The following is a 144,179-nucleotide window of genomic DNA, read 5'->3' as shown; positions in this document are numbered from 1 at the left end:
TGTTGAAAGCAACGGTAATTTATTTGCCTATATCCCAAATATTAAACTCCAGCCAGTTACAGGGGTTATTAACAAACCCCAACTGTCAGAATGAACATGGTTCAGTCCTGGATGTGATGAACAGTAGCACGAACAGCAGAATCCAATCCCTGCAGTCACTTATGAACTCGCTGGTGTGTCAGCAGGTTGGATGACCGAGTGAATCCCTTCCCACACTCGGAGCAGGTGAACGGTTTCTCCCCAGTGTGAACTCGCTGGTGTTCAGTGAGGAGGGATGACCGAGTGAATCCCTTCTTACATTCGGAGCAGGTGAATCGCCTCTCCCCAGTGTGAACTCGCTGGTGTGTCAGCAGGCTGGATGAATGAGTGAATCCCTTCCCACACATGGAGCAGATGAATGGTCTCTCCCCAGTGTGAACTCGCTGGTGTTTCAGCAGCTCGAATGAAGTAGAGAAACCCTTCCCACAATCAGAGCAGGTGAACCGCCTCTCCCCAGTGTGACTTCGCTGGTGTGTCAGCAGGTGGGATGAATTAGAGAATCTCTTCCCACACTCAGAACAGGGGAACGGCCTCTCCCCAGTATGAACTCGCTGGTGTACAGTGAGATGGGATGAATGAGTGAAACCCTTTCCACACTCCGAGCAGGTGAACGGCCTCTCCCCAGTGTGAACCCGCTGGTGTGTCAGCAGGTCGAATGAAGTAGTGAACCCCTTCCCACACTCAGAGCAGGGGAATGGCCTCTCCCTAGTGTAAATTTGCTGGTGTTCAGTGAGAAGGGATGACTGAGTGAACCCCTTCCCACACTTAGAGCAGGTGAATGGCCACTCCCTAGTGTGAACTCGCTGGTGTCTTGATATGTCAGAGGATCGGCTGAAGTCTTGTCCACACACAGAGCACGTGTAGCATTTCTCCCCACTGTGAATGGTGCATTTTGCTTCCATATTCGAAGGCCGATGATAGTCATGTCCCGATGAATCGAGTGACACTGTCAGATCTTGACATGATGTTTGGTTTGAGTTTCGCATCTGCAAATCCTCCCCTTCTATCATGCTGCAAAATGAATTTTAAACAGGAAGTCGGGAGTGTGAGAGAGAATCCACAAAAACATCAAAGTAGTTGTGAAATTGAGCTTATTGAATCTGATCATTTATGGGGCTGGAGAAATGTCACCATGAAAGCTGCCAGATTGCAGTAAAAACCTAACTGATCACTGTAGTCCTTCAGGGAAGGGAACCCACCTTACTTGACAGTCCCATATTAGAAATTGTCGGTTCTACTGGATTCAGAAGTACTAGGGATAAAACCCAGCAGCTTCTCCTCCATCCCCACTCCAGCTGAAACTGATGCAACAAACAGACAGCAGGCCTGGGACCGACTTCCGCATCCAGCGTTCACTCTGATACAGAACATCTGGAATTGCTGGGCCTGTTGTATAAATGCAAGTTGTTGTTGTCCCTGGGTTTCCTGGTGCTGGGCCTAGCAACACTGAGTCGTATCCCGAGAGCCACACTCAGTGTTGCTGATGCAGCGGTCGCTCTGGGGGATTCCACCACTGTGGGTGTACATGAGGATTCCAGCCCTGGGGCTGTACCTGGGGATTCCAACACTGGGACCGTACATGAGGATTCTAACCCTGTGAGTATACATTGGTATTCTAACTCTGTGAGTATACATGGGGATTCCAACCCTGGGATTGTACATGGGGATTCTAACCTTGGGACTGTTCATGGGGATTCTAACCCTGGGACTGCACATGAGGATTCTAACCTGGGATTGTACATGGTGATTCTAACCTGTGATTGTACATGGGGATCCTAACCCTCGGACTGTATATCGGGATTCCACCCGAGGACTGAATATTGGGATTCTAACCCTGGGACTCTACATGGGGATTCCAAACCTGGGATTGTACATGGAGATTTCAACCCTGGGACTGTACATAAAAAATAGGAACATATGAAATAGGAGCAAGAGTAGGCCGTATGCCTCCTTGAGCTTGCTCCGCAATTCAAAAAAATAATGGCTGTTCATCGACCTCTACTCCACTTTCCCACCTGATCTTCAAATCTCTTGATTCCTCGAGAATCCAAACATCAATCTCAGTTTTGAATATACTCGAAGGATCAGCATCCACAGCCCTCTGCGGCAGGGATTCGAAATGCTCACAACCCTGAGTGAAGGATTTCCTCATCTCTGTCTTAATTGGCCTTATCCTGAGACTATGCCCCTGAGTTGTACACACTCCAGCCAGGGGACACAACTTACCCTGTCAATCCCCTTCAGATGTGGAACATGGGGATTCCAAATGTGGCACTGTACGTGGGGATTCTAACGCTGCGACTGTAGATGGTGATTCTAACCCTGGGACTGTACCTGGGGATTCTAACCATGGGACTGTACATGGGGATTTAAACTTTGCGACTGTACAGACATATTCTAACTCTGGGTTAGTACATGGATATTCTAACCCTGGGGCTGTACATTGAGGATTCTAATCTTGCAATTGTACGTGGGGATTCGAACCCTGGGACTATACATGGTGATTCCAACCCTGGGACTGTACATGGGGATCCTAACCCTAGGATTGTACATGGGGAACCTAATCCTGGGATTGTACATGGAGATCCTAACCCTGGGATTGTACATGGAGATCCTAACCCTGGGATTGTACATGGAGATCATAACCATGGGACTGTACATGGGGATTCCAACCCTGGGACTGTACAGGGGGGGGGGGGGGCAATTGCATCCAATTATGTTACAATTGTGTTGCAAACCGTAAGGTCAACACTCACTCGCTCCTTCAGGAGAGATGGTGAAGAAATCCGGTGTGTGGAGAATGAGAATAAAATAACTGAGTCACTGATGTTCTCTCCCGGGTATTGGAACTGAGTTGGGAACAGACAAGGAATCCCTCCCACTCGTTGTTCCTGCACGAATATGGCCGTGCGTACGCACTGCTTCTTGCTGATTCACGATGGCGGAGCACTGAACCTTCCCAAAGATGGCAGCCATTAATCTGGGCTTGTTACAGGGAGAAAGCACCGAAGCTGCAAACGCGAGACCTTCCGCTTATTATTCGGGCTTTCCGGCCTACATCAGTTCTTTATGAAGCCTCCCCGTCACCCACCAGGTCCTTTACTCTCCGGCTCCTCGCATCCGTCGGCCGCTTTACGGAGCCCGTCTGCAGCCTGTGGCCTATTCCCGCACTCACTGCGCATGCTCCAAACACAGCCTGCTACCGCGCCTGTGCACTGGGCTCCTGTAGTCTGGGTGCAGCACATTCTCCCCCGCAGGGCATGCTGGGTAAAAGCCCATATTCGTGAATAGGAAATAATTTTCTGTGACTGACTTGAGCTAAGTTAACAATTTATAGAGAAACCCATGTACACAGTCACTCTGTCATGGTTCAGTCCCGGATGTGATTAATAACAGAAGTGGCTCGGTAGCATCACTACTGACTGAGCAGGCCGACTCCTGAAGGACATAACTGTCAGACTGGGTTTGCAGCAGGTGATGAAAGAACCAACACGAGGGGAAAACCTACTCGACCTCGTCCTCATCAATCTATCTTTCGCAGATGCATCTGTCCTTGACAACATTGGTAGCAGTGATTGCTGCACAGTTATAGTGGAGATGAAGTCCTGTTTTCACGCTGAAGATACCCTCCATCGTGTTGTGTGGCACTAGCATTATACTAAATGGGATAAATAGGAAATACCACCAACAATGTCTCCGCAAGATCCTACAAATCCCCTGGGAGGACAGACGCACCAACATTAGCATCCTCGATCAGGCCAACATCCCCTGCATTGAAGCACTGACCACACTTGATCAGGTCCGCTGGGCAGACCACATTGTCCGCATACCAGACATGAGACTCGCAAAGCAAGTGCTCTACTTGGAACTCCTTCATGGCAAAGGAGCCAAAGGTGGGCAGAGGAAACGTTACAAGGACACCCTCAAAGCCTCCCTGATAAAGTGCAACATCCCCACTGACACCTGGGAGTCCCTGGCCAAAGACCGCCCTAAGTGGAGGAAGTGCATCCAGGAGAACGCTGAGCACCTCGAGTCTCATCGCCGAGAGCATGCAGAAATCAAGTGCAGGCAGCGGAAAGAGCATGCGGCAAACCTGTCCCACCCACCCTTCCCCTCAACGACTATCTGTCCCACCTGTGACAGGGACTGTGGTTCTCATATTGGACTGTTCAGCCACCTAAGGACTCATATTAAGAGTGGAAGCAAGTCTTCCTCACTTCTAAAGGACTGCCTATGATAATAATGAAATGGGATAGATTCAGAACAGATACAGATGCTCAAAACTGAGCATCCATGAGGCGCTGTAGGTCATCATCAGCAGGAGAATTGCATTCTGCCACAATCTGTAACTTCATGTCCAGGCATAAAACTTGTATTTATATAGCACCTTTAATGTAGTGAAATGTTCCAAGGCGCATCACAGGAGTATTATGAGATTTTTTTTTAATTTGACACCGAGCTGCCTAAGTAGAAATTAGCATAGGTGACCACAAGCTTAATCAAAGAGGTATGTTTTAAGGAGCATTTTAAAGGAGGAAAGATAGATAGAGAGTTAGAGAGGTTTAGGCAGGGAGTTCCAGAGCTTGGGGCCTAGGAAACAGAAGCAATGGCCACCACTGTTTGAGCAATTGTAATCAAGAGGGCAGAATTAGTGGAGAGCAGGCAGCTCGGAGAGATGTGGAGTTGGAGGAGATTACAGAGATAGTGAGGGGGGAGGCCATGGAGGGATTTGAAAATAAGGATGAGAATTTTAAAATTGAGGCATTGCTTAACTGGAAGACAATGTAGGTCAGCGAGCACAGGGATGATGGGAAAGCGGGACTTAATGCGAGTTAGGACCCGGGCAGCCAAGTTTTGGATCATCTCTTGTTTACGTCGGGTAGACTGTGGGAGGCCAGCCTGGAGTGCATTGGAAAAGTCAAGTCTAGATGTAACAAAGGCGTGGATGAGGACTTCAACAGCAGATGAGCTGAGGCAAGGGCAGAGATGGATGATGTTACGGAAGTGAAAATAGGAGGTCTTAGTTTTGCTGCGGAAATGTGGTTGAAAGCTCATTATAGGGTCAAATATGACACCAAGGTTGAGAACAGTGTGGTTCAGCCTCAGACAGAAGTTGGGGAGAGGGGTGGAGTCAGTTGGTATGGAACGGAATTCGTGGTGGAGACCGAAAACAATAGTTTCAGTCTTCCCAATATCAATTAGTATATCCCTGACTGTACCATTACCATGAAGGCACGGGACCAACTCTGGTTCAATGAGGAGTGCAGAAGAGCATACCAGGAGCAACAACAAGCGTACCAAGCTGGGGGAGCTGCAACACAAGACTGCATGCATGCTAAGCAGCATGCTATAACAGAGCTAAGCAATTCCGCAATCAACAGATCAGATCAAAGCTCTGCACATGCGGTTGTGAATGGTGGTGGACAATTAAGCCACTAACGGGGGGAGGCTCCTTGAATATCCCCATCCTCAATGATGGCGGAGCTCAGAATGCAAGTGCAAAAGACAAGGCTGAAGCATTTTCAACCATCTTCAGCAGGTAGGTACAGCAAGTAATCAGGCAAATGAAATGCTGGGCTTTATTGCAAGGGAGATGAGTATAAAAGCAGGGGAGTCCTGCTTGAACTGTATAGGGCATTGTTAAAACCTCACCTAGAGTACTGTGTACAGTTTTGGTCTCCTTATTTAAGGTAGGATATACTTGTATTGGAGGCAGTTCAGAGAAGGTTCATGAGGTTGATTCCTGAGATGGAGGGGTTGTCATATGAAGAAAGGTTGAGCAGTTTGGGCCTATATGCCTTGGAGTTTAGAAGAATGAGAAGTGATCTAATTGAAACATATAAGATTCTGAGGGGGCTTGACAAGGTAGATAGAGAGAGAATGTTTCCCCTCGTGGGGGAATCTAGAACTAGAGGGCATAGTTTCAGAATAAGGGGTCGCCCATTTAAAACAGAAATGAGGAGGAATTTCTTCTCTCAGAGGGTCATGAATCTTTGTAATTCTCTACCCCAGAGAACATAAGAAATAGGAGCAGGAGTAGGCCATACGGCCCCTCGAGCCTGTTCCACCATTTAATAAGATCATGGCTGATACAGTCATGGACTCAGGTCCACCTCCCTGCCCGCTCCCCATAACCCCTTATTCCCTTATCGGTTAAGAAACTGTCTATCTCTGTCTTAAATTTATTCAACGACCCAGCTTCCACAGCTCTCTGAGGCAGTGAATTTCACAGATTTACAACCCTCTGGGAGAAGAAATTCCGCCTCATCTCAGTTTTAAATGGGTGGCCCCTTATTCTAAGATCATGCCCCCTAGTTCTAGTCTCCCCTATCAGTGGAAACATCCTCTCTCCATCCACCTTGTCAAGCCCCCTCATAATCTTATATGTTTCAATAAGATCACCTCTCATTCTTCTGAATTCCACTGAGTAGATGCCCAACCTTCTCAACCTTTCCTCATGTCAAACCTTTCATCTGTGGAATAAACCTAGTGAATCTTCTCTGAACTGCCTACAAAGCAGTTAAATATGGAAACCAAAACTGCACGCAGTATTCCAGGTGTGGCCTCACCAATTCCTTGTATAGCTGTAACAAGGCTTCCCTGCTTTTATACTCCATCCCCTTTGCAATAAAGACCAAGATTCCATTGGCCTTCCTGATCACTTGCTGTATCTGCATACTAACCTTTGTGTTTCATGCACCAGGACACCCAGGTCCCACTATACTGCAGCACTATGCAATTTTTTTCCATTTAAATAATAACTTGCTCTTCGATTTTTTTCTGCCAAAGTGCATAACCTCGCACTTTCCAACATTATACTCCATTTGCCAAATTTTTGCCCACTCACTTAGCCTGTCTATGTCCTTTTGTAGGTTTTTTGTGCCCTCCTCACACATTGATTTTCCTTCCATCTTTGTCATCATCATCATAGGCAGTCCCTCGGAATCAAGGAAGACTGGCTTCCACTCTTAGAATGAGTCCTTACATAGCTAAACAGTCCAATACGAGAGCCACAGTCCCTGCCACAGGTGGAACAGACAGCCGTTGAGGGGAAGGGAGGGTGGCACAGGTTTGCCGCACATTCTTTCCACTGCCTGCGCTTGTATTCTGCATGCAGTCAGCGATGAGACTCAAGGCATTCAGCGCCCTCCCGGATATGCTTCCTCCACTTAGAGTGGTCTTTGGCCAGAGACTCCCAGGTGCTGGTGGGGATGTTGCACTTTATCAGGGAAGCTTTGAGGGTGTTCTTGTAACGTTTCCTCTGTCCACCTTTGGCTCGTTTTCCATGAAGGAGTTCAGAGTAGAGTGCTTGCTTTTCGAGTCTCGTGTCTGGCATGCAGACAATGTGGCCTGCCCAGCAGAGCTGATCAAGTGTGGTCAGTGCTTTAATGCTGGGGATGTTGGCCTGGATGAGGACACTGATCTTTGTATCTTCACTGTGGAGGCTCGATCTTTGAATATATTTAAGGTGGAGATAGACAGATTTTTGAATGATAAGGAAGTCATGGATTATAGAGACCAGGCGGGGAAGTGGAGTTGAGGCCAGAATCAGATCAGCCATGATCTTATTGAATGGCGGAGCAGGCTCACGGGGCCAAATGACTGACTCCTGCTCCTATTTCTTATGTTCTTATGTTCAGCCAGAAGTGCCGAGTGGATGATCCATATCGGCCTTCTCCTGAGGTCCCCACTATCACAGGAGCCAGTCTTCAGCTAATTCGATTCACTCCATGTGATATCACGAAGCTGCTGAGCGCACTGGATACAGGAAAGGCTATGGGCGTCAACAACAAACTGACTGTTGTGGCTGAAGATTTGCGCCTCAAGCCAAGCTGTTCCAGCACAGCTATGACACTGGCATCTATCCGTCAATTTGGAAAACTGCCCAGATATGTCCTGTCCACAAAAAGCAGGACAAATTTAATCCGGCCAATTACCGTCCCATCAGTCTATTCTCAATCATCAGCAAAGTGATGGAAGGTGTCATCAACAGTACTATCAAGTGACACTTGCTCACAAATAACCTGCTCATCGATAGTGAATTTGGGTTCCGCCAGGACCACTTTGCTCCAGGCTTCATTACAGCCTTGGTCCAAACATGGACAAAAGAGCTGAATTCCAGAGGTGAGGTGAGAGTGACTGCCCTCAACATCAAGACAGTATTTGACCAAATGTGGCATCAAGGAGCCCTAGTAAAACTGAAGTCAATGGGAATCAGGGGGAAAAATCTCCACTGGCTGGAGTCATACCTAGCACAAAGGAAGATGGTTGTGGTGGTTGGAGGTCCATCACCACAGCCCCAGGACATCGCTGCAGGAGTTCCTCAGGACAGTGCCCAAGGCCCAGCAATCTTCGGTTGCTTCATCAATGACCTTCCTTCCATTATCATGTCAGAAGTGGGAATATTCACTGATGATTGCAGAGTGTTCCGTTCCAAATGCAACCTCTCAGAAAATTAAGCAGTCCATGCTCGTATGCAGCAAGACCTGGACGACATTCAGGCTTGGGCTGAGATGTGGCAAGTAACATTCACACCACACAAGTGCCAGGCAATGACCATCTCCAACAAACGAGAGTCTAACTACCTCCCCTTGACATTCAACGGCATTACCATCACCGAATCCCTCACCATCAACATCCTGGGGTCACCATTGACCAGAAACTGAACTGAATCAGCCACATAAATACTGTGGCAACAAGAGCAGGTCAGAGGCTGGCTATTCTGTGGCAAATGTCTCACCTCCTGACTCCCCAAAGCCTTTCCACCATCTAAAAGGCACAAGTCAGGAGTGTGATGGAATACTCTTCACTTGCCTGTATGAGTGCAGCCACAATAACACTCAAGATGCTCGATACCATACAGGACAAAGCAGCCCGTTTGATTAGTACCCCATCCACCACCTTAAACATTCACTCCCTCCACCACCAGTGCACCGTGGCTGCAGTGTACACCATCTACAAGATGCATTGCAGCATTTTGCCACGGCTTCTTCGGCAGCACCTCCCAACCTGCGACCTCTACCACCTGGAAGGACAAGGGCATCAGGCACATGGGAACATCACCACCTCCAAGTTCCCCTCTAAGTCACATACCATCCTGACTTGGAAGTATGTCGTCGCTGGGTCAAAATCCTGGAACTCCCTCCCTAATAGCACTGTGGAAGTATCTTCACCACAAAGACTGCAGCGGTTCAAGAAGGTGGCTCACCACCATCTTCTCAAGGGCAATTAGGGATGGGCAATAAATGTTGGCCTTGCCAGTGACGCCCACATCCCTTGATTAGATATAAAAAAAAGATACTGAATAAAGCTTCCTCAACACTGTTTCATCAAACACTCCCAGGGCAGTACAGCACTGATTAGATGCAGAATAAAGCTCCCTCTACTATGTCCCGTCAAGTACTCCCAGGGCAGGTACATAGAATATAAAGCACAGAAATAGGCCATTTTGCGCAACCAATCGATGCCAGTGTTTATGCTCCACTCGAGCCCTCTCCTGTCTTTCTTCATCTAACTATCAGCACAACCCTCTATTCCCTTCTCTCATATACTTATCTAGCCTCCTCTTAAATATATCTAAATTATTCGCTTCAACCCCTCCCTGTGGTAGCGAGTTCCACATTCCCAACACTCTCTGAGTAAAGAAATTTCTTCTGAACTTCCTATTTGATTTCTTGGTGACTATCTTGTATTGATGGCCTATAGTTTTGCTCTTCCCCATAAGTGGAAACACTCTCTCTATATCCACTCTATCAAAACCTTTCATAATTTTAAAGACCGCTATTAGGTCACCCCTTCACCTTCTCTTTACAAGAGAAAAGTGACCCAGCCTGTTCATTCTTTCCCTTTAGGCATAAACTTGTATTTCTGGTATCATCATTGTAAATCTCATTTCCACCCCTGCCAGTGCCTCTATATCCTTTTTATAATATGGTGACCTGAATTGTACACAGTACTCCAAATGTGGTCCAACCAAGGTTCGATACAAGTTTAGCAAAACTTCTCTACTTTGCAATTCAATCCCCATGAAATAAACCTTAGTGATCGGTTTGCTCTTTTTATGGCGTTGCTAACCTGTGTCGCTACTTTTAGTGATTTGTGTATTTGTATTACGACATCACTTTGCTCTTCTAGCCCATTTAGATTCTTGTTTTCCAACTAATATCTGACCAAAATGTAATATCTCAAATTTATTGGTGTTGAAATTCACTTGCCAATTATATGCCCATTCTGCAAGTCTCTCAGGCCAACATCCCCAGCTCTGAAGCATTGACCGCGCTCGATCAGCTCCAATGGATGGGCCACATTGTCCGCATGCCCAATGCTGGACTCCAGAAACAAGCACTCTACTCTGAGCACTGTCATGGCAAGTGAGTCTCAGGAGGGCAGAGAAAATGCTTCAAGGACACCCTCAATGCCTCCTTGATAAACATAGAAAATAGGTGCAGGAGTAGGCCATTCGGCCCTTCGAGCCTGTACCACCATTCAATAAGATCATGGCTGATCATTCACCTCAGTACCCCTTTCCTGCTTTCTCTCCATATCCTTTGATCCCCTTAGCCATAAGGGCCATATCTAACTCCCTCCTGAATATATCCAATGAACTGGCATCAACAACTCTCTGCGGTAGGGAATTCCACAGGTTAACAATCCTCTGAGTGAAGAAGTTTCTCCTCATCTCAGTCCTAAATGGCTTACCCCTTATCCTTAGGTTGTGTCCCCTGGTTCTGGACTTCCCCAACATCGGGAACATTCTTCCTGCACCTAACCTGTCCAGTCCCATCAGAATTTTATATGTTACTACGAGATCCCCTCTCATCCTTCTAAACTCCAGTGAATACAGGCCCAGTCGCTCCAGTCTCTCCTCATATGTCAGTCCAGCCATCCCGGGAATCAATCTGGTGAACCTTCTCTGCACTCCCTCAACAGCAAGAACGTCCTTCCTCAGATTTGGAGACCAAAACTGAACACAATATTCCAGGTGACGCCTCACTAAGGCCCTGTACAACTGCAGTAAGACCTCCCTGCTCCTATGCTCAAATCCCCTAGCTATGAACGTCAACATACCATTTGCCTTAATACATTCATATCTTCTTTGTAGGTAGTACCCTGGAGTCGAGGATGATTAGCTTCCACACTAAAATGAGTTCTAAGGTGACTGATGAGTCCAATACCATACCTACAGTCTCTATCACAGGTGGGGCAGGGGGTGGTTGAAGGGATGGGTGGGTGGGGTACTTGGTTTGTCGTATGCTCCTTCCGCTGTTTATACTTGGCTTCCGCGTGCTGCCGACGAAGAGACTTGAAGTGACTGACGCCTTCGCGGATGATTCTCCTCCACTTTCAGTGGCTTTGCGCCAGGGATTCTCAAGAGTCGGTCGGGATGTAACATTTAATCTACATATTGATTGGGCTAATCAAACTGGTAGCAATGCAGTGGAGGAGAATTTCCAGGAGTGTATTAGGGATGGTTTTCTCGACCAATATGTCGAGGAACCAACTAGAGGACTGGCCATCCGAGACTGGGTGATGTGTAATGAGAAAGGACTAATTAGCAATCTTGTTGTGCGAGGCCCCTTGGGAAAGAGTGACCATAATATGGTAGAATTTTTTATTAAGATGGAGAGTGACACAGTTAATTCAGAGTCTAGGGTCCTGAACTTAAGGAAAGGTAACTTCAATGGTATGAGACATGAATTGGCTAGAATAGACTGGCGAGTGATACTTAAAAGGTTGACAGTGGATAGGCAATGGCAAACATTTAAAGATCACATGGATGAACTTCAACAACTGTACATCCTTGTCTGGGGAAGGTGGCTCAACCGTGGCTAACAAGGGAAATTAGGGATAGTGTTAAATCCAAGGAAGAGGTATATAAATTGGCCAGTAAAGCAGCAAACCTGAGGACTGAGAGAATTTTATAATTTAGCAGAGGAGGACAAAGGGTTTAATTAGGAGGGGGAAAATAGAGTATGAGAGGAAGCTTGCAGGAAACATAAAAACTGACTGCAAAAGCTTCTGTAGATATGTGAAGAGAAAAAGATTAGCGAAGACAAATGTCAGTCAGTCAGATTCAGGTGAATTTAGAATGGGGAATAAAGAAATGGTGGACCAATTAAACAAATACTTTGGTTCTGTCTTCACGAAGGAAGACATAAATAACCTTCCAGAAATAATAGGGGACCAAGGGTCTAGTGAGAAGGAGGACCTGGAGGAAATCCTTATTAGGCGGGAAATTGTGTTAGGGAAATTGATGGGATTGAAGGCCGATAAGTCCCCGGGGCTTGATAGTCTGCATCACAGAGTATTAAGGAAGTGGTCCTGGAAATAATGGATGCATTGGCGATCATTTTCCAACAGTCTATCGACTCTGGATCAGTTCCTATGGACTGGAGGGTAGCTAATGTAACACCACTTTTTAAGAAAAAAGGGAGAGAGAAAGCGGGTAATTATAGACCGGTTAGCCTGACATCAATAGTGGGGAAAACGTTGAAATTAATTATTAAGGATGAAATAGCAGCGCATTTGGAAAGCAGTGACAGAATCGGTCCAAGTCAGCATGGATTTATGAAAGGGAAATCATGCTTGACAAATCTTCTAGAATTTTTTGAGAATGTAGAGTGGACAATGGAGAACCAGTGGATGTGGTGTATTTGGACTTTCAAAAGGCTTTTGACAAGGTCCCACACAAGAGATTGGTGTGCAAAATTAAAGCACATGGTATTGGGGGTAATGTACTGATGTGGATAGAGAACTGGTTGGCAGACAAGAAGCAGAGAGTCGGGATAAGTGCATCCTTTTCAGAATGGCAGGCAGTGACTTGTGGGGTGCCGCAGGGCGCAGTGCTGGGACCCCAGCTATTTACAATATACATTAATGATTTAAATGAAGGAATTGAGTGTAATATCTCCAAGTTTGCAGATGACACTAAGCTGGGTGGTGGTATGAGCTGTGAGGAGGACGCTAAAAGGCTGCAGGGTGACTTGTATAGGTTAGGTGAGTGGGCAAACGCATGGCAGATGCAGTATAATATGGATAAATGTGAGGTTATCCACTTTGGTGGCAAAAACACGAAGGCAGAATATTATCTGAATGGTGGCAGATTAGGAAAAGGGGAGGTGCAACGAGACCTGGATGTCATGGTACATCAGTCATTGAAAGTTGGCATGCAAGTACAGCAGGCGGTGAAGAAGGCAAATGGTATGTTGGCCTTCATAGCTAGGGGATTTGAATATAGGAGCAGGGAGATCTTACTGCAGTTGTACAGGGTCTTAGTGAGGCCTCACCTAGAATATTGTGTTCAGTTTTGGTCTCCAAATCTGAGGAAGGATGTTCTTGCTATTGAGGGAGTGCAGCGAAGGTTCACCAGACTGATTCCCGGGATGTGAGGACTGACATATGAGGAGAGACTAGATCGACTGGGCCTATATTCACTAGAAGAATGAGAGAGGATCTCATAAAAACATATAAAATTCCGACGGGACTGGACAGGTTAGGTGCAGGAAGAATGTTCCCGATGTTGGGGAAGTCCAGAACCAGGGGACACATTCTAAGGTTAAGGGGTGAGCCAGTTAGGACTGAGATGAGGAGAAACTTCTTCACTCAGAGAGTTGTTAACCTGTGGAATTCCCTACCGCAGAGAGTTGTTGATGCAGTTTGTTAGATATATGCAAGAGGGAGTTAGATATGGCCCTTATGGCTAAAGGGATCAAGGGGTATGGAGAGAAAGCAGGAAAGGGGTACTCAGGTGAATGATCAGCCATGATCTTATTGAATGACGGTGTAGGCTTGAAGAGCCGAATGGCCTACTCCTGCACCTATTTTCTATGTTTCTATAAGAACAGAAGAACATAAGAATTGGAGCAGGAGTAGGCGATTCGGCCCCTCGAGCCTGCTCCGCCATTCAATAAGATCATGGCTGATCTTCTACCTCAACTTCACTTTCCTGCACTGTACCCATATCCCTTGATTCCCTTAATATCCAAAAATCTACTGATCTCTGCCTTGAATATACTCAAAGACTGAGCCTTCACAGCCCTCTGGGGTAAAACATTCCAAAGATTCAGCACACTCCGAGTGAAGAAGTTTCTCCTCAACTCAGTCCTAAATGGCCGACCCCTTATTCTGAGACTGTGTCCACTGGTTCTAGACTCCCCAGCCAGGGGAAACATCCTCCCTGCATCGACCTTGTCAAGCTTTGTAAGAATGTTACATGTTTCAATGAGATCACCTCTCATTCTTCTAAACTCTAGAGCATATAGGCCTAGTTTACTCAATCTCTCCTTATTAGACAATGCCCCCATCCCAGGAATCAGTCTGGTGAACCTTCGTTGCACTCCCTCTATGGCAAGTATATTCTTCCTTAGGTAAGGAGACCTAAACTGTACACAATATTCCAGATGTGGTCTCACCAGGGCCTTATATAACTGCAGTCAGATATTTTTACTTATACTCAAATCCTCTTGAAATAAAGGCCTACATACCATTTGCTTTCTTAAATGCTTGCTGTACCTGCATGTTACCTTTCAGTGATTCATGTACAAGGACACCCAGGTCCCTCTGAACACCAACGTTTCCCAATCGCTCACCATTTAAAAAATACTCTGTTTTTCCAATTTTCCCACCAAAGTGGATAACTTCACATTTCTCCACATTATATTCCATTTGCTATGTTCTTACCCACTCACTTAGCCTGTCTGTATCCCGTTGAAACCTCTTTGCATCCTCCTCACAACTTACATTCCCACCTAGCTCTATATCATCAGCAAACTTGGATATATAACATTTGGTCCCCTCATCCAAATCATTGATTTGATTCTGAATAGCTGGGGCCCAAGCACCGATCCTTGCGGCACCCCACTAGTAACAGCCTGCCAACCCGAAAATGACCTGTTTATTTGTTTTCTGTCAGTTAACCAATCCTAAATCCATGCAAGTAAAGTACCCCCAATCCCATGAGCCCTAATTGTGTTTAATAACCTTTTGTGTGGCACCGTATTGAATGCTTTCTGAAAATCCAAACACTGGTTCCCCCTTATCTATTCTATTAGTTATAACCTCAAAAAACTCTAACAGATTTGTCCCTTTCATAAATCCATGTCGACTCTGCCCAATCCTATTGTTATTTTCTAATTGCCCTGTTACCATGTCCTTAATAATAGATTCTAGCATGTTCCCTCCGTCTGATGTCAGGCTAACTGGTCTGTCGTTCCCCATTTTCTCTCTCCCTTCTTTCTTAAATAGTGGGGTTACATTAGTTACCTTCCAATCTGCGGGAACCTTTCTGGAATCTATGGAATTTTGGAAGATGACAGCCAATGCATCCACTATCGCAATGGCCACCTCTTTCAAAACCCTAGGATGTAGGCCATCAGGTCAAGATCAAAATCTCCAGATGACGCCAAAAGAGGGACATAGAAACATAGAAAATAGGTGCAGGAGTTGGCCATTCGGCCTTTCGAGCCTGCACCACCATTCAATATGATTATGGCTGATCATTCACCTCAGTACCCCTTTCCTGCTTTCTCTCCATACCCCTTGATCCCTTTAGCCGTAAGGGCCATATCTAACTCCCTCTTGAACTGGCATCAACAACTCTCTATGATAGGGAATTCCACAGGTTAATAACTCTCTGAGTGAAGAATGTTCTCCTCATCTCAGTCCTAAATGGCTTACCCCTTATCAGTAGACTACGTTCCCTGGTTCTGGACTTCTCCAACATTGGGAACATTCTTCCTGCATCTAACCTGTCCAGTCCCGTCAGAATTGTATATGTTTCTATGAGATCCCCTCTCATTCTTCTAAACTCCAATGAATACAGGCCCAGTCGATCCAGTCTCTCCTCATATGTCAGTCCTGCCATCCCTGGAATCAGTCTGGTGAACCTTCGCTGCACTCCCTCAATAACAAGGCCTCAGCAAGGGCCTGTACAATTGCAGTAAGACCTCCCTGCTCTTATACTCAAATCCCCTAGCTATGAAGGCCAACATACCATGGCCAACTGTGAAGAGGACTGTAAGTGACTTCAGTGTGAACGCACAGGTTAGTAAATGGGACAGGTAAATGGCAAATGAAATTTAATGCAGAGAAATGTAATGATAAATTTTGGGAGGAAATGTACATTAAATGGTAAAAACTTTAAAAAGAGTAGAGGAGTAGAGAGATTTAGGGTTGTAAGATTCTAGCTAAGGTCTTGCCTTATTAATTAGCAGTGTCAGCAACTTTAATGTCTTACTAAGAAATACAAGATGAGCAGATTCTCAGTCCACTGACGTACCTTATATTGATCCATCAATCAGAGTAAACAGGCAAGTCCCGCGTGTCCACAGTAACTGACATGGGGTCAGCCCGCTAGATGGAACCTCGGGCGCCCTGAGCTTGATCTCCGGTGTCTCCAGTCCCGATTACCCCCTTACATCAGTCTCCCTTCACTTTTATATCCTGCTGTGATCACCTCTGACATCGGACTCTTCTTTGTCTTCTCTGCTGGGTTTGGGCAGGAAGTGAGGAAAAGACAGCTGGAAATTCTCCAATCTGTGATTTACAAGGACACTTTCCCTGGTTCCCAGCAGTTACTTTTCTTCAGTAATTTTCTCATTATCCCTAAATTCCCCTGCCTGCTGTTAATTACATGACTTCTGATTGTTTCACAGTTATAGGTATAAACATCACACATTATAATTTAATCTATTCTATTCCTCCCGCTGTTTTAAGCTTATATTGTGGTTAATAACAGACAAACCCTGTACTTTCCCCTGATCTGATTACAGATTCCAACAGTGGGTTCAGTGAATGGAATGTCTTATCAGTGTTGCCATGGTGACCTGTCTGCAGTGAATCGATTGTTTGAGTTTCTAACTCAGACTAAACTTCTCTTTCCCATAATACACATTAATCAGCTATTTGATGTCAATGTATTTTAGCCATGTTATGTTAATATCTCTCACACCTACAAGCGGTTCAGATACACAAATCTTTAAGATGAAAAAGTGGTTAAAAAAGCACATGTGATCCTAAGTTTTATAAATAGGGGTGTAGAGTACAAAAGGGCAGAGGTCACATTCAGGACAGATAGACAGAAAGGAAAAGGAGGTGGGGTAGCGTTGCTGGTGAAAGAGGAAATTAACGCAATAGTAAGAAAGGACATTAGCTTGGATGATGTGGGGAAATTCAAGTCTATACATAAGACAAACGTTTTAGTTTTTATTCACATTTTACTTCAATTACTGAAGTTAAAAAAATACGGGTCTCTTTCTTTTTTGACCTTAACATCCCCTGCTAAGATTGTAGCAATCTCTCCTTGTATGAATGCCCAAAAGGGACATTCGAACCTACTAAAGGACAGTTTTCTCCACTGGGTCAATAAACTTCTCCATTCGCACCCTGAGCCTTGATGCTCTCCCGAGAGCATGGGAAACAGAATTTATGATTGGGCACTGACAGGCATTGCACAAAGTGAGTGTCCTCCAAACGTTCATGACAAATGGTGCAGCACAGGGTAGAGCTGCAGAATACCAAAGGGCAGAAAACGCTAGTGGGGGATGTGTACAGACCACCAAACAGTAGTAGTGAGGTTGGGGACAGCATCAAACAAGAAATTAGGGATGCGTGCAATAAAGGTACAGCAGTTATCATGGGCGACTTTAATCTACATATAGATTGGGCTGACCAAGCTGGTAGCAATGCGGTGGAGGAGGATTTCCTGGAGTGTATTAGGGATGGCTTTCTAGACCAATATGTTGAGGAACCAACTAGAGAGCTGGCCATCCTAGACTGGGTGTTGTGTAATGAGAGAGGACTAATTAGCAATCTTATTGTGCGAGGCCCTCTGGGGAAGTGTGACCATAATATGGTAGAATTCTTTTTTAAGATGGAAAGCGACAGTTAATTCAGAGACTAGGGTCCTGAACTTCAGGAAAGGTAACTTCAATGGTATGAGATGTGAGTTGTCTAGGATAGACTGGCAAATGATACTTAAAGGGTTAGAAACATAGAAACATAGAAAATAGGTGCAGGAGTAGGCCATTCGGCCCCTCAAGCCTGCACCAGCATTCAATAAGATCATGGCTGATCATTCCCTCAGTACTCCTTTCCTGCTTTCTCTCCATACCCCTTGATCCCTATAGGTTTACAGTGGATAGGCAATGGCAGACATTTATAGATCACATGGATGAACTTCAACAATTGCACATCCCTGTCTGGAGTAAAAATAAAAAGGGGAAGGTAGCTCAACCGTGGCTAACAAGGAAAATTAGGGATAGTGTTAAATCCAAGGAAGAGGCATATAAATTGGCCAGAAAAAGCAGCAAACCTGAGGACTGGGAGAAATTTAGAATTCAGCAGAGGAGGACAAAGGGTCTAATTAGGAGGGGGAAAATAAAGTATGAGAGGAAGCTTACAGGGAACATAAAAACTGACTGCAAAAGCTTCAATAGAGATGTGAAGAGAAAAAGATTAGTGAAGACCAATATAGGTCCTTTGCAGTCAGAATCTGGTGAATTTATAATAGGGAACAAAGAAATGGCAGACCAACTGAACAAATACTTTGGAAGGAAGACACAAATAATCTTCTGGAAATACTAGGGGTTCGAGGGTCTAGCGAAAAGGAGGAACTGAAGAAAATCCATATTAGTCAGGAAATTGTGTTAGGGAAATTGATGGGATTGAAGGCCAATAAATCCCCAGGGCCTGATAGGCTGCATCCCAGAGTACTTAAGGAAGTGGCCCTAGAAATAGTGGATTCAATGGTGATCATTTTCCAACATTCTATTGACTCTGGATCAGATCCTATGGACTGGAAGGTAGCTAATGTAACACCACTTTTTTAAAAAGGAGGGAGAGAGAAAACAGGGAATTATAGACCGGTTAGCCTGACATCGGTGGTGGGGAAAATGTTGGAATCAATTATTAAAGATGAAATAGCAGCGCATTTGGAAAGCAGTGACAGGATCGGTCCAAGTCAGCATGGATTTATGAAAGGGAAATCATGCTTGACAAATCTTCCAGAATTTTTTGTGGATGTAACCAGTAGAGTGAACGAGGGAGAACCATTGGATGTGGTGTATTTGGACTTTCAAAAGGCTTTTGACAAGGTCCCACACAAGAGATTATTGTGCAAAATTAAAGCACATGGTATTGGGGGTAATGTATTGACGTGGATTGAGAACTGGTTGGCAGACAGGAAGCAGAGAGTCAGAATAAACGGGTCCTTTTCAGAATGGCAGGTGCCAGTGGGGTGCCGCAGGGTTCAGTGCTGGAACCCCAGCTATTTACAATATACACCAATGATTTAGATGAAGGAATTCAGTGTAATATCTCCAAGTTTGCAGATAACACTAAGCTGGGTGACGGTGTGAGCTGTGAGGAGGATGCTAAGAGGCTGCAGGGTGACTTGGATAAGTTAGGTATGTGGGCAAATGCATGGCAGATGCAGTATAATGTGGATAAATGTGAGGTTATCCACTTTGGTGGCAAAAACAGGAAGACAGAATATGATCTGAATGGTGACAGATTAGGAAAAGGGGAGGTGCAACGAGACCTGGGTGTCATGGTACATCAGTCATTGAAGTTTGGCATGCAGGTACAACAGGCAGTGAAGGCGTCAAATGGCATGTTGGCCTTCATAGCTCGAGAATTTTAGTACAGGAGCAGAGAGGTCTTACTACAGTTGTACAGAGCCTTGGTGAGGCCACATCTGGAATATTGTGTGCAGTTTTGGTCTCCTTATCTGAGGAAGGGCGTTCTTGCTATTGAGGGAGTACAGCGAAGGTTCACCAGATTGATTCCCGGGATGGCAGGACTGACATAGGAGGAGAGATTGAATCAACTGGGCTTGTAGTCACTGGAGTTTAGAAGAATGAGAGGGGATCTCATAGAAACATGTAAATTTCTGATGGGATTGGACAGGTTAGAGTCAGGAAGAATGTTCCCGTTGCTGGGGAGTTCCAGAACCAGCGGTCACAGTCTAAGAATAAGGGGTAAGCCATTTAGGATTGAGATGAGGAGAAACCTCTTCACTCAGAGAGTGGTTAACCTGTGGAATTCTCTACCGCAGAAAGTTATTGAGGCCAGTTCGCTAGATATATTCAAGGGGAGTTAGATATGGCCGTTTCGGCCAAAGGGAACAAGGGTTATGGAGAGAAAGCAGGAAAGGGGTACTGAGGTTGAATGATCAGCAATGATCTTATTGAATGGCGGTGCAGGCTCGAGGGGCCGAATGGCCTACTCCTGCACCTAATTTCTATGAAACATAGAACCATAGAAAATAGGTGCAGGAGTAGGCCATTCGGCCCTTTGAGCCTGCACCACCATTCAATAAGATCATGGCTGATCATTCCCTCAGTACCCCTTTCATGCTCTCTCTCCATACCCCTTGATCCCCTTAGCCGTAAGGGCCATATCTAACTCCCTCTTGAGTATATCCAATGAACTGGCATCAACAACTCTCTGCGGCAGGGAATTCCAAAGGTTAACAACTCTCTGAGTGAAGAAGTTTCTCCTCATCTCAGTCCTAAATGGCCTACTCCTTATCCGAAGACTATGTCCCCTGGTTCTGGACTTCCCCAACATCGGGAACAATCGACCCGTATCTAACCTGTCCCGTCCCGTCAGAATCTTGTATGTTTATGTGAGCTCCCCTATCATTCTTCCAAACTCCAATGTATAAAGGTCCAGTTGATCCAGTCTCTCCTCATATGTCAGTCTAGCCATCCCGGGAATCAGTCTGGTGAACCTTCGCTGCACTCCCTCAATAGCAAGAACGTCCTTCCTCAGACTAGGAGACCAAAACTGAACACAATATTCCAGGTGAGGCCTCACCAAGGCCCTATACAACTGCAGTAAGACCTCCCTGCTCCTATACACAAATCCCCTAGCTATGAAGGCCAACATACCATTTGTCTTCTTTACCGCCTGCTCTACCTGTATGCCAACTTTCAATGAATGATGAACCATGACACCCAGGTCTCGTTGCACCTCCCCTTTTCCTAATCTGCCGCCATTCAGATAATATTCTGTCTTCGCGTTCTTGCCCCCAAAGTGGATAACCTCACATTTATCCACATTATACTGCATCTGCCATGCATTTGCCCACTCACCTAACCTGTCCAAGTCACCCTGCAGCCTCTTAGCGTCCCCCTCACAACTCACACCCCCGCCCAGTTTAGTGTCATCTGCAAACTTGGAGATATTACACTCAATTCCTTCATCTAAATCATTAATGTATATTGTAAAGAGCTGGGGTCCCAGCACTGAGCCCTGCGGCACTCCACTCGTCACTGCCTGCCATTCTGAAAAGGACCCGTTTATCCCGACTCTCTGCTTCCTGTCTGCCAACTAGTTCTCTATCCACGTCAGTATATTACCCCCAATACCATGTGCTTTGATTTTTCACACCAATCGCTTGTGGGGACCTTGTCAAAAGCCTTTTGAAAGTCCAAATACACCACATCCACTGGTTCTCCCTTGTCCACTCCACAAAAAATTCCAGAAGATTTGTCAAGCATGATTTCCCCTTCATAAATCCATGCTGACTTGGACTGACCCTGTCACTGCTTTCCAAATGCGCTGCAATTTCATCCTTAATAATTGATTCCAACATTTTCTATGTTTCTATGTAAACCTGTACAAATCATTGGTTAGGCTGCAGTGAGAATATTGTGTCAGGTTTTGGGGATCTTACACCAGGAAGGATGTGAAGGCCATGGAGAGGGTGCAGAGAGATTCACTGAGAGGATACCAAGGACAAGAGCCTTTAGTTATCAGGGGAGATTGGAGAAACTGGGACTCTTTTCATTAGAACAAAGGGGAATTGGAGATCTGAGGAAGGTGTTCAGAATGTGATCAGGTAAATGAGGAAAAACTATTTCCACCAGTCGGTGAGTCAGTAACTCGAGGGCATCAGATTCAAATCATCACCAAAAGGCTCAGACCCAGGGAGGAACTATCAAGCACACTGTACAACAATGTTCGGGACACTCACTGTCCCTCTGGATCTGTGTCCGGGGAGGAACTGATGGGTTTCTCTTACCTTTTAATTGCAGTTAAATGTTGTTCTCATGGAGGTGATGGATGTCAGTGCTGGGGAACGGGGTATTCTGAGCACCAAGTGTCTGCCTGAAACACTCTCCAGTCAGGTACAGCATGGGTTAGATACAGAGTAAAGCTCCCTCTAAACTATCCCATCAAACACTCCCAGGTCAGGTACAGCACGGGTTCGATACAGAGTAAAGCTCCCTCTACACTGTCCCATCAAACACTCTCAGGGAAGTGTCGATGGAGCTATATTCTGTATGTAAGTTAGACTGTCCCTGCCCCAGGAATCCCAGAGGTTGACATGAGGTGCTCTGACTGATAAAAAGTTTAAGATAAGCTATGATACTATTGAATGGAGTAGCAGGCTCGAGGGGCCATATGGCCTACTCCTGCTCCTAATTCTTCTGTTCTTATAAAATGTCCTGTTGCCCGGCACTAACCTCCTTCACCTCGATGAGCACAAAGATTCACCTAAAGAAGTTAACACAAACCCATCAATTGCTCCCCGACACAGATACTGAGGGACAGGGAGTGTCCGGGACAATTACATGTCTCACTCAATAAGGTATAAATTGATCCTGTACCTCTCTCCATTAACCCTGGGCTCCACACGGGCTGAATCCTGCTCCTGTTTCCCTTCCTGTAACAGCACTGAGCTACACCCAGCCCATAATGAGCAGGGCTCAGGAAGGTTGGTTGCTAGGCACTGCAGTGATGTCATAAAGCAGGGCCATTCAGCCCAGCGGGTCCTCTCCTTGTCCCTTTAAAGGTGGGACATCCTGTCGCAACACACATCCCCCTGTTCATACTGAGAATTCCCGGGGAAGGGCCAGGGCCCAGAGTGTGGAACACAACCAAGGGGGAAAGAGGAGGAGAGAAGAGGAGGTAAATCAGCGAGTCGGGACTGAGGGACACCAAGCTGAAGTTTTAGAGCCTGTAGACTTCAGATGGGAAAGACTGAGTTCAGTTGATTTAGGATCCAGGGAGAGAACAAGACACAAGGCACTTTGCATAAATTCCTCCTATTTTTCTCTGCTCTTATCTCTAACCATGAGTACTGACTTTGGCTCGGTTCAGTTCTATACACTGCCCCATCCACCCCCTCCCTCACACTCCTCCCTCCCTCTCCTCTCCTCCCCTGAAGGTGCTGACTCTGGCTGAGTTCAGTTCTACACTCACTGGTTCCTCTCTCTCTCCTCCCCTCCCCTGAAGGTGCTGACTCTGGCTGGGTTCAGTTCCACACTCACTGGTTCCCCTCCCTCTCCTCCCCTGAAGGTGCTGACTCTGGCTGGGTTCAGTTCTACACTCACTGGTTCCCCTCCATCTCCTCCCTAGAAGGTGCTGACTCTGGCTGGGTTCAGTTCTACACTCACTGGTTCCCCTCCCTCTCCTCCCCTGAAGGTGCTGACTCTGGCTGGGTTCAGTTCTAAACTCACTGGTTCCTCGCCCTCTCCTCCCCTGAAAGTGCTGACTCTGGCTGGGTTCAGTTCTACACTCACCAGTTTCTCTCCAATATGTGACCCATGTGCCCAATCTCTATGTGTGAACCTCGACAGTGAGTGTCGATGGGCTACTCCACTGTCCTCACCTGAGGCCTCACATGTGCATTTTCCAGCAGGGTCACTGGACCCTCCTCCCAAAGGCTCAGTGGGTAAAGGCACTGACCAGTGCGACCAGTCATAGGAACAGGAGGGGCCCAGGTTTAATCCCTTCTGCATATCCTCCCCTTCCAAACCCCTGTAAAAGCTGTTTACAAAAGTCATCACTGTAAGTAAGAACATAGGAACCGGAGTAGGCCATTCAGCCCCTTGTGCCTGTTCTGCCATTCAATAAGATCGAGGCTGGTTTTGTGCTTCAACTCATTTTCCCGCCCTATCCCCGTATCCCTTGATTCCTTCAGTGTCCAAACATCTATCTCAGCCCTGAACACACTCACAGACTGAACATCCACAACCCTCTGGGGCAGAGAATTCCAAAGATTCACAACCCTCTGAGTGAAGAAATCTCTCCTCATCTCAGTCCTAAATGGCCGACCCTTATTCTGAGACTATGTCCCTGAGTTCTCGACTCTCCAGCCGGGGAAACAGTCTCTCAGCATTTGTGTGAGGAAGTGCTTCCTGACATCACCACTGAATGGCCGAGCTTTCATTTTCCTTAATGTTCTGTCCCCGTCATCAGAGGAAATCACTTCTCTCTATCTACTCCATTAACTCCTTTAATCATCTTAAACACCTCAATTAGGTCACCCCTTAATCTTCTATATTCAAGGGAACATAAGGAATAGGAGCAGGAGTCAGCCATCTGGCCCCTCGAGGCTAGTCTGTGCAATCTGGCTTCATCATTTACAAAAGTCATCACTGTAAGTACAGGATAGAAATTCCAAACAGTCAGTTCTAGTTTCTCTAGGAGATTCTTTCCTCCTAAGCTGTAGAATTAGTCCCACTCCCCTGCTCTTACCACATAACCTTACAATTTTTTCCAACTCAAGTACTTATCTCTTTTGCAAGTTACTGGTGAATCTGCTTCCACCACCCTTTCAGGCAGTGCGTTCCAGGTCATAACATCTCGCTGCTTAATTTGTCCCCTCATGTAGCATCTGGTTCATTTGCCAATCACCTTAAATCTGTCCCTCTGGTTACTGACCCTTCTGACACTGAAAATTGTTTCTCCTTATTAAGAGGGTTGGTGGGCTGGAGGAGGTTACAGAGATAGGGAGGGGCGAGGCCTTGGAGGGATTTGAACAAGATGATGAGAATTTTAAAGGCTGAAGCCTTTAAATGTCTCCCCCAGTGCAGAATGTGACTCACTAACAGGAAAGATGTTCCTTTAACTACTACAGATGTATAATGAGGGGAAATCAATCTCTGTCCCTTTAACTAACAGCGACATGGAAAGAGGGAATTGAATGATCTTCAAACACCTGGTCCACATGGCAATGAAGTGTCTGAAACTTTGTGTCTTAATGCAAGGAGTATCCGCAATAAGGTGGATGAATTAACTGTGCAAATAGATGTTAACAAATATGATGTGATTGGGATTACGGAGACGTGGCTCCAGGATGATCAGGGCTGGGAACTCAACATCCAGGGGTATTCAACATTCAGGAAGGATAGAATAAAAGGAAAAGGAGGTGGGGTAGCATTGCTGGTTAAAGAGGAGATTAATGCAATAGTTAGGAAAGACATTAGCTTGGATGATGTGGAATCTATATGGGTAGAGCTGCAGAACACTAAAGGGCAAAAAACGTTAGTGGGAGTTGTGTACAGACCTCCAAACAGTGGTAGTGATGTTGGGGAGGGTATCAAACAGGAAATTAGGGGTGCATGCAATAAAGGTGCAGCAGTTATCATGGGTGACTTTAATATGCACATAGATTGGGCAAGCCAAACTGGAAGCAATACGGTGGAGGAGGATTTCCTGGAGTGCATAAGGGATGGTTTTCTAGACCAATATGTCGAGGAACCAACTAGGGGGGAGGCCATCTTAGACTGGGTGTTGTGTAATGAGAGAGGATTAATTAGCAATCTCATTGTGCGAGGCCCCTTGGGGAAGAGTGACCATAATATGGTGGAATTCTGCATTAGGATGAAGAATGAAACAGTTAATTCAGAGACCATGGTCCAGAACTTAAAGAAGGGTAACTTTGAAGGTATGAGGCGTGAATTGGCTAGGATAGATTGGCGAATGATACTCAAGGGGTTGACTGTGGATGGGCAATGGCAGACATTTAGAGACCGCATGGATGAACTACAACAATTGTACATTCCTGTCTGGCGTAAAAATAAAAAAGGGAAGGTGGCTCAACCGTGGCTATCAAGGGAAATTAGGGATAGTATTAAAGCCAAGGAAATGGCATACAAATTGGCCAGGAATAGCAGCGAACCAGGGAACTGGGAGAAATTTAGAACTCAGCAGAGGAGGACAAAGGGTTTGATTAGGGCAGGGAAAATGGAGTACGAGAAGAAGCTTGCAGGGAACATTAAGGCGGATTGCAAAAGTTTCTATAGGTATGTAAAGAGAAAAAGGTTAGTAAAGAGAAACGTAGGTCCCCTGCAGTCAGAATCAGGGGAAGTCATAACGGGGAACAAAGAAATGGCAGACCAATTGAACAAGTACTTTGGTTCGGTATTCACTAAGGAGGACACCAACAACCTTCCGGATATAAAAGGGGTCAGAGGGTCTAGTAAGGAGGAGGAACTGAGGGAAATCTTTATTAGTCGCTAAATTGTATTGGGGAAATTGATGGGATTGAAGGCCGATAAATCCCCAGGGCCTGATGGACTGCATCCCAGAGTACTTAAGGAGGTGGCCTTGGAAATAGCGGATGCATTGACAGTCATTTTCCAACATTCCATTGACTCTGCATCAGTTCCTATGGAGTGGAGGGTAGCCAATGTAACCCCACTTTTTAAAAAAGGAGGAGAGAGAAAACAGGGAATTATAGACCAGTCAGCCTGACCTCAGTAGTGGGTAAAATGATGGAATCAATTATTAAGGCTGTCATAGCAGTGCATTTGGAAAATGGTGACATGATGGGTCCAAGTCAGCATGGATTTGTGAAAGAGAAATCATGCTTGACAAACCTTCTGGAATTTTTTGAGGATGTTTCCAGTAAAATGGACAAGGGAGAACCAGTTGATGTGGTATATTTGGACTTTCAGAAGGCTTTCGACAAGGTCCCACACAGGAGAATAATGTGCAAAGTTAAAGCACATGGGATTGGGGGTAGTGTGCTGACGTGGATTGAGAACTGGTTGTCAGACAGGAAGCAAAGAGTAGGAGTAAATGGGTACTTTTCAGAATGGCAGGCAGTGACTAGTGGGGTACCGCAAGGTTCTGTGCTGGGGCCCCAGCTGTTTACATTGTACATTAATGATTTAGACGAGGAGATTAAATGTAGTATCTCCAAATTTGCGGATGACACTAAGTTGGGTGGCAGTGTGAGCTGCGAGGAGGATGCTATGAGGCTGCAGAGTGACTTGGATAGGTTAAGTGAGTGGGCAAATGCATGGCAGATGAAGTATAATGTGGATAAATGTGAGGTTATCCACTTTGGTGGTAAAAACAGAGAGACAGACTATTATCTGAATGGTGACAGATTAGGAAAAGGGGAGGTGCAACGAGACCTGGGTGTCATGGTACATCAGTCATTGAAGGTTGGCATGCAGGTACAGCAGGCGGTTAAGAAAGCAAATGGCATGTTGGCCTTCATAGCGAGGGGATTTGAGTGCAGGGGCAGGGAAGTGTTGCTACAGTTGTACAGGGCCTTGGTGAGGCCACACCTGGAGTATTGTGTACAGTTTTGGTCTCCTAACTTGAGGAAGGGCATTCTTGCTATTGAGGGAGTGCAGCGAAGATTCACCAGACTGATTCCGGGATGGTGGGACTGACCTATCAAGAAAGACTGGATCAACTGGGCTTGTATTCACTGGAGTTCAGAAGAATGAGAGGGGACCTCATAGAAACATTTAAAATTCTGACGGGTTTAGGCAGGTTAGATGCAGGAAGAATGTTCCCAATGTTCAGGAAGTCCAGAACCAGGGGTCACAGTCTAAGGATAAGAGGTAAGCCATTTAGGACCGAGATGAGGAGAAACTTCTTCACCCAGAGAGTGGTGAACCTGTGGAATTCTCTACCACAGAAAGTAGTTGAGGCCAATTCACTAAATATATTCAAAAGGGAGTTAGATGAAGTCCTTACTACTCGGGGGATCAAGGGGTATGGCGAGAAAGCAGGAAGGGGGTACTGAAGTTGCATGTTCAGCCATGAACTCATTGAATGGCGTTGCAGGCTAGAAGGGCTGAATGGCCTACTCCTGCACCTTGTTTCTATGTTTCTATAACTCACAATAGGAACTCCAGGAAAACAAAATACTGACAAATGTTAAACTGTTTGGGTGACAAAAAGAAATCTCGATTTAACTTTTAAAAGATAAATTGTTTAACAGGGGTTCACAATGACTCACCTGACAGGCCGGTTCAGGATCCACCCCTCGAGCACCGCGATTGGTTGCAGAACACACTGCTCCCTGGGCCCTCCGGCCTCTGAGCTCTCTTCCTGTTCGTTCCCAGGGCAATCAATCACCACTCGCCAACATTACGCTGCCAGATGAAGTTGAGGGGCTCAGAGGAAGAATTAAAGTGAGGCCATGAATCTGAGTTAAGAAATAAAATTAGAGAAGCATGATTAAGTTTATAAACAAAACTATTTCAAGTCAAATCAAATGAATTGTTGCAGTTAATATATTCCTTTTGCGCCTTATGGGAAACTTGTGATGTGTGGGCTGTGCAGAGTGTCTGTGCCCGGTTACACAGCGTGTCCCTGGCTCTCCGCTCCAAATACACATGTTTCAGCTCACATCCAACTGACTGGATAAACCTCGCCCGTCTAAACCCCAGCACAGAAATACCAGCATTTGATGTTTAGTTATATTAAACCTTTATAAAACACTGGTTAGGCATCAGCTGGAGATGTTGAAGATGATATCCCTGAAGGTAGCAGGCCAGGTAGATAAGGTGGTTAAGAAGGCATACGGAATACTTGCCTTTATTAGTTGAGGCATGGAATACAAGAGCAAGGAGCTTATGCTTGAACTGTATAAAACACTGGAGTATTACATGCAGTTCTGGTCACCACATTATAGGAAAGATGTGATTGCACTATAGAGGGTACAGAGGAGATTTATGAGGATATTGCCTGGACTGGAGAATTTTAGCTATGAGGACAGATTAGATAGGCTGGGGTTGCTGAGGGGAGACCTAATTGAGGTGTATATAATTTTGAAGGGCCTAGATAGATTGAATAGGAAGGACCTATTTCCCTTAGTAGAGGGATCAATAGATTTAAAGTAATTGGTCGAAGGTTTAGAGATTTGAGGAGTGAGTCTGGAACTCATTGCCTGAAAGGGTGGTAGTGGCAGAAACCCTCATAGCATTTAAATGTACCTAGATATGCACTTGAGGGGCCGAGATAGAGTGGATAGGAAGAACCCATTTCCCTTAGCACAGGGGTCAATAACTGGGGGGCATAGCTTTAAAGTAGTTGGTGGAAGGTTTAAAGGTGTATAAAATTATGAGGGGCCTAGATAGAGTGACCAGGAGGACCTATTTCCCTTAAAAGAGCGGTCAGCTTTGGCTTATTGGGTACCACACTCGCATCTGAGTCAGAAGGTTGTGGGTTCAAGTCCCACTCCAGGGACTTGAGCACATGAATCTAGACTGACACTCCAGTGCAGTGCTGAGGGAGTGCAGCGCTGTCGGAGATGCTGTCTTTCGGATGAGACGTTAAACTGAGGTCCCATCTGCTCTTTCAGGTGGACGTAAAAGATCCCATTGCACTACTTGAAGAACATGAGAGTTAACACCAATGTCCTGGCAAATATTTATCCCTCAATCAACATAACAAAAACAGATTATCTGGTCATTATCACATTGCTGTTTGTGGGAGCTTGCTGTGCACAAACTGGCTGCCGCGTTTCCACATTACAACAGTGACTACATTCCAAAAGTACTTAATTCTCTGTAAAGAGCTTTGAGACATCTGGTGAAAGGCACTATATAAATGTAAGTTTTTGTTTCTTTTGAAGTGCCGTAACCTACAAGGCTAGTGACCAAGAGCTGGAAATTATTCTTCTTAGGCAGCCTCCCGGAGTCGAGGATGACTTGCCCCACACCAATATGAGTTCTAAGGTGACTATTGAGTCCTATGTGGGATCTCCAGTCTCTATCACAGGTGGGGCAGGTGTTGGTTGAAGGGACGGGTGGGTGGGGTGCTTGGTTTGTCGCACGCTCCTTCCACTGTTTGTACTTGGCTTCCGTGTGCATAAGACGAAGGGTTAGGGTTAGGCCTTCTCGAATGCTTCTCCTCCACTTTGCGTGTCCTTGGGCCCGAGATTCCCAAGAGTCGGTGGGGATGTTACATTTTTTCAAGGAGGCTTTGAGGGTGTTCTTGAATCATTTTCTTTGCCTTCCTGGGACTTACTTGCCATAGAGTGCTTGATTTGGGAGTCTCGTATCGGTTATGTGGACATTGTGGCCCATCCATCGGAGCTGATCAAGCAATGGTCAATGCCTCGATGTTCGGGACATTGGCCTGAGAGAGAACACTGACGATGGTGCGCCTATCCTGCCAATGGATTTGCAGTATTTTGCAGAGGCAGCGTTGGTGGTACTTCTCCAGTGCCTTGAGGTGTCTACTGTACATAGTCCATGACTCTGAAGCATATAGGAGGGCGGGTATCACTATGCTCTGTAGACCATGAGCTTGGTGCCAAGTTTGAGATCCTGTTGTTCGAACACTCTTTACGTCAGGCGACCGAAGGCTGCACTGGCACAATGAAGGTGGTGTAGGACTTCACCATTGATGTCTGGCCTTGCTGACAGTAGACTCCCGAGGTATCGAAAGTGGTCCAAATTGTCCAAGGTCTTGTCGTGGATCATGATAATCTCGGGGGAGCAGTAGTGTGTGGCGGGGGCAGGTTGGTAGAGGACCTTTGTCTTATGGATGTTTAATGTAAGGCCCAGACTCTCAGATGCAGAGAGGATGTTTCCACTTGTGGGGGAATCCAGGACGAGGGGCTTTAGTTTCAGAATAAGGGGTCGCCCATTTAGAACTGAGATGAGAGGAAATTTCTTCTCTCAGAGAGTCATAAATCTGTGGAATTCTCTGCCCCAGAGAGCTGTGGAGGCTGGGTCATTGAGCGTGTCGGGAGGAGGCCAGCATCGCGAGACCTGAGCGGGCGGGGGAGTACAAAGGGCAGCGGCAGCTTGGAGCAGCGGCCGATCGGGAGGAGGCCAGCATCGCGAGACCTGAGCGGGCGCAGGAGTGCAAAGGGCAGCGGCAGCTTGGAGCAGCGGCCGATCGGGAGGAGGCCAGCATCGCGAGACCTGAGCGGGCGGGGGAGTACAAAGGGCGGCAGCAGCTTGGAGCAGCGGCCGATCGGGAGGAGGCCAGCATCGCGAGACCTGAGCGGGCGGGGGAGTACAAAGGGCGGCAGCAGCTTGGAGCAGCGGCCGATCGGGAGGAGGCCAGTATCGCGAGACCTGAGCGGGCGCAGGAGTGCAAAGGGCAGCGGCAGCTTGGAGCAGCGGCCGATCGGGAGGAGGCCAGTATCGCGAGACCTGAGCGGGCGGGGGAGCTGCAGCAGGGACAGAAAGTTAAAAAATCAAAATCAAAGTGTGACATCACAGTCAAGCAAGTAAATGATTGGCTGGTGGATTGGTGAGTATTTTTTCTTTTCTTTAAGGAACCTTTCGCATTGTTGTAGGTTAGGAACTGCGATTAAATATATGTGATCTTTATTATCTAAGGAGAACCAGTTAATTAAATCGGCTGTTTGCTGAGTAGTGGCTGGGTGTGTGGTTTAGAGTTTAGTTCTACTTGATAGTTGCGAGTGTAACTAGAGGGATGGCAGGGCAGCTCAGTCCCGTGGATTGCACATCCTGTGGCATGTGGGAAATCCTGGATGCTTCACACAGCTGGGACGATCACGTGTGCAGGTGGTTTCTCCAGCTGCACCAACTCAAGCTCCGTGTTTTGGAGCTTGAGCGGCAGCTGGAATCACCTTGATGCATCCGCGTGATTGAGAGCAACGTGGATAGCACATTTCAGGAGGTGGTCACCCCGCAGCTTAAGAGTGTGCAGGCAGACAGGGAGTGGGTGACCCCTGGACAGAAGAGGAAGACTAGGCAGGCAGGGCAGGAATCCCCTGAGGAGTCCATCTCGCTCTCCAACCGGTACTCTGTTCTGAGCACCGGTGAGGGCAATGGTGGCTCTGGGGAGTGCAGCCAGAGCTAAATCCACGGCACCACAGGTGGTTCAACTGCACGGGGGGGGGGGGGGGGGGGGGGGTGGGCGGAGGAAGAAGAATGGAAGAGCTATAGTGGTAGGGGATTCGGTAGTCAAGGGAGCAGACAGGCGTTTCCACGGCTGCAGACGTGACTCCAGGATGGTATGTTGCCTCCCTGGTGCCAGGGTCAAGGATGTCTTTGAACGGCTGCAGGTTATTCTGGGGGGAGAGGGCGAAGAGCCAGAGGTTGTGGTCATACCAGTACCAATGACATAGGTAGGAAGAGGAATGAGGTCCTGCAGGCAGAGTTTAGGGAGCTAGGAGAGAGATTAAAAAGCAGGACCTCAAAGGTAGTAATCTGCAAATTAATCCCAGTGCCACGAGCTAGTGAGAACAGAAATAGGAAGATAGAGCAGATAAATAGGTGGCTGGAGAGATGGTGCAGGCGGGAGGGCTTTAGATTCCTGAGGCATTGGGACCGTTTCTGGGGGTGATAGGATCTGTACAAGCCGGATGGATTGCACCTTAACAGAGCCGGGACCAATATCCTCGTGGGGAGGTTTGCTAGTGTTATTGGGGAGGTTTTAAACTAGCTTGGCAGGGGGATGGGAACCTGAAAATAGATTCAGTAGGGAGGGGAGTAAAGCTGGAATTAGAAAGCAAAAATGTGGAAAGTGAGTTTGAAGGAGAGAGGAAACAAGCAGGAAAAAAGGGTAAAAAAACAAATTTAAAGGCACTTTGTCTAAATTCACGCAGCATTTGTAACAAAATAGATGAGTTGACGGCACAAATTGAAATAAATGGGTATGATCTGAAAGCCAGTCCAGAGACATGGTTGCAAGGTGACCAGGACTGGGAATTAAATATTCAGGGGTACTTGACAATCAGGAAGGACAGACAGAAAGGAAGAGGAGGTGGGGTAGCTCCATTGATAAAGGAAGAATCACTACAATAGTGAGAAACGATATTGGCTCAAATGATCAGGATGTTGAAACAGTTTGGGTGGAGATAAGAAATAATAAAGGGAAAAATCACTGGTGGGCGTAATCTATAAGCCCCCTAACAGTAGCAACTCTGTTGGTCGGAGTATAAACCAGAAAATAGAGAGGGCTTGTAAAAAGGGAACAGCAATAATCATGGAAGATTTTAACCTCCATATTGATTCGGCAATTCAAATTGGGCAGGGTAGCCTTGAGGAAGAGTTCATAGAGTGCATAAGGGACAGGTTCCTTGAGCAGTATGTGACAGAACCAACCAGGGGGATGGCTATCTTAAATCTGGTCCTGTGATAATGAGACAGAATTAATAAACAATCCCCTTGGAATGAGTGATCATAGCATGATTGAATTTCAAATTCAGATGGAGGGTGAGAAAGTTGGATCTCTAACCAGCGTACTAAGCTTAAATACAGGAGAATATGAAGGTATGAGGGCAGAGTTGGCTAAAGTGGACTGGGAAAATAGATTAACGCGTAGGACGGTTGACAAACAGTGGCGTACATTTAAGGAGATATTTCACAACTCTCAAGAAAAATATATTCCAGTGAGGAGAAATGGGTATAAGAGAAAAGATAGCCATCCGTGGTTAAGTAAAGAAATAAAGGACGGTATCTAATTAAAAACAAGGGCATACAAAGTGGCCAAAACTAGTGGGAGGACAGAAGATTGGGAAGCGTTTAAAAGCCAACAAAGAATGACTAAAAAAATGATTAAGGGAAGTTAGACTATGAAAGTAAACTAGCACAAAATATAAAAACTGATAGCAAGAGTTTCTATTGGTATATAAAAAGGAAAAGAATGGCTAGAGTAAATGTTTGTCCCTTAGAGGATGAGACCAGGGAATTAGTAATGAGGAACATGGAGATGGCAGAAACTCTGAACAAATATTTTGTATCAGTCTTTATGGTAGAGGACACTAACAATATTCCAACAGTGGATAGTCAAGGGACTATGGGGCGGGGGGGGAACTTAACACAATCACAATCACTAAGGAGGTGGTACTCAGTAAGATAATGGGACTAAAGGCGGATAAATCCCCTGGATCTGATGGCTTGCACCCTAGGATCTGAAAAGAAGTAGCGGCAGGGATAGTGGATGCATCCTTGGATTCTGGGGAGGTCCTAGCAGATTGGAAAACTGCAAATGTAGCGCCCCTGTTTAAAAAAGGAAGCAGACAAAAAGCAGGAAACGATAGACCAGTTAGCCTAACATCTATGCTTTGGAAGATGTTGGAGTCCATTATTAAAGAAGCAGTAGCAGGAGTTTTGGAAAAGCAAAATTCGGTCAGGCAGAGTCAGCATGGATATATGAAGGGGAAATCATGTTTGACAAATTTGCTAGAATTCTTTGAGGATGTAATGAACAGGGCGGATAAAGGGGAATCAGTGGATGTGGTGTATTTGGACTTCCAGAAGGCATTTGACAAGGTGCCACATAAAAGGTTACTGCACAAGATAAAAGTTCACGGGGTTAGGGGTAATATATTAGCATGGATAGAGGATTGGCTAACGAACATAAAGCAGAGAGTAGGGATAAATGGTTCATTCTCGGGTTGGCAATCAGTAACCAGTGGGATTCCACAGGGATCAGTGCTGGGACCCCAACTATTTACAATGTATATTAACGACTTGGAGGAAGGGACCGAGTGTAACGAAGCCAAGTTTGCTGACGATATAAAGATGGGAGGGAAAGCGATGTGTGAGGACACAAAAAATCTGCAAAAGGACATAGATAGGCTAAGTGAGTGGGCAAAAATTTGGCAGATGGAGTATAATGTTGGAAATTGTGAGGTCATGCACTTTGGCAGAATAAAATCAAAGAGCAAGTTATTATTTAAATGGAGAAAGATTGCCAAGTGTTGCAGTACAGCGGGAGCTGGGGTACTTGTGCATGAAACACAAAAGGTTAGTATGCAGGTACAGCAAGTGATCAGGTAGGCCAATGGAATCTTGGCCTTTGTTGCAAAGGGGATGGAGTATAAAAGCAGGGAAGCCTTGCTACAGTTGTACAGGGTATTGATGAGGCTACACCTGGAATACTGCGGCAGTTTTGGTTTCCATATTTATGAAAAGATATACTTGCTTTGGAGGCAGTTCAGAGAAGATTCACAAGGTTGATTCCGGAGATGAGGGGTTTGACTGATGAGGTTGGGCCTCTACTCATTAGAATTCTAAAGAAGAGAGGTGATCGTATCGAAACGTATAAGATTTTGAGGGGTCTTGACAAGGTGAATGCAGAGGGGATGTTTCCACTGATAGGGGAGACTAGAACTAGAGGGCATAATCTTAGAATAAGGGGCCGCCCATTTAAAACTGAGATGAGGAGAAATTTCTTCTCTGAGGGTTGTGGATCTGTGGAATCCGCGCTCTGAGAGTTGTGGAAGCTGGGATATTGAATATATTTAAGACAGAAATAAACAGTTTCTTAAACGATAAGGGGTTATGGGGAGCGGGCAGGGAAGTGGAGCTGAGTCCATGATCGGATCAGCCATGATCGTATTAAACGGTGGAGCAGGCTCGAGGGGCCATATGGCCTACTCCTGCTCCTATTTCTTATGTACTTACATTTAAGGTGGAGATAGACAGATTTTTGAGCGGTAAGGGAGTGAAGGGTTATAGGTAGCAGGCAGGGAAGTGGAGCTGAGCCCAGGATCAGATCAGCCATGATCTTATTAAATGGTGGAGCAGGCTCGAGGGGTCAAATGGCTGACTCCTGCTCCAAGTTCTTATGTTCTTATTTACGCTTCAGTGAAGGTGTCAACGATGGTTTGGAGTTCGGACTCCGAGTGTGCGCAAACTCAAGCGACGTCTGCATACTGTAATTCAATGACAGAGATTGGAACAACCTTGGATCTGGACTGGAGACACCGGAGGTTAAACAATTTCCCGCTTGTCCTGTAGATTAGCTCCACTCCAGCAGGGAGCTTGTTAAAGGCGAGATGAAGCATTGCAGAGAGGAAGATTGAGAAGAGCGTTGGTGCGATGACACAGCCTTGCCGGATCGCTCTGTGTTGGCCGCAGGGACACAATGGGCCGAATGGCCTCCTTCTGTGATGTCACTGGCTCTGACTCTATGATGTCACAGGTCTCACCAGCAGCCGCGCTGCCTGATGGTGATTGACAACGAGAGTCTGCGTATGCGTACACGGCACCGCGTGCGCCACAACGCCCCCTCTCGGTCACCCTCGGTAATAACCGCGCATGCCCAGAGGACACCACCCGCCCCGCTACACTCGGTGTTGCGCCAGTTCGCTTGGATGCTGTGGTGCGGACTCGGCGCTGAGCCTTCCGGGGAAAGGCGTTTGTGTCCGTTACAGAGCCGCGATCGGTGACGCGCAGTGAGTTTTCTCCGCTCGGATTGGGTAGAGAATCGCGCGGGGGGAGGGAGTGGGGATAGGGAGAGAATAAAGGGAAATACAAACCTGAGTCCGTCGATCCGGGCCCCACGCTGTGCTTGGTCAATTTGGCAGAGCGGGCTCAAGGGACACGTGACCCGGGTCCACAGCCTGATTGACGGGAGCTTTCGACTAATGGGGAGCGAGTAGGGCGGGGCTGGAGGAGTTTCCGTCCAATGGGGAGCGAGCAGGTCGGGGCTGGAGGACGAGCCGGCGGCGGGACGTCCAGCCAATCGGGGAGCCCGAGGGGCGGGACTTGCGCCACTGATTGGCTGAGCCGCAGGGCGCGAGGTTGGGCTGTCCGTTGGTCAGGACGCGGCCGGAGGAAGGGCTCGTGCGGGAGCTCGGCCCAAAGCAGCTTTGGCAGTTGGTCAAAGGCTCACCGCCAGCCGCTGAGATCCCGGGAACCGCCTGGAGCAGTGCAGTTGTCCGCTGGGAGCTCCCCGGACGCCGATGGTGTCCGCAAGGAGTCGCTGGGTCGGCCACAACTGGCGGGGGAGCGCGGGCTGGGCAGCGGGAAAGTGCGGCGGGTTAAAGATGGGTTTGAGTGGAGATCCCGCACTCACTGATGGAGGTGGAGATCCCGCACTCACTGATGGAGGTGGAGATCCCGCACTCACTGATGGAGGTGGAGATCCTGCACTCACTGATGGAGGTGGAGATCCCGCACTCACTGATGGAGGTGGAGATCCTGCACTCACTGATGGAGGTGGAGATCCCGCACTCACTGATGGAGGTGGGGATCCTGCACTCACTGATGGAGGTGGAGATCCCGCACTCACTGATGGAGGTGGGGATCCCGCACTCACTGATGGAGGTGGGGATCCTGCACTCACTGATGGAGGTGGAGATCCCGCACTCACTGATGGAGGTGGAGATCCTGCACTCACTGATGGAGGTGGAGATCCTGCACTCACTGATGGAGGTGGAGATCCTGCACTCACTGATGGAGGTAGAGATCCTGCACTCACTGATGGAGGTGGGGATCCTGCACTCACTGATGGAGGTGGAGATCCCGCACTCACTGATGGAGGTGGGGATCCTGCACTCACTGATGGAGGTGGGGATCCTGCACTCACTGATGGAGGTGGAGATCCCGCACTCACTGATGGAGGTGAGGATCCTGCACTCACTGATGGAGGTGGAGATCCTGCACTCACTGATGGAGGTGGAGATCCCGCACTCACTGATGGAGGTGGGGATCCCGCACTCACTGATGGAGGTGGGGATCCCGCACTCACTGATGGAGGTGGAGATCCCGCACTCACTGATGGAGGTGGAGATCCTGCACTCACTGATGGAGGTGGAGATCCCGCACTCACTGATGGAGGTGGAGATCCCGCACTCACTGATGGAGGTGGAGATCCCGCACTCACTGATGGAGGTGGAGATCCCGCACTCACTGATGGAGGTGGAGATCCTGCACTCACTGATGGAGGTGGAGATCCCGCACTCACTGATGGAGGTGGGGATCCCGCACTCACTGATGGAGGTGGGGATCCCGCACTCACTGATGGAGGTGGAGATCCTGCACTCACTGATGGAGGTGGAGATCCTGCACTCACTGATGGAGGTGGGGATCCTGCACTCACTGATGGAGGTGGAGATCCTGCACTCACTGATGGAGGTGGAGATCCTGCACTCACTGATGGAGGTGGAGATCCCGCACTCACTGATGGAGGTGGAGATCCCGCACTCACTGATGGAGGTGGAGATCCCGCACTCACTGATGGAGGTGGAGATCCCGCACTCACTGATGGAGGTGGGGATCCCGCACTCACTGATGGAGGTGGAGATCCTGCACTCACTGATGGAGGTGGAGATCCCGCACTCACTGATGGAGGTGGGGATCCCGCACTCACTGATGGAGGTGGAGATCCTGCACTCACTGATGGAGGTGGGGATCCTGCACTCACTGATGGAGGTGGAGATCCTGCACTCACTGATGGAGGTGGGGATCCTGCACTCACTGATGGAGGTGGGGATCCTGCACTCATTGATGGAGGTGGAGATCCCGCACTCACTGATGGAGTTGGAGATCCCGCACTCACTGATGGAGGTGGGGATCCTGCACTCACTGATGGAGGTGGGGATCCCGCACTCACTGATGGAGGTGGGGATCTTGCACTCACTGATGGAGGTGAAGAACAGGCATGTTTGGGGGATGGGCAGTGTGCTCAGGTAACTGCCCTTGCAGCATGGATTTGTGCTTTTAGGGGTAAGAAATGCGCCCCCTATTAGGGCCAGGGAGAGCTTAAAGCGGGGAGATTGGGGGAGAAAGGGTGTCGGATGGCAACAGACGGCAAGGGATAAAGTTATTCAGCAGAGGAGCTCCCCCGGGAGCTGCCACCCCGGCGGCCATTAGGGTCAGGGGAGGCTGGGGGCATTTATTGTCCTTATTGGACACAAGGCTCTTGGGCTCACAACCCACCAGCTCAGATTTTAATATCGACTTTTAAAATTCATGAATAAAAGCAGACACAATCTGTGCTTCTGTGGAACAAAATATTTAATATTAAGGCCTAAAAATACTATATTTTCCTTCTGCGCAATGTATTGTCCGTTTCAGACAACACCAACAACTTGTATTTATACAGCGTCTTAAACGTCCCAGCATGCTTCATGGGTGCATTATTAAACAAAATTTGACACCGGGTACAAACCAAGCATATTCTCATAAGGAGGAAAGATGGAAGTGGATGTATGGGAGTGATGGCAGAGAACTGGAGGATTGCAAATATTACATCCCTGTTTTTAAAAAAAGGGGAGAGGGCTAAATCTGGTAACCACAGGCCAATCACTCTAACATCAGTGGTGGGTGAATGACTGGAGACCTTTGTCAAGGACAAAATTAATTCTCACTTGGAGAAGCATGGGTTAATAAGGGGCAGCCAATATGGATTTGTTATAGGCAAATCATGTCTGACTAACCTGATTGAGTTCTTTGATGAAATAACAGAGGGTTAATGAGAGACCTGACTGAGGTGTATAAAATTCTAAGAGCCTGGATAGAGTGGATATGAAGGACCTGTTTCCCTTGGCAAATGGGTCAGCAACCAGGGGAATAGATTTAAAGTAATTAGGGGGAGGTTTAGAGGAGATATGAGGGGAATTTCTTTACCCAGAGGGTGGTGGGGGTCTGGAACTCACTGCCTGAAAGGGTGGTAGAGGCAGAAACTTACACCACATTTGACAAGTACTTGGATGTGCTGTAATCTACAGGGCTACGGACCAAGAGATGGAAAGTGAGATTTGGCAGAATAGCTCTTTGTCAACTGGCGTGGACGCAATGGGTCAAAATGGCCTTCCGTGCTGTAAATTTCTATGATTCAAAATTCAGCTGCCCCTTTCTTAACTCTCATTAAGTCCCGCTCACTCATTACCCCTGTGCTCGCTGACCTACATTGGTTTTCGATTAAACAACGCCTCGATTTCAAAATTCTCATCCTTATTTTCAAATCCTTCCATGGCCTCGGCCCTCCCTATCTCTGTAATCAACCTCACAACCCCCTGAGATATCTGTGCTCCTCTAAATCTGCCCTTTTGAGCATCACTGATTATAATCGCTCAACTATTGGTGGCCGTGCCTTCTGTTGCCTAGGCCCCAAGCTCTGGAACTCCCTGCCTAAACCTCTTCGCCTCTCTCTACCTCTCTTTCCTCCTCAAGATGCTCCTTAAAACCTATCTCTTTGATCAAGCTTTTGGTCACTTGCACTAATTTCTACTTATGCGGCTCTGTATTATTTCACAATGCTCCTGTGAAGTGCCTTGCAACGTTTCACTACGTTAAAGGGACTATAGAAATACAGGTATTATATTCATGGCCTCGAGCTCTGGTCTCCCCCACAAGTAGAAGCATTTTCTCTATACCCACCCTATTAAACCCTTTCATAATCTTAATCATACAATCATAAAAAATTACAACACAGAAGGAGGTAATTTGGCCCCTTGTGTCCGTGTTGGTCGAAAAAGAGCTACCCAGTCTAATCCCACCTCCCAGCACTGTGTAAAACACTGGTTAGGCCACGGCTGGAGTCCTTACAGGAAAGATGTGATTACACTATAGAGGGTACAGAGTAGATTTATGAGGATGTTGTCTAGACTGGAGAATTTTGGCTATAAAGAAAGATTGGATAAGCTGCGGTTGTTTTATTTGGAACACAGAAGGATGAGGGGAGACCTAACTGAGGTGTATAAAATTATGAGGGGCCTAGATAAAGTTGATATGAAGGACCTGTTTCCATCAGCAGAGGGGGCAACAACCAGGAGGCATAGATTTAAAGTAATTGGGGGAAGGTTTAAAGGAGTTATGAGGGGAAATGTCTTCACCCAGAGGGTGGTGGTGGTCTGGAACTCACTGCCTGAAAGGGTGATAGAGGTAGGAACTTTCACCACATTTAAAAAATGCTTGGATGTGCACTTGAAGTGCTGTAACCTACAAGGCGACGGACCAAGGGCTGGATAGCTCTTGGTCAGCTGACGCGGACACGATGGGCTGAAAAGCTGTAAATTTCCATGATTCTATGAGTCTCAGGTTAATGAAGGTAGTGCAGTAGATGTGTATATGGACTTTCAAAAGGTATTTGATAAAGTACCACATAAATGAGTTAATCGGGTAATAGAAGCACAGGGAATTAAAGGGATGCTGGTAATTTGAGTATATAATTGGCTAATGCATAGGAGGCTGAAGATGTGTTTCTAAATGGAGGGAAGTATGGTGGGGTCCCCAGGGGTTCGTATTAGCACCATCGCTTTTCTTGTTATATATAAATGACCTGGACTTGGGTTTGGGTGTACAATTCAAAGTTTACAGATGAAACAAAACTTGGCAACATTGTAAATAGTGAGCATGATAGTAGCAGACGTCAGGAGGACACAGACAGAATGGTGAAATGGTCAGACACATGGCAGATGCAATAAAATGCGGATAAGTGTGAAGTGATGCACTTTTGGAGAAACAACATGGATAACAGTATAACCTAACTGCAATATTTTGAGGGGGTGCAAGGTAGAGGAACCTGAAGGTGCATATTCACAAATCATTGACAGTGCAACGGCAAGTTGGTAAGGCAGTTCAGAAAGCATATGAGATACTTGGCTTTACAAATAGGGCCATTGAGTACAAAAGCAAGGAAGTTACACTAAACCTTTACAAATCACTAGTTAGGATCATAGGACAGGAGTAGGTCATTCAGCCCCTCGAGCCTGTTCTGTCATTCAATGAGGTCAGGGCTGATCTACGACCTAATTCTACACACCCATCTTTGGTTCATATCCTATAATATCTTTGGTTTTCCAAAAAAAAGTTATCAATCTCAGATTTAACAATTGATCTAGCATCACCTGGATCCACTCTGGAGCATCCGCGATGCTGAGGATGCCGTGAATAGCACGTTGAGTGAGTTGGTCTTACCGCAGGTAAAGGTGACACAAACAGATAGGGAATGGGAGACCAACAGGAAGAGCAGTGGAAGGAAGGTAGTGCCAGGGTCCCCTGCGGTCATCCCCCTCCAAAACAGATACACTGTTTTGGGTACTGCTGGGGCGGATGACTCATCAGGGGAGGCCAGCACCAGCCAAGTCAATGGCACTGTGGGTGGCTCTGCTGCACAGGAGGGCAGGAAAAAGAGTAGGAGAGCTATAGTAGTAGGGGATTCTATTGTAAGGGGAATAGATAGACATTTCTGCGGCCGCAATCGGGACTCCAGGATGTATGTTGCCTCCCTGGTGCAAGGGTCAAGAATGTCTCGGAGCAGGTGCAAGGCATTCTGAAAAGGGAGGGTGAACAGTCAGTTGTCGTGGTGCATATACTAACGTGGTACTAACGATACAGGTAAAAAGCAGGATGAGGTCCTACAAGGTGAATTTAAGGAGCTCGGAGTCAAATTAAAAAGTAGAACCTCAAAGGTAGCAATCTCAGGATTGCTACCAGTGTCACGTGTTAGTCAGTGTAGGAATCGCAGGATAGCGAAGATGAATATGTGGCTTGAAGAGTGGTGCAGAAGGGAGGAATTCAAATTCCTGGGACATTGGCACCATTCTGGGGGAGGTGGAACCAGTACAAACAGGATGGTCTGCACCTGTGCAAGACCGGAACCAATGTCCTTGGGGGACTGTTTGCTAGTGCTGTTGGGGTGAGTTAAACTAATATGGCAGGGGATGGGAACCTATGCAGGGAGACAGAGGGAAGTAGAATGGGGGCAGAAGCAAAAGATAGAAAGAAGAAAAGTAAAAGTGGAGGGCAGAGAAACCCAAGGCAAAAATCAAAAAGGGCCACATTACAGCAAACTTCTAAAGGGGCAAAATGTGTTAAAAAGACAAGCCTGAAGGATCTGTGCCTCAATGCGAGGAGTATTTGTAATAAGGAGGACGAATTAACTGCACAGGCAGCAATTAATGAATATGGTATAATTGGCATCACGGACACATGGCTCCAGGGTGATCATGGCTGGGAACTTAACATCCAGGGATATTCAACATTTAGGAAGGATAGACAGAAAGGAAAATGAGGTGGGATAACTTTGCTGCTTAAAGAGGAAATTAACGCAATAGTAAGGGAGGACATTAGCTTGGATGATGTAGTATCTCTATGGGTGGAGCTGCGGAATAGCAAAGGGCAGAAAACGCGAGTGGGAGTTGTGTACAGACCACCAAACAGTAGTAGTGAGGTTGGGGACAGCATCAAACAAGAAATTAGGGATGCGTGCAAAAAGGTACAGCAGTTATCATGGGCGACTTTAATCTACATATAGATTGGGCAAACTAAACTGGTAGCAATACGGTGGAGAAGAATTTCCTGTAGTGTATTAGGGATGGTTTTCCAAACCAATATGTCGAGGAACCAACTAGAGGGCTGGCCATCCTAGACTGGGTGATGTGTAATGATAAAGGACTAATTAACAATCTTGTTGTGCGAGGCCCCATGGGAAAGAGTGACCATAATATGGTAGAATTCTTTATTAAGATGAGAGGGACACAGTTAATTCAGAGACTAAGGTCCTGAACTTAAGGAAAGGTAACTTCGACGGTATGAGACGTGAATTGGCTAGAATAGACTGGCGAATTATACTTAAGGGGTTGACGGTGGATAGGCAATGGCAAACATTTAAAGATCACATGGATGAACTTCAACAATTGTACATCCCTGTCTGGAGTAAAAATAAAATGGGGAAGGTGGCTCAACCGTGGCTAACAAGGGAAAGTAAGTATAGTGTTAAATCCAAGGAAGAGACATATAAATTGGCCAGAAAAAGCAGAAAACCTGAGGACTGGGAGAATTTTATAATTCAGCAGAGGAGGACAAAGGGTTTAATTAGAAGGGGGAAAATAGTTGAGAGGAAGATTGCTGCGAACATAAAATCTGACTGCAAAAGCTTCTATAGATATGTGAAGAGAAAAAGATTAGTGAAGACAAATGTAGGTCCCTTGCAGTCAGAATCAGGTGAATTTATAATGGGGAACGAAGAAATGGCAGACCAATTGAACAAATACTTTGGTTCTGTCTTCACTAAAGAAGACACAAATAACCTTCCAGGAATACTCGGGGACCGAAGGTCTGGTGAGAAGGAGGAACTGAAGGAAATCCATATTAGTCTGGAAATTGTGTTAGGGAAATTGATGGGATTGAAGGCCGATAAATCTCCAGGGCCTGATAGTCTGCATCCCAGAGTACTTAAGGAAGTGGCTCTAGAAATAGTGGATGCATTGGTGATCATTTTCCAACAGTCTATCGACTCTGGATCAGTTCCTATGGACTGGAGGGTAGCTAATGTAACACCACTTTTTTAAAAAGGAGGGAGAATGAAAACGGGGAATTATAGACGGGTTAGTCTGACATCAGTAGTGGGGAACCTGTTGGAATCAATTATTAAAGATGAAATAGCAGCGCATTTGGAAAGCAGTGACAGGATGGGTCCAAGTCAGCATGGATTTATGAAAGGGAAATCATGCTTGACATATCTTCTAGAATTCTTTGAGGATGTAACTAGTAGACTGGACAATGGAGAACCAGTGGATGTGGTGTATTTGGACTTTCAAAAGGCTTTTGACAAGGTCCCACACAAGAGATTGGTGTGCAAAATTAAAGCACATGGTGTTGGGGGTAATGTATTGACGTGGATAGAGAACTGGTTGGCAGACAGGAAGTAGAGTCGGGATAAACAGGTCCTTTTCAGAATGGCAGGCAGTGATTAGTGGGGTACCGCAAGGCTCAGTGCTGGGACCCCAGCTATTTACAGTATACATCAATGATTTAGATGAAGAAATTGAGTGTAATATCTCCAAGTTTGCAGATGACACTAAGCTGGGTGGCTGTGTGAGATGTGAGGAGGATGCTAAGAGGCTGCAGGGTGACGTGGACAGGTTAGGCGAGTGAGCAAATGCAGTATAATGTGGATAAATGTGAGGTTATCCACTTTGGTGGCAAAAACATAAAGGCAAAATATTATCTGAATGGCGGCAGATTAAGAAAAGGGGAGGTGCAACAAGACCTGGGTGTCATGGTACATCAGTCATTGAAAGTTGGCATGCAGGTACAGCAGGCGGTGAAGAAGGCAAATAGCATGTTGACCTTCATAGTTAGGGGATTTGAGTATATGAGCAGGGAGGTCTTACTGCAGTTGTACAGGGCCTTGGTGAGTGAGGCCTCACCTGGAATATTGTTTTCAGTTTTGGTCTCCTAATCTGAGGAAGGACGTTCTTGCTCTTGAGGGAGTACAGCGAAGGTTCACCAGACTGATTCCTGGGATGGCAGGACTGACCTATGAGGAGAGACTGGATCGATTGGGCCTGTATTCACTGGAGTTTCGAAGAATGAGAGTGGATCTCATAGAAACATATAAAATTCTGACGGGACTGGACAGGTTAGATGCAGGAAGAATGTTCCCGATGTTGGAGAAGTTCAGAACCTGGGATCACAGTCTAAGGATAAGGAGTAAGCCATTTAGGACCGAGATGAGGAGAAACTTCTTCACTCAGAGAATTGTGAACCTGTGGAATTCTCTACCACAGAGAGTTGTTGAGGCCAGTTCGTTAGATATATTCAAGAGGGACTTAGATGTGGCCCTTACGGCTAAAGGGATCAAGGGGTATGGAGGGAAAGCAGGAAAGGGATACTGAGGTGAATGATCAGCTATGATCTTATTGAATGATGGTGCAGGCTCGAAGGGCCAAATGGCCTACTGCACCTATTTTCTATGTTTCTAACCAGGGCTCTGTATGGCTGCACGGTTTTAGCCTCAGCTGGAGACTTGTGTACAGTTCTGGGCACCACACTTTCGGAAGGATGACAAGGCCTTGGAGAAGGTACAGAGGAGCTTTACCACGATGTTACCAGGGATGGCGGACTTCAGTTATGTGGAGAGTAGAGAAGCTGGGATTGTTCCCCTTCGAGCAGATAAGATTAAGGTGAGACCTAATAGAGGTATTCAAAGTTAGGAGGGGTTATGATAGAGCAAGTAGGGAGAAACTGTTTCCTCTGGCAAAATGGTCAGTAACCAAAGGGCACAGATTTAAAATAATTGCCACAAGAACTAGCGGGGAAATATTTTCACACAGAGGGATGTTAAGGTCTGGAATGCACCATCTGAAAGGATGGTGGAATCAGGTTCTATAGGAACTTTCAAACAGCAATTGAGCATGTACTTGAAGGGGACAAGATTGTAGGGTTATGGGGATAAAGCTGGGGTAGGGGACTAAATTGGACAGCTCTTTCAAAATGGCAGCACAGACATGAAGGGCCGAAGCTCCTCCTTCTGTGCTGTAGGATTCTATGATCAGTGTGAACACGCCGGTGTCTCTTAAGGCTCTTAGAGCTTTTAAAGCACTGCCCACAGTCAGAACATTTAAAGTGTCTCTCGTCCATGTGAACAAGCTGGTGTGACAGGAGGGTGGATGACTAAGTGAATCCCTTCCCACACACGGAGCAGGTGAACAGCCTCTCACCAGTGTGAATGAGCTCGCGTCTCTTCAGCTCCCCGGAGCTTTTAAAGCTTTCCCACAGTCAGAACATTTAAAGGGTCTCTCATCAGTGTGAACAAGTTGGTGTCTTCAGCATGTATGACTCAGTGAATCCTTTCCCACATTCGGAGCAGGTGAACGGCCTCTCCCCAGTGTCCTTTCAGTGAACTCGCTAGTGTCCCTTCAACTTCCTGGGTCTTTTAAAGCTCTTCCCACAGTCGGAACATTTGAATGGCCTCATCAGTGTGAACTCGCTGGTGTCCCTTCAGCTACCTGGGTGTTTTAAAGCTCTTCCCACAGTCAGAACATTTAAATGGTTTCTGAACAGTGTGAACAAGCTGCTGGTTCTTCTCCTGGACCTTCCCTTGGGCCTGGCTAAAACAGCAATTTGTAGGTCCAGGATGGCCAGGGGGCCAATGGTGGGTGATTGCTCTGGCTGCCTGCCTATCTTCCGCGGTCTTGTCTGAGTGGCCCTGGAGAATGCAGTGTCCATTGGTACACTTCATATGTTCCACCTCAGCATACAGAGTGTGTCATAGACACTGGTAACAACATCCTGGTTTAGTTGGGAAGGTTCCCTTTGCTATTGTTGTGACTTTGTTGCTTATTTTTTCTGCTATTTGTTTGATTGGACCACATGTTTTGGGGAACAAGAGAGGAAAGAATGTTCCATAAATATTAGAATTGTCTGTTCTAACTTTCTATCCTGTACTTAGTGATGACTTTTGTAAACTCCTTTTACAGGGTATTAGAAGGGGAGGATTTACAGACGGGAAACTTAAACCAAACATCGCATCAAGATGTGACAGTCACTCGATTCATTGCAACCTGAATATCATCGGACCGTGAAAGTGGAAGGAGAAATGTTTGTTCTGTTTGTGGAAAAAGATTTCAAACATCAGTGTGACTGGAAAAGCACCAAGACACACACACCCGAGTGAGAGTGTTCCAGTACACTGACTGTGGAAAGAGCTTTAACCAGTTACACAGCCTGAAAAAACATCGCACCATTCACAGCGGGGAGAAACTGTACACGTGTTCTGTGTGTGGACGAGGCTTCAACTGATCGTCCAACCTGGAGAGACACAAGGACACCCGCACCATGGAGAAACCGTGGGAATGTGGGGACTGTGGGAAGGGATTCACTCAGTCATCCACTTTGCTGAATCACCAGCGAGTTCACACTGGGGAGAGGCCATTCACCTGCTCCGTGTGTGGGAAGGGATTCACTCAGTCATACCACCTGGTGAGACACCAGCAGATTCACACTGATGAGAGACCGTTCAGTTGCTCTCACTGTGGAATGAGATTCAGGCAGTCATCCACGCTCACGGAACACCAGCGAATTCACACCGGGGAGAGGCCGTTCACCTGCTCCGTGTGTGGGAAGGGATTCACTGTATCATCCCGCCTGGTGAGACACCAGCGAGTTCACACTGGGGAGAGGCCGTTCACCTGCTCAGTGTGTGGGAAGGGATTCACTGTGTCATCCCACCTCACAGTGCACAAGCGAATCCACACTGGGGAGCGGCCATTCACCTGCTCCGTGTGTGGGAAGGGATTCGCACAGTTATCCCACCTCATGTCTCACCAACTTACTCACACCAATAAGAGACCTTTGAAATGTTCTGGCTGTGAGAAGAGCTTTAAAAGCACAAGGGATCTGCTGAATCATCAACGCACTCACACTGGAGAGAGGCCGTTCACCTGCTCAGTGTGTGGTGAACGATTCGCTCGGTTATCCAACCTGCTGACACACCAGCGAGTTCACACTGGGGAGAGGCTGTTCACCTGCTCAGAGTGTGGGAAGGGATTCACTCACTCATCCAACCTGCTGACACACCAGCGAGTTCACACTGGGGAGAGGCCGTTCACCTGCTCAGAGTGTGGGAAGGGATTCACTCACTCATCCAACCTGCTGACACACCAGCGATTTCACACTGATGAGAGACCTTTTAAATGTTCTGACTGTGAGAAGAGCTTTAAAAGCACAAATGAGCTGATGAATCAACAACGCACTCACACTAGGGAGAGACCGTTCACCTGCTCCGTATGTGGGAAGAGATTCAGTCGTTCATCCATCCTGCTGACACACCAGCGAGTTCACACTGGGGAGAGACCTTTTAAATGTTCTGACTGTGAGAAGAGTTTTAAAATAAAAAATGATCTGCTGACACACCAACATACTCACACTGGGGAGTGGCCGTTCACTTGCTCTGTGTGTGGGAAAGGATTCACTCAGTCATCCCAACTGCTGAGGCACACGCGAGTTCACACTGGGGAGAGGCCATTCATCTGCCCTGATTGTGGGAAGGGATTCACTCAGTCATCCACCCTGCTGAGACACCAACAAGTTCACACTGGGAGAGGCTGTTCACCTGCTGTGTGTGTGGGAAAGGATTCAATCAGTCATCTAACCTTCTGACACTCCAGTGAGTTCACACTGGGGAGAGGCCGCTCTCCTGCCCCAACAATCACATCCAGGACTGAACCATGTTCATTCTGACAGTTGGGGTTTGTTTCTGCTGATAACCCCAATAACTGGGCTGGGATTTTGTGTTTTGATATCTTTCAAATAAATCAGCTTTGTTTCAAACACAATGTGTCATGTCCTTGACATCTCCAAGATAAGAGGAGACTAATTGGTGTCCTGTTACAGACTGTTCCATTTTTGGACCTTTTCTCCTTTTTAACTCTAGATCATTTCAGTTCTCGTATCTTTCATTTCTCTCATGGACAAGTCCCAGATCTCCATACCTTTTAGAGTGCCTCTCCTAGCCTTGGTATCCAGGGATGGTATCGGTAACACGCCTGGGGTCACTAAACACAAAACCCAGTCTGTTAATCACTTCCAGCTACTGGACTTAGCGTGTGCCCCACAGCATCTCTCTCACCTTCGATGTGTGGATAGAGAATCATGCCTGCAAACCTGGTTTTCAATTTAAATCCACTCAGCAAATGTACTCAACAAAAGTAACACATCACGGCCCAATAATCCAGCTCTATATTTGCAGGTGAAAGTCTGTTATCTAACTCCTTGAGTGGACAAAATAAATAACGATCCCAAATGGAAGAATCCCTTGAATTCTTTGTCAATAGTTTTCCAATCCTGACTGGTTTCTTCCTTACTTTTTAAAAAATTCCTGGTATGTGGGCAGCACTGGCAAGGCCATCATTTATTGCCCATACCTAACTCCTTGAGAAGGTGATGGTGAGCCACTTTCTTGAACGGTTGCAGTCCAGAAAAGCAGTATATAGCCGAGACAGGGAGGATTTACAGACGAGAAGCTTAAACCAAACATCCCATCAACATCTAACAGTCAATGTATTCATTGGGACCTGTATTTCATCAGCCATTGGATATTGAACCTGGAGAAACATGAGGACACCGCCACCATGGAGAAACCATGGAAATGGGAGTGTGGGAATGAGTTCAGTTCCTCATCCCAGCTGGAAACTCATCGATACTGGGAGAGGCTGATTATCTGCTCCCTGTCTGGCAGGATTCAGTCGGTCATTAAATCCCATCTGAAAACTGAGTTCCCACAACATTCTAAAAGATGAATCTACAAGATGACAGGACAGAAAATTCGATTATATGACAGGGTCCACTTCAACCATCCAGGGCAGTGAGTCCCTGTAATATTGGATTTTAACCTGTGGGAAATATTCTGATGTGTTATTGTCACGGGGCAAAGCAGCATTGTTACTTTAACATCAATTTAGTCAAACTCAATGGGCAATCCGATCTCCAAATGGAAATGTCTCCTTAAAGCTGATAGTGTGGCCAGTTCTGCAGCTCATTTCTTTCTGTGAGTGAGTCAGAATAAGAAGCTTTAATAACAGCCGATGTTTTACAAAGAGAGACTGGACCAAAGGACATTGGTGGAATTTAATGGGCTACAGGAGACTATTTTTAACAGAAGGAAAGCTGGTTACAGCACACAGACAGTTTAACAGACTGTCCATGGTCCACTCTAACCCCCACCTTCTCTCTCACTATTTATGGACACAGCTGCAGTAATTGCTCTTCTGACCTTTCCTCTCTTGTTCCTCCTACACCCCTAATACACGGCCCTACACAATCTCCCTCCCCCTACATCCTCACTGTGCTGGAATCCACACCAGTCTCCAAATCTGCTCCTTGTTCTCTCCCTGGATCCTGAAACTACTGAACTCGGTCTGCCCCTCCTGAAGTTTACAGGCTCTAAACCTGAAGCTTGGTGTCCCTCACTCCCTAGTACTTGACTTACCTCCCGTCGTGTTCCACACTCTGGGCCTTGGGCCTTCCCCGGGGATTCTCAGTATGAACAGGGGGAATGTGTGTTGAGACAGGATGTCCCAGCTCTCCACCTTTAAAGGAACAAGGAGAGGACCCGCTGGGCTGAATGGCCCTGCTTTATGACATCACTGTAGTGCCCAGCAACCAACCTCCCTGAGCCCTGCGCATTATGGACTGGGTTTAGCTCAGTGCTGTGACAGGAAGGGAAACAGGAGTAGGATTCAACCCGTGTGTAGCCCAGGATTAATGGGGAGAGGTACAGGATCAATTTATACCTTATTGAGTGAGAAATGTCATTGTCCCGAACACTATCTGTCCCTCAATATCTCTGTTGTGGAGCAGCTGTTGGGTTTATGTTACCCCCTTTCGGTGAATTTTTGTGCTCATCAAGGTGATGGATCTCAGTAAAGTTCTCTCGACACTGCCCTGGGAGTATTTGATGGGACAGTGTAGAGGGCGCTTTAATCTGGATCGAACCCCGTGCTGTACCTGCATTGGGAGTGTTTGTTGGGACAATGTAGAAGGAGCTTTACTCTATGTCTAATCCGTGCTGTACCTGAAATAATAACTTTTATTTATATAGCGCCTTTAACGTAGTAAAACATCCCAAGGTGCTTCACAACAATTTTACAGCATGTTGGATATTGACCATTGAGGGAAAGAGAGAAAAAGCATAAGAAGGAAGTGTAAAAAGAGGTAAATGGCTCGGGTCCAAAGCGGCAGCCAAAATGTGCAGCAGATAGATGGGCAAAAACACTTAAAAAAAAAAAAAAAAAATTTTAAATTCAAATTACATTGTAAATAATACAATAAGGAGTATACAATAGTAAAATCACTATAATAAAGATTAATTATAATTAACCAAAAATAATATATACCATAATTATAAATTAAGTTAAAATTAGAAACTCAGCAATTGAAACAAATTAAATCAGTTATTAGCTTTCTTTAAGATTCATTCCCTGTCCAGTAATTCAATTAATATTGGAAGAACCAATCTCCATCCTTGTGATGTCCTAATTTTATTACTTTTTATTTCTCATTTCATCCCCTTGACAGGACCTGTGTTGGCTCCAGACTCGAGCTGCTTCCAGCTGCTCCAGGTTCAAAACTCCCTCCTGCTGTTCCAGGTTCAAAACTCCCTCCTGCTGCTCCAGGTTCAAAACTCCCTCCCGCTGCTCCAGGTTCAAAACTCCCTCCAACTGCTCCAGGCTCGTGCTGCCTCCGTTGTAAGGAACACGCTTATGTTTAAATAAAAAATAAAAAATGCTGGAAAAACTTAGCAGCGTCTGTGGAGAGAGAAACAGTGTTAACATTTTGTTAATCCTTCATCAGAACTGGAAAAAATTAGAGCTGTAACAGGATTTGAAGCAAGTGTAGAGGCAGGGATAGGGGGTGGGAGGTGGTGAGGAAAGAACAAAAGGGAAGGTCTGTGATCGAGTGGAAGGCAGAAGAGATTAAGAAACAAAAGGGATGATGGTGCGAGGCAAAAGGAGATGGTAAGAAACAAAAGATGAGGACTAAGAGATGATTAAGTGGAGAAAAATAGAGTATGAGAGGAAACTTGCAAGGAACATAAAAAAATGTCTGCAAAAGTTTCTATAAGTATGTAAAAAAACAAGATTAGTGAAGACAAATGTAGGTCCTTTACAGATAGAAACAGGAGAATTTGTATTGGGAAACAAGGAAATGGCAGAACAATTAAATAAAATACTTCGGTTCTGTTTTCACGGAAGAAGACACAAATAACCTCCCAGAAATGCTAGGGAACCAAGGGTCTAGTGAGCAAGTGGAATTAATGGAAATGAGTATTAGTAAGAAAATAGTGCTGGAGAAACTAATGGGACTGAAGGCAGATAAATCCCCAGGGCCTGATGATCTGCATCCCAGAGTACTAAAAGAGGTAGCCATGGAAATAGTAGATGCATTGGTTGTCATCTTCCAAAATTCTTTAGATTATGGATCAGTTCCTGCAGATTGGAGGGTGTCAAATGTAACCCCACTATTTAAAAAAGGAGGGAGAGAAAACAGGGAACTACAGACCGGTTAGCCTGACATCAGTAGTAGCAAAAATGCTAGAGTCTATTATAAAGGATGTGATAACGGCACACTTAAATAATATCAACGGGATTAAACAAAGTCAACATAGATTTATGAAAGGAAAATCACGTTTGACAAACCTACTGGAGTTTTTTTTGAAGATGTAACTGATATAATAGATAAGGGAGAACCAGTGGATGTAGTGTATTTGGATTTTCAGAAGGCCTTTGATAAAGTCCCACATAAGAGGTTAGTGTGAAAAATTAAAGCACATAGGATTGGGGGTAATATATTGGCATGGATTGAAAATTGGTTATCTGACAGGAAACAGAGTAGGAATAAACAGGTCTTTTTTGGGGTGGTGGGTAGTGACTAGTGGGGTACCACAGGGATCAGTGCTTGGACCCCAGCTATTCACAATATATATATATATAAATGATTTGGATGAGGGAACCAAATGTAATATTTTCAAGTTTGCTGACGACACAAAACTAGGTGGGATTGTGAGTTGTGAGGAGGATGCAAAGACGCTACAAGGCAATTTAGATAGGATGAGTGAGTGTACAAACACAAGGCAGATGCAATATAACGTGGATAAATGTGAAGTTATCCACTTTGGCAGGAAAAACATAAGGACAAAGTATTATTTAAATGGTTATGACTTGGGAAGTGTCAATGTACAGAGAGACCTGGGTGTCCTTGTACACCAGTCATTGAAAGCAAACAAGCAGGTGCAGCAAGCAGTTAGGAAGGCAAATGGTATGTTGGCCTTCATTGCAAGAGGATTTGAGTACAGAAGCAAGGATGTTTTACTACAGTTATACAGGGCCTTGGTGAGACCGCACCTGGAGTATTGTGTGCAGTTTTGGTCTCCTTACCTAAGAAAGGGTATACTTGCCATAGAGGGAGTGCAGCGAAGATTCACCAGACTGATTCCTGGGATGGCAGGACTGTCGAATGAGGAGAGATTGGGTCGACTAGGCCTGTATTCACTAGAGTTTAGAAGAATGAGGGCGGATCTCACAGAAACTTATAAAATTCTGACTGGGTTGGACAGACTGGATGCGGGGAGGATGTTTCTCCTGGATGGGAAGTCAAGAACAAGGAGGTCTCAGGATACGGGGTAGGAAATTTAGGACCGAGATGAGGAGAAATTTTTTCACTTGGAGGGTGGTGAATCTGTGGAATTCTCTACCACAGAAGGCTGTGGAGGCCAAGTCACTGAATATATTTAAGAGGGAGATGGATTGATTTCTAGAAACAAAAGGCATTAAGGGGTATGGGGAAAAGCAGGAATATGGTGTTGAGATAGAGGATCAGCCATGATATTGAATGGTGGTGCAGACTTGAAGGGCCGAATGGCCTACTACTGCTCCTATTTTCTATGTTTCTATGAGTCTTGATAGGGCGTAAATGGAGATGGCAGAATCATCAACAGCTGCCATGGGAAAGACAAAAAAACAGAAAAGAAAAAAAATATGAGCAGAAGTTATGGTTTGAAATTGTTGAACTCTTATGTCGAGTCCAGAAGGCCTAAACAGAAGATGAGATGCTGTTCCTCGAGTCTGTACTCAGCTTCATTAGAACAGTGTAGGAGGCCGAGGACAGAGATGTGGGAGTGGGCCGGAGACAGGCGACCAGAGGCTTGGGGTCACCCTCGTGGACTGAATGGAGGTTTTCCCACAAAGCAGTCACCCAATCTGTGTTTGAACTCCCCATTGTAGAGGAGACCACATCGTGAGCAGGGAATACATTATAAATTGAAAGAAGTACAAGTAAATCGCACTGTTTTACCTGGAAGGAGTGTTTGGGGCCCTGGACAGTGGGAATGGAGGAGCGAAAAGGGCAGGTGTTGCAGCTCCTGTGCTTGCACGGTAAGTTGCCGTGGAAAGGGGAGGGGTGCTGGGGGTGACTGTGGAGTGGATCAGCATGTCTCAGAGGGAGCGATCCCTTCGGAATACTGAGAGGGGAGGGGAAGATGTGATTGGTTGTGGGACCACCCTGGAGGAGGCGGAAAGGGTGCAGGATGATCCATTGAATGTGGAGGCTGGTGGGGTGAAAGGTGAAGAGAAGGGGAACCCCATCTTGGTTCTGGGAGGGCAAGGAAGGGATGAGAGCAGAATGGCGAGAAATAGAACAGACACGGTCAAGGGCCATGTTAACCACAGCAGAGGAGAATCCTTGGTTAAGGGAAAAGGGACATATCAGAGGCACTAGTGTGGAAGGTGGCATCATCAGAGCAGATGCGACGGAGATGAGAAATGGGTGAATGGAATGGAGTCCTTACAGGAAGCGGGGTGGGAGGAACTGTAGTCCAGGTAGCTGTGGCAGCCAGCAGACAGTCATTGAATGTTTGTCAATAGCCTATCCCCAGAAATGGAGACAGAGAAGTCAAGGAAGGGAAGGGAAGAGTCAGATATGGACCATGTGAAGGTAAGGGAAGGGTGGAAATTGGAAGCAAAGTGAATGAAATTTTCCAGTTCAGGGTGAGAGCAGGAAACCACACCGATACGGTCATCAATGTACCAGAAGAAGAGGTGAGGGAAGGAACTGAGGAGGATGGAACAAAGAATTTTCCACATATCCCACAAAAAAGCAGGCATAGCTAGGACCCTCGCGGATTCCCATAATTTGGAGGAAGTGAGTGGAGTCAAAGGAGAAGTTGTTCGATGTGAGAACAAGTTCAGCCAGGCGCAGGAGGGTGGTGGTGGATGGGGACTGGTTGGGCCTCTGCTCGAGGAAGAAGCGGAGCCCCCTCAGGCTGTCCTGGTGGGGGATGCAAGTGTAGAGGGATTGGACATCCATGGTGAAAAGGAGATGGTTGGGGCCAGGAAACTGGAAACTGTTAAAATGGTGGAGGGCATCAGAAGAATCATGGATGTAGGCGGGAAGAGACTGGACAAGGGGAGAAAAAATAGAGCTGAGATCGGGGTGAAACGATGGGTCTACCAGGGCAGTCCTGTTTGTGGATCTTGGGAAGGAGGTAGAAGCGGGCTGTGCGTGGTTGGGGGTCTTTGAGGTTGGCGGCCGTGGAGGGAAGATCTCCAGAGGCATTAAGATCAGTGACAGTCTGGGAAACAATGGTTTGATGTTGGGTAGCGGGGTCATGGTCTGGGGGAGGTAGGAGGAGGTGTCAGAGAGTCGGGTGGCACATTCTGTATCGCACTGCAGGCTGGGTGAGACAGCCGCCATTAAATGTCTTGATCTTCCACCTGACGGGAATGTGATTGGAAGCAGGTGAAATGTGTTTGGAGCAAGGACAACAAAATAAACTGAAACCCCAGCACTTGGTGTCATTAAAAACTGTCACACTCAGTGTAGACGCGCCCACAATTTAGTCAACTCTGGAAAATATTTTTTCCAGTCATTTTTATTAATTTAGATTTATTGAATGTTGTAACTGACACCTTCAATTAATGTTTATTTTCCAACTGCAGCTCACTCTGATTCCACTGGTGGATGATAATCGCCATCAGCCATTCAGAGGGAAGCAGATGCCCCCTTCTTAAAGGGCACAACCCATAAAGACTGGAACTTCACCACAATTAAAAGGAAACTTAGCAGATTAAATTAGAGTTCTGTTTGCTGGGGTGATGATGCACTCCAGTCCCTCCGGTACCCACCAGTCGCAGAAGGCCAACTACAGCTCAGGACCACATCTGTTGTGTGACACTCTATGGAAAGCCTTCTGGAAGTCTCTAGACAACATCCATTGACAATCTCTTATCTACTTTATTAGTGACCAATAATCATGGAATCATACAGTGCAGGAGGAGGTTATTCAGTCCATCGAGTCTGTGCTGGCTTTTTGAAAACCTGTCCAATTAGTCCCACACCCCCGCTCTTTCCCCAGAATCCCATAACTCCTCCCTTTCAAGTACATTTCCAATTTCTTCTTGAAAGTAATTTCCACCATTTTTCAGGCAATGCGTTCCACGTGGATAGGAACAGAGAGCAGTGGTTACTAGAATTCTTTGAGGATATAACGAGCATGGTGGATAGAGGTGTACCAATGGATGTGGTGTATTTAGATTTCCAAAAGGCATTCGATAAGGTGCCACACAAAAGGTTACTGCAGAAGATAGAGGTACGCGGAGTCAGAGGAAATGTATTAGCATGGATAGAGAATTGGCTGGCGAACAGAAAGCAGAGAGTCGGGATAAATGGGTCCTTTTCGGGTTGGAAATCGGTGGTTAGTGGTGTGCCACAGGGATCGGTGCTGGGACCACAACTGTTTACAATATACATAGATGACCTGGAAGAGGGGACAGAGTGTAGAGTAACAAAATTTGCAGATGACACTAAGATTAGTGGGAAAGCGGGTTGTGGAGAGGACACAGAGAGGCTGCAAAGAGATTTGGATAGGTTAAGCGAATGGGCGAAGGTTTGGCAGATGGAATACAATGTCGGAAAGTGTGAGGTCATCCACCTTGGGAAAAAAACAGTAAAAGGGAATATTATTTGAATGGGGAGAAATTACAAAATTACAACATGCTGCGATGCAGAGGGACCTGGGGGTCCTTGTGCATGAATCCCAAAAAGTTAGTTTGCAGGCGCAGCAGGTAATCAGGAAGGCGAATGGAATGTTGGCCTTCATTGTGAGAGGGATGGAGTACAAAAGCAGGGAGGTCCTGCTGCAACTGTATAGGGTATTGGTGAGGCCGCACCTGGAGTACTGCGTGCAGTTTTGGTCACCTTACTTAAAGAAGGATATACTGGCTTTGGAGGGGGTACAGAGACAAAAAGAGTACAAAAGGCCCAACGCGGTGGCAGTCGGGAACAGCGTGTGGAGGTGCGTGGAGAGCCGTGAGTTCCGGGGACGGCGAGAGGCCTGCAAAAGGCCAAGCCGGTGCAGCTATAGGGAGAAGGCAAAAAAGAAGTAGAAAGAAACAAAAAGGTGACGTCACAGCCAAGAGGGTAAGTGATTGGCTGGTGATTGGTGAGTAGTTTTTCTTTTTTCTCTTCTATAACAGTAAGTAAACTTTAGCATTGTTGTTGCCTATCTAAGGGTTAAGTCATGGCAGGAGAGCTCGGTCAGGTGTTATGCTCCTCCTGTACCATGTGGGAACTCAGGGACGCTTCCAGTGTTTCTGACGACTATGTGTGTGGGAAGTGTATCCGCCTCCAGCTCCTGACAGACCGCATTGCGTAGTTGGAGCTGAGGATGGATTCACTCTTGAGCATCCACGATGCTGAGAATGATGTGAATAGCACGTTTAGTGAGTTGGTCATACCGCAGATGAAGGGACAACAGCCAGCTAGGGAATGGAAGACCAGCAGGAAGAGCAGTGCAAGGAAGGTAGTGCAGGGGTCCCCTGCGGTCATCCCCCTGCAAAACAGATACACCGTTTTGAGTACTGTTGAGGGGGATGACTCATCAGGGGAGGGCAGCAGCAGCCAAGTTCATGGCACCATGGCAGGCTCTGTTGCACAGGAGGGCAGGAAAAAGAGTGGGAGAGCGATAGTGATAGGGGATTCGATAGTAACTGGAATAGATAGGCGTTTCTGCGGCCGCAACAGAGACTCCAGGATGGTATGTTGCCTCCCTGGTGCAAGGGTTAAGGATGTCTCGGAGCGGGTGCAGGACATTCTGAAAAGGGAGGGTGAACAGCCAGTTGTCGTGGTGCACATTGGTACCAACGATATAGGTAAAAAAAGGGAAGAGGTCCTACGACATGAATTTAAGGAGCTAGGAGCTAAATTAAAACATAGAACCTCAAAAGTAGTCATCTCAGGATTGCTACCAGTGCCACGTGCGAGTCAGAGTAGGAATATCAGGATAGCTCAGATGAATACGTGGCTTGAGCAGTGGTGCAGCAGGGAGGGATTCAAATTCCTGGGGCATTGGAATCGGTTCTGGGGGAGGTGGGACCAGTACAAACCGGACGGTCTGCACCTAGGCAGGACCGGAACCAATGTGCGAGGGGGAGTGTTTGCTAGTGCTGTTGGGGAGGAGTTAAACTAATGTGGCAGGGAGATGGGAACCAATGCAGGGAGACAGAGGGAAACAAAAAGGAGACAAAAGCAAAAGACAGAAAGGAGATGAGTAAAAGTAGAGGGCAGAGAAACCCAAAGCAAAAAACAAAAAGGGCCACTGAATGTAAAGGGGCTGCAGGAGGGGTCAAAACTAAAAATCATGGATTAAAAACTAGTATTAAAACATCGAAATAAAGTAAATGAGTTGACGGCACAAATCATTACAAATGGGTATGATTTGGTGGCCATTACAGAAATGTGGTTGCAGGGTTGCCAAGACTGAGAATTAAACATACAGGGGTATCTGATGATTCAGAAAGATAGACAAGAAGGGAAAGGAGGTGGGGTAGCTCTGTTAATAAAGGATGATATCAGGGCAATTGTGAGAGACGATATTGGCTCTAATGAACAAAATGTTGAATCGTTGTGGGTGGAGATTAGAGATAGTAAGGGGAAAAAGTCACTGGTGGGCGTAGTTTATAGGCCCCCAAATAATAACTTCATGGTGGGGCGGGCAATAATCAAGGAAATAATGGAGGCATGTGAAAAAGGAACGGCAGTAATCATAGGGGATTTTAACCTACATATCGATTGGTCTGAGCAAATCGCACGGGGTAGCCTGGAGGAGGAATTCATAGAATGCATACGGGATTGTTTCTTAGAACAGTATGTTACAGAACACTATCTTAGATCTGGTCCTCTGTAATGAGACAGGAATAATAAACGATCTCCTAGTAAAAGATCCTCTCGGAATGAGTGATCACAGTATGGTTGAATTTGTAATACAGATTGAGGGTGAGGAAGTAGTGTCTCAAACGAGCGTACTATGCTTAAACAAAGGGGACTACAGTGGGATGAGGGCAGAGTTGGCTAAAGTAGACTGGAAACACAGACTAAACGGTGGCACAATTGAGGAGCTCTTTCATAGTGCTCAACAAAAATATATTCCAATGAAAAAGAAGGGCGGTAAGAGAAGGGATAACCAGCCGTGGATAACCAGGGAAATTAAGGAGAGTATCAAATTAAAAACCAATGCGTATACGGTGGCCAAGGTTAGTGGGAAAATAGAAGATTGGGAAAATTTTAAACGACAGCCAAGAATGACTAAGAAAGCAATAAAGGATAGATTACGAAGGTAAACTTGCGCAAAACATAAAAACGGATAGTAAAAGCTTTTACAGAGATATAAAACGGAAAAGAGTGACTAAAGTAAATGTTTGTCCCTTAGAAGATGAGAAGGGGGATTTAATAATGGCAAATGTGGAAATGGCTGAGACCTTAAACAATTATTTTGCTTCGGTCTTCACAGTGGAAGACACAGAAACCATGCCAGAAATTGCTGGTCACAGGAATGTGGGAAGGGAGGACCTGGAGACAATCACTATCACTAGGGGGGTAGTGCTGGACAGGCTAATGGGACTCAAGATAGACAAGTCCACTGGTTCTGATTAAATACATCCCAGGGTATTAAAAGAGATGGCGGAAGTTATAGCAGATGGATTCGTTATAATCTACCAAAATTCTCTGGACTCTGGGGAGGTACCAGCGGATTGGAAAGCAGCTAATGTAACGACTCTGTTTAAAAAAGGGGGCAGACAAAAGGCAGGTAACTATAGGCCGGTTAGTTTAAAATCTGTAGTGGGGAAAATGCTTGAAACTATCATTAAGGAAGAAATAGCGGGACATCTAGATCGGAATAGTGCAATCAAGCAGACGCAGCATGGATTCATGAAGGGGAAATCATGTTTAACTAATTTACTGGAATTCTTTGAGGATATAACGAGCATGGTGGATAGAGGTGTACCGATGGATGTGGTGTATTTAGATTTCCAAAAGGCATTCGATAAGGTGCCACACAAAAGGTTACTGCAGAAGATAAAGGTACGTGGAGTCAGTGGAAATGTATTAGCATGGATAGAGAATTGGCTGGCTAACAGAAAGCAGAGAGTCAGGATAAATGGGTCCTTTTCGGGTTGGAAATCAGTGGTTAGTGGTGTGCCACAGGGATCGGTGCTGGGACCACAACTGTTTACAATATACATAAATGATCTGGAAGAGGGGACAGAGTGTAGTGTAACAAAATTTGCAGATGACACAAAGATTAGTGGGAAAGCGGGTTGTGTGGAGGACACAGAGAGGCTGCAAAGAGATTTAGATAGGTTAAGTGAATGGGCTAAGGTTTGGCAGATGGAATACAATGTCGGAAAGTGTGAGGTCATCCACCTTGGGAAAAAAAACAAAAAAAGGGAATACTATTTGAATGGGGAGAAATTACAACATGCTGCGGTGCAGAGGGACCTGGGGGTCCTTGTGCATGAATCCCAAAAAGTTAGTTTGCAGGTGCAGCAGGTAATCAGGAAGGTGAATGGAATGCTGGCCTTCATTGCGAGAGGGATGGAGTACAAAAGCAGGGAGGTCCTGCTGCAACCGTATAGGGTATTGGTGAGGCCGCAACTGGAGTACTGCGCGCAGTTTTGGTCGCCTTACTTAAGGAAGGATATACTGGCTTTGGAGGGGGTACAGAGACGATTCACTTGGTTGATTCCGGAGATAAGGGGGTTACCTTATGATGATAGATTGAGTAGACTGGGTCTTTACTCGTTGGAGTTCAGAAGGATGAGGAGTGATCTTATAGAAACATTTAAAATCATGAAAGGGATCGACAAGATAGAGGCAGAGAGGTTGTTTCCACTGGTAGGGGAGACTAGAACTGGGGGCACAGCCTCAAAATACGGGGGAGCCAATTTAAAACCGAGTTGAGAAGGAATTTCTTCTCCCAGAGGGTTGTGAATCTGTGGAATTCTCTGCCCAGGGAAGCAGTTGAGGCTAGCTCATTGAATGTATTCAAGTCACAGATAGATAGATTTTTAACCAATAAGGGAATTAAGGGTTACGGGGACCAGCCGGATAAGTGGAGCTGAGTCCACGGCCAGATCAGCCATGATCTTATCGAATGGCTAGATGGCCTACTCCTGTTCCTAATTCTTATGTTCTTATGTAATGGATAATCTTTATCCAAGAATTATGTAAATTCTGGTGTCCCCGAGTCAATGTTGGGACTATTGCTCTTCTGAATATAGAGAAATTATCTGAGCTTTGGTGTATGGGCCACAAGATCAAAATCTCCAGATGGCTCACTTTGGTGATCATCATCATAGGCGGTCCCTCGAACGAGGATGACTTGCTTCCACATGAGTTCATAAATGTTTCAATGAAGGACCTGATGTACCAGTCCTGAACTCCAGGGATGGAAGATGCCTGTGCGTGGATTTTTTTAAGGTGTGGTGACCATTGCACACCAGCCACCACACGGGCTTGACAGAGCTAGGCCTTTATCCAGTGCCAAGGGTTAAGCAGGATGACTGGAGACCTGCTCTGCTGCACGGACCTAGTGCGCACACATATCGCAGTGTGGGCTGGCCAGTGCTGCCCCTGGGCCCTCGGCTCTTCTGGGTGCCGTACCCTCATTAGCCGTACCCCCGCCACGATCTCCCATCGCTCCTCCACCACAAACATTCGCCGCACCTCTGCCATGATCTCTCACCACCACTACCTTGATAGCCTTGCTTAGATAGGTCACATGGTAAACTTTGCAAATGCAATATTGCCAAGAATCAGGTGGTGTTGGTTGAAGGAGAATGCTGGCCAGGAAATTGGGAGGCCTCCCAATAGTGCCGGGGGATCTTTTAATATCCAGGCAAACAGGGCCTCGGTTCAACTTCTCGTCTAAAAGGTGGCACTTCCGACACTGCAGCACTCCCTCAGTACTGCACTGAAACCTCAGCATGGATTTATGAAAGGGAAATCATGCTTGAGAAATCTTCTGGAATTTTTTGAGGATGCAACTAGTAGAGTGGACAAGGGAGAACCAGTGGATGTGGTGTTTTTGGACTTTCAAAAGGCTTTTGACAAGGTCCCACACAAAAGATTGGTGTGCAAAATTAAAGCACATGGTATTGGGGGTAATGTACTGATGTGGATAGAGAACTGGTTGGCAGACAGGAAGCAGAGAGTCGGGATAAACGCATCAGAGGTCACAGACAGTGCAACATTTTACACAGAGCACAGTACGTTTGAGTTTGCAGCGGCAGACAGACAATATACATCAATGATTTAGATGAAAGAATTGAGTGTAATATCTCCAGGTTTGCAGATGACAATAAGCTGGGGTGGCAGTGTGAGCTATGAGGAGAATTCTAAGAGACTGCAGGGTGACGTCGACAGGTTAGGTGAGTGGGCAAATGTATGGAAGATGCAGTATAATATGGATAAATGTGAGGTTATCCACTTTGGGGGCAAAAACACGAAGGCAGAATATTATCTGAATGGCGGCAGATTAGGAAAAGGGGAGGTGCAATGAGACCTGGGTGTCATGGTACATCAGTCATTGAAGTTGGCATGCAGGTACAGCAGGCGGTGAAGAAGACAAATGGTATGTTAGCCTTCATAGCTAGGGGATTTGAATATAGGAGCAGGGAGATCTTACTGCAGTTGTACAGGGCCTGGAATATTGTGTTCAGTTTTGGTCTCCTAATCTGAGGAAGGACATTCTTGCTATTGAGGGAGTGCAGCGAATGTTCACCAGACTGATTCCCGGGATGGCAGGACTGACATATGTAAGGGGTTTTCACAGGGTTGTTGTTGTGCCTTGGGTGTCTCTCTCTGGGCTTCTGCCCTCACAGCTTATGCCTGGCCTGTGAGGTACCCTGAGTGCTGCAAGAGCACCCCTGGAGAGACTGTGTCCACAGCTTATGAAGGGGGTTTTGAGACTCGTGCGTCCCCACAGCTTATGCCTAGCCTGTGAGGGACCTGTGAGTGTCAAACACTCCTAACCCCTTCTTCCCTAGCCTGTGACACACAGTTGAGCGTTTTCGAGGCGCTCCTAGCTTCCCTTACACGGTTCTGACATAAGACTCACGATCAGGAGATGTAATACAATAGAACTGAGACAAGGTGATTCCAAGAGGAACTTTAGGCTTCCAATTTATTTGACAAGGTGTAACTCAACAAACAGCAATACACCAACAAAACAATCCCCCTAAATCCCACTAAACGGACACAACGAAAATCTTTACACCAGTTTAGCAGTACAATGCCCAACCTCCCACCTTTCCTGGCCTAACTGAGTTGGGAGTTCTGGGGACCAGAGGTTATACTCACTACTGTGCCTTCCGCAGTCTGGTGGTTTGTTTCTTCTATCTTTGGTGTCTTCGGACACTGGTTTTCCGTCAGTGTCGAGAGGCCTGTGGTTGTGGTTGTTGAATCACGAGGGCAGGGAAAATCATCACTCCTCTATCTTCACTACGTCAGAAACCCCTTTTTTTATAGCCAGATTATCCAGTCCGCCTCTCCTGCTGAAGTCGATTCTTCTCATTGGTGGACTTTTGATTTTGAAAAATGCAACAGTTTGAGGTTTTTAGGTTTTTTTCCCACTGATCTTAACCTACTCAAGGTTTGAGTGGGTGTTGATTGCATTGGCCTCCTGTAGCCATTGTGCTAGTCTGGCCTGAGCCAGATATTTCTATGCCTGATGAAAAAGGTGTTGGAATATGTATGTGGCACTGTTTAAATGCTAATGTTTTCAAGGGGCAAGTTTCGAGGGTATACAGTTCCCAGACAATTTGATTAGTTCCAATGTCCAAACTGGCCCTTTTGATATTGACTCCACCCCTTTTCTTGCAGACCTTTAAAAAAATCCCAAATTCGATTAAAGTTCGTAGTTTCTTCCATGTGCACTTTAGGATTTCAAACTTTCTGGTAGATAGTTCCAAATTAAATTCCCTTTCCTATGAGTCCAAACACTGGGGGGGGAGGGTCTCCATTTGTGTCCCAAAGTTTTCCTTCCATCGGTTTCAATTCACAGCACAGACTGATCCCACAGCCCTTTTCCTTCTGGGTAAAATGAGGGGGTTTTCGTCCTCCCCTACACATATGAGGAGAGACTGGATCGACTATGCCTGTATTCACAGGAATTTAGAAGGATGAAAGGGGATCTCATAGAAACATAAAATTCTGACGAACTGGACAGGTTAGATGCAGGAAGAATGTTCCCGATGTTGGGGAAGTCCAGAACTAGGGAACACAGTCTAAGGATAAGGGGTAAGCCATTTAGGACTGAGATGAGGAGAATCCTTTTCACTCAGAGAGTTGTTAACCTGTGAAATTCCCGACCGTAGAGAGTTGTTAGATACAGAGTAAAGCTCCCTCTACACTGTCCCATCAAACACTCCCAGGGCATGTACACGGGCGTGTTACTAATGGCTTCCCTGGATCCCAAGGCTGGGAGCGGCGCTCTGGAAGGTATGGGGAGCTCGGACTTGTCCATGATAATAACCAACAGCAAGAGAACTGAAATAATCCAGAGTAATGAGGTGTTGGTCATGGCTCAGTGGTAGCATTCTTGTCTCTGAGTCAGTAGATTGTGGATTGAAGTCCACCTCCAGAGCCTTGAGCATAAAATCTAGGCCGGCATTCCAATGCAATACAGAGGGAGCGCTGCACTGTCAGAGGTGCCGTCTTTCACATGAGACGTTCAACCAAGGCCCCATCTGACCTCTCAAATGAGTGTAAATGATCCCATGACGTTATTCAAAGAAAAAGGGAGTTTACCCCGGTGTCCCTCAACCAACATCACTAAAACAGATTATCTGGCCATTATTACATTGCTGTTTGTGGGAGCCTGCTGTGTGCAAATTGGTTGCTGCATTTCCTCCATTACAACAGTGACTGCACTTAAAAAGCACTTGCTTGTCAAGTGCTTTGGCATGAAAAGCACTTTATAAATACAAGTCTTCCTTTAACAAAGGAGAAAAGGCTCAAAAATGGAACAGGATATCAATTAGTCTCCTCTTGGAGAAATCAAGGAATCGACTGTATGTTGGAAACAAAGCTGATTTATTTGAGTTGTTTGACAGAGGTTGCAGAAAAGATATACAAGAATGGTTCCAAGGCTGAGGGACTTCAGTTATGTGGATATACTGCAGAAGCTGGGGTTGTTCTCCTTACAGCAGAGAAGATTGAGAGGAGATTTGATAGAGATGTTCAAGATCATGAGGAGTATAGACAGAGTGGATCCAGAGGACACAGATTTAAGGTGATTGGCAAAAGAACCAAAGGCGACATTAGGAAAAACTTTTTTTACGCAGCGAGTGGTTAGGATCTGGAATGCACTCCTGAAAGGGTGGGAGGCAGATTCAATTGTCGCTTTCAAAAGGGAATTGGATAAGTACCTGAAGGAAAAAATTCACAGGGTTACGGGGCAAGGGCGGGGGAGTGGGACTAGCTGAGGTGTTCTTGCAGAGAGCCTGCATGGGCTTGATGGGTCAAAAGCTGTAACCATTCTATGATTCTAAGCTTTCCAGAAAATTAAACTCCAGCCCAGTTATAGGGATTAATTACATCAGTGGCAACAAACCCCAACTGTCCAAGTGAACACGGTTCAGTCCTGGATGTGATTAACAGCAGAATCCACACCTGCAGTGTGAACTCGCTGGTGTCTCAGTAGGTGGGACGACTGAATGAATCCCTTCCCACACTCAGAACAGGTGAACGGCCTCTCCCCAGTGTGAGTGCGTTGGTGTGTCATCAGATCCTTTCTGCTTTTAAAGCTCTTCTCACAGTCAGAACATTTAAACAGTCTCTTATTGGTGTGAACAAGTTGGTGTTCAGTGAGCTGGGATGAACGAGTGCATGCCTTCCCACACACAGAACAGGTAAAATGTTTCTCCCCGGTGTGAACAGGTTAGTGTGCAGTGAGCTGGCATGAACGAGCGAATTCCATACCACACATGGAACACGTGAACGGCCTTTCCCCGGTGTGAACTCGCTGGTGTTCAGTGAGGATGGATGAACGAGCGAATCCCTTCCCACACACAGAGCAGATGAACGGCCTCTCCCCGCTGTGAACTCGCTGGTGTCTCAGCTGATGAGATGATTTAACAAACCCTTTCCCACATATGGAGCAGATGAATGGTCTCTCCCCAGTATGAACTCGCTGGTGTTCAGTGAGGCGTGAAGAACAAGTGAATCCCTTCCCACACACGGAGCAGGTGAATGGTTTCTCCCCAGTGTGAACTCGCTGGTGCTCAGTGAGGTTAGATGACTGCCTGAACCTCTTCTCGCAGTAAGAGCAACTGAACGGCCTCTCCCCAGTGTGAACTCGTTGGTGTTGATTTAGTTCACGAGAGGTTTTAAAGCTGTTCCCACAGTCAGAGCATTTAAAAGGTCTCTCATTCGTGTGAACTCGCTGGTGTGATAGAAGGTGAGCTGAACGAATGAATCCCTTCCCACACACAGGGCAGGTGAACGGCCTCTCCCCGGTGTGACGACGTCGATGAGTTTCCAGCTCAGAGGGCCAATTGAATCCCTTCCCACAATCTCCACATTCCCATGGTTTCTCCGTGATGTGGGTGTCCTTGTGTCTCTCCAGGTTGGACGATCAGTTGAAGCCTCGTCCACACACACACACGTGTACGGTTTCTCCCCGTTGTGACTGGTGCGATGTTTCTCCTTCCACTTTAAAAGGCCGATGATATCCAGCTCCTGATGAATGGAGTGACTCTGTCAGATCTTGACATATTTGGTTGGGTTTTCCGTCTGCAAATGCTCCCCTTCTAATATCCTGTAAAAGGATTTTACAAAAGTCAGCACTGGAAGTGCAGGATAGAAATTGAAGACAGACACTTCTCATTTCTATGGCACAGTCTTTCCCCTCTATTGTTCCCCCAAAGCTGTAAATCCCTGTCCCGCACACTCTCCCTCCTCGCTGTGCTGAAATCCAAACCCATCGCACCATCTCCAACATTTCTTTACCCTCCCCCCTCCACCGTTTGCTCCCTCCCTCTGCTCTGGTTGGGTTCAGTTCTACACCCGCTGTGTGGAAAGTGAGAATAAAATCAATGAGGCATTAATGTTTTTCTCCTGGGTACTGGGTCCCTGAAGCCCCGCCCACTTTCTGCTCCTGTACCAAAATGGCCGCGCAGTCGCAATAATCTGGGCTTGTCACCGGGGAAAAGCCTTTGCGAATATGGCCGCACAGCCGCCCTGAACGTCCCTGTCCAAGATGGAGGTCAGTGAACCCGGGCGGTCGGGCCTATCTCCGTGGTGCAAACACGGGCCTGCGGGCTCTTATTCGTAGCCTGTCCGCTCATATTCGGTGCCTATGTGCTCTTATTCGGTGCCTGAGGCTTTCGCGACCTGTTTATGAAGCTTCCCAGCGTATCCGGCTGTCCAATTCCTTCGCTCAGACCACAATCTACCGGCGCCTCGCAGAACCGTATCTTCTGTCACAAACCATCTTCGCCACTGGCACTGCGCATGCCCAGAGCACAGACCGGCCGCGCGCCTGCGTACTGGGCTCCTGTAGTCATTGATAGGCCACTTTGAGCCTCGCGGGGGTTTCTGGGTAAATATAATTCCTTTCATTGAAAACCCCAGGCGGTGAAGATAACATTTATTTTGTGTCAGCCGATTGAGATTGTTTTTTTCACTACCTGTAGGGGGTCACACTAAGTTGCTCCAGTGTTAGCAGATGGGAACAGAAATCTTTAAAGCAAGTGCCCTCGTATACCACAAATCTGAAATAAATAGTAATAACTATTTACACACAAATCATAAAGTGATTGTGAGGATCAATTATCACCTCTTTAACCTGCGGTGCCCACCGGTCACGAAAGGTATCAAGCCTTCCACATGGACACCACATGGTCCCTCTCCATAGCCAGCCGGGCAAGACCGTGGAAGCGAGGTAGGCAGCCAGTGTGACCTCCCAATGGGCCCGCTCATCTTGGACTTGCAAATTTTATGTTTTTGCCAGACCCAAGAGCAGGTCCAGGAGAAGATCCTCTGACTTACTCACCCGACATCTCCACTCTATCACCCTCCACATCGGGCGATCGAAGATTAGGGGCATGGTGCTGAAGTGTAACCAAAACTTGAGGAGCAGCCGCTTCAGGTAACTATGCAGGGGCTGAAAAATCAATCACTGAATATATACATGGCCTATGGACTCCTCTCCCCACAAAAATCCACATCTGGCCTTGGACCCCGGAAAGGGGAGTTATGCTGGAACTGTATACAACACTAGTTAGACCACAGCTGGATTACTGTGTGCAGTTCTGGTCACCACATTACAGGAAGTATGTGATTGCACTAGAAAGGGTTCCGAGGAGATTTGCGAGGCTGTTTCCAGGACTGGAAAACTTTAGCTATAAGGAAGGATTGGGTAGGCTGGGGTTGTTTTCCTTGGAACAGAGGAGGCCGAGGAGAGATTTAATTGAGCTGTATAAAATTATGAGGGGCCTAGATACAGTGGATAGGAAGGACATTTCCCTTAGCTGAAGGGTCAATAACCAGGGCTATAGATTTAAAGTATATGGTAAAAGGATTAGAGGGGAAATAAGTAAACATTTCTTTCCCTGGAGGGTGAGAGTTTGGAACTCACTGCCTGAAAGAGTGGTAGAGGCAGAAACCCTCATCACATTTAAATAATTCTTGATGTGCACGTGAAGAGCCGCAACCTGCAGGGCTACGGGCCTAGTGCTGGAAGGTGGGCATAGGCTGTTTAGCTCTTTTTCGACTGGCATGGACATTATGGGCCGAATGGCCTCCTCTGTCATAATTTTTCTATGATTCTATGAAAAATGATTGCACATGACTGCTCCGTGTAACAGTCTCCGCCCTAGACCCCAGTGGTGCAGGGGAGGACTCGCGCGTAGAAAGCCCCCATTGGGGAACCCAGCCTCGGTCGGAAGATAACCCACCAGTCCGATTGGTCAATAAACAAACTTAATAAATAAATTATACAAAGACCGGAGTGCCAGGGTCCTCAGCCATGGTGATGATACATTTCCGTTACTAACTCGCATCTCAGGACACACCGTGTCTGAGTTCATTGCTCAATATATTCTAACTGTTTTGTAACTTGAGTTCTGGCCTCATTCTGAGGGAAATTTACGAGGTCTCATTTTGTTTGTGTGTCCCACTGGAGAGGCTGTTAATGGCTTTAATAAACTGGCAACAAGTTTTTTTTAATTTTGGAGGTGAAAAACACTATTAGTGATGCCTCAAAACACATGGGACAGAGAAATCCAGTTCACAGTGCCCCTGCCACAGCACTCAGTATCCACCCTCTCTACCATTGGTACTGTTTCTGCAGTAATTATGGTCTATAAGATGACGCAAGTCAGACCATGTGGAGTCAAGGGCCAGGTAGCAGAATGGATGGAAAGATGGCTACTAAACAGAAATCAGAGGGTATGAGCTAAGTGAAGTTTCTCAGACTGGCAGGAAGTGAGAAGTGATGTCCCGCAGGGATCCGTGCCAGGACCACTGTTGTTCACCATTATATAGACTCAGAAATTGTGGCATGTTTTCCAAATTTGCAGAGGATACCAAGTTGGCCCATGTGGAGACCAAGTTCTGCCTTCACACTGAGGACAACCACCATCGTATTGTGTGGCACTACCACTGTGCCATATGGAATAGACTAATAATTGACCTAGCAGCTCAAAACTGGGCAGCCATAAGGTGCTCTGGGCTATCCACAGCTGCAGAATTGTATTCCAACACAATCTGCAAGCTCATGGCCTGGCATATTCTTACTCCTTCATTACCATCAAGCAAGCTGACCAACCTCCGTTCAATGAGGAGTGTAGAAGAGCATGCTGGGAGCAGCACCAGGTGTACCTAAAAATGAGCTACCAAACTGGAGAAGCTACAACACAGGACTACCTGCCTGTTAACCAGCATAAGCAGCATGCTATGGTCAGAGCTAAGTGATCCCACAACCAATGGATCAGATCACAGCTCTGCAGTCCTGCCACATCCAGTTATGAATGGTGGTGGACAATTAAACAACTAACAGAAGGAGGCGTCTCCATGAACATTTCCATCCTCAATGATGGCAGAGCCCAGCACCTAAGTGCAAAAGAAAGGCTGAAGCATTCATAACTATCTTCAGCCAGAAATGTTGAGTGTATGATCCTTCTCTACCTCCTGTGAAGTCAACAACAACAACTTGCATTTATATAGCTCCTTTAACATAGTAAAGCATTCCCAGGCTTTTCACAAGAGTCTTATCAAAAAAGATTTGACACAGAGCCACATAAAGAGATGTTAGGTCAGATAGCCTAGAGCATGCTCAAAGTGTCTAAACTGAGACATTTAGGAAGGGTGGAAGTTGTGAGGCTGGCCAGGAGAACACTGGAATAGTTAAGTCTGGAGGCAACAAAGGCATGGATGAGGGTTTCAGCAGCAGATGAGTTGAGGCAGGGGCGGAGCAGGGTGATATTACGGAGGTGAAAGGATGTCTCAGCTGATCTACTGCTGAAACCCACAACCATTCCTTTGTTACATCCACACTTCAGTATTCCAATGTTCTCCTGCCACCTTCAAAGATTTGTATACATACACCCCAGGTCTCTCTGTTCCTGCATCCCCTTCAAAATTGTATCATTTCATTCATATTGCCTCTCTTTATTTTTCCTACCAAAATATATCACTTCACACTTCTCTGCATTAAATTCCATCTGCCACGTGGCTGCCCATTTCATCAGTCTGTCTATTATCACCTGAAGTCTTTTACTACTCTCCTCCAAGTTTTGTGTCATCTGCAAACGATGAAATGATGCCCCGTATACCCAAATCCAGCCCAAAAAGAGCAGTGGTCCTAACGACCGCTGGAAAACACCACTGGATATTTACCTCCAGTCTGAAAAACAACCATTCACCACTACTCTCTGCTTTCTGTCCCTTACCCAATTATGTACACATGCTGCCACTGTCCCATTAATCCCATAGGCTTTAATTTTGCTAACAATTCTATTATGTGGTGCTTTGTCAAGCGCTTTTTGTAAGTCATCTGCACAACATCAACCGCACTACCCTCATCAACCCTCCCCATTACTTCATCAAAAACCTCGGTCAAGTTACTCAAACATGATCTGCCTTTAACAAATCTGTGCTGACTTTCAGTTATTAGCCCATAGTTTCCCAAATGCCAATGAATTTTGTCCCAGATTATTGTTTCTAGAAGTTTCCCTATCACCGACGTTAGGCTCACTGATCTGTAGTTTCCGGGTTTATCTCTCGCCCCTTTTTTAAACAGGGGTGTAACATTTGCAGTCCTGCAGTCCTCTGGCACCACGCCGATATCCAAGGAGGATTGGAAGATTGTGGCTAGAGCCTCCGCAATTTTCATCCTTACTTCCCTCAGTAATGTAGGGTCATGTAACCTTTCTACTTTGAGGATTGCCAACCTTTTAAGTACTTCCTCTTCATCGATTTTTGTCCTAACCAATATCACTACTGCCTCCTTCTTTACTGCTACATTGGTAGCCTCCTCTTCTCTAGTGAAGACAACTGTAACAGACTCATTTAATACCTCAGCCATGCCCTCTGCCTGCACAAGATCTCCTTTTTGGTCCCTAATCAACCCAACCCTTCCTTCGACCACCCTTTTACTAGTTATGTGTTTATAAAAGACTTTTCGGTTCCCCTTTATGTTAGCTGCTAATCTATTTTCATACTCTCTCTTTGACCCTCTTATTCCATATTTTAGATCTCCTCTGTACTTTCTATATTCAGCTTGATTCCCCACTGTATCTGAACCTTGCATTTGTCAAATGGCTCCTTTTTTGTCATTTTAACCTCTATACGTTTAGTCATTCAGGGAGCTCTGGCTTTGGATGCCCGTCCTTTCCCCGAATAGAAATGTGTCTCCTCTGTCCCCGAACCATCCCCTCTTTGAAGGCCTCCCATTGTTCACTTGCTGTTTTGCCTCCCATCCACCTGGGCCAGATCCTTTTTCATTCTAGCTCACTGTATAATGGGAACGGTAACATAGTGGTAACATCACTGGGCTGGTAATCCTGAGGCCTAGACTAATAATCCAGAGATGTGAGTTCAAATCCCACCATGGCAGCTGGGGAATTTAAATTCAGTTAATTAAATAAATCTAGAATAAAAAGCTAGTATCAGTAATGGAACTACTGGTTTGTTGTAAAAACCCATCTGGCTCACTGATGTCCTTTAGAGAAGGAAATCTGATGCCATTATCTGGGTCTGGCTGATATGTGACTCCAGATCCCACAGCAATGTGGTTGACTCTTAGCTGCCCTCTGAAATGTCACTCAGTTGTAACACACTACTATGACAAAGTTGGGGGAGGGGTGGTGTTTCTGTGTTTGGGGAGGTGTAACTGTGTTGTGGGGAGGGGTTACTGTGTTTGGGGGGGGGTGTTACTGTGTTTTGGGCAATGGGGGGGGGGGGTGTTACCATGATTTGGGCAGTGGGGGGAGGGGTGTTACTGTGTTTTGGGTAGTGAGGGGGGGTGTTACTGTGTTTTGGGCAGTGGGGGGTGGGTGTTACCGTGATGTGGGCAGTGGGGGGGGTGTTACTGTGTTTTGGGCAGTGGGGGGGGTGTTACTGTGTTTTGGGCAGTGGGGTGGGGGGGGGGGGTTACTGTGTTTTGGGCAGTGGGGGGGGGGGTGTTACTGTGTTTTGGGCAGTGGGGGGTGGGTGTTACCGTGATGTGGGCAGTGGGGGGGTGTTACTGTGTTTTGGGCAGTGGGGGGGGTGTTACTGTGTTTTGGGCAGTGGGGTGGGGGGGGGGGGTTACTGTGTTTTGGGCAGTGGGGGGGGGGGTGTTACTGTGTTTTGGGCAGTGGGGGGTGTTACTGTGTTTTGGGCAGTGGGGGGTGTTACTGTGTTTTAGGCAGTGGGGGGGGGGTGTTAGTGTGTTTTGGACAGTGGGGGGGGGGGGGGTGTTACTGTGTTTTGGGCAGTGGGGGGGTGTTACTGTGTTTTGGGCAGTGGAGGGGGTGTTAGTGTGTTTTGGGCAGTGGGGGGGGTGTTACTGTGTTTTGGGCAGTGGGGGGGTGTTACTGTGTTTTGGGCAGTGGGGGGGTGTTACTGTGTTTTGGGCAGTGGGGGGGGTGTTAGTGTGTTTTGGGCAGCGGGGTGGGGGGGGGGGTGTTACTGTGTTTTGGGCAGTGGGGGGGGGGGTGTTACTGTGTTTTGGGCAGTGGGGGGGTGTTAGTGTGTTTTGGGCAGTGGGGGGGTTGTTATTGTGTTTTTGGCAGTGGGGGGGTGTTACTGTGTTTTGGGCAGTGGGGGGGGTGTTATCGTGTTTTGGGCAGTGGGGGGGGGTGTTACTGTGTTTTGGGCAGTAGGGGGGGTGTTACTGTGTTTTGGGCAGTGGGGGAGGGGGTGTTACTGTGTCTTGGGCAGTGGGGGGGGGTGTTACTGTGTTTTGGGCAGTGGGGGAGGGGGTGTTACTGTGTTTTGGGCAGTGGGGGGGTGTTACCATGTTTTGGGCAGTGGGGGGGGGGGTTACTGTGTTTTGGGCAGTGGTGGGGGGTGTTACTGTGTTTTGGGCAGTGGTGGGGGGGGTGTTACCATGTTTTGGGCAGTGAGGGGGGGGTTACTGTGTTTTGGGCAGTGGGGGGGGTGTTACTGTGTTTTGGGCAGTGGGGGAGGGGGTGTTACTGTGTCTTGGGCAGTGAGGGCGGTGTTACTGTGTTTTGGGCAGTGGGGGAGGGGGTGTTACTGTGTTTTGGGCAGTGGGGGGGTGTTACCATGTTTTGGGCAGTGGGGGGGGGGTTACTGTGTTTTGGGCAGTGGGGGGGGTGTTACTGTGTTTTGGGCAGTGGGGGAGGGGGTGTTACTGTGTCTTGGGCAGTGGGGGGGTGTTACTGTGTTTTGGGCAGTGGAGGGGGTGTTAGTGTGTTTTGGGCAGTGGGGGGGGTGTTACTGTGTTTTGGGCAGTGGGGGGGTGTTACTGTGTTTTGGGCAGTGGGGGGGTGTTACTGTGTTTTGGGCAGTGGGGGGGGTGTTAGTGTGTTTTGGGCAGCGGGGTGGGGGGGGGGGTGTTACTGTGTTTTGGGCACTGGGGGGGGGGTGTTACTGTGTTTTGGGCAGTGGGGGGGTGTTAGTGTGTTTTGGGCAGTGGGGGGGTTGTTATTGTGTTTTTGGCAGTGGGGGGGTGTTACTGTGTTTTGGGCAGTGGGGGGGGTGTTATCGTGTTTTGGGCAGTGGGGGGGGGTGTTACTGTGTTTTGGGCAGTAGGGGGGGTGTTACTGTGTTTTGGGCAGTGGGGGAGGGGGTGTTACTGTGTCTTGGGCAGTGGGGGGGGGGGTGTTACTGTGTTTTGGGCAGTGGGGGAGGGGGTGTTACTGTGTTTTGGGCAGTGGGGGGGTGTTACCATGTTTTGGGCAGTGGGGGGGGGGTTACTGTGTTTTGGGCAGTGGTGGGGGGTGTTACTGTGTTTTGGGCAGTGGTGGGGGGGGTGTTACCATGTTTTGGGCAGTGAGGGGGGGGTTACTGTGTTTTGGGCAGTGGGGGGGGTGTTACTGTGTTTTGGGCAGTGGGGGAGGGGGTGTTACTGTGTCTTGGGCAGTGGGGGGGGTGTTACTGTGTTTTGGCAGTGGGGGGGGTGTTACTGTGTTTTGGGCAGTGGGGGGGCGTGTTACTGTGTTTTGGGCAGTGGAGGGGGGGTGTTACTGTGTTTTGGGCAGTGGGGGGGCGTGTTACTGTGTTTTGGGCAGTGGTGGGGGGGGTGTTACCATGTTTTGGGCAGTGAGGGGGGTGTTACTGTGTTTTGGGCAGTGGGGGGGGTGTTACTGTGTTTTGGGCAGTGGCGGTGGGGTGTTACTGTGTTTTGGGCAGTGGGGGAGGGGGTGTTACTGTGTTTTGGGCAGTGGGGGGGGTGTTACCATGTTTTGGGCAGTGGGGGGGGGGTGTTACTGTGTTTTGGGCAGTGGTGGGGGGGGTGTTACCATGTTTTGGGCAGTGGGGGGTGGTTACTGTGTTTTGGGCAGTGGGGGGGGGGGTGTTACTGTGTTTTGGGCAGTGGGGGGTGGTTACTGTGTTTTGGGCAGTGGGGGGGGGTGTTACTGTGTTTTGGGCAGTGGGGGGGGGGTGTTACTGTGTTTTGGGCAGTGGCGGGGGGGTGTTACTGTGTTTTGGCAGTGGGGGGGCGTGTTACTGTGTTTTGGGCAGTGGAGGGGGGGTGTTACTGTGTTTTGGGCAGTGGGGGGGCGTGTTACTGTGTTTTGGGCAGTGGAGGGGGGGTGTTACTGTGTTTTGGGCAGTGGAGGGGGGGTGTTACTGTGTTTTGGGCAGTGGGGGGGCGTGTTACTGTGTTTTGGGCAGTGGGGGGTGGTTACTGTGTTTTGGGCAGTGGGGGGGGGTGTTACTGTGTTTTGGGCAGTGGCGGGGGGGTGTTACTGTGTTTTGGCAGTGGGGGGGGTGTTACTGTGTTTTGGGCAGTGGGGGGGCGTGTTACTGTGTTTTGGGCAGTGGAGGGGGGGTGTTACTGTGTTTTGGGCAGTGGGGGGGCGTGTTACTGTGTTTTGGGCAGTGGAGGGGGGGTGTTACTGTGTTTTGGGCAGTGGGGGGGGGTGTTACTGTGTTTTGGGCAGTGGGGGGGGTGTTACTGTGTTTTGGGCAGTGGGGGGGCGTGTTACTGTGTTTTGGGCAGTGGGGGGGGGGTGTTACTGTGTTTTGGGCAATGGGGGGGGTGTTACCATGATTTGGGCAGTGGGGGGAGGGGTGTTACTGTGTTTTGGGTAGTGAGGGGGGGTGTTACTGTGTTTTGGGCAGTGGGGGGGGGTGTGTGTTACTGTGTTTTGGGCAGTGGGGGGTGGGTGTTACCGTGATGTGGGCAGTGGGGGGGTGTTACTGTGTTTTGGGCAGTGGGGGGGGTGTTACTGTGTTTTGGGCAGTGGGGTGGGGGGGGGGGTTACTGTGTTTTGGGCAGTGGGGGTGGGGTGTTACTGTGTTTTGGGCAGTGGGGGTGGGTGTTACCGTGATGTGGGCAGTGGGGGGGTGTTACTGTGTTTTGGGCAGTGGGGGGGGTGTTACTGTGTTTTGGGCAGTGGGGTGGGGGGGGGGGTTACTGTGTTTTGGGCAGTGGGGGGGGGGTGTTACTGTGTTTTGGGCAGTGGGGGGTGTTACTGTGTTTTGGGCAGTGGGGGATGTTACTGTGTTTTGGGCAGTGGGGGGGGGGTGTTAGTGTGTTTTGGACAGTGGGGGGGGGGTGTTACTGTGTTTTGGGCAGTGGGGGGGTGTTAGTGTGTTTTGGGCAGTGGGGGGGGGGTGTTACTGTGTTTTGGGCAGTAGGGGGGGTGTTACTGTGTTTTGGGCAGTGGGGGAGGGGGTGTTACTGTGTCTTGGGCAGTGGGGGGGGTGTTACTGTGTTTTGGGCAGTGGGGGGGGTGTTACTGTGTTTTGGGCAGTGGGGGAGGGGGTGTTACTGTGTTTTGGGCAGTGGGGGGGTGTTACCATGTTTTGGGCAGTGGGGGGGGGGTTACTGTGTTTTGGGCAGTGGTGGGGGGTGTTACTGTGTTTTGGGCAGTGGTGGGGGGGGTGTTACCATGTTTTGGGCAGTGAGGGGGGTGTTACTGTGTTTTGGGCAGTGGGGGAGGGGGTGTTACTGTGTCTTGGGCAGTGGAGGGGGTGTTACTGTGTTTTGGGCAGTGGGGGAGGGGGTGTTACTGTGTTTTGGGCAGTGGGGGGGTGTTACCATGTTTTGGGCAGTGGGGGGGGGGTTACTGTGTTTTGGGCAGTGGTGGGGGGTGTTACTGTGTTTTGGGCAGTGGTGGGGGGGGTGTTACCATGTTTTGGGCAGTGAGGGGGGGGTTACTGTGTTTTGGGCAGTGGGGGGGGTGTTACTGTGTTTTGGGCAGTGGCGGGGGGGTGTTACTGTGTTTTGGCAGTGGGGGGGGGGGGGTGTTACTGTGTTTTGGGCAGTGGTGGGGGGGGTGTTACCATGTTTTGGGCAGTGAGGGGGGGGTTACTGTGTTTTGGGCAGTGGCGGGGGGGTGTTACTGTGTTTTGGCAGTGGGGGGGTGTTACTGTGTTTTGGGCAGTGGGGGGGGGGTGTTACTGTGTTTTGGGCAGTGGGGGGGGTGTTACTGTGTTTTGGGCAGTGGCGGGGGGGTGTTACTGTGTTTTGGGCAGTGGGGGGGGGTTGTTACTGTGTTTTGGGCAGTGGGGGAGGGGGTGTTACCATGTTTTGGGCAGTGGGGGGGTGTTACTGTGTTTTGGGCAGTGGTGGGGGGGGTGTTACCATGTTTTGGGCAGTGGGGGGTGGTTACTGTGTTTTGGGCAGTGGGGGGGGGTGTTACTGTGTTTTGGGCAGTGGGGGTTGGTTACTGTGTTTTGGGCAGTGGGGGGGGGGGTTACTGTGTTTTGGGCAGTGGGGGGGGGTGTTACTGTGTTTTGGGCAGTGGCGGGGGGGTGTTACTGTGTTTTGGCAGTGGGGGGGGTGTTACTGTGTTTTGGGCAGTGGGGGGTGGTGTTACTGTGTTTTGGGCAGTGGAGGGGGTGTGTTACTGTGTTTTGGGCAGTGGGGGGGGCGTGTTACTGTGTTTTGGGCAGTGGGGGGGCGTGTTACTGTGTTTTGGGCAGTGGAGGGGGGGTGTTACTGTGTTTTGGGCAGTGGGGGGGCGTGTTACTGTGTTTTGGGCAGTGGAGGGGGGGTGTTACTGTGTTTTGGGCAGTGGAGGGGGGGTGTTACTGTGTTTTGGGCAGTGGGGGGGGCGTGTTACTGTGTTTTGGGCAGTGGGGGGTGGTTACTGTGTTTTGGGCAGTGGGGGGGGGTGTTACTGTGTTTTGGGCAGTGGCGGGGGGGTGTTACTGTGTTTTGGCAGTGGGGGGGGTGTTACTGTGTTTTGGGCAGTGGGGGGGCGTGTTACTGTGTTTTGGGCAGTGGAGGGGGGGTGTTACTGTGTTTTGGCAGTGGGGGGGGGTGTTACTGTGTTTTGGGCAGTGGGGGGGCGTGTTACTGTGTTTTGGGCAGTGGGGGGGGGGTGTTACTGTGTTTTGGGCAGTGGGGGGGCGTGTTACTGTGTTTTGGGCAGTGGGGGGGGGGTGTTACTGTGTTTTGGGCAGTGGGGGGGCGTGTTACTGTGTTTTGGGCAGTGGAGGGGGGGTGTTACTGTGTTTTGGGCAGTGGAGGGAGGGGTGTTACTGTGTTTTGGGCAGTGTGGGGGGTTTATTTCTCGGGCTTTCAGTGAACACTGGTCGCCACCGTTTGTTGGCACTCTCTGTTTTTCAGAGATTCCCGATTTTATTTTATTATTTTAAATGTAATTTTTGTGCGACTATATCCGGCCTCGGGCCCTGGGTCAGGGTGTGCGGGGGGCGGGGGTTAATGTGGTTTTCGGGGTGGTGTCTCGGGTCATTCGGTGGTTTGTGTGTTTGGGCCTAGTGCCGATGATCAGCCTTGGGCTGGATTTCTGTGTGGCTCGGGATGGAGGCAGGGTGGAGCAGAAGTCCTGTTGTTCCCGGGTGTGGTGTATGTAGCTAACCTGCATTGGTGAGCCCCATGGCTTCCTCCATAACGCCAGCATGGTGCTGCTTGATTGGCCCCCCTCAGCGGACTCTGAGTTCCAGGATACCGAGGTCCGTGCTCTCTGCCCCGGGCAGAGCCACGTTCTGCAGTTTTGTCCGTGGTGGGTGCTATCCTGTGGACAGTGCCTGCCGGGTTCGAGACTGTGTGGATTATTTGCTTGGTGCTGCAAGTCGGGGTCATATGTGCCCGGCTGATGGTGATGGCCTTTGTCAGAGTGACTGTGGGCTCCGTGGCTAACAGCTTGTGAAGGAGGCCCTCGTGGCCAATCCTTATAATGAAAACTTCCCGCAACGCCTCGTCAAGGTGTGCGCCTAAGTCACACGGCGCCGCGAGTCTCCTGAGGTCCGCAGCATATTTGGTGATATCCTGGCCCTCAGGTCTGCAGTGATGGTAAAATTTGTATCTGGCCGTGAGGATGCTCTCCTTCGGTTTCAACTGGTCACGAATTAGTTCAGTCAGCTCCTCGTATGACTTGTCCCTGGCGCTCCCGGGTGCCAGCAAATACATGACGAGACAGTAAATCTCATCTCCACAACTGGAGAGCAATATCGCCTTGCACTTATCTCTCATTGCGTCTGTGTCCTCCGTCAGGTCGTTTGCTGTGAAGTAGTACTCGAGCCTTTCCGTAAAGGCCTCCCAATCATTGCCCACGGTAAAATCCTTTAGCGAGCCCAGAGTAGCCATGGTTGCGTGGAGTTCATCCCATCCTTGTCGCCAATGTGGTATATGTAGCACACAAATCACTGACTCCACACGGTCTGGTGTAAATCTAACTGCTGTGACCTTCGTCCTTTATTGTTCAGCTCCAGAGTGCCTCTCGGGTCAGCCTTTTATATTGCCTGTTGCAGGTACTTCCAGGTTTCCCACCACAGCGCCCTCTGTGCTGTACCATTCTGCTTACATTACATTTAAGGTACCAGGACGATACATACATCAATACATAACACCGGGGAAGGGATCAGCCTCCGGGTTTTTTAGGTTGTTTTTAAGTCACTGTTATGTTCTTTGGGGAGATTGAGTTTTGTACTTTGATGGTCTGACTTTTATTTTTGGATTTTTAATTTAATGATTGTTTAATAACAACAAATGACATTGTTTTAACTGTTTAGGTGAGGGTTGTGTTTATGGATGATGGGGGGGGCGGTTTAGGACGCACTTTGTTCTTGTTTTTCAGTGTATTTCTGTCTGTGTGCACTCCGGTACCACGGCAATAATGATCTGTTGTGGGACAACAAGGGGACAAAGACATCAGGGCCTGGCGGCACACAGTGACATTATTGATTCTAACTAATGGGACAGTTAGAGCTGGGACAGGAGCACCGTGGGTCCGAAATCTGGATAGAGTGAGAGAGAAATCCACCAGGGATTGGGAGGAAAGGTCCGGGGGAATTTATACTCACTCCATGATCCGCGTCTCGGTAGCTGATTGTAGTCTCTAGGCCTAACGTTTCACCCTGACTGGGGGTTCAAGGGTCAGAGAGTATTAGATCGAAAACCTTACAGTGAGAGGTTATGAAGGGTTTAGAGCTCCTTACCTTCCACTCGGTCAGTCAAAACGAGAAGGGCTGTGAGGAGGGACAAGAACTATTTAAACCTCCTGCTTCTCTCAGTGATGTGGTGTTAATTGTTTGCTTTGTCTGGTCTTATGGTTCTTATTTCTTCTTCTGATGTGTTCTCTCTGTATGGTCTGTTGTCCTATCTGTTTGTTCAGTGAAAATGTAGAGGCCCGCCTTCTCTTTGTTCGTGTGTAGCATGTGATGCCTCACCTAGTTGAATGTCCGTGGTTTGGGGTAGGGATTTTTTGTGGGAGGGGTCTAATATTTTCATTTTCTACTGGTTTGTTTGTTTCTTTTCTGCCATATATCTTCTTTTCCCTTACTTTCCATAAATTTTTGTTTTTTGATTTAAATAATTTAAAAAAATTATACATTTTTTTTGTTATTGTTTAGGGGGTTGGTTCTGTATTATTCCTATTACTGTCTTAGTTTTGCTATCTGTTTTTATATTTCGTGCTAGTTTACTTTCATAGTCTACCTTCCCTTTCTTAATCATTTTTTTAGTCATTCTTTGCTGGTTTTTAAAAGCTTCCCAATCTTCTGTCCTCCCACTAGTTTTGGCCACTTTGTATGCCCTTGTTTTAATTTGGATACCGTCCTTTATTTCTTTAGTTAGCCACGCATGGCTATTTTTTTCTTTTACACCCTTTCCTCCTCACTTGAATGTATCTTTCTTGAGAGTTATGAACTAGCTCCTTAAATGTACGCCACTGTTCATCAACCGTCCTACACTTTAATCTATTTTCCCAGTCCACTTTATCCAACTCTGCCCTCATACCTTTGTAGTCTCCTTTATCCTTTTGAGATCCAACTTTCTCGTCCCCCCCTCATCTGAATTTGAAATTCAGCCATGCTATGGTCACTCATTCCAAGGGGATCCTTTACTAGGAGATTGTTTATTAATCCTGTCTCATTACACAGGACTAGATCTAAGATAGCCAGCCCCCTGGTTGGTTCCGTTACATATTGCTCAAGGAACCCGTCCCTTACGCACTCTATGAATTCTTCCTCAAGGCTATCCTGACCAGTTTGATTTGTCCAATAAATACGGAGGTTAAAATCACCCATGGTTATTGCTGTTCCCTTTTTACAAGCCCTCTCTATTTCTTGGATTATACTCCGACCAACAGAGTTGCTACTGTTAGGGGGCCTATAGACGACGCCCACCAGTGACTTTTTCCCCTTATTATTCCTTATTTCCACCCAAACTGTTTCAACATCCTGATCATTTGAGCCAATGTCGTCTCCCACTATTGCAGTGATTCCATCCTTTATCTACACAGCTATTTTGTTTCCCTGGAGTTCCTATTATGAGTTTCAGAAACTTCGGTGCCAAGTGGACCAGGTGTTTAAAGATTTCCCTCTTTCCATGTTGCTGTTAGTTAAAGGTACAGAGATTGATTTCCCCCTCATTATGCATCTTTAGTAGTTAAACAAAAATCCTTCCTGTTCGTAGTGAGTCACATTCTGCACTGGGGGAGACAGCTGGTGACTTCAGCCTTTAAAATACTACTCCTCTTTTTCAAATCCCTCCAAGTCCTCGCCCCTCCCTATCTCTGTAACCTCCTCCAGCCCACCAACCCTCTTAATAAGGAGAAACAATTTTCAGTGTCAGAAGGGTCGGTAACCAGAGTGGAGTTGAGGTAGAAGATCAGCCATGATCTTACTGAATGGTGGAGCAGGCTCGAGGGGCCAATGGGGCTACTCCTGCTCCAATTTCTTGTGTTCTTAAAGGGTAGTGGAAATGCAGAACTCGATGTTTCCCATATAATTGAGGCTGGGGGCCAATTGAACAGGCTCAAGGGGCCGAATGGCCTAGTCCTCTTTCTATGTTCTACTTACAGTGACGACTTTTGTAAACAGCTTTTACAGGGGTTTAGAAGGGGAGGATATGCCGAGGGCATTAAACCTCGGCCCCTCCTGTTACTATGACTCAGTCACACTGGTCAGTGCCTGTACCCACTGTGCCATTGGGAGGATAGTCCAGTGACCCTGTTGGAAAATGCATGTGTGAGGCCTCGGGTGAGGACAGTGGAATAGCCTGTCGACACTCACTGTCGAGGTTCACACATGGACATTGGGCACATGGGTCACATATTGGAGAGAAACTGGTGAGTGTAGAACTAAACCCAGCCAGAGTCAGCACTTTCCAGGGAGGGGAACCAGTGAGTGTAGAACTGAACCCAGCCAGAGTCAGACATTAGTGAACCAGTTGGATTTTTACGACAATCCGGCCGCTTTCATGGTCACTTTGTTATAATGCCGGCCCCACAAATCAGCAGATTCATTAAGTTCAAATTACTAACCTGCCTCTTTGTGGGTTCTCTCTCACACTCCCTTTTTCCTGTTTTAAATTAATTTTACAAGGTAGTGGAAGGGGAGGATTTACAGACGGCAAACTCAAATCGCACACCGCATCAAGATCTGACAGCGTCACTTGATTCATCGGGACCTGAATATTATCAGCCTCTCAATATGGAAGCAAAAAGCACCGTTGACAGTGGGGAGAAAGTGTACACGTGTTCTGTGTGTGGACATGGCTTCAGCCGAATCTCTGGCCTATCGAGACACAAGCGCAGTCACACCGGGGAGAGGCCGTTCACCTGCTCCGAGTGTGGGAAGGGATTCACTCAGTTATCCAACCTTCTGATACACCAATGAGTTCACACTGGGGAGAGAACGTTCACCTGCTCCAAGTGTGGGAAGCGATTCACTCGTTCATCCATCCTGTTGACACACCAGCGAGTTCACAAGTGACTGCAGGGGATGGATTCTGCTGTTGTTGCTGCTGTTAATCACATCCAGGACTGAACCATGTTCATTCTGACAGTTGGGGTTTGTTTCTGCTGATGTTGTTAACCCTATAACTGGGCAGGAGTTTAATATTCTGGATGAATGGTAAATAAATCAGCTTTGCTTTAAACACATTGCTGTGGATTTTTGTCTTTCCCACCTGAGTGTTTAGCATCACCTGGCTGGAGCTCAGAGAGGACAATCTGGGGGGAGGATTGTATGGGTGAAACAGAACTTCAGCCTGGACACAGTCCTTCAGAGAGAGGGGCAAACGGCACTTTGGTCTTTCTCGTCTGTCTGCACTGACAGCAAAGTCACCATGCAGGTTAATCTTGAGCTGTGTAAGAAATGTGTCCCAGCGCTCTCTTCCATCGTTCAGACTCCTGGGCATGAAACAGAAGGCTCCTTTAGAAATGAACCCCAGTGCTTTGTTTGCTTTTTAAAATGGCCGTATTAACCCGCGTCGCTACTTTTAGTGATTTGTGTATCTGTACCCCTCGATCCCTTTGCTCCTCGGCCCCATTTAGACTCTTATTTCCCAAATAGAATGTGGCCTCCTTATTCTTCCTACCAAAACGCACCACCTCACACTGATCTATACTGAAATTCATTTGCCAATTACACACGCATTCTGCAAACTTATTAACGTCTTACATTTTGTCACAGTCTTCCACAGTATTAACTCTCCCTCCCAATTTGTGTCATCTAAAAATTTTGGAATTGTACTTCTGATTCCCGAGTCCAAATCCTTTATGTAATTGGCGAACAACAGCGGTCCCAGCACCGATCCCTGTGGAACACCACTGCCCACCTATTGCCAGAACAGTGGTCCCAGCACCGATCCCTGTGGAACACCACTGCCCACCTATTGCCAGAACAGTGGTCCCAGCACCGATCCCTGTGGAACACCACCTCCCACCTATTTCCAGAACAGTGGTCCCAGCACCGATCCCTGTGGAACACCACCTCCCACCTTTTGCCAGTCTGAGTAGCTACTCTTAACCCTACTCTCTGTTTCCTGTTTTGTAACCAGCTTGCTATCCACAACAGTATGTAAGATCTGCAAGATGACTAAGGTCAGGCCGCGTGGAGTGAAGCCAGGCAGCAGAATGGATGGAAAGATGACTGCAAAACAGGAATCATTTGCTGGAGTTGTGGGCAGTTTTTTGCCAGATTTCCATCCATTCTGTTACCTGACCTTTGACTCCACACGACCTGACCGTGGGCATTTTGTAAGACCGTACATACTGCAGACACAGTGCACCAGTGGTGGGAGGGGGTGGATATTGAGTCCTGTGGCAGGAGCATTGATGAAGTGGATTTCTCGGTGAGTTTTGAGGCAGCGCTAGTGGAGTTTTTCACCACTTTACAGTTTTAAAAATAAAAATCTTATTGCCAGTTTATTAAAGCCATTAAAAGCCTCTTGGGTCGCACAATAAAGTGAGGCCTCATAGCTTTCCATCAGAGTTAGCATCACAGTTAGAAAGCATTTAGTGACTGAGCCAGACTGGGCCGGGCCTAAGGTGCGAGTTAATGATGGAAAAATGGCGGCCAGCGTACTTGGCTCCAGGACTGAGAACCCGGGCACTCAGGTCTGTGTATCATTGATTGATGAATTTTGTTCATTGCCCAGTCTCAGTCGCAATGGTGGGTCATCCTGCTGTCCAGCCGAGGCGGGGATCCCCAATGGAGGGTTCTCTACGCAGGAGTCCTTCCCTGCACCATTGGGGATCTGGGGTGGAGAGTGTTGCATGGAACAGTCGCGTGAAACAGTTTTTATTATTAATAATAATAACTTTTATTTGTGTAGCATCTTTAACGTAGTAAAATGTTCCAAGGCGCTTCACAGCAGTGTTACAGGACACAACACATACATAAAACATAGAAACATAGAAAATAGGTGCAGGAGTAGGCCATTCGGCCATTCGGCCCTTCGAGCCTGCACCGCCATTCAACAAGATCATGGCTGATCACCCACCCTAGCACCTCCCCCCCCACGCCCCCTCCACACACCCCCGACCCCCCCCAGCCGCAAGGACCACATCCAACTCCCTCCCGAACACATCCAATGACCTGGCATCAACAACTTTCCACGGCAGGGAACCCCACAGGCCAACAACTCCCCAAGTGAAGAAGTCTCTCCCCATTCCAGCCCCAAACAGCCCACCACCCCCCAGCCCAAGACCATGCCCCTAATTTAACACTGAGCCACAAAAGAAGAAATTAACGCAGATGACCGAAAGCTTTAAGAGGTAAGTTTTAAGAAGTGTCTTAAAGGAGGAAAGACAGGTAGAGACGGAGGTTTAGGGAGGGAGTTCCAGAGCTTAGGACCCAAACAGCTGAAAGCACGGCCACCGATGGTTGAGCAGTTATAATGAGGGATGTTCAAGAGGGCAGAATTTGAGGAGCACAGACATTTTGTGGGGTGGTGAAGCTGAAAGACAGGGAGGGACAAGGCCATGGAGTGATTTGTAAACAAGGATGAGAATATTTAACCGGGAGCCAATGTAGGTCAGCTCCCTGTTAAACAATGCCTCAATTTCAATATTCTCATCTTTGTTTACAAATCAGGGGTGATGGGTGATCGTGGCTTAGTGAGAGTTAGGACACAAGCTGCTGAGTTTTGGATGACCTCAAGTTTGTGGTGTAATGTAGAATGTGGGAGGCCGGCCAGGAGTGAGTTGGAGTAGTCAAGTCTAGAGCTAACCAAGGCATGGATGAGGGTTTCAGCAGCAAGAGAGCCGTTCTTATCGCCCTTCCAGACTCCAAGGCCGGTTTTGTTTTTTGCAGCCTAGAGTGAATCCCCACACACACAGCAGGTGAACGGCCTCCCCCGGTGTGACTGCGTCGATGAGTTTCCAGCCAGTATAGGAAATTGAATCCCTTCCCACAGTCCTCACATTCCCACAGTTTCTCTGTGGTGCAGGTGTCCTTGTGTCTCTGCAGCTTGGATGATCAGTTGAAGCCTGGTCCACACACAACACGTGTACGGTTTCTTCCCGCTGTGAATGGAGCGAGGTTTTTTCAGGCTGTGTAACTAGTTAAAGCTCTTTCCACAATCAGTGCACTGGAACACTCTCACTCGGGTGTGTGTGTCTCGGTGCTTTTCCAGTCACACTGATGTTTGAAATCTTTTCACACAGACAGAACAGACAAACATTTCTCATTCTATATTCAAAGGCCGATGATATTCAGCTCCTGATTAATCGAGTGACTCTGTCAGATCTTGTTTCGTTTGAGTTTCCCGTCTGCAAAACCTCCCCTTCTAGTACCCTGTAAAAGGAGTTTACAAAAGTCATCACTAAGTACAGGATAGAAATTCAGAACAGACAATTCTAGTTTCTATGGAACATTCTTTCCTGTCTTGTTCCTCCAAAGCTGTAAATCCCTGTCCCATACACTCTCCCTCCTGCCTGTGCTGAAGTCCAAACCCATTGCACCATCTCCAAAATTTTCCCTTTCGTTCAACTTCTCTCCCTCCCCTGAAGGTGCTGACTCTGTCTGGGTTCAGTTCTACACTCACTTGTTCCCCTCCCCTGAAGGTACTGACTCTGGCTGGGTTCAGTTCGACACTCACTGGTTCCCCTCCCTCTCCTCCCCTGAAGGTGCTGACTCTGGCTGGGTTCAGTTCCACACTCACTGTTTCCACATGTTTTGTGAAGTGCTTCGGGCACTTTATTAAACACACACAGCAGAAGCACATTAATGTGATGGGAGATCACTGACTCATGAGCAGCCAGCGGAGTAGAGCCTCCTGAGAATCCAATCTTTTTACAGCCAGTATTAATGTTTTTCTACGATAAAGGCGCTATATAAATATAAGTTATATTATTATTACAGGAGCTGGGTCACGGGAAAAGTCCCATTAAAATCAGTGATACATTTGTTAAATTAAAAAGAGTAATTTCATCTTATTTTCTAGATGCTCTCTGACCATTGCACATTTCTCCTCCATTGACAGATGCTCCCTGACCAGTCCCCACTTCGCCTTCATTTACAGACACTCCCTGACCAGTCCCCATTTCTCCTGCATTTACAAACGCTCCCTGACCAGTCCCCATTTTCCTCCATTTACAGACATTCCCTGACCAGTCCATATTTCTCCATTTACAGACACTCCCTGACCAGTCCTCATTTCTCCTCCATTTACAAACACTCCCTGACCAGTCCCTATTTCTCCATTTACAGACACTCCCTGACCAGTCCCCATTTCTCCATTTACAGATGCTCCCCGACCAGTCCCCATTTCTCCATTTACAGACGCTCCCTGACCAATCCCCATTTCTCCTCCATTTACAGATACTCCCTGACCAGTCCCCATTTCTCCTCCATTTAGAGATACTCCCTGACCAGTCCACATTCCTCCATTTACAGACGTTCCCTGACCAGTCCCCATTTCTCCATTTGCAGACGCTCCCTGACTAGTCCCCATTTCTCCATTTGCAGACGCTTCCTGATCAGTCCCTATTTCTCCATTTACAGACGCTCCCTGCCAAGTCCCCATTTCTCCATTTACAGACGCTCTCTGACCAGTCCCCATTTCTCCATTTACAGACGCTCCCTGACCAGTCCCCATTTCTCCTCCATTTAAAGACACTCCCTGACCAGTCCCCATTTCTCCTACATTTACAGACACTCCCTGACCAGTCCCCATTTCTCTATTTACAGACACTCCCTGACCAGTCCCCATTTCTCCTACATTTACAGATGCTCCCTGACCAGTCCCCATTTCTCCTCAATTTACAGATGCTCCCTGACCAGTCCCCATTGCTCCTCAATTTACAGACGCTCCCTGACCAGTCCCCATTTCTCCATTTACAGACAATCCCTGACCAGTCCCCATTTCTCCATTTACAGACACTTCCTGACCAGTCCCCATTTCTCCTCCATTTACAGACGTTCCCTAACCAGTCCCCCTTTCTCCATTTACAGACAATCCCTGACCAGTCCCTATTTCTCCTCCATTTACAGACATTCCCTGACCAGTTCCCATTTCTCCTCCATTTACAGACACTCCCTGACCAGTCCCCATTTCTCCATTTACAGACACTCCCTGACCAGTCCCTATTTCTCCTCTATTTACAGACACTCGCTGACCAGTCCCCATTTCTCCATTTACAGACATTCCCTGACCAGTCCACATTTCTCCTCCATTTACAGACGCTCCCTAACCAGTCCCCCTTTCTCCATTTACAGACAATCCCTGACCAGTCCCTATTTCTCCTCCATTTACAGACATTCCCTGACCAGTTCCCATTTCTCCTCCATTTACAGACACTCCCTGACCAGTCCCTATTTCTCCTCTATTTACAGACACTCGCTGACCAGTCCCCATTTCTCCATTTACAGACATTCCCTGACCAGTCCACATTTCTCCTCCATTTACAGATGCTCCCTGACCAGTCCCCATTTCTCCATTTACAGACGCTCCCTGACCTGTCCCATTTCTCCTCCATTTACAGACGCTCCCTGACCAGTCCCCATTTCTCCTCCATTTACAGACGCTCCCTGACCAGTCCCCATTGCTCCTCAATTTACAGACGCTCCCTGACCAGTCCCCATTTCTCCATTTACAGACAATCCCTGACCAGTCCCCATTTCTCCATTTACAGACACTTCCTGACCAGTCCACATTTCTCCTCCATTTACAGACGCTCCCTGACCAGTCCCCATTTCTCCTCCATTTACAGACGCTCCCTGACCAGTCCCCATTGCTCCTCAATTTACAGACGCTCCCTGACCAGTCCCCATTTCTCCATTTACAGACAATCCCTGACCAGTCCCCATTTCTCCATTTACAGACAATCCTTGACCAGTCCCCATTTCTCCATTTACAGACACTTCCTGACCAGTCCCCATTTCTCCTCCATTTACAGACGTTCCCTAACCAGTCCCCCTTTCTCCATTTACAGACAATCCCTGACCAGTCCCCATTTCTCCTCCATTTACAGACATTCCCTGACCAGTTCCCATTTCTCCTCCATTTACAGACACTCCCTGACCAGTCCCCATTTCTCCATTTACAGACACTCCCTGACCAGTCCCCAATTCTCCTCTATTTACAGACACTCGCTGACCAGTCCCCATTTCTCCTCCATTTACAGACACTCCCTGACCAGTCCCCATTTCTCCTCCATTTACAGACACTCCCTGACCATTCCCTATTTCTCCATTTACAGACACTCCCTGACCAGTCCCCATTTCTCCTAAATTTACAGACATTCCCTGACCAGTCCCCATTTCTCCATTTACAGACGCTCCCTGACCAGTCCCATTTCTCCTCCATTTACAGACGCTCCCTGACCAGTCCCCATTTCTCCATTTACAGACGCTCCCTGACCAGTCCCATTTCTCCTCCATTTACAGACGCTCCCTGACCAGTCCCCATTTCTCCTCCTTTTACAGACACTCCCTGACCAGTCCCCATTTCTCGTCCATTTACAGACACTCCCTGACCAATCCCCATTTCTCGTCCATTTACAGACACTCCCTGACCAGTCCCCATTTCTCCTCCATTTACAGACACTCCCTGACCAGTCCCCATTTCTCCTCCATTTACGGACACTCCCTGACCAATCCCCATTTCTCCTACATTTACAGACACTCCCTGACCAGTCCCCATTTCTCCATTTACACACTCCCTGACCAGTCCCCATTTCTCCATTTACAGACACTCCCTGACCAGTCCCCATTACTCCATTTACAGACGCTCCCTGACCAGTCCCTATTTCTCCATTTACAGACGCTCCCTGACCAGTCCCCATTTCTCCTCCATTTACGGACACTCCCTGACCAGTCCCCATTTCTCCTCCATTTACAGACACTCCCTGACCAGTCCCCATTTCTCCATTTACAGACACTCCCTGACCAGTCCCCATTTCTCCATTTACAGACGCTCCCTGACCAGTCCCTATTTCTCCATTTACAGACGCTCCCTGACCAGTCCCCATTTCTCCTCCATTTACGGACACTCCCTGACCAATCCCCATTTCTCCTACATTTACAGACGCTCCCTGACTCGCTGGAGATTTCTCAGCACATCCCGGTTGTCCTACAGTTTGTGTCTTAAACTGGCGGGTAGTTGTGGGGAGGTGAATAATTTGGAGTGTTTTCTCTCAAACTCCAGGAGGAAACGGGACCTTTCTGGTTGTGGCTTTAAACAGATGGAACCCTGTAGGGTGGAGCAAATATTGCAGCATTTGTTTGTGAAATGTATTCAGCCAGGACAGACAGCAGGGTTTCAGGAAATAACACAGTGCAGTGAGAAAGGAAATGCAGTGGATGTTGTGTAGATGGATTGTCAAAAGGTGTTTGTTAAGGTGCCGGACAGGAAGCTTGTTGATCAAATTAAGGCTCACAGTATTGAAGGGAGTGGGGCCACGTGGAGAGGAAGTTGGATAAAGGGAAGAAAACAGAGAGTAGTGGTTAATGGATGTTCTTCAGACTGGAGGGATGTAAACAGTGGTGTCCCCAGGGTCAGTGTGACCAATGCTCTTCTCAATACAGAGAAATAATCTGGACTTGGGTATATGGGGCACACGATCAAGATCTCCAGGGTACGCCATAAAGGGCCCATGGCCAACTGTGAAGAGGATCTTCATTGTGTCAATACAAAGGTTAGTAATTGGGGCAGGTAGATGTGAAATTAAATTTAATGCAGAGAAATGTGCTGTGATAGATTTTGGGAGGAAGAAAAAGGGAGGAAATATACATTAAATGGTAAAATTTTCAATGGAGTAGAGGAGCAGAGAGATTTAGGGTTGTAAGATTCTAGCTAATTCCTTATCTTATTAACACACAGACATAAGAAATAGGAGCAGGAGTAGGCCATCTGGCTCCTCGAGCCTGCTCCACCATTCAATAAGATCATGGCTGATCTGATCCTGGCCTCAACTCCACTTCCCTACCCAGTCCCCATAACCCTTGACTCCTTTATCTTTCAAAACTCTGTCTATCTCCACCTTATATATATTCAATGATTATTATTAGCAACTTTAATATCTTAAGAAATATAATTTGAGCAGATTCTCTGTTCTCTACCACATCAGAGTAAACATGCAAGTCCCGCGTGTCCACAGTAAATGACACGGGGTCAGCCTGCTGGAAGGAACCTCGGGTGCCCTGAGCTTGATCTCCGGTGTCTCCAGTCCCGACTGCCCCCTTACATCAGTCTCCCCTCACTTTTATACCCTGCAGTGATCCACCTCTGGCACCGACTCTTCTTTGTCTTCTCTGCTGGGTTTGGGCAGGAAGTGAGGAAAAGACACCTGGAAACATAGAAACATAGAAAATAGGTGCAGGAGTAGGCCATTCAGAACTTCGAGCCTGCACCACCATTCGATAAGATCATGGCTGATCATTCCCTCAGTACCCCTTTCGTGCTTTCTCTCCATACCCCTTAATCCCTTTAACCATAAGGGCCATATCTAATTCCCTCTTGAATATATCCAATGAACTGGCATCAACGACTCTCTGCGGCAGGGAATTCCACAGGTTAACAACTCACTGAGTGAAGAAGTTTCTCCTCATCTCAGGCCTAAATGGCTTATCCATTATCCTAAGACTGTGTCCCCTAGTTCTGGACTTCCCCAACATCGGGAACATTCATCCCGCATCTAACCTGTCCAGTCCCGTCAGAATCTTTTATGTTTCTACGAGATCCCCTCTCATCCTTCTAAACTCTAAAGTGTAAAGGCCCAGTTGATCCAGTCTCTCCTCATATGTCAGTCCGGCCATCCCGGGAATCAGTCTGGTGAACCTTCGCTGCACTCCCTCAATAGCAAGAATATCCTTCCTCAGATTAGGAGACCAAAATTGAACACAATATTCCAGGTGAGGCCTCACTAAGGCCCTGTACAACTGCAGTAAGACCTCCCTGCTCCTATACGCAAATCATAGAACATAAGAACATAAGAATTAGGAACAGGAGTAGGCCATCTAGCTCCTCGAGCCCGCTCCGCCATTCAACAAGATCATGGCTGATCTGGCCGTGGACTCAGCTCCACTTACCCACCTGCTCCCCATAACCCTTAATTCCCTTATTGGTTAAAAATGTATCTATCTGTAATTTGAATACATTCAATGAGCTAGCCTCAACTGCTTCCTTGGGCAGAGAATTCCACAGATTTACAACCCTCTGGGAGAAGAAATTCCTTCTCAACTCGGTTTTAAATTGGCTCCCCCGTATTTTGAGGCTGTGTCCCCCAGTTCTAGTCTTGCCAACCAGTGGAAACAACCTCTCTGCCTCTATCTTGTCTATCCCTTTCATTATTTTAAATGTTTCTATAAGATCACCCCTCATCCTTCTGAACTCCAATGAGTAAAGACCCAGTCTACTCAATCTATTATCATAAGGTAACCCCCTCATCTCCAGAATCAGCCTAGTGAATCGTCTCACCCCCTCCAAAGCTAGTATGTCCTTCCTTAAGTAAGGTGACCAAAACTGCACGCAGTACTCCAGGTGCGGCCTCACCAATACCCTGTACAGTTGTAGCAGGGACCTCCCTGCTTTTGTACTCCATCCCTCTCGCAATGAAGGCCAACATTCCATTCGCCTTCCTGTTGCACCTGCAAACTAACTCTTTGGGATTCATGTACAAGGAGTTAGTCTGTGGCTCATTGGGCAGCACTCTCACCTCTGAGTCAGAAGGTTGCAGGTTCAAGTCCCACTCCAGAGACCTGAGCACAAAAATCCAGGCTGACACTCCAGTGCAGTACTGTCAAATGATTGATGGGTGTTTTTGTGACTGGAAGGCTGTTTCCAGTGGGGTTCCGCAAAGCTCAGTACTGGAACCTTGCTTTTTGTGGTATATATCAATGATTTAGAATTGAATGTAGGGGGTATGATTAAGAAGTTTGCAGATGATACAAAAAATTGGCTGTGTGGTTGATAATGAAAAAGAGCATTGTAGACTGCAGGAAGGTATCAATGGACTGGTCAGGTCGGCAGAACAGTGGCAAATGGAATTCAATCCGGAGAAATGTGAGGTGATGCATTTGGGGAAGGCTAACAAGGCAAGGAAATACATAATAAATGGTAGGACACTGAGAAGCGTAGAGGGACTTTGGAGGGCATGTCCACAAATCCCTGAAGGTAGCAGGACAGATAGATAAGGCATACAGGGTACTTGCTTTTATTAGCCGAGGTAGCAACAAGAGCCAGGGAGGTTACACTTGAACTGTATAAAACACTAGTTAGGCCACAGCTAGAGTACTGTGTGCAGTTCTGGTCACCACATTACAGGAACGATGTGATTGCACTAGATTGGGTACAGAGGAGATTTACGAGGATGTTGCCTGGACTGCAGAATTTTAGCTATGAGGAAAAATTGGATAGGCTGGGGTTGTTTTCTTTGGAACAGAGGAGGCTGAGGAGAGACCTTATTGAGGTGTATAAAATTATGAGGGGCCTAGATAGAGTGGATAGGAAGGACCTATTTCCCTTAGCAGAGGCGTCAACAACCAGGGGGCATAGATTTAAAGTAATTGGTAGGAGGTTTAGAGGAGTTTTGAGGGGAAGTGTTTTCACCCAGAGGATGGTGGGGGTCTGGAACTCACTGCCTGAAAGGGTGGTAGAGGCAGAAACCCTCTTCACTTCTAAATGGTACTTGGATGTGCACTTGAAGTGCAGTAATATGGACCAAGAGCTGGAAAGTGGGATTAGGCTGGATAACTGCTTGTCGGCCGGCACGGACATGATAGGCTGAATGGCCTCCTTCCGTGCCGTAAATTTCTATACAATGATCATGAGGCAGTTTAAAAAAACAGTCCCTGACCAGAGATTGCTGGATGCTGACACTCGTTGCTCACAAAGATAGCATGTCCCATTCCTCAGGCTGTAGGAATTCACAGAACAATGGCAATGTATCTTGGAGCAGAGACGGTTAAGTGGAGATGTGATAGAGGTGCTTTTTTTTTTTAGAGCAAACTAGGAGAAAATATTGTCAGTGGAAGGATGGCTGGTAATGAGAAGACACAGATTTTAGATAATTGGCAAAAGAATCCAGAGGGGGAATGAAGAGACAGTTTTTACGCAGTGAGTTTTTATGATTTGGAATGCACTGCCTGAATGGTTGGCAGAAGCAGATTCAATATTAACTTTCAAAAGGAAATTGGATATATAGTTGAAAGCAGAAATTTGCGGGGCTGTGGGGAAAGAGCAGGGGAGCGGGACTAATTGCGTAGCTCTTTCAGAGAGCTGGCATCAGCATGATGGGCCGAAAGGCATCCTACTGTGCTCTGATTCTGTAACATCAGCTCCTCTCTGCACACTAGCACGGAGAAAACATGGAAGAATCTTTAAATCCAGCCCACTTATTGGGGACTCTTAACATTAACAAGCCCCAGTTGCCTGAATGTGTTCAGTCCTGGATGTGTTTAAAAGCACTGGAAATAATGCAATTGAACCACTGCAGTCATGATGTGGAAATTCTGGTGTGTCAGCAGGTGAGATACCCCAATGAATCCCTTTCCACACACTGAGGTTGACTTGAATGATCCAGGGTCCAAGGGTTTTGGACATCAGGTAATCAAGCTCACAAGAACACAGATTGTGATAATTCCCTCAGTCTGCAGAATAGAAGTACAGTGGCTTCACAGGCGATCTTCTGGAGTCTGTTCCAACTGACAACGGCTTAAATTCAGTGAATGGGATTGTTTGGACCTATCCGTTGACCGTCTCCTGAACTCCTGTTAATTCTGGGAGTTTTGTCCATCTGTGACCAGACTATAACCACAAGCCCGTCTGGTTATCGCACCTATACGGTCCCTGAGATTATTATTAGATTCACACCCAGACACTGGGCCTTTACTTGTCTAGCACTTCATCCCATAACATGGGTCCAGGGGCTCAGTAATGTTTCATTCCTCAGAAAATCATCATCATCATAAGCAGTCCCTCGGGGTCGATGATGACTTGCTTCCAGACCAAAAATGAGCACCCAGGTGACCGATGAACTCATTTTAAACGGTTTAAACATTTTAAAATGCCTGTGCCTGAATTTTTTTAATGTGAGCTGGTCGTTGCACACCAGCCACCACACGGACTGGACGGAGCAAGGTCTTGGTCCAGTGGTAAGGGGATCCAAGACAACTGGAGACCAGGCTCTGCCACATGTGCCAATAAATACACACAATCTCAAACATACTCCTACTGTCCTCCTTCCTCCCTCCTTCCACAGGGCCCCTCTCTATCTCTATATCCCTGGATCATTCCACAGGGTCCCTCTCTATCTCTATATCCCTGGATCCTTCCACATGACCCCTCTCTATCTCTATAACCTTGGATCTTTCCACAGGAACCCTCTCTGTCTCTATATCCCTGGATCCTTCGACAGGGCCCCTCTCTATCTCTATATCTGTGGATCTTTCCACATGACCCCTCTCTATCTCTATATCCCTGGATCATTCCTCAGGACCCCTCTCTATCTCTATATCCCTGGATCCTTCCACAGGGCCCTCTCTATCTCTATATCCCTGGATCTTTCCACAGGACCCCTCTCTATCTCTGTATCCCTGGATCATTCCACAGGACCCCTCTCTATCTCTATATCCCTGGATCATTCCACAGGACCCCTCTCTATCTCTATATCCCTGGATCTTTCCACAGGGCCCCTCTCTCTCCATATCCCGGGATCCTTCCACAGGGCCCCTCTCTATCTCTATATCCCTGGATCATTCCACAGGACCCCTCTCTATCTCTATATCCCTGGATCTTTCCACAGGGCCCCTCTCTCTCTATATCCCGGGATCTTTCCACAGGACCCCTCTCTATCTCTATATCCCGGGATCGTTCCACAGTGCCCCTCTCTATCTCTATATCCCTGGATCCTCCCACAGGGCCCCTCTCTATCTCTATATCCCTGGATCTTCCCACAGGACCCATCTCTATCTCTATATCCCTGGATACCATTAACTAACAATATTATCGATCTCAGTCTTGAAAGCTCCAATTATCCCAGCATTCACAGCCTTTTGGGGAGATAATTCCAGTTTTTTTTTTTTTTAAACAGCCTTTTATATGAAAAAGTGTTTCCTGATTTCCCTCCTAAATGGCCTAGCTCTAATTTTAAGATTATTTCCCTTCATGATAAAATAGTTTCTCCATATCTAACCTATCGAATCCTTTTAAATTTAAACATGCTAATCTGTAGCTCAATGTTTTTATTTACTTGATATTGGCACTAATGTGGATCAGAACTGTGCCCCCTATATTCTAGGAAAAGGCAAGGTTTCTGGGAGATATGACTATGTTGAACTGAGGACTGTACACAGCTGGGTTATATCATTGTGTTGTAATCAATACTCCTATCACAGTGTCCTGACCTAACTCTCATTACTTTCCACAACTTCAAACCATTAGCTTCCTCTTACAACCAGGCTTTAAAAAACCCAAGCTCGGTGGCACCAATTACTTCCTGATTTATTTTGCTTTCTAATGTTTTTAACCATCCTTTGTTCCTGTGTATCTCAAACCATGAATTTCTCAACAAGAAAAAATGAGCTTGTTAGCTGTAGTTAAAGCTTTGATACTTAACTCACTCCAACTGTTTTTTTTTAAACTTTGTTTTAAAATGAGAGGACCTGCTCATACTTTTTTTTAAAAAAGTGAAAATTAGTGGCAATAATTAACCTCTGCGTTTGTAATCATGGGTCAGATATTTGAAGTGTTTTACGTCTCTTGTTTTCTCATCCCTATAAATAGTTTCAGAACTTGTTAACGTGAAGTATTACCATGAAGGAACACAGTGCTAAGTTGTTTATACTGTTGGTTGCTAATCCAAAGCTGCAATTATCTTGCAGCTCCGATAACTTCATTTATTTAATATCATCAGAACAAGTAAAGCACAACGACATACTGCTCAGCTTAACAGAAGCTCAACATATTTCTGGTGCCATAAATATAAGATAGTCACTAATAAATCCAGGAGGAAACTCAGGAGAAACTTCTTTACTCAGAGAGTGGTTAGAATGTGGAACTCGCTACCACAAAGAGTCGTTGAGGTGAATAGCACAGATGCATTTAAGGGGAAGCCAGATAAACACAAGGGACAAAGCTATACAAAGTTATTTTCATCGGGTTAATTAAAGTAGGGTCAAAAGAGGTTCGAGTGGAGCATAAACACCAGCATAGACTGGTTGGGCCGAATGGCCTGTTTCTGTGCTGTATATTCTATGTAATAGCATGAAAAGTCAAATAAAGGGAATTATCAGCACAACAGTTTGAAAGATTATCAGCAGTACAAGAATTTATAAAACATTCATCCGTTCCATGTTCATGTGGGCCCAGCTTTCTGCAGGGCCCTGTGTTACAGAACAGTGTGAACTCGCTGGTGTGTCAGCAGAGTCAAGGACCGAGGGAATTCTTTCCCACACACAGAGCAGGTGAACAGTCTCTTTCCCGCTCTCTCCAGCTGGTGTCTCTTCAGCTCCTGGGACTGTTTAAACTTTTTTCCCAATGCCCGAACGTTTCACTGGCCTGTTCCCAGTGTGAACTCACTGGTGTGTCCGCAGGTGGGTCGGCCGAGTGAATCACTTCCCACACACAGAGCAGATGAACGGCCTCTCCCCAGTGTGAACTCGCTGGTGTGTCAGCAGAGTCGAGGACTGAGTGAAGCTCTTCCCACACACAGAGCAGGTGAATGGCCTCTCCTCAGTGTGAACTCGCTGGTGTGTCAGCAGAGTCGAGGATCGAGTAAATCCCTTCCCACACACGGAGCAGTGAAATAGTCTGTCCCCACTGTGATCACGCTTGTGTGCCATCAGATTCCCGAAGCTTTTAAAGCTCTTCCCACAGTCAGAACATTTAAAAGGTCTCTCATCGGTGTGAACAAGCTGGTGTCCTTTCAGATTCCCGGAGCTTTTAAAGCTCTCCCCACAAACAGAACATGTGAACGGCCCCTCATCAGTGTGAACTCGCTGGTGTCCCTTCAGATCCCCAGAGCTTTTAAAGCTCTTCCCACAGTCAGAACATGTAAATGGTCTCTTATCAGTACGAGTTCGCCGGTGTGTCATCAGGTGGGATGTCCGAGTGAATCTCTTCTCACACACGGATCAGGTGAACGGCCTCTCCCCAGTGTGAGCACGCTGGTGTGTCAGCAGGGTGGAGGAGAGACTGAATCTCTTCTCACACACGGAGCAGGTGAACGGCCTCTCTCCAGTGTGAGTACGCTGGTGTGTCAGCAGGTTCCCGAAGCTTTTAAAGCTCTTCACACAGTCAGAACATTTAAATGGTCTCTCGTCAGTGTGAACATTCTGGTGTGTCAGCAGGCTGGATGACTGTTTGAATCCCTTCCCACACATGGAGCAGGTGAACGGTCTCTGTCCAGCTCCCTCCAGCTGGAATTGCTTCAACTCCTGAGACCTTTTAAAGCTTTTCCCACAGTCAGAATGTTTCACCGGCATGTCCCCCCCATGAACTCACTGGTGCCTCAGCAGGTGGGATGACTGAATGAACTCCTTCCCGCACACGGAGCAGGTGAACAGAATCTCTCCTATTCTCTCCAGCTGATGTCCCTTCAGATCCTGGGAACTTTTAAATCTCATTCCAAAGTCAGACCATTTAATTGGTTTCTCATCACTGTGCATAAACTGGTGTCTCAGGAGGGTGGAAGAATAAGTGAATCGCTTCAAAAACACGAAGCAGGTCAACCGACCCTCATCAGAGTGGACATGCTGGTGTCTCAGCAGCACGGATGGTGCAATTAATCCCTTCCCACTAATGGAGCGGGTTAACGGTCCCTCCCTACTGCAAATTCACTGGTGTTAATCGCAGCGGATGATCGAGTGAATCCCATCCCTCACACAAGCAGGTGAATAGGCTCCCCCAGTGTCTCGGCGCTGGTGTCTCTTTGGGTACTTGTAGATTTTGAAGGCCTTCCCACACTCAGATTTAAAAAGTCTGTCATGAGTGTGAACTCGCTAATATGCCAGATGATTCGAGGACCGATTGAATTAGGTCCTGATGAATCGTGTGACTCTGTCAGATCTTGACGTGATGTTTGTTTTGCGTTTACAGTTGGTAAATGCTCCTCTTCTAAAACCCTGTAAAAGGAGTGCAGATAAAATTCAATACAGTGAGGTGGTCCATTTTTGGTCGGAAGAATGAGAGACAATACATTCCAAATGGTACAATGTTAACAGGATGGAAGAAGAGAGAGATCTGCGGATGCCTGTGCAAAATTCTTTGGAGGTGGCAGGACAGGTTAACAAAGCCAGGAATTGATGCTAAATCTATATAAAACACTACTGCATCTCGCTCTCCAACCAGTATTCCGTTCTGAGTACTGGTGAGGGCGAGGAATATAGCCAGGGCCAAATCCATGTCACCACGAGTGGCTCAGCTGTACAGCGGGGGAGGGAGGAAGGAGGAAGATAGGAAAAGCAATAGTGGTAGGGACTTCGATAGTCAGGGGAGCAGACAGGTGTTTCTGCGGCCACAGATGTGACTCCAGGATGGTATGTTGCCTCCCTGGTGTTAGGGTTAAGTATGTCACTGAATGGTTGCAGAACATTGTGAGGAGGGAGGGTGAACAGCCAGAGGTCGTGGTCCAAGTTGGTACCAACGACAGAGGTAGAAACTGGATGAGATCCTGCAGGCATTATAGGGAGTTAGGAAAGAGATTAAAAAGCAGGACCTCAAAAGTAGTAATCTCCAGATTACTCCCGGTGCCATGCGCGAGCGAGTATAGAAATAGTAGGATAGAGCAGATGAATGCATGGCTGGAGAGATGCTTCAGATTCCTGGGGCATTAGGACCGTTTATGTGGGAGGTGGGACCTGTACAGGCCGGACGGGTTGCACCTCAACAGAGCCGGCACCAATATCCCTGCGGGGAGGTTTGGTAGTGCTATTGGGGAGGGTTTAAACTAAGTTGGCAGGAGGATGGACACCAGGATGTAAAATTATAAAGGAAAAACAAAGGGCACAAAGGATTGGGAGAGACGGATAGCACCAAAGCAAGAAATAGTAAGGTATTAGGTGGGGTCAGACTAAGAGAGAACACAGAATGGTCTAAGATGGGTTTATGGTGTATGTATGTAAACACATGAAGCATAGTAAACAAGGCTGGTGAGCTGCAGGGAATATGCTGTCATGGCAATAACGGAGACCTGGCTCAAAAAGGGCAGGATTGGGTATTAAATATTCCTGGATATAGGAGTTCAGGAAAGATAGGGAAGGACAGATAGGAGGTGATGTGGCAGTATTGGTTAAGGAGAATGTTACAATGCTGGAGAGAGAGGATGTCCTGGAGGGGTCAAGGACAGAATCTATATGGCTATGGTTAAGAAATAATAGAGGTTACGCAATAGATGTATTGTAAAGGCCACCAACTAGAGGGAAAAATATGGGACATGATGTACACCAGCACGGACACGATGGGACAGATAGCCCCATTCTGTGTCGTCATTTTTCTAGATTCTAAGGTTTATAAAAACATAAGAAATAGGAGCAGGAGTAGGCCATAGGGCCCCTCGAACCTGCTCCGCCATTTAATACAAACATGGCTGATCTGATCAAGGACTCGGGTCCACTTCCCTGCCCGTTCTCCATAACCCCTCATCATTTAAGAAACTGTCTATTTCTGTCTTAAATTTATTCAATGCCCCAGCTTCCACAGCTCTCTGAGGCAGAGAATTCCACAGATCCACAACCCTCTGAGAAGAAATTTCTCCTCATCTCAGGTTTAAATGGGTGACCCCTTATTCTAAGATTATGCCCTCTAGTTCTAGTTCCCCCTATCAGTGGAAACATCCTCTCTGCATCCACCTTGTCAAGCTCCCTCATAATTTTATATGTTTCGATAAGATCACCTCTCATTCTTCTGAACTCCAATGAGTAGAGGCCCAACCTACTCAACCTTTCCTCATAAGTCAACCCCCTCTTCTCCAGAATCAACCTTGTGAACCTTCTCTGAACTGCCTCCAAAGCAAGTATATCCTTTTGTAAATATGGAAGCCAAAACTGCACGCAGTATTCTAGGTGTGGCCTCACCAATACTCTGTACAACTGGAGCAAGGCTTCCCTGCTTTTATACTCCATCCCCTTTGCAATAAAGGCCAAGATTCCATTGGCTTTCCTGATCACTTGCTGTACCTACATATTAACCTTTTGTGTTTCATGCACAAGTGCCCCCAGGTCCCGCTGTTGCAGCACTTTGCAATCTTTCTCCATTTAAATCATAACTTGCTCTTTGATTTTTCTTGCCAAAGTGCATGATCTCACACTTTCCAACATTATGGGGGAGCAAATTTGCAGAGAGATGCAAGAACTACAGCGGCACTCAGATTCCCCACACCAGGTGTGTAGGACGATTCTATAGTAAGTTATCAGCATCCAGACACAACCCAAACCCAGCACTGGTCCATGAATGGGAACACCCGATTGGCACAGTCCTCCCATGGGACTACCTGTAAAACTCTGAATCGCGTCCTGGAATCTAACCACAGGTACCTGGGCTGTACAACAATTGTTCTCAGTCCATTGAAACCGAGTTGAGGGCCTGTGTCATTAACAGAATGTCACAGTGACCAGATGCTGATGTATATGAGCGAGCGACAATGTATCTCTCGATCACCAGCCACAGGATTCTGGAGAATTCAACACATCGAAACAAAATAACCCATTTTTGAAATGTCTCCTTTCGCACTCCTCCCCCGCTGCCTGCAATAGATACACTTTGCGACACTCCTCAGTCAGGCTGTGTTTCCACTGTTCACTGTCCAAGAACAGACACTGTGAGATTGGAACTGAATCAGGAACATTCACTACTAATTTGGGGGAAGAAAGCAGCACTGATTTGAAAGAGCGAGGTGATTTACTTTCTCTGTTAACTTACACTGTACACTCAGCCCAAGAATGGCCTCCCCCTTCCACCACTCACTCCATGTTCCACAACTAGTTCCTGCTCCACTCTGCCCCTTACAAACAGCCCACGACTGCCGCTGAACTTACCCCGACACAAAGCCCATCTGTGGACACAGTCCCAATGCGATGAGCTGCTGGAAGGAGGCTGCTGTTTGCTCCCTTACTCGGGCCCGGGATATCTGCACTCCCTGATGTGTTCAACGATCATCAGCCGAGCACAGAGGAAACGGCAGCCGCTGACAAGAGCTGAAGGAGGGGAGCTCGCCTGGGCCCTTCCCGTCGGTTTAAACACTGTGTGGGGAGGGGAGGAGCAGCATGTATTTAGCGCATGCTCAGACCATCTTTTTGTCACAAATTAAATTAGGAAAAATGGGATTGTTTCACAAGTTGCTTTTATCACTCATAGGGCCCAAGTTTCCACATGATTTGCACCTGATTTTTAGGAGCAACTGGTGGAGAACGGACTATCTTAGAAATCGCAATTCTCCACATTTTTTTTTCTGCAGTTCTAGTCAGGTAGAACAGTTCTACTTTGGAACAGAATTTTTTTCTTCAAAAGGGGGCATGTCCGGCCACTGACGCCTGATTTCAAAGTTTCCACAGTGAAAACGTACTCCAAACTAAGTTAGAATGGAGCAAGTGAAGATTTTTGTAGAACTGAAAAAATCTGTTCTACACATTAAAAAATCAGGCGCAGGTTACAAATTAGGCGTCCAGAACGAGGTGTGGGGGGGGGGGGGGGGAAGGGAAGTCATTAAATTCTACAATAAATCCTTATTTATACTTCTACAAATATTATACAAATAAATCCAACCTGAATAAACATTTATAAGCAAAGAAAAGATTAAATAAACCATCTTCCTACCTGTGTGAAGGCACGGAGAATGCTGCAGTCAGCCTGAGGCGCCCGTTCTTCCCGCGGGGGGGGGGGGGGGGGGGGGGGAGAGGAGGCGCCCGTTCTTTCCCACGGGGGGGCGGGGGGAGGAGGCGCCCGTTCTTCCCGCAGGGGGCGAGGAGGCGCCCGTTCTTCCCGTGGGGGGGGGGAGGAGGCGGCGCCCGTTCTTCCCGCGGGTGGGGGGGGAGGCAGTGAGAAGGCTGCAAGTGCTGATGTGCTGATGGCAATGTGCGTTTTTTAAAAAAATGTTCAAAAATTAAACAGCGACAAAGAACTACAAAAATGGCCGAGTGCCAATGTTTTTTTCACACTGCGCGTGCGCGAACGCTCCAGCACACAGCATTGCCGGCAGGGAAAAAACTAATTGAAATAGTACCCGCCCCCTCCCACTTACAAAATCGGCGCGAGTGTAGGCTCCGCCCCCCTGGGCACCGCGCCAGGCAGACAAAGAGCTGCAGAACGCTCCAGAATCGCGATTTTTTTTTTAGGCACCGTTTTAGGCGCGAAAAACGGGCGCCCAGCTCGGAGGGGCCCCCGTTTTTTATCGTGTGGAAACTTGGGCCCATTAAATGGGCCACATTGAGAGCATGTTAGTTATCATCCGAATTACTGAATAAACAATTGTGTGAGCCTGACACTGGAGTAAGAGTGACTAACCTGTTCTATTTGTTCCGTCAGTCTCTGGTGTGTGAGTGTTTCCCTGTCAGTTTCTAATAGGCGGATGTGGGTTTTACTTGCATATTATTGTTCAGATACGTGGATGTGGGTTTCATACTGTACCGGTCAGTTTCTGTGATGTGAATGTGGGTTTTATTCTGTACCTGTCAGTTTCTGGTATGTGAGTGTGGGTTTTATTCTGAACCTGTCATTTTCTAGTATCTGAGTGGGATTTATTCTGTATCTGTCAGTTTCTGGTATGTGTGCGTTGGTTTTATTCTGTATCTGTCAGCTTCTGGTATGTGAGAGTGTGTTTTATCCTATATCTGTGATTTTTTTTCTCTCATTATATTGGATGAATGCGATTCAGAAATATTTTGAGTAGAGACGAGCTATTAGTACATAATATAAACCATATGTGTCTGTGGTACAGTGAGTGAGTGTGGGATTCATTCTGTATCTGTCATAAATGCAAGTGTTTGTTGTTGCTGTAGAAATGAAGCTTTTCAGTTACTTACGGTGGCTAACATTTACGCAGAAGAAAATGTCAGAAGCAGCCTCGTGGATAACCATCAGGAAAGTGCTGTTACTGGTGAGATCACGATGTGCTCGATACAAACTTGGCTAATAACTCTAGAGATGATGGAAAAGAAAGCAACATTTGAGCGAGATGAGAAAACATAATCAGCACAAGGAGCCCAATCAGAGAGCTGGTGGGCAAGAAGCAGTGAGCTCCTGTTTACTGCCCGATGCTATTTCCAAAACAATGGGGAAGAACAGTCCCTGGATCTGTGAACTTGAGGAGGCCTTTCAGCACATGGAACCTGGAGGCAAATCATACCTTCGAGCCTGTTACATAAGGAACAGGAGGAGGCCATTCAGTCCCTTCGAGCCTGTTACATAAGGAACAAGAGGAGGCCATTCAGTCCCTCGAGCCTGTTACATAAGTAACAGGAGGTGGGCATTCAGCACCTCAGCCTTGCTAATAAAGGAATTGGTGTAGGCGATGCATCGACTGGATACTGTTACACAGGAATAGGGAGGCCATCTATCCTCTGGAGCCTTTCACATCGGAACAGGGGTAGGCCATTCAGACCCTCAAGCATGTTATGTAGGAACTGGAGGAGGCCATTCAGCCCACCGACAATGTTATAGGAACTGGAAGAAGCCAATAAGCCAGTCGCACATGTTATATTGGAACTGGAAGAGGCCACTCATCCCATCTAACTTATTACACAGGAACAGGAGGTGGCTGTTCAGCACCGAATGTTGTTAGACAGGAACAGGATGAGGCCATTCTTCCCCTTGAGCCTGTTACATTGGATCAGGAGGATGCCATTCAGCCCTTCCATTCTGTTATGTGGGAAGAAGAAGAGTCCATTCAGCCTCTCTAACATTAGAAACACAAGAAAACCACTCAGCCTTTGATTCTGGGACATGGGAACAGCAGGACGTTTTTCATCCCCTCGAGCTTCTTACATTAGGAACAGGAGAAGACCACTCAGTCCCTCGGGTCTGTTACATAGGAATAGGAGTAGGCCAATTCCACCCCTCGGAACTGTTAACCAGGAACAGGAGGTGACCATTCATCCCCTCAAGCCTGTTAGAGGAATTGGAGGAGGCCATTCAGCCCCTCCTGCATGTTATATAGGAGCAGGAGGAGGCCATTCAGCTCTTCGAGCTTATTATATTAGGAACTGGAGAAAGCCATTCAGCTCCTCAAGCCTATTACATTAGGAACTGGAGAGGGTCATTCAGCTCCTCGAGCCTATTACATTAGGAACTGGAGCGGGTCATTCAGTTGCTCGAGCCTATTACATTAGGAACTGGAGAGGGCCATTCAGCTCCTCGAGCCTATTACATTAGGAACTGGAGAGGGCCATTCAGCTCCTTGAGCCTATTACATTAGGAACTGGAGAGGGCCATTCAGCTCCTCGAGCCGATTATATTAGGAACTGGAGAGGGCTATTCAGCAACTGGATTTAAAAAGCAATAGGATGATGCAATTCTGCCCCTTGGGTCTGTTACATTAGGAATAGGATAAAGGCAATCATCCCCATGGGATTGTTTCATGGGAACAGGAGGAGGCCATTCAGCCCCTCAAGCTTGTTACATAGGAACTGGAGGAGGCTATTCAGCCCCTGGAACCTGTTACATCAGAACTAAAGGAGGCCATTCATCCCATTCTAGCCTGATACATAGGTACAGGAGGAGGTCATTCTGCCCCTAGAGGTGGTACATATGAACAGGAGGAGGCCAATAAGCCCCTCATGTTTATAACATTAGGAACACGAGAAGGCCACTCAGTATCTCCAGTCTGTTAAATTAGGAACAGGAGACGGTTATCAGCCCTCTCGGGCCTGTTACACAGGAATAGGAGGCGGCCATTCAGCACCACAAACATGTTTAATTCGGATAATCTGTCTGTGTACCCGCACACTGTGATCGGTACTGTACCTACTGTGTGTGAGAAGGAGCTGGTTACACTGTTCCTTATGTCTCAGGTGGAGGAAACTTCACATTTGTTCCGGTTCCTTCAATTCCTTGCCTGTAGGAGGATAAGGTACCTCTGATCATTCAAGAACAGGAGAGGTAGAAAAGACTAAAGTGATGAATGTAATCGTTCAATTAATATTCATTATGAACATTCACAAAGGGAAGCCAGCGATACAAACAGTGTCAGAGTCTGACTCCACTGCAGTACTGCAGTACTGAGCTTCTGCACACCAAGTGTGTTGGGCAGATTTACAGCAATTTACTGACATCCAGACACAACCCAACCCCTGCTTCAGGAATGGGACTACCCGATGGAGCACGGACTTTTACACAGCTCAGATTGCTGCTCCCCTCTCCCAGGGCACTAACCGTTCAACCAGAAACAAAGAGCCGCTGTTTAAAACGTGTCCTTCACATTTCTCACCCGGTGCCTGCAATAGATGCTCCTTGTATAAATCCTCACTGTCCGGCTCTGCTTCCACCGCTCACTGTCCAATGACAACAAACACGGTGAGACTGGAACTAAAGCAGGAACGTTCACTACTGGTTTACAGGGAGAAAGCAGCAATGATTGTAAACAGCAGATCCTTCCCATTCTGTCTCCCTTACCCGGGACACACGCTGTTCACACACAGCCCGAGAATGGTCTCTCCCTTCCCCCACTCACTCCACGCACTGAGACCAGTTCTTGCTCCACTCCGCCTGTTACACACAGACCCCGACTCCCCCTGAACTTCCCCCGGACTCAGTGCCGATCTCTGAGCCCATCTGCGGACACGCTCCCAAAGCGATGTGCTGCTGTAAGGAGGCTGCTGCTCGCTGCCTTACCCCGAGACCGCGGTGTGTCCATTCCCGGCTGTTTAAACCATCTTCTTCCGTTCACTGACTAAATGGCGCGCACAGGCTGGGCTGGGGGAGGGGAAGGCGCATGCGCTCTTCTGCTCACTGGAAATCGACTCAAGGTTCGGGGCTTAATCGCGCATGCGCAGCTCTGCAATAATTCAGCCTTCAAAAAGCAAAGTGCACTTTTCTCGATTTACTTTTATCAGAATCTGAGCTAAGGAACTGGGCCTGGGGGGCAAGGACAGAGAATGTTTAAAGCTGGGGGCCTTGCCCCTTTGAGATGCTCAATTTGTGATCATTCCGTGCAGGGTTTTTTTCTCTTCGTGAGCCTGTCCTCACAAAGCAATCCTGCAGAAACATCGGAGGGACGGCAGAGTAGGAGTGTTTGCTGGGACTGTGCAGGAGTTAATATCTGACAGAAACTGTCCCAGTTTAATTTAATCAGAGTGAAACATTCGGTCACTGAGAGTAATACCGAACGGCCCTGAGCTGCAAAATTACAGAGAGTACAACAGGCAAGCGAGGGTTAAATGTGGGACCTTGTTTCTCTCACTCTCTGACACTGTCCCGCAGTGTGGGACTAATAATCTGTCTGTCTGTGGTACAATATCAGTGAGAGAGGGGACTGCATCTTCTGTCCCTCCAATGGGATCTTTCAGGATAAAACCGGACCTCACAGGTCAGTCTAGAACTGATATCGTGCACGTTTCTGTGTCTCACCGTCCTGCCTCGCACTCCCCTGTCTCTCTCTCTCAGCCCACTCTTTCTCTCTCTGTCGCTTTCCCCTTTCTCTTGTGCTGTCTGTGAAGGCGGGATTCTGTTATTTCGCGTGATGTGGAAACACTTATGAGTACAACACAATAGGAGCAGGGAGGTCTTACTGCAGTTGCACAGGGCCTTGGTGAGGTCACACCTTGAATGTTGTGTACAGTTTTGGTCTTCTAATCTGAGGAAGGACATTCTTGCTATTGAGAGAGTGCAGCAAAGGTTCACCAGACTGATTCCCGGGATGGTAGGACTGACATATGAAGAAAGACTGGATAGAATAGACTTATATTCTCTGGAATTTAGAAGAATGAGAGGGAATCTCATAGAAACATATAAAATTATGACGGGATTGGACAGGTTAGATGCAGGAAGAATGTTCCCAATGTTGGGGATGTCCAGAACCAGAGGTCACAGTCTAAGGATAAGGGGTAAGCCATTTAGGACCGAGATGAGGAGAAACTTCTTCACTCAGAGAATTGTTAACCTGTGGAATTTTCTACCACAGAAAGTTGTTGAGGCCAGTTCGTTAGATATATTCAAAAGGGAGTTAGATATGGCCCTGATGGCGTCGGCGAGAGGTGCGTGGAGAGACAGTCGGGACTTTGGTGAGAAGCCTATAAAAGGCACAGCAGGGAGTCCAGGGCCCAGAGTCGGCGAGAGGGATGTGGAGAGGCGTCGGGAGTTCATTGGTGAGGCCTATAAAAGGCACAGCAGGGAGTCCGGGGCCCAGCGTCGGCGAGAGGTGCATGGAGAGGCGTCGGGAGTTCGTTGATGAGGCCTATAAAAGGCACAGCAGGGAGTCCAGGGCCCAGCGTCGGCGAGAGGTGCATGGAGAGGCAGTCGGGACTTCGGTGAGAGGCCTATAAAAGGCACAGCAGGGAGTCCGGGGCCCAGAGTCCGCGAGAGGTGCGTGGAGAGGCGTGCCGGTGCAGCTACAGGGAGAAGGCAAAAAAGAAGTAGAAAGAAACAGAAAGGTGACATCACAGCCAAGGGGGTAAGTGATTGGCTGGTGATTGGGAGTAGTTTTTCGTTTTTCTTTTTTCTCTTCAAAAACAGTGAGTAAACTTTACCATTGTTGTTGCCTATCTAAGGGTTAAGTCATGGCAGGACAGCTCGGTCACATGTTATGCTCCTCCTGTACCATGTGGGAACTCAGGGACGACTCCAGTGTCCCTGACGACAACGTGTGCGGGAAGTGTATCCGCCTCCAGCTCCTGACGGACTGCGTTGTGGAGTTGGAGCTAAGGGTGGATTCACTCTGGAGCATCCACGATGCTGAGAATGACATGAGTAGCACGTGTAGCGAGTTGGTCTTACCGCGGGTGAAGGGTCCACAGTCATATAGGGAATGGAAGACCAGCAGGAAGAGCAGTGCAAGGAAGGTAGTGCAGGGGTCCCCTGTGGTCATCTCCCTGCAAAACAGATACACTGCTTTGAGTACTGTTGAGAGGGATGACTCATCAGGGGAGGGCAGCAGCAGCCAAGTTCATGGCACTGTGGCTGGCTCTGTTGCACAGGAGGACAGGAAAAAGAGTGGGAGAGCGATAGTGATAGGGGATTCAATTGTAAGGGGAATAGATAGACGTTTCTGCGGCCGCAACCGAGACTCCAGGATGGTATGTTACCTCCCTGGTGCAAGGGTCAAGGATGTCTCGGAGCGGATGCAGGACATTCTAAAAAGGGAGGGAGAACAGCCAGTTGTCGTGGTGCACATTAGTACCAACGACATAGGTAAAAAAAAGGGATGAGGTCCTACAAAACGAATTTAAGGAGCTAGGAGCTAAATTAAAAAGTAGGACCTCAAAAGTAGTAATCTCGGGATTGCTACCAGTGCCACGTGCTAGTCAGAGTAGGAATCGCAGGCTAGCGCAGATGAATACGTGGCTTGAGCAGTGGTGCAGCAGGGAGGGATTCAAATTCCTGGGGCATTGGAACCGGTTCTGGGGGAGGTGGGACCAGTACAAACCGGACGGTCTGCACCTGGGCAGGACCGGAACCAATGTCCTAGGGGGAGTGTTTGCTAGTGCTGTTGGGGAGGAGTTCAACTAATATGGCAGGGGGATGGGAACCAATGCAGGGAGACAGAGGGAAACAAAAAGGAGACAAAAGCAAAAGACAGAAAGGAGATGAGTACACGTGGAGGGCAGAGAAACCCAAGGCAAAGAACAAAAAGGGCCACTGCACAGCAAAATTCTAAAAGGACAAAGGGTGTTAAAAAAACAAGCCTGAAGGCTTTGTGTCTTAATGCAAGGAGTATCCGTAATAAGGTGGATGAATTAACTGTGCAAATAGATGTTAACAAATATGATGTGATTGGGATTACAGAGACATGGCTCCAGGATGATCAGGGCTGGGAACTCAACATCCAAGGGTACTCAACATTCAAGAAGGATAGAATAAAAGGAAAAGGAGGTGGGGTAGCATTGCTGGTTAAAGAGGAGATTAATGCAATAGTTAGGAAGGACATTAGCTTGGATGATGTGGAATCTATATGGGTAGAGCTGCAGAACACCAAAGGGCAAAAAACGTTAGTGGGAGTTGTGTACAGACCTCCAAACAGTTGTAGTGATGTTGGGGAGGGCATCAAACAGGAAATTAAGGGTGCATGCAATAAGGGTGCAGCAGTTATAATGGGTGACTTTAATATGCACATAGATTGGGCTAAGCAAATTGGAAGCAATACGGTGGAGGAGGATTTCCTGGAGTGCATAAGGGATGGTTTTCTAGACCAATATGTCGAGGAACCAACTAGGGGGGAGGCCATCTTAGACTGGGTGTTGTGTAATGAGAGAGGATTAATTAGCAATCTCGTTGTGCGAGGCCCCTTGGGGAAGAGTGACCATAATATGGTGGAATTCTGCATTAGGATGGAGAATGAAACAGTTAATTCAGAGACCATGGTCCAGAACTTAAAGAAGGGTAACTTTGAAGGTATGAGGTGTGAATTGGCTAGGATAGATTGGCGAATGATACTTAAGGGGTTGCCTGTGGATGGGCAATGGCAGACATTTAGAGACCGCATGGATGAACTACAACAATTGTACATTCCTGTCTGGCGTAAAAATAAAAAAGGGAAGGTGGCTCAGCCGTGGCTATCAAGGGAAATCAGGGATAGTATTAAAGCCAAGGAAGTGGCATACAAATTGGCCAGAAATAGCAGCAAACCCGGAGACTGGGAGAAATTTAGAACTCAGCAGAGGAGGATAAAGGGTTTGATTAGGGCAGGGAAAATGGAGTATGAGAAGAAGCTTGCAGGGAACATTAAGACGGATTGCAAAAGTTTCTATAGATATGTAAAGAGAAAAAGGTTAGTAAAGACAAACGTAGGTCCCCTGCAGTCAGAATCAGGGGAAGTCATAACGGGGAACAAAGAAATGGCAGACCAATTGAACAAGTACTTTGGTTCAGTATTCTCTAAGGAGGACACTAACAACCTTCCAGATATAAAAGGGGTCAGAGGGTCTAGTAAGGAGGAGGAACTGAGGGAAATCCTTATTAGTCGGGAAATTGTGTTGGGGAAATTGATGGGATTGAAGGCCGATAAATCCCCAGGGCCTGATGGACTGCATCCCAGAGTACTTAAGGAGGTGGCCTTGGAAATAGCGGATGCATTGACAGTCATTTTCCAACATTCCATTGATTCTGGATCAGTTTCTATCGAGTGGAGGGTAGCCAATGTAACCCCACTTTTAAAAAAAAGAGGGAGAGAGAAAACAGGGAATTATAGACCGGTCAGCCTTACATCGGTAGTGGGTAAAATGATGGAATCAATTATTAAGGATGTCATAGCAGCACATCTGGAAAGAGGTGACATGATAGGTCCAAGTCAGCATGGATTTGTGAAAGGGAAATCATGCTTGACAAATCTTCTGGAATTTTTTGAGGATGTTTCCAGTAGAGTGGACAAGGGAGAACCAGTTGATGTGGTATATTTGGACTTTCATAAGGCTTTCGACAAGGTCTCACACAAGAGATTAATGTGCAAAGTTAAAGCATATGGGATTGGGGGTAGTGTGCTGACATGGATTGAGAACTGGTTGATAGACAGGAAGCAAAGAGTAGGAGTAAATGGGTACTTTTCAGAATGGCAGGCAGTGACCAGTGGGGTTCTGTGCTGGGGCCCCAGCTATTTACATTGTACATTAATGATTTGGACGAGGGGATTAAATGTAGTATCTCCAAATTTGCGGATGACACTAAGTTGGGTGGCAGTGTGAGCTGTGAGGAGGATGCTATGAGGCTGCAGAGCGACTTGGATAGGTTAGGTGAGTGGGCAAATGCATGGCAGATGAAGTATAATGTGGATAAATGTGAGGTTATCCACTTTGGTGGTAAAAACAGAGAGACATTATCTGAATGGTGACAGATTAGGAAAAGGAGAGGTGCAATGAGACCTGGGTGTCATGGTACACCAGTCATTGAAGGTTGGCATGCAGGAACAGCAGGCGGTTAAGAAAGCAAATGGCATGTTGGCCTTCATAGCGAGGGGATTTGAGTACAGGGACAGGGAGGTGTTGCTACAGTTGTACAGGGCCTTGGTGAGGCCACACCTGGAGTATTGTGCACAGTTTTGGTCTCCTAACCTGAGGAAGGACATTCTTGCTATTGAGGGAGTGCAGCGAAGGTTCACCAGACTGATTCCCGGGATGGCTGGACTGACCTATCAAGAAAGACTGGATCAACTGGGCTTGTATTCACTGGAGTTCAGAAGAATGAGAGGGGACCTCATAGAAACGTTTAAAATTCTGATGGGTTTAGACAGGTTAGATGCAGGAAGAAGGTTCCCAACGTTGGGGAAGTCCAGAACTAGGGGTCACAGTCTAAGGATAAGTTGTAAGTCATTTAGGACCGAGATGAGGAGAAACTTCTTCACCCAGAGAGTGGTGAACCTGTGGAATTCTCTACCACAGAAAGTTGTTGAGGCCAATTCACTAAATATATTCAAAAAGGAGTTAGATGTAGTCCTTACTACTAGGGGGATCAAGGGGTATGGCGAGAAAGCAGGAATGGGGTACTGAAGTTGCATGTTCAGCCATGAACTCATTGAATGGCGGTGCAGGCTAGAAGGGCCGAATGGCCTACTCCTGCACCTATTTTCTATGTTTCTATGAAAGGGATCAAGGGGTATGGAGAGAAAGCAGGAATGGGGTACTGAAGTTGCATGATCAGCTATGATCATATTGAATGATGGTGCAGGCTTGAAGGGCCGAATGGCCTACTCCTGCACCTATTTTCTATGTTTCTATGATACTGTTTCTGTTTCTCTCTCTGCTGCTATACATGACGGTGTGGCACTGTTACTGAGCGTAATATGGAGACACTGATACCAAGTGTAAGACTAATAATGTGTCTGTTTCCCTCTCTTTCGGTGGTGCTGTACATGAATGTGTGATACTGTTATTGAGCGTAATATGGAGACACAGTTAGGGAGTTTAAGACTGATTCTGTGTCTGTCTCTCTGTCGCTCCCTCTGATAGCCATCTCTGGGTGGTGAGCATGGTATGGATAGTTCACCAGTTACTGTGATATATCCCTCATTTTCGGAGGATAGAGAGAGACAAAGAGAGGGTGGAGGGGCGGTGAACTCATAATTTCTATTTTCACGTTAATCAAACATATTTCTGCGTACGAACAATGTAACAACTTAACAGCATATATGGGTTAAGCCAGCCACAGCTGTGATTGGCTCCTGCCCCTGAATCTGGGGAACAGACACTGAGGAGCGCCGACCTCAGAGTGTTTAACACTTACTGAGCTGGGAAACTTCAACTAACCCCGAGAATCGGCAGCACAGGCCGAGCGGAGAGGTAACCCTGTGCTGGGAGCTGTAAATCTGGGATAGTTTGTGCTGTGAATGTACAGATGTGAACATTGTGTGAGCGAGAGTGTGTTAAAGGGGCGGGCCGGTGAGACTAACGTCACTGTGTTTGTGTGTCCGTCTCATCGCCGGATTCCAGAGTCCCTCTTGTGTAAAATTCAAAGATTTCCCTGTCACAGGATCGCCCTGCTGCCCTGCTCAGGTCTAAAGTGGGAATTAAACGTTAAGTTTGAAGTGATTTCAAATTTCAATCGAAAAACGAAGACAATGTCCGCAATCGGGTGAGAGAGCGCGATCAGTGCAGCAATGAAACGGGTTTAAATCCAAATTGCTGCCTTCAATTCGGAGGAAGCTTTCTCGACAACAAACATCCCGTCTTCGGGACAGAAAGAGGCCAGTCTGGGAATCTGGAGGGCCCGGGTTGAATTGGAATCGGACAGTTAATGAGGAGAGAGAAACACAGAGAGGCTGGAGGGGCGGGGAGCTGACAGCAGGATGTCTCCGCCCCGTCCGCTCGCTGCCTTTAAGTTGCTCTGTGCCGCCGCCTCCCGTTTCATTTCTGACCGAGCTTTGACTGTCAGAGAGATTTTCCACAGAGTCGCCGACATGACTGACACTGCAGCCGCCGAAACGGCCCCTCCTGCCGCCGCTCAAACCAAGGCTCCCAGCAAGAAGAAGAAGGCAGCTCCCCGCTCCAAGCCAGCCGGTCCCACGTTGGGCGAACAGATCCTCAAGGTTGTGGCCGATGGCGGCGATCGCAAGGGGATGTCCCTGTCCGCGATAAAGAAGGCTCTGGCGGCCAAAGGCGTGAATGTGGACAAGCGCGGGTCCCAGATCAGGTTCAGTATCAAGAGGAATGTGACAAATGGCTTCCTGGTGCAGACCAAGGGCACGGGCGCCTCGGGCTCCTTCAGAGTCGCTAAGAAGGAAAACCAGGGGAAAGTGGGAAGGAACGTGAAGAAACCAGCAGCCAAGAAATCTCCAGGCAAAAAACCAGTAGCCAAGAAATCTCCGACCAAGAAACCAGCAGCCAAGAAATCTCCGGCCAAGAAACCAGCAGCCAAGAAATCTCCGGCCAAGAAACCAGCAGCCAAGAAATCTCCGGCCAAGAAAACGAACACCAAGAAGGCGCCAACAGTAAAAAAGACAGCGAAAGCTGCGGCTGGGAAGAAGGCGGCAGCGGCGAAGCCCAAGAGCCCCAAGAAGGCCTCGGGCGCAAAGGTGAAGGTGGCCAAAAAGGTGGAAAAACCGAGGGCCAAGGCCAAATCAGCAAAACCCAAGAAAGCAGCGCTCAAAAAGTAAATAAAAAGTGCAACTTGTAAGCATCTGAACCCAAAGGCTCTTCTCAGAGCCACCCACGCCTCTCAGAAAAGAGTTGATCCCCGAATCAAATGATCCCTGTCCCGGGGCCGGGCTCAGATTTCAGACAGAAATCATTGAACATGAAGCCAGGATCCCTGGTGACTCGCTGACATTGGCTGCACTCACCCCTCCCCCAGTGTCTGCAATAAAACACACATTGAGAATGGGATGTCCGGCCCGGGCCTCACTGTAACTGGGGATGTGTTCAGCTCCAGTCTCAGTTCCTGCTCATTGTCATTTTCAGGGGGAAGAGTCTGTGAGACGGTGATACTGGCGGAGATACCCCGCCTCACAACTCAAACCCCAAACACCACATTCTCCAAATCAGCTGGAATAAGGTGTTTGTAAACTGCTGAACCCGTCTATGAGAGAAAGTGTGGGGAGATGGAACAAGGTCTGAGATTGACAGGGAAAGGGCTGAATATAGGCGGGAATATTCGCGATTGTTAATTGTAACGGGACCTTATTTAAAAGCTTCTGGTTCCTGGAAGCTTTGAATATAAATTCCGAGTCTGTTTCGGTTCTATTGTCGGAAAACGGTTTGAAATTGGCGGCTGCAGAAAGCTGGAGGCGGAGCTGGAAGATCAGAGGCCGCTCACTGCTCTGTCTGTCAATCTTGACTGTCTCCTCCCCTTCCCGCCTCTCTCACACTGCGCTTTCTCAGTCAGGTCGGCTCTGGCTCTATAAAAAGGAGCCGGCAGCAGTTCACTTCTCATTCAGCAGCTGTTTGAGTGAAGAGTCGTTATCATGTCTGGTCGAGGGAAAGGAGGCAAAGGATTGGGTAAAGGCGGAGCCAAGCGGCATCGTAAAGTGCTCCGTGATAACATCCAGGGCATCACCAAACCAGCCATTCGCCGCCTGGCTCGCCGTGGCGGTGTCAAGCGGATCTCGGGCCTGATCTACGAGGAGACCCGCGGGGTGCTGAAAGTTTTCCTGGAGAATGTGATCAGGGATGCAGTCACCTACACTGAGCACGCCAAACGCAAGACGGTCACTGCCATGGATGTGGTGTACGCTCTGAAAAGGCAGGGCCGCACTCTCTATGGATTCGGCGGCTGAATAACTCGACCCTTTTCCCCCAATCACAACACAAAGGCTCTTCTAAGAGCCACCCACCGGTTCACAGAGAGAGCAGCGACCTGGGGATCGGAGTGCGGACAGTTGGGTTGGGAAATGGTTTCGGCTGTTTAATTAATGGAAAGAAAGGTTTGGATTTATATAGCGCCTTTCATGACCACCGAACGTCTCGACATAGAAACAGAAAATATGTGCAGGAGTAGAATAGGCCATTCGGCCCTTCGAGCCTGCACCGCCATTCAACAAGATCACAGCTGATTACCCACTCCAGCACCTCCACTCCCCGACCCCCGCCCCCCCTCAGCCGCAAGGACCACATCCAACTCCCTCCCGAACACATGCAATGAACAAGACCAATGAAGTACTTTCGCTGTAGGAATATGAGAATTATTAAATATTTTACAACTGTTGTAAATATGAGAGATCAAAAACTCCGGCGGACAGTCACAACTACCGAGCAGGATACACAGTCCCAGACATTACAGTCTCCCCTCACAGATAATTCCTGTCATGTGCGGTTTCTGTGTGAGAATCGGTTAAATGGGACGGCACTGGCGGGATTGATGCGGGACTTTATGTTTACAGGAAGCAGTGACCGGGGATTTATTCCCGCCCGGTACAGACGGATCACGGAATGGAACAGAATTCAAACCGGAATGTGACAGAATGGGATTGGTGACTTATAATGGGGCACAATCGCCGTTATAAAGAGCGGGATTCTTAAATTGCTGGCGGGAAATTAGATTTTATTTAATCTCTGTTGGTTGATATTCTGAAATTGGCGGGCTTTTTGAAATTGACCAACTGTCAGTTTCAGTTCAGCCAATCAGGATCCAGTAATCCCCGCCCTTCATTTTCACTCGGTGCTTGGTTCAAACTTGATTGGCGGTCAGGCTGCAGCCAATCACAGCCCCGGGGCCGACCCTCACACACTTTAAAAGGAGGCACAAGAGGAGGCTCTGCATTACCAGTCCCTGTGTCCCAGATTGTGTTGAGATCCGTTCAGAAAATGGCCAGGACCAAGCAGACAGCGCGCAAATCCACCGGAGGGAAAGCTCCTCGCAAACAGTTGGCGACCAAAGCGGCCCGGAAGAGTGCTCCGGCCACGGGCGGAGTGAAGAAGCCTCATCGCTACAGACCCGGCACCGTGGCTCTGAGGGAGATCCGCCGCTACCAGAAATCCACCGAGCTGCTGATTCGCAAACTGCCCTTCCAGCGCCTGGTGCGGGAGATCGCTCAGGACTTCAAGACCGACCTGCGCTTCCAGAGCTCGGCCGTCATGGCCCTGCAGGAGGCCAGCGAGGCTTACCTGGTGGGGCTCTTTGAGGACACCAACCTGTGCGCCATCCACGCCAAGCGAGTCACCATCATGCCCAAAGACATCCAGTTGGCCCGCCGCATCCGCGGGGAGCGCGCCTAGACTCCCCCTGCCTCGGCTCGAAGCTTCAGCACCAAGTGAAACAACGGCTCTTTTCAGAGCCACCAAATCAGCAAAGGAAAGAGCTGCCATCTCCTGTAACCAGAGCTTCGTGTTGTTCATTAACCCATTGTAGGGACGGGCAGAGGGTGTGGGACTGATTACTGCTCGTGTGTTCATATACCAGCTCGGTTCACATGGGAGTTATTGACGATTAACTGATGAGCCCTTTAATATTTTTGGAAACTGACATCGGCTTTACGTCGCTCTGACCCCAAGTTCCCCGGGGCAGAGCACAGATTTCCCCATTCGGTGTTGCCGGAGAATGGGGGCAGGCAGATCTGGGAAGCACTGCAATGGACCCGGGTTCTGTATGTGTTGTGCAGTGCGGTCTAAACTGACCGGCTTAGCAGAGAAATACAGAGCCCGGGAACGGCCGGAGCTCCCGAGAACGAAACCAGCATTCAAACTATCTCAAACCAGACCAGAATTAAACTAGGCCCTTTTATTACTACATTAATTCATCATCGCCGACTCTCTCGTTTTCAGACAGATTAAAGAATATTTAAAGAACCGGTGGCGGTATTTATACAATTGTTGAGTGACAACTGTAGTTCAATTATTCGCTGTTAACGGGAAGAGTGTATCTGTGAGCAGAGAACCGTACTGCAGAGACCGTGAACTGAAAACTCCCGCATACGGATAAAGGGTAAGCCATTTAGGACTGAGATGAGGAGAGAGTTGTTAACCTGTGGAATTCCCTACCGCAGAGAGTTGTTGATGCCAGTTCGTTAGATATATTCAAGAGGGAGTTAGATGTGGCCCTTATGGCTAAAGGGATATTGAAAGAAAGCAGAAAAGGGGTACTGAGGGAATAATCAGCCATGATCTTGAATGGTGGTGCAGGCTCGAATGGCCGCCTCCAGCACCTATTTTCTATGTTTACAGGTCTAAAACAGGCCAATCTATCGGTACATGAACTAAAGGTCTCTGACTCCATTAAGACAGTAAGCAGCCCTTTCACAGATACTGTGGGTGGCTCTGAAAAGAGCCTTTGGGTTATTAGATTAAATCTTGTCCGCTTTACTTAGTCTTGGACGAAGTGGTGGTTTTCTTGGGCAGCAGCACAGCCTGGATATTCGGCAGCACCCCGCCCTGAGCGATGGTCACCTTTCCCAGCAGCTTGTTGAGTTCCTCGTCGTTGCGGATGGCCAGCTGCAGGTGTCTGGGGATGATGCGGGTCTTTTTGTTGTCGCGGGCCGCGTTGCCGGCCAGCTCCAGGATTTCAGCGGTCAGATACTCGAGCACAGCAGCCATGTAGACCGGGGCTCCGGCACCCACACGCTGAGCGTAGTTCCCCTTTCGCAGGAGCCTGTGAACACGGCCCACAGGGAACTGCAGTCCGGCCCGGGAGGAACGAGACTTGGCCTTGGCGCGAGCTTTACCGCCGGTTTTTCCTCTTCCAGACATTTCCACGATCCACAAGTTCAGAAAAAAGAATGAGAAACTCCTCCCATATCTGCCCTTCTTATAGCTTCTGGAGGGATGCAGGGAGCGAACTTGTGATTGGTCGCTCTGAGGTGGATTTCATTGGTCTTTTCCGCTGACCAATCACCGTCTGTTTAGCCCGCCAATGAAAAGAGGGCGAAAATTACTGTTCGACTTCCAACGAATCTTCAATTTCAAAAACCCCGCCAATAATTTTTACAATGCGGATTATGTTAATAAATTCACCATTAGCCAAAGATTTCCAAACACTTTTTATTTCCTTTTGCCGTATTCCATATTACCTTCCAAATTCCAGGATGTTACAATCAGGTTTAAATTCGGGTTCAGTTTCATACGTTCTGTAACGGGACATATTCCAGCTCAATCTTTGTACAATTTGGGAATCACAGATCATGGATCGATCCTCCGCACAGGCGGGATTGAGACCAGAACTGGGAGTTCTTCTGTGAAAAGAGAAGAGGGACACAGGATTCAAACTCCCTGTTCTGGTCTCTGTAAGAACTCCCAGTCTGGGCCGTTGCACTCGGAATCTCGGATTAATAAGCGGGTTGACCCGAACTAGAATTTTTTTTATATTGTAAAGGGCTTGAGAGAGAATGAGGTGACTAAAGTCTGACTTTCACCTCCTAAAACAAGATCATAATTCATTGGCAGGCGGCCAGGGACAGTGTGTGCACTTTACTGGGAGGGAAATTCATCAGAGAAGCTAAGGTTGAACCGGACAGTAAAACCGCTTATCTGAGAATTCAAATCTAAATCTACAGCTGGAACTTTAAATGTTGTCAAACACTTGCTCAGGAAATAACTACAGTAAATTGAGTTTAAAGGGTGATGTGTTTGTGCAGCTCTTTCAGAGACGTTGTGGGTGGCTCTTAAAAGAGCCGTTGTGTTTCTGGTTTGTTGTATCAGGACAGAGTGGAGTTTTACTTGGAGCTGGTGTACTTGGTCACCGCCTTTGTCCCTTCCGACACGGCGTGCTTGGCCAGCTCCCCGGGCAGCAGCAGGCGCACGGCGGTCTGGATCTCCCGGGAGCTGATGGTGGATCGCTTGTTGTAATGGGCCAGGCGGGAAGCCTCACCCGCGATGCGCTCAAAAATATCGTTCACAAAAGAGTTCATGATGCCCATGGCCTTGGAGGAGATGCCGGTGTCGGGGTGAACCTGCTTCATCACTTTGTAGATGTAGATGGAGTAACTCTCCTTCCTCGACTTCCTGCGCTTCTTACCGCCCTTCGGTGGTGTTTTCTTGATCACTTTCTTGGCGCCTTTCTTGGCAGTAACTGATTTCTTCTCTTCAGGCATCGTCTTGTTCAATCCGACCCAGACATGACGTAAACTTAGCTCGGAGCTCGCATTATATAGGCAGCCCCACACTCCGCCCACAGCCCTATGCTAATGAGGGATGGGTGAAGGCAACGATTGTGATTGGTTCACTCGCTGCGTTGTCAATTTCTATTGTTCTGTAATTCTCTGATTGGTCTCTTTAAACATCCAATCAGATTTACTGCTCGCCACAATCTCAAATTCCTGAATTCGGTCATCAGTTACATCCCCTCCCGAGCCATATTCTGTTCTTTATCGATCTAGATGTCTACATGTTCGACAGACATTGACCGGTTTGTAACCGAGATTGCCTGAGGGTCACTTCTGGTCAGGACTTGGGAGTCCTTCTATGAGGCAAAAGGCCCTCACTGTCCTTCCGCTCTCCTCCCACCGTTTAATTCAACACCTTTCTTATCTGTCACTGCTGTAACTACATTAGTTGTTTCAGTGTTACCTTCACCTGGAATATGCCGTCGCTTCTCGGCCTTTTGGCTAAGATCTGCATAACTAACCTGACCAGCCACCATGACCTCCGGGTGGTTTCTCCCTGGTCAGGAAGGTATATGCTTACATTTTTGTAAACAGGAGGTGGGTGGGATGGCTTGACCCATCCACCTCCACGGAGGTGTGTGGGGGACCTGACCCATCCACCTCCATGGCACGAACCTGGTATTGCAGTACTTCCAGGAACGGTGCAGTGGCTCTAGGCCTTTTGGCTAAGAGCATTGGCGCAGAGTGATCCTTGACTGGTGCAGGGTGACCTCTGGCGTTTGTGACTTGACAAAGAATTGGAAACGATTGGCTACGAATTTATATAAAAAAAAAAATGCCGTACCTTCTCTGCCGTAAAGGGCCTATTTCCCTTAGCACAGGAGGCATAAATTTAAAGTAATTGGTAGAGGATTTAGAGGGGAAATATCTTCACGCAGGCTGCGGTCTGAAACACACTGCCTGAAAGGGTGGTAGAGGCAGAAACCCTCACCACATTTAAAACTACTTGGACGTGCACTTGAAGTGCCGTAACCTGCAGGGTTACGGACCGAGAGCTGGAAAGTGGGATTCGGCTGGATAGCCTTTTGTTGGCCGGCACGGACACGATGGGCCGAAGTGGCCTCATTCCGTGTTGTAAGCTTCTATGATAAATGTCTATAATTCTGAAACTAAAAGGATATTCCGTCCATCGTGCATATGCTGATTTAAAACATATAGACCTTGGCGAAAAATATATATCTATACCGAACAAAATGTAAATGAACTGTATCTCCCTCCCTCCCCTCCTCTCCCCCCGTGAGGCGGTGGGTGGCACTTAGACGAGCCTTTGCTTTCTGCTTGGGGGAGAGGGTCGCGTTGAATCCATAGAAAGTGCGGCCCTGCCGTTTCAGAGTGTACAGCACATCCATGACAGTGACTGTCTTGTGCTTGGCTGCTTAGTGTCGGCCTAAACTGACCGGCTTAGGAGAGAAATACACAGCCCGGAACGACCGGAGATCCCGGGAACAGAACCAGCATTCAAACTCTCAAACCAGACCAGAATTAAACTAGGCCCTTTTAATAACCGCCGACTTTCTTCATACAGTTTTCATTGATAGATTAAATATTTAGGGAACCGGTTGCGGTATTTATACAATTTTTGAGTCTCTGACAACTGTAGATTAATTATTAGTTGCTAACTAGAACAGTTTGAGCAGAAAACCATAATGCAGATACCAGGAACTGAAAACTCCCGCATACAGGTCTGAAATAGACCAATTTATTGGTACCTGAAAACAAGGTCTCCATTAATACAGTAAGCAGCCCTTTCACATATATTGTGAGTGGCTCTGAAAAGAGCCTTTGGGTTATAAGTTTAAATCTTGTCCGCTTTACTTGGTCTTGGACGAAGTGGTGGTTTTCTTGGGCAGCAACACAGCCTGGATATTAGGTAGCACCCCGCCCTGAGCGATGGTCACCTTTCCCAGCAGCTTATTGAGCTCCTCGTCGTTGCGGATGGCCAACTGCAGGTGTCTGGGGATGATGCGGGTCTTTTTGTTGTCGCGGGCCGCATTGCCGGCCAGCTCCAGGATTTCAGCGGTCAGATACTCGAACACAGCAGCCATGTAGACCGGGGCTCCGGCACCCACACGCTGAGCGTAGTTCCCCTTTCGCAGGAGCCTGTGAACACGGCCCACAGGGAACTGCCGTCCGGCTCGGGAGGAGCGAGACTTGGCCTTGGCCCGAGCTTTACCGCTGGTTTTTCCTCTTCCAGACATTTTCACAATCCACAGGTTCAGACAAGGAATGAGAAACTCCTCCCACATCTGCCCTTCTTATACCTTCTGGAGGGATGCAGGGAGCGAACTTGTGATTAGTCACTCTATCATGGATTTCATTGGCTGTTTCCGATGACCAATCACAGTCTGTCTAGTCCACCAATGAAAGGAGGGCGGAAATTACTGGTTCTCAACAGCCAGAACCTAACGAATTGCGGATTATGTTAGCAACTTCACCATTAGCCAAATACTTTAAAACACTTTGTTTCCTTTTGTCTTATTCCATGTTCCCCTTGCAAATTCCAGCCTGTTACAATCAGGATTAAATTCGGCTTCAGTTTCAAACTGTCTGCAACGGGCGGGACTCAGTCCCCACTGATTGTGTAACGGGACACATTCCAGCTCCATCTTTGTAAAAGTGAACTTCTTTTTACAGGAGCTGCTGTGGGAGTGAGACCAGAACTGAGAGTCCTTCTGTAAAAATTGAAAAGGGACAGAGTGTTCAAACTGCCCCTGTTCTAGTCTCGAAGAACTCCCATTCTGGGTTGTTAACACTGCGGGGAGTCTCGGGTTAATAAACGGACTGAGCGCAACGGAATAAAAAAAACATGTAAAAAGGGCTTGAGTGAGAATGCGACTGAAATCGGAGTTTCCCCACCCCCCAAAATAAATTCGTCGGCAGGCGCTGTGAATGAACGAGTTTGAGAACAAAGGGAAAGCGACCAAAGCCCGTGTTTGTAGTTTACTCACTGCAGCAAATTCCAGAGACACCAAGGTCACGCCGGTCAGTGAAGCTTTTTATGAGAATTCAAAACTAAATCTGCAGCTGGAACTACAAAGGTTCTCACACACACTTGTTCGGGAAATAATTACAGTAAATTCAGTCTAAAGGCTGATGTGTTTGTGCAGGTCTTTCAATGATGTTGTGGGTGGCTCTTAAAAGAGCCGTTGTGTTTGGGGTTTGTTGTCAGGACAGCGTGGAGTTTTACTTGGAGCTGGTGTACTTGGTCACCGCCTTTGTCCCTTCCGACACGGCGTGCTTGGCCAGCTCTCCGGGCAGCAGCAGGCGCACGGCGGTCTGGATCTCCCGGGAGCTGATGGTGCGGCGCTTGTTGTAATGGGCCAGGCGGGAAGCCTCACCCGCGATGCGCTCGAAAATATCGTTCACAAACGAGTTCATGATGCCCATTGCCTTGGAGGAGATGCCGGTGTCGGGGTGAACCTGCTTCATCACTTTGTAGATGTAGATGGAGTAACTCTCCTTCCTCGACTTTCGGCGCTTCTTGCCGCCCTTCGGTGGTGTTTTCTTGATGACTTTCTTGGCACCCTTTTTCGAAGCTGGTTTCTTTTCCTCAGGCATCGTCTTGTTCAGTCAGTTACAGATATGAAGGAAATTCTGCTCCGGGCTCGTATTATATAGGCAGCCCCACACTCCGCCCACATCCCTATGCTAATAAGGGATGGGTAAAGGTAACGATTGTGATTGGTTCATTAGCTGCGTTGTCAATTTCCATTGTTCTGTATCTCTCTGATTCGATGTTTAAAGGGACCAATCAGATTTATTGCTCGCCACAATCTCAAATTCTTGAATTGAGTCATCAATGACATCCCCTCCCGATTTATACTCCGTTCTTTATGTTTCTGTTCTGCTCTCAGGCAAAAATGGTTAATGACGGCCAAACTTATAAGGAAGGTTAATTCACGTTTTTTCCTATATATACATTCAATAATCTGAACAGCAAACTCGCTGCTGTGTATGTCGATCTAGATTTCTACATGTTCGAGACATTGACCGGTTTATAACTGAGATTGCCTGAGGGTCACTTCTGATCAGGACTTGGGAGTCCTTCTATGAGGGCAAGGGACCCTCACTGTCCTTCCGCCCTGATGCTGCCTTCATCCCATCGTTTAATTCAACACCTTTCTTATCTGTCACTGCTGTAACATGGATGTAACAGCATGGATTTATGAAGGGGAGTCATGTTTGACAAATTTGCTGGAATTCTTTGAGGATGTCATGAACAGGGTGGATAATGGGGAAGCCGTGGATGTGGTATATTTGGACTTCCAGAACGCATTTGACAAAGTGCCACATAAAAGGTTACTGACTGCACAAGATAAAAGTTCACGGGGTTGGGGTTAATATATTAGCATGGATAGCAGATTGGCTAACAAACAGAAACCAGAGAGTGGGGATAAATGGTTCATTCCCGGGTTGGCAATCAGTAACCAATGGGATGCCACAGGGATCAGTGCTAGGACCCCAACTATTTATGATCTATATTAACGACTTGGAAGAAGGGACCGAGTGTAATGCAGCCAAGTTTGCTGACGATACAAAGATGGGAGGAAAAGCAATGGGTGAGGAGGACACTAAAATTCTGCAAAAGGATATAGACAGGCTAAGTGAGTGAGCAAGGATTTGGCAGATGGAGTATAATATTGGAAAGTGTGAGGTCATGCACTTTGGCAGAAAAAAATCAAAGAGCAAGTTATTATTTCAATGGTGAAAGATTGCAAAGTGCTGCAATGCAGCGGGACCTGGGGGTACTTGTGCATGAAACACAAAAGGTTAGTATGCAGCTACAGCAAGTGATCAGGAAGGCCAATGGAATCTGGCCTTTATTGCAAAGGGGATGGAGTATAAAAGCAGGGAAGTCTTGCTACAGTTGTACAGGGTATTGGTGAGGCCACACCTGGAATACTGCATGCAGTTTTGGTTTCCATATTTACAAAAGGATATACTTGCTTTGGAGGCAGTTCAGAGAAGTTTCACAAGGTTGATTCCGGAATGAGGGGGTTGACTTGAGGAAAGGTTGAGTAGGTTGGGCCTTTACTCATTGGAATTCAGAAGAATGAGAGGTGATCTTATCGAAACTAAGATTATGAGGGGGCTTAACAAGGTGGATGCAGAGAGGATGTTTCCACTGCTAGGGGAAACTAGAACTAGAGGGCTTAATCTTAGAATAAGAGGCCGCCCATTTAAAACTGAGATGAGGAGAAATTTCTTCTCTGAGGATTGTGAATCTGTGGAATTCGCTGCCTCAGAGAGCTGGGACATTGAATAAATTTAAGACAGAAACAGACAGTTTCTTAATGATAAGGGAATAAGGGAATATGGGGCAGGGAAGTAGACCCGAGTCCATGATCGTATTAAATGGCGGAGCAGGCTCGAGGGGCCGTATGGCCTACATTTGCTCCTATTTCTTATGTTTTTATGTTCTTATGTTCTAACTACATTAGTTTTTTCAGTATTACCTTCATCTGGAATGCCCCGTAAATGTCTATGATTTGAAGACTAAAAGGACATTCTGTCCATCGTGTATATGCTGATTTAAAACACCTAACACCACAATATAGATCTTGGCAAAAAACATATCTATACAGAACAAAGTGTAAATCAACTATCTCGCCCCCGTTCCCCAGGTCACTGCTCTCTCTGTGAGGAGGTGGATGGCTCTGAGAAGAGCCTTTGTGTTGTGTTTGGGGGAAAGGGTCACGTTATTCAGCCGCCGAATCCATAAAGAGTGCGGCTCTGCTGTTTCAGAGCGTACACCAGATCCATGGCAGTGACCGTCTTGCGCTTGGCGTGTTCAGTGTAGATGACCGCATCCCTGATCACATTCTCCAGGAAAATCTTCAGCACCCCGCGGGGTCTCCTCGTAGATCAGGCCCGAGATCCGCTTGACACGGCCACGGCGAGCCAGGCGGCGGATGGCTGGTTTGGTGAAGCCCTGGATGTTATTACGGAGCACTTTATGGTGCCGTTTGGCTCTGCCTTTGCCCAGTCCTTTGCCTCCTTTACCTCCTCCAGTCATGATGATTCTTTACTGAAATCGCCGCTGAATGTTAATCTCTCGCCTTACCCATTGTCTGTTGAAACCACCAATGAAACGAGGGTGGAAATTCCTGTCCTCAACAGTCACACCTCGAAAGATTTTTAATTTCAAAAATACCGCCAATAATTTTTTAAAGTGCGGATTATGTTAATAAATGCACCATTAGCCAAAGGTTTACAAACAGGTTTTACTTCCTTTTATTTTATTCCATATTTCCCTTACTAATTCCAGGCTGTTACAATCAAAATTAAATTTGCGTTCACTGTCAATCTGTCTGTAACGGACGGCAATCAATCCCCACTGATTCTGTAACAGGGCACATTCCAGCTCAAACTGTGTAAAAGTTGGGAATCACAAATCATGGATTGATCTTCCGAACAGGCGGGAGTGAGATCAGAACTGGGAGCCCTTCTGTGAAAAGGGAAGAGGGATAGAGTGTTCACACTGCTTCCCATTCTGGTCTCTGTACAAACTCCCATTCTGGGTTTTTACACTGCAGGGAGTCCCGGGTTAATAAACGGATTGACCGTAACAGGAATTGAAAAATAAACTTATAAAGGGCTTGCGAGAGAATGAGGTGCAGGACATTCTAAAAAGGGAGGGAGAACAGCCAGTTGTCGTGGTGCACGTTGGTACCAACGACATAGGTAAAAAAAAAGGGATGAGGTCCTACGAAATGAATTTAAGGAGCTAGGAGCTAAATTAAAAAGTAGGACCTCAAAAGTAGTAATCTCGGGATTGCTACCAGTGCCACGTGCTAGTCAGAGTAGGAATCGCAGGATAGCTCAGATGAATACGTGGCTTGAGCAATGGTGCAGCAGGGAGGGATTCAAATTCCTGGGGGATTGGAACCGGTTCTGGGGGAGGTGGGACCAGTACAATCCGGACGGTTTGCACCTGGGCAGAATCGGAACCAATGTCCTCGGGGGAGTGTTTGCTAGTGCTGTTGGGGAGGAGTTAAACTAATATGGCAGGGGGATGGGAACCAATGCAGGGAGATAGAGGGAAACATAAAGGAGGCAAAAGCAAAAGACAGAAAGGAGATGAGGAAAAGTGGAGGGCAGAGAAACCCAAGGCTAAGAACAAAAAGGACCATTGTACAGCAAAATTCTAAAAGGACAGAGGGTGTTAAAAAAACAAGCCTAAAGGCTTTGTGTCTTAATGCAAGGAGTATCCGCAATAAGGTGGATGAATTAACTGTGCAAATAGATGTTAACAAATATGATGTGATTGGGATTACAGAGACGTGGCTCCAGGATGATCAGGGCTGGGAACTCAACATCCAGGGGTATTCAACATTCAGGAAGGATAGAATAAAAGGAAAAGGAGGTGGGGTAGCATTGCTGGTTAAGGAGGAGATTAAGGCAATAGTTAGGAAGGACATTAGCTTGGATGATATGGCATCTATATGGGTAGAGCTACAGAACACCAAAGGGCAAAAAACGTTTGTGGGAGTTGTGTATAGACCTCCAAACAGTAGTAGTGATGTTCGGGAGGGCATCAAACAGGAAATTAGGGGTGCATGCAATAAAGGTGCAGCAGTTATAATGGGTGACTTTAATATGCACATAGATTGGGCTAACCAAACTGGAAGCAATACGGTGGAGGAGGATTTCCTGGAGTGCATAAGGGATGGTTTTTTAGACCAATATGTCGAGGAACCAACTAGGGGGGAGGCCATCTTAGACTGGGTGTTATGTAATGAGAGAGGATTAATTAGCAATCTCGTTGTGCGAGGCCCCTTGGGGAAGAGTGACCATAATATGGTGGAATTCTGCATTAGGATGGAGAATGAAACAGTTAATTCAGAGACCATGGTCCAGAACTTAAAGAAGGCTAACTTTGAAGGTATGAGGCGTGAATTGGCTGGGATGGATTGGCGAATTATACTTAAGGGGTTGACTGTGGATGGGCAATGGCAGACATTTAGAGACCGCATGGATGAACTACAACAATTGTACATTCCTGTCTGGCATAAAAATAAAAAAGGGAAGGTGGCTCAACCGTGGCTATCAAGGGAAATCAGAGATAGTATTAAAGCCAAGGAAGTGGCATACAAATTGGCCAGAAATAGCAGCGAACCTGGGGACTGGGAGAAATTTAGAACTCAGCAGAGGAGGACAAAGGGTTTGATGAGGGCAGGGAAAATAGAGTACGAGAGGAAGCTTGCAGGGAACATTGAAACGGACTGCAAAAGCTTCTATAGATATGTAAAGAGAAAAAGGTTAGTAAAGACAAACGTAGGTCCCCTGCAGTCAGAATCAGGGGAAGTCATCACGGGGAACAAAGCAATGGCAGACCAATTGAACAAGTACTTTGGTTCGGTATTCACGAAGGAGGACACAAACAACCTTCCGGTTATAAAAGGGGTCGGGGGTTCGAGTAAGGAGGAGGAACTGAGGGAAATCCTTATTAGCCGGGAAATTGTGTTGAGGAAATTGATGGGATTGAAGGCCAATAAATCCCCAGGGCCTGATGGACTGCATCCCAGAGTACTTAAGGAGGTGGCCTTGGAAATAGTGGATGCATTGACAGTCATTTTCCAACATTCCATTGACTCTGGATCAGTTCCTATAGAGTGGAGAGTAGCCAATGTAACCCCACTTTTTAAAAAAGGAGGGAGAGAGAAAACAGGGAATTATAGACCGGTCAGCCTGACATCGGTGGTGGGTAAAATGATGGAATCAATTATTAAGGATGTCATAGCAGTGCATTTGGAAAGAGGTGACATGATAGGTCCAAGTCAGCATGGATTTGTGAAAGGGAAATCATGCTTGACAAATCTTCTGGAATTTTTTGAGGATGTTTCCAGTAGAGTGGTCAAGGGAGAACCAGTTGATGTGGTATATTTGGACTTTCAGAAGGCTTTCGACAAGGTCCCACACAAGAGATTGATGTGCAAAGTTAAAGCACATGGGATTGGGGGTAGTGTGCTGACATGGATTGAGAACTGGTTGTCAGACAGGAAGCAAAGAGTAGGAGTAAATGGGTACTTTTTAGAATGGCAGGCAGTGACTAGTGGGGTACCGCAAGGTTCTGTGCTGGGGCCCCAGCTGTTTACACTGTACATTAATGATTTAGATGAGGGGATTAAATGTAGTATCTCCAAATTTGCGGATGACACTAAGTTGGGTGGCAGTGTGAGCTGCGAGGAGGATGCTGTGAGGCTGCAGAGTGACTTGGATAGGTTAGGTGAGTGGGCAAATGCATGGCAGATGAAGTATAATGTGGATAAATGTGAGGTTATCCACTTTGGTGGTAAAAACAGAGATACAGACTATTATCTGAATGGTGACAGATTAGGAAAAGGGGAGGTGCAAAGAGACCTGGGTGTCATGGTACATCAGTCATTGAAGGTTGGCATGCAGGTGCAGCAGGCGGTTAAGAAAGCAAATGGCATGTTGGCCTTCATAGCGAGGGGATTTGAGTACAGGGGCAGGGAGGTGTTGCTACAGTTGTACAGGGCCTTGGTGAGGCCACACCTGGTGTATTGTGTACAGTTTTGGTCTCCTAACCTGAGGAAGGACATTCTTGCTATTGAGGGAGTGCAGCGAAGGTTCACCAGACTGATTCCCGGGATGGCGGGACTGACCTATCAAGAAAGACTGGATCAACTGGGCTTGTATTCACTGGAGTTCAGAAGAATGAGAGGGGACCTCATAGAAACATTTAAAATTCTGACGGGGTTAGACAGGTTAGATGCAGGAAGAATGTTTCCAATGTTGGAGAAGTCCAGAACCAGAGGTCACAGTCTAAGGATAAGGGGTAAGCCATTTAGGACCGAGATGTGGAGGAACCTCTTCACCCAGAGAGTGGTGAACCTGTGGAATTCTCTACCACAGAAAGTTGTTGAGGCCAATTCACTAAATATATTCAAAAAGGAGTTAGATGAGGTCCTTACTATTAGGGGGATCAAGGGGTATGGTGAGAAAGCAGGAATGTGGTACTGAAGTTGAATGTTCAGCCATGAACTCATTGAATGGCGGTGCAGGCTAGAAGGGCCGAATGGCCTACTCCTGCACCTATTTTCTATGTTTCTATGTTTCTATGAAATCTGAGCCTCATTCCCTAAACAAGCTCTTAATTCCTCGGCAGGCACTGTAAATGGGAACGAGCGACAAGGAATCGTGTTTGTAGCATGAATGGCGGGAAATTCAACAGCGGCCCCAACGTCGAACCAGACAGTGAAGCTGCTTATGAGAATTCAAAACTAATTCCACAGCTGGAACTGCAAAGGTTCCCAAACACACTTGTTCAGGAAATAATTACAGTAAATTGAGTCTAAAGGGTGATGCGCTTTCGGTCTTTCAGTGAGGTTGTGGGTGGCTCTTAAAAGAGCCATTGTGTTTGGGGTGTTCCCTCAGGACAGTGTGGAGTTTTACTTGGAGCTGGTGTACTTGGTCACCGCCTTTGTCCCTTCCGACACGGCGTGCTTGGCCAGCTCCCCGGGCAGCAGCAGGCGCACGGCGGTCTGGATCTCACCGGAACTGATGGTGTCAGATTATGGTATGAGAGTGTGTATTTTATTCTGTACCTGTCTATCTCTGGTATATGAGTGTGGCGTTTAGTCTGTACCTGTCAGTTACTGGTATATGATTGTTGGGGTTACTCTCTACCTCTCAGTTTCGGTTATGTGATTGTGGGTTTTAATCTGTACCTGTCACTCTCTAGTATTTGAGTGTGGTGTTTATTCTGTATCCATTTGTCTCTGGTATGTTAGTGTGGGTTAATCTGCACCTATCAGCTGCTATGTGAGTGTAGGTTTATTCTGTACCTCTCGGTTCTGGTATATGACTGTGGGATTAATCTGTACCTGTCAGTTTCTGGTATGTGAGTGTGGTCTTTAATCTGTACCTGTCAGTCTCTGGTATGTGACTGTGTATTTTTTCTGTAACTGTCAGTTTATATGTGAGTGTGTATTTTATTCTATACATTTCAATCTCTGGTATGCGAATGTGGGGTTTAACCTGTACCTGTCAGTTTCTGGTATGTGAGTGTGGGTTTAATCTGTATGTATCAGTTTCTGGTATATGAGTGTGGGGTTAATCTGTACCTATCAATTTCTGGTCTATTATTGTGGGCTTTAATCTGTACCTATTAGTTTCTGGTATGTGAGTGTGGGTGATATTCTGTACCTGTCTGTTTCTGGTATGAGAGAGTGGTTTTAAGATGTACCTTTCAGTCTTTGATATGTGAAAGTGGGGATTAATCTGTACCTGTCAGTTTCTGGTATTTGAGTGTTGGTTTTATCCCATAGCTGTCAGTTTCTGGTCTATGTGTGGGGTTTAATCTGTAACCATCAGTTTCTGGTAAAAAGTGTGTGGTTTAATCTGTATCTGTCAGTTTCTGATCTATGAATGTGGGTTTAATCTATACCCATCAGTTTCTGGTGTGCAAGTGTGGGTTTTATTCTGTATATTTCAGTATCTGGTATATGAATGTGATATGTTTCAATAGTGAAACTGCATTTGATCCTACCACTCTGTGTGGCTGTAAGATTCACAATGAAACTCAGCCACTTCGGATCACTGTTGGACTGACAGCTTCTGCTGCCTGTGATAACAGGATTGAGGTCAGTTCTGTGTCTCTGCGCTCTGTGAGTGATAATGTACTTACTGTATGCGAGAAGGAGCTGCCTGCACTTTGTCTTGTGTTCTGGGTGGAAGAAATATCATATTTATACTGGCTCAATGAAGTATTTTGCTTTGAGAATAATAATACCAGAAAAATATTAGTTATGATGTGGACAACTGATGGGGAAAATATAAAATAAAGTTGTAATGAATGTATATGTTTATAATAAAGTAAAGTATCTGGAGAGAGGAAACCGTGATACAAACAGTGTTCTTGTCTGACCTCACTGCAGTACAGCAGCACTCAGATTTTCCACACCAGGTGTGTAGGACGGTTCTATAGAAAGTTATCAGCAACCAGACACAACCCAAACCCAGCACTGGTCCATGAATGGGATCACCCGATTAATACAATCGAGGTTTATATCCTCCACTCCCATAGGACTACCTGTAAAATTCTGAATCGCTTTCTGGATTATAACCACAGGTACCTGGGCTGTACAACAATTGTTCTCAGTCTATTGGAACCGAGTTAAGTGCCTGTGCAGTCAACAGAATGTCATAGAGCCCGGATCATGATGTATCTGAGGGAGCGACAATGTATCTCTCGATCACCTTCAACACGGATCTGGAGAACTCAATGCACCGAAACAAAATTACCAAATTTGAAATGTCTACTTTCTGTCCTGGTGCCTGCAATAGATACACTTTGTGACACTCCTCACATCCTCACTGTCAGGCTGTGTTTCCACTGTTCAATGTCCAAGAAGGGCAGACACGGTGAGATTGGGACTGAATCAGGAACATTCACTACTGGTTTGGTGACAGAAACCAGCAATGATTTGAAAGAGTGTGGTGATTAACTTTCTCTGTTACCTTACACTGTACACACACAGCCCGGGATATCTCCGCTCCCTTCCCCCACTCACTCCATGTTCCCAAACTACTTCCTGCTCCATTCTGCCTCTTACAAGCAGCCCCCGATTCCCCGACACAAAGCCCATTTGCGGAAACAGTCTCAATGTGATGAGCTGCTGTAAGGAGGCTGCTGTTTGCTCCCTTACTCTGGCCTGGAATATCTCCGCTCCCTGATGTGTTCAATGATCATCAGCCCAGCACAGAGGAAATGGCAGCCACTGGCAGAGCTGGGGAAGGGGAGCTCGCATGTGCCCTTCCTGTCAGTTTAAATACTGGGCGGGAGACAAGTGGGGGGGGGGGGCGGTGTTGGGGGGGAGCAGGCAAGTATTTCAATGCTGGAGCGTGAAGCTTGGAGGTGAATCTGGAAGCTCAGAGGCCGCTGTCTCTGCTCAATCTGTCACCCTGTATTGTTCAGACTATGGGATGTGAGTGTGGGTTTTACACTGTATTGTTCAGTCTATGGGATGTGAGTGTGTGTTTTACACTGTATTGTTCAGACTATGGGATGTGAGTGTGGGTTTTACACTATATAGTTCAGACTATGGGATGTGAGTGTGTGTTTTACACTGTATAGTTCAGACTATGGGATGTGAGTGTGTGTTTTACACTGTTTCATTCAGACTATGGGATGTGAGTGTGTGTTTTACACTGTATAGTTCAGACTATGGGATTTGAGTGTGTGTTTTACACTGTATTGTTCAGACTATGGGATGTGAGTGTGTGTTTTACACTGTATCGTTCAGACTATGGGATGTGAGTGTGTGTTTTACACTGTATAGTTCAGACTATGGGATGTGAATGTGTGTTTTACACTGTATAGTTCAGACTATGGGATGTGAGTGTGGGTTTTACACTGTATAGTTCAGACTATGGGATTTGAGTGTGTGTTTTACACTGTATAGTTCAGACTATGGGATGCGAGTGTGTGTTTTACACTGTATTGTTCAGACTGTGGGATGTGAGTGTGTGTTTTACACTGTATAGTTCAGACTATGGGCTGTGAGTGTGTTTTACACTGTATAGTTCAGACTATGGGATGTGAGTGGTGTTTTACACTGTATAGTTCAGACTATGGGATGTGAGTGTGTGTTTTACACTGTATAGTTCAGACTATGGGATGTGAGTGTGTGTTTTACACTGTATAGTTCAGACTATGGGATGTGAGTGTGTGTTTTACACTGTATAGTTCAGACTATGGGATGTGAGTGTGTGTTTTACACTGTATTGTTCAGACTATGGGATGGGAGTGTGGGTTTTACACTATATAGTTCAGACTATGGGATGTGAGTGTGTGTTTTACACTGTATAGTTCAGACTATGGGATGTGAGTGTGTGTTTTACACTGTTTCGTTCAGACTATGGGATGTGAGTGTGTGTTTTACACTGTATAGTTCAGACTATGGGATGTGAGTGTGTGTTTTACACTGTATAGTTCAGACTATGGGATGTGAGTGTGTGTTTTACACTGTATAGTTCAGACTATGGGATGTGAGTGAGTGTTTTACACTGTATTGTTCAGACTATGGGATGTGAGTGTGTGTTTTACACTGTATAGTTCAGACGATGGGATGTGAATGTGTGTTTTACACTGTATAGTTCAGACTATGGGATGTGAGTGTGTGTTTTACACTGTATAGTTCAGACTATGGGATGTGAGTGTGTGTTTTACACTGTATAGTTCAGACTATGGGATGTGAGTGTGGGTTTTACACTGTATAGTTCAGACTATGGGATGTGAGTGTGGGTTTTACACTGTATAGTTCAGACTATGGGATGTGAGTGTGTGTTAAATTTTATATGAATCAAAAAGCAGAATGTTTAAAAGAGGAGAGACTTGTAAATGTCGTTATTCAGGGGGATTTGAGTGTCATTGTGCACGAATCACATATCGTTAACTTGCAGCTACTGCAAGCAATTAGGAAGGTAAAGGATATGTTGGCCTTTATTACAAGGGGTTTGGAGTATAAGAGTAAAGAAATGTGGCTGCAATTATGTAGGGCTTTGGTGAGACCACACCTGGATTACTGGGCACAGTTTTGGTCTCATTGCCTAATGAAGGATATTAGAGGGGGTGCAACATTGAATCCTGGGATAGGGAGATTGAGTGAAATGCACCTATACACTCTGGAGTTTAGAAGAATGAGAGCTGAGCTCATTGAAATCTAAAAAAAATCTTAGAAGTCTTGGCAGGGTAGATGCTGTGAGGATGTTTCCCTTTGCTGGATAGTCTAGATCTAGGGGTCATAGTCTCAGGATAAGGGATCGAACACTTAGGACTGAGATGAGGAGCAATGTGTTCACTCAGAGGGATGTGAATCTTTGGAATTCTATACACATAGGTCTGAGACACTCAGTCATTGAGTATATTCAAGACAGAGAACAAAGGGAATCAAGGGAAATGGGTATCAGGCAGGAGTTCAGGGTGAAGTTCAGCCATGAATGTAATGAATTGCGGAGCAGGCTCGAGCGGCCTTACCGCCTGCTATTTCTTATTCTCTTATAGCTGTCAGTATCTGGTACATGAGTGTTGTTCTTTCTTCAGTTTTTGGTGGGCAAAAGTGGGTTTTATTATACACCATGTCAGCTTCTGGAATGTGACTGCGAGTTCCACTCTGTTTTTGCCTGTCTCCGGGATGTGAATGTGGATTTTACTCCGTACCTGTCGGTCTCTGGTATGTCAATGTGGGTATTACCCTGTACCTGTCAGTTTCTCATATGTGATTGGGAATTTATTCTGTACTTGTCAGTTTCTGTTATGTGAGTTTTATTCTGTACCTGTTATTTTCTGAATTTGTAACATGGGTTTTCCTCTGTACCTGCCAGTTTCTGGGATGTGAGTGTAATTTTTTGTCTGTACCTGTCTGTTTCCGGTATCGGAATGTAGGTAAAACTATGTAGTTCTCAGTCTCTGGGATGTGAGTGTGCGTTTTACTCTGTATCAGTCACGTCTTTGTTATGAGAGTGGGTTTTATTCTATAGCTGTCTTTCTCTGCTATGCGAGTGTGATTTTACACTTTATCATTCAGACTCTGGTATGTGAGTGGGGTTTTATTCTGTACCTGTCATTTTCTCGTTTGTTAACGTGGGCTTTAATCAGTACCTGGCAGTTTCTGATATGCGAGAGTGGATTTTAGCCTGTATCTGTCAATTTATGATATCTGAGAGTGGGTATCTCTCATTGTCTTTTATGTAAGTGTAAGTTTTACTCTGTATAGCTTAGTCTCGGATATGGGAGTGCAGAATTTACTCTATAGCTGTGTGTGTGTGATGCAAATGTGGATTTTACTCTGTATCTGTTAGTCTCTGATGTGAGAGTGAGAGTTTTACTCTGTATCTATTAGTCTCTGATGTGAGAGTGTGAGTTTTACTCTGTATCTGTTAGTCTCTGATGTGAGTGTGTGAGTTTTACTCTGTATCTGTCAGTTTCTGGTATGCAAGTGTGGTTTTCCTCTATCATTCAGGCTCTGGGATGAAAGTGAGAGTTTTACTCTGTATGTTAATATCTGTGATGTGAGTCTGGGTTGTACTCTGCAACTTTCATTTTCTCAAATTTGAGTTGGGTTTTATTTTGTACCTGTCAGTTTCTAGTATATGAATAGGGGTTTTAATCTGTACCTGTCAGTTTCTGCTGTGATAGTGCTGCTTTTGTGCTGTATCTGTCAGTTTCTGATGTGTGAGTCTGTTTTATTCTATACCTGTTAGGCTGTGGGATGTGAGCATGTGTTTGACTCTGCATCGATCAGTATCTTTTATGTGGCTGTTGATTTTGCTCTGTAGCTGTCACTCTCTGGGATGTGAATGTGGGTTTGACTCTGTAGGTGTCATTTTCTCATGTGTGAGTGTGTTATAGACTGTATGTGTCATTCTCTGTGGTGTGAGTGTGGGCTTTACTCTGTATCTGTCAGTCTTTGGAATGTGAGTATGGTTTTAATCTTTATCTGTCAATTTCTGGTATTTGTCTGTTGTTGTTACTCTCCAATTGTTAGTTTCCAGGATGTGATTGTGTATTTTAATCAGTACCTGCCAGTTTCTTGTACCGGAGTGTGGATATTAGTCATATCTTCCAGTCTCTGGTATGTGAGTGTGTGTTTTACTTTATAACTGTCTGACTCTGGGATGCAAGTGTATTTTATTCTGTATTTGCTGGTTTACAGAATGTATTAACAAAAACTGAGAGGTACAGAATAAAAGTCATGTGAATATCCATTTTACTCTGCACCAGTCACTTTCCGATATGTGAGTGTGGATTTTAACCTATATCTGCCAGTCAGTCAGTGTGTTACCATATGTGATTGTGATTCAATCTCAATCCGTCATTCACTGTGCCCGAGAGTATGCATCATTCTGTCTCTCTCAGTCCCTGGTACTGTTTGTAGATTGGGATCCATTCTGTGTCTCTCAGTCCCTGGCACTGTGTGTAGGTGTGGGGTTCATTCTGTCTCTCTCAGTCCCTGGTACTGTTTGTAGATTGGGATCCATTCTGTGTCTCTCAGTCCCTGGCACTGTGTGTAGGTGTGGGGTCCATTCTGTGTCTCTCAGTCCCTGGCACTGTTTGTAGGTGTGGGGTCCATTCTGTGTCTCTCAGTCCCTGACACTGTTTGTAGGTGTGGGGTCCATTCTGTGTCTCTCAATCCCTGGCACAGTTTGTGGGTGTGGGATCCATTCTGTGTCTCTCAGTCCCCGGCACTGTTTGTGGGTGTGGGGTTCACTATGTCTCTGTTAGAATGGTGATGTGTGTGAGTGCAAGAGTTATTATGTAATTGACAGTCTCTTGTTGTCAGCTATTCTTGCTGTGTGACTGTTGGATTCTGTTCCTTCTTTAGGCCTATGCTAGTTTGAGATTATCCGTGATTGTCTCAGGAGGAGGTTTGGTTCAGTCCATTACCTCCGTTTCTCTGCTCTTGTATGTTAGTTGCTGGGTTTGAGAGTCAGTGTACCGACACCAGTGTGGATTGACACCGTGTCAGTCAGTCCTTGTGTGTGAGCAAGGGAGTGAAAATGGATCTGCCTCTCAGAGCGATATGTTTGGACTTTGAAACAACATCTTATTGTACTGTTCCAAGTGACTGTGGGATTCATAATGTAACTCTGGGATTCGGATCACTGTGGGACTGACAGCTTCTGCTACCTGTGACAATATGATTCTGTGTCTCTGCGCGCTGTGAGTGATAATGTACTTACTGTGTGTGAGAAGGAGCTGCCTGCACTGTTCCTTGTGTTCCAGGTGGCGGAAAGATCACATTTATTCTGGGGGTGAAGTATTTTGCTCTGAGAATAATAATATGAGTAAAATATTAGGTACAAGTCATGGACAGGTGCCCATAGACTATAACAATAAAGTTATAATTAATGTGTTTCTTTATAATAAAGTAAAGTATCTGGAGAGAGGAATGCGCGATACAAACAGTGACATTGTCTGACCTCACTGCAGTACAGCGGCACTCAGATTCTCTCATCATCATCATCATCATAGGCGGTCCCTCGAACCAGGATGACTTGCTTCCACGTGAGCTGACAGATGTTTCAATGAAGGACCTGATATTCCAATCCTGACTCCAATTGAAAGGGTGGAAGATGCCTGTGCGTGGATTTTTTTAACGTGTGGTGACCGTTGCACATCAGCCACCACACAGGCTTGACAGAGCTAGGACTTTATCCAGTGGCAAGGGTAGACCAGGACTGGAGACCTGCTCGGCTGCACAGACCTAGTGCGCACAGACCCAGTGTGGGCTGGCCTGTGCTGCCCCTGGGCCATCGGCTCTTCTGGGCCCTGTACCCTCATTCGCCGCATCTCCGTCACAATCTCTCGTCGCTCCTCCACCACAAACATTCGCCGAACCTCCGCCATGATCTCCCACCGCACATCCATTACAAACATTCGCCGAACCTCCGCCACGATCACCCACCGAATCTCAGCCACGATCCCTCAATGCCCCTCCGCCTCGATCACTCACCACACCTCCGCCACGACCATGAGCAGAGGAGCGGGACGGTCGTGGCGGAGGTGTGGTGAGTGATCAGATTCCCCACACCAGCTGTGTCAGACGGTTCTATCATCAGTTATCAGCATCCAGACACAACCCAAACCTAGCACTGGTCCATGAATGGGAACACCCGATTGGCAGAGTCCAGATTTATATCTCCCACTCACATGGGACAATCTGTAAAGTTCTGAATCGCTTCCTGGATTATAAGCACAGGTATCTGGGCTGTACAACAATTGTTTTCAGTCTAATGAAACAGAGTTGAGAGCCTGTACAGTTAACAGAATGTCACAGATGTATCTGAGGGAGCGACAATGTATCTCTCGATCACCTGCAACACGGTTCTAGAGAATTCAACACACCGAAACAAAATAACCGATTATTGAAATGTCTCCTGTCACACTCCTCTCCTGGTGCCTGCAATAGATGCACTTCGTGACACTTCTCAGTCAGGCTGTGTTTCCACTGTTCAATGTCCAAGAACAACAGACACTGTGAGATTGGAACTGAATCAGGAACATTCATTACTGATTTGGGGAAAGAAAGCAGCACTGATTTGAAAGAGCGAGGTGATTTACTTTCTCTGTTACCTTACACCGTACACACACAGCCCGAGAATGGCTTCTCCCTTCCCCCACTCACTCCATGTTCCAGAACTAATTCCTGCTCCACTCCACCTCTTACAGACAGCCCCGACTGCCGCTGAACTTACCCCGACTCAAAGCCCATCTGTGGACACAGTGCTAATGTGATGAGCTGCTGTAAGGAGGCTGCTGTTTGCTCCCTTACTCGGGCCCGGGATATCTCCGCTCCCTGATGTGTTCAATGATCATCAGCCCAGCACAGAGGAAACGGCAGCCGCTGACAGAGCTGGGGGAGGGGAGCTCACATGGGCCCTTCCCGTCGGTTTAAACACTGGGCGGTGAGAGGGGGGAGCAGCATGTATTTAGTGCATGCTCAGACCATCTTTTTGTCACTATTTAAATCAGCAAAAATGGGATTGTTTCACAAGTTGCTTTTATCACTAATTAAATGGGCCACATTGAGAGAATTTTAATTATAATCCGAATTACCAACAAAATGATTCGGTGAGCCGGACACTGGAGTGGGATTTCCTAGAGAGTTTTACTCTTTCCGTCAGTCTCTGGTGTGTGAGTGTGTCCCTGTCATTTCTGATAGGGGACTATGGGTTTTACTTGCTGCATATTATTGTTCTGATGGGTTTTATTCTGTACCTGTCAGTCTCTGCTATGGGAATGTGGGTTTTATTCTGTACCTGTCAGTCTCTGCTATGTGAGTGTGTGTTTTATTCTGTATCTCTTAGTTTCTGCTATGTGAGTGTGGGTTTAATTCTGTTCCTATCAGTTTATGCTATGGGAATGTCGGTTTCATTCTGGACTCGTCAGTCTCTGATATGCAAAAATGGGTTTTACTCTACCTGTCAGCTTCTAGTATGCGAGTGTGGGTTTTTATCCTCAGTTTATGGTGGGAGAGTGTGGGTTTTATTCTGTAGCTGTCAGTCTATGTTGTGAAAGTGTGCATTTTACTCTGTACCTGTCAGTTTCTAGTATGTGAGTGTAGGTTTTATTTGTACCTGTCAATCTCTGGAATGTGAGTTTGGGTTTATTCTATTTTAACCTGGCTATGAAACCTGCTCCCTCGCGGCATAGGTGTCCTCTGGAAATAAACTCAGCAGATCAGTACGAATCGCTTGCCGATTATTCAAAAGTTTCAGATAAATGCAGAAAATGACCAAACTGCTTCAAAAACAGACACAAGCTGTCAAAAATAATGGAAAACAAGGCCCAGTAGATTTAGAGAGAGAGCTCGGGCTGGTGGGAATCCATCACTGGATCGTTCACATAAGCCGAGTGGATTAATTTGGTGATAGTACGAATTCACTGGTAGGTATTTGATGAGTAAGGTAAATAATCACCAGATTGGAATTTATCTTTTTCTTGTAACATCACAGAAAAGTGGATCGCAAGCAGGGTGGAGGAATTTGGTGATAGTAGGAATTCATTGCAAATTATTGACCTGGTTAGGAAATTGACTGAGCTGCAGGAGACAGAGGGTAGGGACAAAGGTTGGTTCTCAAGTTGACAGGATGTGGTGTCCCACAGGGATCTGTGTTGGGGATTCAACTATCCCTAGTATTTATTAATGACTTAGTTGATGGCATAGAAAGTCATATATCTAAATTTGCCGCTGAACACAAAAGAAAGATGGCATTGCAGGCAGTGTAGTTGAAAGCATCAAATTACAAAGGGATAGCGATAGATTAAGTTCATGAGCAAAGCTGCGTCAAATCGATTTCAATGTAGACAAATGTGAGGTCATCCACTTTGGACCTAAAAAGGATACAAGAGGGTACTTTCTAAATGGTAAAAAGCTAAAAACAGTGGAAGTCCACAGAGACTTGGGAGTCCAGGTACAGAGATCATTAAAATGTCATGAACAAGTACAGAAAATAATCAGAAAGGCTGATGGAATGCTGGTTTTTACATCTAGAGCACTAGAATACTAGGGGGTAGAGGTTATGCTGCAGCTATACAAAGCCCTGGTTAGCCAACACCTGGAGCACTGTGAGCAGTTCTGCGCATCATGCCTTAGGAAGGTTATATTGGCCTTGGAGCGAGTGCAGCGTAGATTTACCACAATGATACTCGGACTCCAAGATTTAAGGTATGAGGAAAAATTACACAAATTAGGGCTGTATCCCCTAGAATTTAGGTTAAGGGCTGATCTGATCGAAGTTTAAGATATTAAGCGGAACAGATGGGGTAGATCGAGAGAAACTATTTCCGCTGGTTGGGGATTCTGGGACTCGGGGCATAGTCTAAAAATTAGAGCCAGAACTTTTAGCAGTGAAATGAGGAAACACATTTATACATAATGGGTGGTAGAAGTTTGGAACTTGCTTCCTCAAACACCAATTGATGCTAGGTCAGTTGTTAATTTTAAATCGGAGATTGATAGCTGTTTGTTAACTAAAGGTATTAAAGGATCTGGTCAAAGGTGGGTATATGGAGTAAGGTCGCAGATCAGCCAGGATCTCATTGAATGGGGGAACAGGCTCGAGGGGCTCAATGGCCTACTCCTGTTCCTATGGAGCAGTTGCCAGGACTGGTGAAATAATCCAAATAAAGATTCATTTGCCGAGACTCTGCAGCAGTTGTTTTCTGCTGTTAAATACCAGAATCAAATTGATCAGAATGCACCAATTGAAACAGAAAATTCAGCACTTTCTGGGGAGGTGAATGGCCGAGACACATTGATACTGAACTGTATTTAGTGAGCAACAGAACAAGGAGGAAGAGACAATCTCACACAGACACATACACACACGTAGAGACATACCCACAGAAGCACATACACAAGCACGTACACATTCATATATCAAAATATATACATAAACACATACACAGCCACAAAGATTGACACACATACACTTCTCTAATTGGCGAGTAGCTCGGAGCTGTGGATGAGCAGAGATTTTTCAGGGCAGGGGTATAAAATAATACGGAGGTAAAGCAGGTGGAAGGAGTTAAGAGACAGATCAGCCCTGATCTCACTGAATGGGGGAACAGGCTCGAGGAGCTGAATGGCCTGTTCCTGTTCCGATGTTCCTTCCTCCACTTTATCTCCAGTGTCACTATCAAGCACTCCCAGGGCACATACAATACTGAGCACTCTCTACATTACCTTGTCATTACTACTGTCACTCTGTCCCCAGCCCTACTCCAGACCATTTCTGTTCCTGAATTTATAAACTAGGAAAATGTAGAAACGATAAATCCTCGGGACTGGATGAATTGCATCCGCGCAAACTAAACCATGCAAAGGAAGAGCCCATCGAGAGAATTGTGTTCAGTTCTGGACCTCACGAATGATGTATTAGCTTTAGCGGGGGTGCAGCACAGATTCAGCAGATTGCTACCAGGGCTAAAAAGGATTAAATTATGAGGACAGGTGGCATAGACAAGTCTTTTACTTCCTTGAAGATAGAAAATTAAGGATGATATCATTGACATGTTTTAGATGATAGAGAGATACTATTTCATCTGGTGGGAGAGTCCAGAACAAGGGGAATAAACTTAAAAGTTAAAGCTAGGCCGTTCAGGAGTGAGGCCAGAATGCACTTCTTCACACAAAGGTCAGTCGCAATCTGGAAATCTCTCCCCCAAAAAGCTGGAGCTCAACTGAAACATTCAAGACTCAGACTAACTGATTTTTGTTAGGTTGGGTTCTGTGTCTATATATTGACACACAAAGACAAACACACACACACACAGACATGCTGAAACACACACATGGGTTAAGGGTGTAGGTGGACTGAAAGGGATTAAGCAGACTTTTAAAGGCACTTGTTCGTCAGTCCGTCTGCCGATTTCGGGCCTGGTTTGGTACAAATCTGACCTCTCACCAAGGACTCTGTTTGAACTCACCAAATTCATTTTACACAAGTCCTTCAGATTGGTAGGGGTGAAAGGTCAGTATTTTGACCCTCTGTGACACCCAGCCCATTGCTGAAGATTGTTTCGAGTGCTGTACCATGTCTTTTCAGAATTCACGATAGAATTACATAGTATTCACTTCAGAGAAACAGGCCATTCTGCCCAACATGTCCATGATGGTGTTTATGCTCCACACGAGCATTTTCTCACCTTAGTTCACCTCACCCTATCATATCCTCGATTCCTTTCTCTCTCATGTACGTATCTAGCTTCCCCTTAAAGGCGCTCAGCTATTCACCTTAACTCCACATGCTAGCAAGCTCTACATTCTAACCACTCTCTGGGTAAAGAGGTTTCTCCTGAATTCCTTATTGGATTTATTAGTGACTATCTTATATTTAGTTCCTAGTTTTGGACTCCTCACAAGTGGTAACATCTTCTCTACATCTACCCTAACAAACAGCTTCTTAATTATAAAGATCTCTATGAGCCTTCTCTTTTCTAGAGAAAGAGCCCCAGCATGTTCAGCCATTCTGGATACTTATAACCTCTCACTTCTGGTGTCATCCTTGGAAATCTTTTTTGCAACAGCCACAGTGCCTGTATATCTTTTTCATAATATGGAGACCAAAACTGAACACAGTATTCCAAGTGTCGTCCAACCAAGGTTCTATATACATTTAACAAAACTTCTCTGCTTTGCAATTCTCTTACCCTAGAAATGAAACCCAGTGCTTTATTTACATTTCCATTGCCTTGTTAACCTGCTTTTAATGATTTGTGCATCTGTTCCCCTTGATCACTGGTGGGCAAAATACAGCCCATGGGCCATATCTGGCCCGCCAAGACATTCTATCCGTCCCGCTGGATGGGACAGAAATAGAACGCAAGCCAGATCTCGAGCTGCACATTCTTCTATCC

At 46.9% G+C, this 144,179-nt stretch overlaps 3 protein-coding genes and 2 pseudogenes across 4 annotated transcripts in view; 2 read left to right on the top strand and 3 right to left on the bottom strand.

Moving 5' to 3' along the window:
• Positions 1-30,107, bottom strand: part of LOC139274172 (zinc finger protein 585A-like) — a 134,448-nt gene extending 104,341 nt beyond the window's left edge. The window contains exons 1-3 of the mRNA XM_070891209.1: positions 30,052-30,107; positions 28,037-28,225; positions 160-1,050 (exon numbers count right to left, since the gene is read on the bottom strand). Of these exons, the coding sequence (XP_070747310.1) occupies positions 160-1,049 (890 nt within the window). The 5' untranslated portion in view covers position 1,050; positions 28,037-28,225; positions 30,052-30,107. The remainder of the gene's footprint in view (positions 1-159; positions 1,051-28,036; positions 28,226-30,051) is intronic.
• A 17,202-nt stretch (positions 30,108-47,309) lies between these two features.
• On the top strand, positions 47,310-48,772 carry LOC139273751 (zinc finger protein 271-like; annotated as a pseudogene).
• A 16,643-nt stretch (positions 48,773-65,415) lies between these two features.
• On the bottom strand, positions 65,416-84,439 carry LOC139274171 (zinc finger protein 391-like). Its single transcript, XM_070891208.1, has 2 exons — positions 84,404-84,439; positions 65,416-66,927 (listed from the first exon to the last, which is right to left on the bottom strand). The coding sequence occupies exons 1-2, from the start codon at positions 84,437-84,439 to the stop codon at positions 66,247-66,249; spliced, it is 717 nt and encodes a 238-aa protein (XP_070747309.1). The 3' UTR covers positions 65,416-66,246.
• Positions 84,440-96,963: 12,524 nt separating this feature from the next.
• On the bottom strand, positions 96,964-104,256 carry LOC139273779 (zinc finger protein 664-like). 2 transcript variants are annotated; one of them, XM_070890872.1, is made up of 2 exons: positions 104,145-104,256; positions 96,964-99,251 (listed from the first exon to the last, which is right to left on the bottom strand). In XM_070890872.1, the coding sequence occupies exon 2, from the start codon at positions 98,220-98,222 to the stop codon at positions 97,740-97,742; it is 483 nt and encodes a 160-aa protein (XP_070746973.1). In that variant the 5' UTR covers positions 98,223-99,251; positions 104,145-104,256; the 3' UTR covers positions 96,964-97,739. Both variants share the same exon structure in this region, with proteins under 2 accessions (XP_070746973.1, XP_070746974.1).
• Positions 104,257-120,710: 16,454 nt separating this feature from the next.
• Positions 120,711-120,941, top strand: LOC139274379 (U2 spliceosomal RNA; annotated as a pseudogene).
• The last annotated feature ends 23,238 nt before the right edge of the window (positions 120,942-144,179 follow it).

This window comes from Pristiophorus japonicus, chromosome 9, assembly GCF_044704955.1.
Source record: "Pristiophorus japonicus isolate sPriJap1 chromosome 9, sPriJap1.hap1, whole genome shotgun sequence".
Classification (NCBI taxonomy): domain Eukaryota; kingdom Metazoa; phylum Chordata; class Chondrichthyes; family Pristiophoridae; genus Pristiophorus; species Pristiophorus japonicus.
Note: the sequence above shows the minus strand (reverse complement) of the source record. Positions and strands in the feature narration are given on the sequence as shown.

Bases quoted from the DNA above. Each gene is read 5' to 3' on its own strand.
- LOC139274171 (XM_070891208.1), bottom strand. From the start codon at position 84,439: ATGCCCACGGTCAGGTCGTGTGGAGTCAAAGGTCAG. The intron at 66,928-84,403 runs GTAACAGAATGG...TCCAACCTGGAG, and splicing joins CGTGTGGAGTCAAAGGTCAG to AGACACAAGGACACCCACAT.
- LOC139273779 (XM_070890872.1), bottom strand. From the start codon at position 98,222: ATGACACACCGGCGAACTCGTACTGATAAGAGACCATTTACATGTTCT.